The sequence below is a fragment of the Athene cunicularia genome, assembly GCF_003259725.1.
Source record: "Athene cunicularia isolate RWA chromosome Z unlocalized genomic scaffold, athCun1 chrZ_part3, whole genome shotgun sequence".
Lineage (NCBI taxonomy): Eukaryota > Metazoa > Chordata > Aves > Strigiformes > Strigidae > Athene > Athene cunicularia.
The window spans coordinates 9,837,828-9,968,373 of NW_020799144.1; the positions used below are offsets into that span (position 1 = coordinate 9,837,828).

Genomic DNA, 130,546 nt, shown 5'->3' on the forward strand with positions numbered 1-130,546 from the left:
GATGTGGTTGGCTTTCTGGGCTGTGGGTGTACATTGCCAGGTCATGTTGAGCTTCTTGTCAACCAGCACTCCCAAGTCCTTCTCCCCAGGTCTCCTGTCAATCCACTCATTGCCCAGCCTGTAATTGTGCTTGGGATTGTCACAACCCATGGGCCAAGGACTTTGCACTGAGCCTTGTTGAATTTCATGTTGAACGGGTGAAGAACATTACAAAATTACATCACTGAGGTGATACTACTGCTATTGCATTTGACATCTTCAGCATTTTTATCTATTCCTAGGGCTTGACCAGGAATATCAGACAAATGAGGGCTCCTGGGAACCATCCAGTCTTATATATGTAATTTGCCAGGTATATTTGTTGTTTTTGTGATTGTGAGGTCTTCTGGTTTTAGCTTTTTTACCCCCAAAAATACATAATGACTGTAGGGAATACCAGGTGAGCTGAGGAGCAGTGATGTGGAGAAGATCCAGATGAACTGATGCTTCCAGAGTCTGGAATTTTCCAGACTTCCACAATCCAGGAATTTCAGAGTTTTTGTGGCAGCAGATGCTGCTAATGCCCGCTGGAGAGGTACATGCCTTCTCCATCTGAGTGGTTATCCTACAGCAGTATACTACTGAACTACTGCTGCCGCAGTCTCATCTCAGCATAAGGTCCAAGGTCTGGAGCAGAGTCTCTGGTCCTGCAGCAGCTCCTCACAAATATTTATGTGTGTCTCTGTGTATTTTCTGTCTCTTTCACTTTTCTGTGAAGTCCGAAGAACTGAGCGCACAGAGTACGTGAACAGACTGTAGGGATGTATATGATAGAGCACCCAGCTGTCAGAGGAGGACAGAGCTAGGGCTTCTGGAGCAGCCCAGCACTCACTCTTTCTTCTGTGTTGTGCTCTGCAGTTTCAGAGATCTGTTTCTTTCCTGGGACTCCTTTCTCATAAAGTATTCAAAAGAGGAATTGAGATTAATATCCCAAAGGGGGTAACTTTCTATGGGGCTCTTAAGTTTTTCCTCTTTCCTCTTCTGAGCATTTTTAGTACATGAGGCATGAAGCTGCAGGAAGAGAAAGATGATTTCATGGTAAAATCAGACCACCTGTGGGGACTGTATTCTGTCTTTTGCCTAGGATCTCTGTGAAGAAATTCACAAATCACATCCATGAGGTGTTTCACAGTGATTAATCATTTCTTGTTTTGGGGACCCAGCTTGGAACAACAGCTAGACTTGCAAAGGTAGAACTGATCCATGTGAAAGTAGCATTAGAACAAATAAAAGTGCCTTTTAAATACCAAAGGCTGATGATTTTCCGGATCAGGCAACCAAACTGAGTTGAATCTGAAACTACTGGTTTTGGTGCTGGTCATATTTCCAGTAATTCATTCTTACTTCACTGGCTGTAGGGAAAATATAATTCTAACATGGTAATTCTAATGAAGCATCTGAATGACATAATGAGAAGTGTCATAGGACATCATGTAAGAAGTTTCTGAACTCTGCTGATGCGTGTGCAAGAGGTGGCTGCAGGAGGACGTGAAGGAAGATGTTCATTCAAGAATCAAGAGAAAGCAAAATATGAAAACATGTCTTGCCTATATGTGGTAACTGAACTAGGATCTCCTAAAAGAAGAATCATGTAATAAAGGACTTGCAATCATTATGCTTGCACACATGGGACTAAATTAGCAACGCACAAGGCAGCCTCCAATGGCGCTTCTCCTAATCTTTGTACCTGGCTTTGTAATCTAATGCCAAAAAATAAAAAACCCAAACAGCTATAAACCCAAAATAAAACAACAACATGAATTTCAGATACAACTGCATGTAAAAAATGAAGCTTTTTGGCCCACATGATTTATATAATGGAAACAACTGGACGCAACTAATTTTGATGAAGACTTGTTATTGTGATAGGTGTAATCTTGCAGGCTCTAGACTGGGGGTTTTCTCCTATATTTTTGCTGCATGCTGCAGATGGAAGTTTCATAAGTGCATTACTTGGTGGCCTGAGGGAAAGCCTAGCTAGCTGGTGTCCACTATTATACGGTCCAAAATGTGCAGCGACCTGAGAGAGCTCCATCATCAGCAGTATGAAAATTGCTGTAGACCTACAGAGAAGTCATGTCTGCACCACGTATACTAATATTAAAACTCTCTAAAGAGATACTCTTCCCTGAATGCTGCACTGCATTCTTGTAGCTTAGCAGCAGATAACTTGCTGCATACCAGCAAAGCGAATGGAGTAAAGGCAGCCACTCAGATGTACTTGACAATTTAGAGTAATGCCAAGTGAAATAAATAAATAGGTAAGATTTGCCTTTCATAGAAGAGGGAAACAGAAAAAAAAATAAAGTATCTCCCCAGCTCTGATTTTAAATAGGTTTTCTTAAAGATCTTTGATTTTCTGCAAATAACCTCTTTGATTTTTTTAATTTTATTTTTTTACTTTTTTGAAGGCATCTGCATATGTGTGTGTCTTATGTGTGTTCATAGGCTGGGTGACGTGGAGAGAAGAGTAGTTATCTGGATTATGTGTGTCATGGGTACATTTTCTTCCTGAGCCCCTCACTCCCTGTGGCCTCCTGGTGAATCAGTTTCTTGACTGTCTTACTTCTGCAGTAGTAAAACAGGCCTAATAGTGCTTCCCATATGTTAGCATATGGGTAACACCATCTGCATGGGGATATTTGTTTATCCTTGTAGTATTTTAGGGTGTTCATCTGTGGCTTAATGGGTGAACGCAGAAGTGGTTACCGAGTTAGACATAAGGTATCATGTGCGTGTTTCTGCGCACAGGGAAAGCACATGGTAGGACCTGAGAAGTGCCTAATCTTGAAACCTGCAGCTGGGGTGTTCCTCTTGTAATTCATTACTTTATCTCCTTCTGCCACTGGAATGTGTTGGGTACCCCTTGCAAATTCATCCTTCCAGGAAAAATAGTCTTGCTGGTTTTGGTGACCTCAATCATACACAATCACTGTTTGAGGCAGTTTGGTTTTGATGCACTTAGATGAAATTGGAAAGAGTTTATCTTTTTGTGTGTGTGTGTGTGTGAATAAGTAATCTGTAATTATAGCAGGTCCTTTTAATACTACTTATGATAGAAGGGTGTTTCATCTGTCAAGACATAGTTTTTTTGTAATCATTGAAATTCATTGCTGAACTAATAGTATATAGCTGTACACACGTTTGCTTCATCTTTCTGGTGTCCTCCTCTGTGACTGTTTCCCTTTGGTGTTTGATTTGCCTTGTGTAAATTTCAAACTGCTTTTGTTTTTTCTTCCTGGTCTGGTTTCTGCCCCACAAATATTAATGCAGTGCTTTTGAGCTGCCTCATGTGTGCAGTGTTGGGAACACTGTATGAGTTTGCTTAGTCTCTGTGCTCCTTTCATTCTAGAAAATGACTCAATGAGCTAGCAAGAGTCAACACGTGAAAAAAAAAAACAAACCAAACCCGTGTAAGACTTATTTCATCACTTACATCCTTTCTCACAGCTTCTAAAATGCGTTGTGTTTTACTTGTGTGACTGCTTCAGTAGCTTCCAGGGCAACAACATTTAATATCTTGGTCTGCTGAGAGATCCTGACTTTCTGTTGTTCTTTTCAAGGTGAATGGGGAGAAGTGTGAGCAACCCCAAGTCATCATGTTCTGACAATGGTGCCGAGCACAGGAGGTTACACAAAAACCAAAAGTGGTTTACTCAGCTTCCATGCAACAAGCTTGGAAGAAAGGTACTATGGTGTGAGCCTCAAAGAGCTGTTGTAGAGAGTGCACTGCAAGGTGTGGATTATACCTGAGGGAGTACAGCTGTATTATTTATAATCTCACTGGGAGTCCTTGGGTGTTTGCCATCACGTGGCTTCTCACATGTCTTATGCTTGCAGGAGGTTTCCCGTAAGGAACAGCTTTGCAACCACAGTCAGCTTTGTGATTCAGCCCTTTTCTTTAACTCATGTCTTGGCCACTTGGTCTTGCTATTTCCATATTGCCATACCTTTAATTTTCAGGGTCTGGTGCTAGGTTTCTAGGGTGTAGGGACTGTGTAAGACTCAAGTGCAGACCTAATGAGTTGGCTATATGACAAGTGTAACAGTAAATGTTGCGTCTACTTTAAATGGCTTGTACAATAAGCTGAATGTCCAGAAGGAGCTCTGATGATTTGCTTTGCAGTGGTCACACAGCAATTCCAAGTGATTTTGAAAGCAATTCAGATTTTTGTTTCTAATGTTGCTTTTTGACCTCTGTGGTGGAGTGTGAGATTTGTTAAGTGAGAATAGCAAAAACACATAGTATCCGAGGCATCTCATCTTTTTGAATTGTGTTTTTACATCTTTCCTAATATGTTTAAACGTTTGGACTTTGCATCCTTACTCTAATGTTGGCAGTTACATGCATTATTTTTTTTTTTCTATATATTACTCCAGTTTAATAATTCAAAATTTTCTAAATTCTTGAGTGACTCAGAAACACAAGTCTCTTTGACTTTGAATCCATCTTTAATGATATCTTAATGCAGTCCAGTGGTATTCAAGCTTTTTTTCTGAGTGATCATATCATAGGTTTGAAGACTTGAAGGCCGTAGAATAGTCACAGTGATTGGGAGAAGTTCTGAAGACTGGAAGAGAGCATATATCACTCTCATCTTCAAGGAGGGAAAAAAAAGAAGATCCGGGGAAGTGCAGGCCAATCACTCTCATCATAGTCCCTAGGAAGGTGATGAACAAAATAATCCTGGAAAGTATTTCCACGCACATGAGGACAAAAAGGTGATTGGGAGTGGTCAGCATGGATTTACAAAGTGGAAATCATGCTTGTCCAACCTGATAGCCTTTCACGATGAGGTGACTGACTTGGTGGATGAGGGAAGAGCACTGGAGATTGTTTAGCTCAACTTTAGTAAAATCTTTGATGCTTTCACCATTGTAGACAGCTGACAAAGTATGGGTTAGATAAGTGGACAGTGATACGGATTGAGAACTGGCTGAACAATGAGGCCCAGAAGACAAGTAAAAGATGATGTCGAGCATTCACTTGGGACATTTAGTTCTAAGACAGAACTGTTGGCCCAAATAGTAGGATTTTTTTTTTTTTTAAGGGAAAACTGCAAAGCTCCCTACTTCACTTTCATAGATTTTCCTCTCTGTTTGTTGTCAGGAAGTAAAATCACGGGTGAAAAGAAATACATATGCCAGGACATTGTTTTAAGTTGCTGTGCAGTGATCAGCCTTACTTCTCTTTCTCTGGAAGAAATTACTACTGGCTCAGCATCTTAGCTGATGTGTTACTGAGAACTATAAGAGTTTTCTAAAAAGTAAAAATACAAAAATTCTGTTTAGATTTTTGTGCTTGTGATGTGCTTTTTTTTTTTCTGTTTGCATACGTTAGTGCAGCATGTATGAGGCATGTATTTTCTACTTCAGTTCTTTTCTGTTTTTTGGGGGAATGAGAGAGGTTGTTTTCTTTTTAATTGTTTCCCATCTGATTTACATCTGAAGTAGTCATTCTGGTTTGGCAAACATTTAAATTGTAGCAGGAAAAAATTGTGCAACTAGAATAAACTTAACTTTAAACTTCTTGTGCTAATGAGCAGAATGTGATATAACTGTTGCTGACTAAAGCTGAAGCCTTTTTTCCTTCTTTTGAGGTACTTGGAATATATCCATAATTAATCATTTTTCTGCTTTTGTTTTCTCGTGCTGAGCAGTAATAATATTTACAAAATACTTAGTTTTGCTACCCTGGGAAATATAATTTTGGAGCTTCTTCAGGCAGTATTTATTACAGAGACAGAAGGAAAGCAGGGAAAGTGGTTGTTAAGGTTTAGTATATTCAAGAAACTGTCAGAAGGGCTAGGGTTGGCTCTAGTCTATCACTTTGTTAACTTTTTTCTTCCTGAGTTCTCCCTTATCCTTTATGTGTCTCCACTGTTTATTCAGGTGAATTTTCCTTTCTTTTAATCTTCACCCCCTAGGATATATTTGGGGAATACCTATCTGGTAGTGAAGCTGCATAATGTATAAAACTGAAACACCCCCAAGCAAAACTAATCCTTGAAAGGGTTTATTCCTACTCCACTTACTGTTATAAAAATGCATGAGTGGTGATTCTTATATCAAAGCATAGAAATAAACGTCTCTCCTTTACCATGTTTATATCTTGTATAAATTCACTGGAGTGGATTATTTAAACTAAGTGACTTCGGAGTTTAGACTCCTCTAAATATATCTAGTGGGACCAGGTGTCTGATCTGCTTTAATACCATGTACCTTTTATTAGGGGTTGATCAGCTGCCATTTCCATTTATATTTCCTGATGTTCTTTCTTGATTCAAGCTTATTTTTAGGTAACCCAGATCAGGAAGGATATGAGTGGGGTGGAGTGCTGTGGGAAATGTGGACAATTAATGGAAAACATATATGGAAGAAAGTTGTGGGAGCTTCCAAAGAAGTGTATTCAAATGTAATTGACTCATTTGATTAAAAATACATATCAGAATCAGGTTGCCCCCGTTGCCTTCTTTAAACCACTGAACGTAGCAACAGCAAACCATTTAATTAGCACGGAGTAATAGTTATATTACTAACAGTATTTAGTTCTGCATGTATTGTATATATAACCTGCTGCTTTTATTGTGGGTTACTTGTGTCATAAGAATGCCAGTTTATGTTAATTTTTAGTTGTTATTTGGGATACTGATATATGTAAAATCTGCTTAAAACACCAGTAGTTTTCTGTGAACTATTTGAGAAGGCTACTAAGGTAAAAATATATAAAGTTTCAGCCTAGAATTCTTGGCACCCTCTCTTGCAATGTGGCACAACAAAGTATGATGTAACAATATTTCTTAGTTGTTGTTTTTTTTTTTTTTTTTTTAAAGGACTTAAAAGGAAGCCACTAGTTTAGTGAGATAACTTAAAACCCATTTTGACACTGAGTGTGGACATACCTTTTTACAGTGTTTATGTTGAACAAAACTGTCTCATAGAACAAATTTTTATGGTTATAATAGCTGTCAGTAGACCATAAAAATCCTTTGTACCAGAAAAACAGGACTGGCACTAAAAAGTCTCAGTTCCTCTTCTCTTTCCTTGTCTGCCCCTTTTCCTTCATCAGATAGCTATACTGGAAATCTTTGATCTCTCACTGCATTAGTAAAGTTCTTTTTGACAAACGAGTAACTGCAGGTTTTTATTATGCAAGTGACATTAGCTGTTCCTAAAACTATCTCCTCCAAGTAACTGAGAAAATATGCAGTATTGTGAACTGTTCTGAAATGGATTCATGTGTTGGTCAGAGCCTTGCTACCCCTGTGCTGCTTTGATGTTATTGTTTTGTTGGGCAACCCGAGTTCATCCCTGTTCCTGGGCAGGGTGGGTGTGGGGACAACGTTGTGTGTATATAAGTCATCGAAAATATCCACGTAGCCTCAGCAAATAACCTCTTCCTGTTAGATAGTAATAGCAAAATTGTTTAGCAGTTTTGATGCATTTAAGCCCGTAGCTGCCATTTGGGTATACAGAAAGCCTTATTCAATTTCAATGCCCTCTGTTAAATACTCAGAGAAGCTAAATTAGAAGATGCTGCTTGTACGTGGAGGAGCCAAAGCTGTATAACTGTAGGCGTCTTAGAGCTAGGCATGCTTAGCTTACCATACATAGACACAGGAAGGCACAGTAAGATACAGCAGACATTCCAGATTGGATTAAATGGAAGTGTTGGCACCTGCTAGCATAATAAACACAGAGTAGACAGCAAAAGTCCTTGTGATCAGTAAAACAAAATATGCAATATGCACTTGGAAGCATGAAGAGATGCACTTTTTTTGTTGTTGATGTTGTTACTGAAAACTGCTCTGAGGATGTCTTTAAACTTAGCACTTGAAATACTTGTTTTAAAAACTTATGCTGAATTAATTGTTCTTATGTACCAGTTAAGCAACATCAGCTTGATTTTTGGAAACATTTGTCAATACTCACTTTCAGTTGTTTCTGGAGATGGAATATACGGGGATTTGCAGGTGAATTCAGGTTGTTTTAAAAATGTCTTATTTTGCATATTATTAAATATTACATAAAAATTAATATACAGTGTTACTAAATATATTAAATATAGTAATATTAACAGCATGGCAGTAAGCTCCAAAGTTTTGGAAAAATTCCTAAATTACCTTTCCAAAGTAAACCCTCTTAATCTTCTCTTCACCACCTACAGCAGGAGCTCTTTCTTGCAATGGTGAAATGTACTTCATTATATGTACTTCATTAAATGTATTTTATGAAGTTTTGCCTGCATAACTCCTACCATTAGGGACTTCCAAATGTGGTAATAATAACTCCTACTTACTGTACTTGGCGCCCATCACACACTCAGAGTTGCTCAGTGTTTTTTAAATTAATATGTAACTTTTCTATCCTTACCACAGGTTGTGTTTTAAAAACAATGCTTGCACATCTCTTTCATGGTTAGCCACATTACCAGCAAGCCAGCTAGGTTTTCCAGAATCAGTTGACAGCCAGCAAGAATAATATGATTAAATATATACTATCATTTAATGTATTAAAAAAAAAAAAAAAGTCTTGAAAACTTGCATTAAAATTGATTTCATAGTCACACACCTAAACTCAGACCTGGAAACTCCTATTCACTAGCAGTCACATTCAGTCCAGTTACTGACACCACAGACACATAGGCCTCAGTGATCTGTGGTCTGTCATCCAGTTGATGGTCCTTAGAGCTCCTTACATACACATGCACGCAGAACAGTCACCTCATCCAGGAAAACAGAAGTGAAGTTTAAGGCAAAACCAGGAGACGCTGTGGTGATCAAGCACAGGGCATGGACAGGCAGAGGTGCTGAGCAAACTGGCCCCTTTTGTCAGCTTATTCCTTTATTTCCCCATGCTTCCTCATCCCTTTCCCTGCCTTTGGTTCCTCCCATAGTCATCCCATAACAAGTCTTGTACAATCCCAAAATGCTCTTCCCCACTTCCTATAACGTGTCCTACTCCTGTAGGCACTGTTCTCAGCCAGAACAGGTACACAGGAACCATTCTACACCTTTCAGTTTGTTTCATTGTCAGTCTGTAATTTACAGCTCTGCCTTCTCACTTCCGAGATGTAGAATCATAGAATAGTTTGGGTTGGAAGGGACCTCTGAAGGTCATCTAGACCAAAGTCCCTGTCATGGACAGGGACATCTTTCACTAGATCAGATTGCTCAAAACCTTGTCCAACCTATCTTTGAACACTTCCAGTGATGGGACATCCACGGCTTCTCTGGACAACCTGTTCCAGTGTCTCAACACCCTCATCATAAAAGATGTCTCCCTTATGTCCAATCTAAACCTACCTTCTTTCAGTTTAAATCTGTTGCTCCTTGTCCTGTCAGCTTCAGGCCTTGGTAAAAATACCTCTCACCATCTGTATTACAAGCCCCCTGTATATATCGAAAGATCACAGTAAGGTCTCAAATCCTTCTTTTCTCTAGGCTGAACCCCCAACTCTCTCAGCCTGTCCTCAGAGCGGGGTGCTCCAGCCCTCTGAGCATCTTCGTGGTCTCCTCTGGACCTGCTCCTGTGCTGGGGACTCCAGAGCTGGACACAGCCCTGCTGGGGGCCTTTCACGAGAGTGGAGTAGAGGAGAATCCCCTCCCTCGCCCTGCTGGCCACACTGCTCTGGATGCAGCCCAGTGTACGGTTGCCCTTCTGGGCTGTGAGTGCATATTGCTGGCTTCTGTCCAGTTTTGTGTCCACCAGTTCCCCAATTCCTTCTCCGCAGGGCTGTTCTCAATCCATTCATCCCCCAGCCTGTGCTGATACTGGGGGTTGCCCCGACCCGTGTGCAGGACTTGTTGAACTGCATGAGGCTCACATGTGCTCACTCCTCCAGGCTGTGCAGGTCCCTCTGGATGGCACATCCCTTCCCTGCAGCGCGTCAGCTGCATCACGCAGCTTGGTGGCATCAGGCCAGGATGTACCTAACAGTGAAAGTGTAGTTGGCCATTTATACATTGTGGCATAGGGCCGTTTTCTGTTTTGCTCCCATACTGTTCCCAGAATGTCTTTCTGTTCAGTACCAGACCACAGGCCTGAGGTTTTCCATTATGTCCCCGAAGTCTGATTAGTGCGTAGTCAGCTGAGGGCTTTTTATCATCCATGTAAAGTACATACTGTGTTTCAACATGTACTCCTTTTCCTATTTATTTGCCTTGAATTTCAGCGGCAGTTTTAATACTTGATTTGTTGATACTGTAAAGCTTTCCTATCAGTACTCAGAGACAGTTTTGTTCTATCCTACCTTGAATAATTTGCTCTGGCAAGAAAACTTTGTTTTGGACATAAGATAATATGTTTAGTTTGGTTTTGTTTGTAGTTTTGGGGTTTTTTTTTAGAGGAAAGGTGACTTAAAAGTTAAGAAATGTACGTTTTAGTGTAATTAAAATGTAGTTATTATTTTTACTATAGATTTGCCTGCCATTAGCATAACTTACGATACATCTACATTTCAGTCACACTTATGACTTCAGTATATCAAATTGGTCTTAAAATAATTCTAGTTCAGGTAGCAGTCTAGTCATAACATCACTGGATTTTGTGTGACTAACTGCCTGGGCATTCCTTCAGTGTTGATATATGCTTATTTACATTTATTATAGATGACTATTCTCTGTATTTTCTATTTTTTAAAGTACATAACAAAATTTGGCAGAAGTCCAGTACAAAGATTTCTTGAACCAGAAAATAAAAATCTCACTGTTAAATGGAAAATGTAGTTTTCTGTGTGTTTTTAAATAAAAGAAAGGTTAAATGCATCTTATGTACACACAGAAAAATGTATCTGTTTACCTTAAAAAATAATGCCCCTTTTGTTACGAAACTATTTTGTATGGTTAAGTCATAGTGTGGGAAAACAGTAGTAAAACTGACATATTTCGGTTCTACACAATGTGTCTGATTCACATAATTGACTGGAAAAGTCTTTTGTGTGTCATTGCAGTTATGAATAATAGTCCTGTGTGTGCAAACAAACATTGAATCGGTGGTGATCCTGTGTCAAAAATAGCTCATTAGTTTCAGGGCTAAGTCTTAACAGTAATCATTACCAGCCTGACAAATGATAAAACATAATTTCGGTAACATGAGCCCAAAGCATCGGGTCATCATTCATGTGTATCTAAATACATGAACAGCAAAGCACTCTTTTCAAGGGGAATAGTGAGGAACCTGGGAAATCTGGACCAATGCTAGCTGAAAGTTTAAGACAGTTAAGTTAAGTCTTCTCAGGACCAGAGTCTTTTTGTTGTTTCAATTACCTGCTGTAAGAGTTTTATGCTCTGGTAACCTGAAATGAGCTCTTTTTCACAATCCGTTTGGGGTCAAGGCAGTTCAGCAAAGGAGAACGTTTTGCCACGCCAGTGTTATAATCTTTGCTTGTGCCCCATGAACAGTTGGTTTTTCCAAGCTCCGCACACCGGAGTGGAACAGTGGTGCCTTTCCGCAGTGGTGTGAGGATGTGCAGAAGTGGTTTAAACTACTTTGTCTTAATTATAACCAGTACCTGTTCAGCTAAAGTATTTGGTATTCCTCTCATGTTTTAGCCATACTGATGTGTGTGGGGTGTAACGGGCTGGGAGTGGATGAGCAGGAGGTTAGCATCTTCTTGCTCAACAAGCTGCCCATAAGTAGTCCTTCTTCCAGGGCTGTGTTGTGTGACTAGCCAGGCCCTATTGGTGTGGGAGATGCTGGATAATACAGACACTAAACAATAGAAGGAGATGTAGTTGCAGAAGTTGATGAGATCACCGTTGATGCTTTATGACTTGGTGTCTGTGGTGAACCCAGTCCTATGTCCCGGTTGGGCATGAAATGTCTGATGCTCATCCTCTGCAGATACTCTGGTATATGTACAGCTGTTAGCCAGTGGTGGAGATGGGTTACTGACCTAGATGAATGCTTGCTTTTACCAGTATGGCCATTAATTACTAAATTGACTGGCACTTTGTTGACTCTCAGGAAGTTCCCGATTATATTGAAAATGCTAATATTTTTTGTGTTTATAACAATCTTCATAAATTCATACAAATATTTTTTTCTTTTTTTTTGATTTGTTTTATGAATCATCCTAATATGTAGCATATAGTATTTATTTTCCCAAATATTCAAGGATAGAAAAAAAATTATTATAGCAGGTGTAAGATACGAAATTTCTTTCATGTACATTGCGTCATAATTATAAAACATGTCTATTGATCTGTGTTTACACTTGGTTTGTGTTTTGTGGTTTCTTTTTGCCAGAGGTAATAAATAAAATCTTTAGTACCTTTGAATAACGGGCTTTCTTCTCTGTACCCTGAATTTTGTCAGTTTCTGTTTAGTATGAGCCCCAATTCTGCTCCTCAAATCCGAATGCAGGTAATTTTAAAACCTTTTTGATGAGGGCAGTGTAGAGTGGAGGTGGTACATGGAAGGGGTTATGCAAAGAGAATGATTATTTTGTGTGCTAGGACCTTCACCGTGTGGTGGATTTTCAGTGTCCAGAAACTTGTTTGAGAGTAATGCAGGAAGTAAGAAAATTAAGAGGTAATGGGTGATGCTAATTGGAATTGCATTGTTTGAACCTCAATTCAGGTGAAATCAGGTCATTTCTAAAGACCCCAAATGTCTCTGCATTTAGTTGAAGTTTTCCCATTTATTTCAGTGATGATAAGATTTCAGCCCAGCAGTCATAATTTAGCCACCTAAATGAGAGGACAGATTGTTAGGAGTTAAACACCCACTATATTTACTTATTCTAGTAGAGCCAACAGTGCTGTATGACCAGTGTTTTACAGAGGCATTTTGAAAATCTTTATCCCAACTATCCATCTAGCTATGTAAATAGCTGTGTTTGCATTATTGACCTTTTTTAGCAGGACGTGGTGTTTTCTTGTGTGCAAGCCGCAAGTTATAGACACGTTGTTATATTGCAAGCTTGCCTTCAGCTTGTTTTGTTAGAACTCTTGCTTTATAACTACTTTAGCTTAATGACATTATGATTACTTTTCTGTGTACTTTAGAAGAATAGGAATAAATTGCTCTTCAGTGTTTCAAATCTAAATGGCAGTCATTTAGCTGTAACAATGGCATAGACTGGTACCTATGTTGTCGAAGTTTAAAAAATTATTTGATACAAATATTTACAAGAGATAGGGCTCAGTGGGAACTTGATATATCTAAAAAGCAAACCTTTAAAAACATAGAGCACTGTGACACTGCTTTTAATATTAAGATCTGTTCAACAATTCAAGCTGCTGTTGTAAAAGAAAAGCATTGCCTTTTTAGTGATTGAGAAGTAAACATGGTTAATTGTGCTGCAAGAAAAAAATTAGCTACGTACCTCTTAAGAAAAATATCATATCCTTGCAGCATTGGTGGTGCAAGTAAAGCATTTACCTACTGTGTTCTATGTTTTTGTTTTTTTCTGACAGCACATGCCTTTCTTTTAAAATTACTAGAAGGAAGATAAATCTTGTATCGCAATCACAGATTATCCACTGAGAGTACCCACTAATGGCTGCCGTTAAGACGTTTTTTATGTAATTTTATTGCCCATTTTCAGGAACAGTTATGTTCTTCCCTCTTTCTCTGACTCATTTAAGAACTACAAAGTGGCTCTGGTCACAGATAGGATAATAGATAGGTGGTTAATTTGAGCCAGGATGACAAAACCTGTAACCACAATATGTGACTGCCTGCTATGCCCCTATACAGAATTCTGTTTATACAGAAATTATTTTATAACACTGTTTCATACCATGTTTTTACTCAACAGTTTTTGAGAGACAGCTATAGCTTGTCTTCATAGAGCCAACAATGTTTTGTTGTAAAGAAAAGGAGTGGGAGCAGAATAAAAATGATCCCTTGGGTCTTCTTGACTCAGTTTAAACCAGGTTGCCTGCATATTGATTGTGTTTTTAATACATTTGAGGTGGAAGACATGAAACAAGCTTTTTCACATGTCACGGTTTACACTGAAGCTGTTTGCTTACCGCATCTTGTTCCCAGGTTCACACGAGACTTGGATCACTTGGTCTGCACTCCGACTTCTCTGTGCATCCCTCCTATTCCATTCACGACTCAGTGTTGTCTGCAACATACTGTCAGCTCTGTACAGTAAACTAGCCTTCTAGTTCTGTATCTTCATGAGGATTGTTGTCTCTGTTTTTAAGCAGTGAGGAATCAAGGCATAATTAAACGCTGCATTCCCACTACCAAGTGTATGAGAGTAATTGCTGAAATCAGAATGGTACCTTTGATTTGGGTAGTATTGTTCCAGGTCACTTCTCTATGATAGGATCCTGCAGAGTGTCCTCACAAAATTCTTGATGGAAATTTGTCTGTATATGATGGTAGTGATGGGAATGGGCACTTTAAAGCTAGAATTTTGTGGAACAGTATTCTCCCTCTTTTCATTTTTCTCCCTTACTGCACCTGGCTACGTCAGTCATGTTTTGTGCAGCAGGCAAGTAAATTCACACGATTTTTATGCCACATCTTTTTATGCATTGGAATACAGAAGTATAATGCTACAAGACAGTATATACAAGAATGCATTGTAAACATATCTAGAAAAACAAATGTTTCCCCAGTTGTGTTCAAAATGTGAACTTTAACTTAGAGCTTTAGTTATCAAAAGCACTGTAGCTACTTTTGCATTGTTTTATCTTTGGAAATGATAATTTTAAGGGTGCAGAAAGGGTTGTTATGTGGGTTTCTTTCTTCTCTTCAACCTGAATGAGGTAATCTTTCCGACACCATGTCAGGCAGTGGGATAGCAATCTCCATTACTACAATTTACACATTTACTACCACTACTGTGGTAGAAGTAGTATCCCATTTTCATGAAACTGATAGGACAAAGAAGGTTCTTAATTTTTTACATTACAGAAGTTAGAGGAGGTATCAGAAATAGAAGTGTAAGAATGAAAGCAAGCAGGACGAGAGTTCAGGGAGGCTTTCTGTGGACGCTGGTCTTTGACTTTTTGTTATAATTATTTTGCATGGAAAAAGTAGCTTTGAAAGTCCTGAAAAACCCTCATTCAATTTACTGCATTTTTGCCCCTTGTAACTGAGTACATAGGTTTTGCCTGGTTTGATTTTGTAAATCAAATTATCTGCTGACCCGCAGTGAAATATTTGGCTTTGAACTGAGTAGCATTAAACTTCATTGATGTATATTGCTGTGGTGGCTCGAAGAAGTCGGGTGTGGTGCCTCTCACCTTCTCTTGTATATCTTGACTCCCCACTGCCTCCACTGCAGCTGAGAGCCATGTGTTCTGGAAGAACTATAACCAGACCTGCTGTGGAAATACAGCGTGGGTAAGGCATACACATGTATGGGGCAGGAACTGCGTTACAGTGCTGAAAGGTGGGCTTTGGTTGGTCCATCGAAATGTAGTTCATTCAACACAAAGTGCTGAAAGCTTTTGTTTTGTTTTTATTTATTTTTTAATTTTATGTTTCCTAGTAATTCTTGGTATGATAAAACATTAGAATTTCCTGTAGGATGGAAAGGTGGGGTTTTTCCCTGTGGCAACCCCCACCCCTCCAGTGCCCAACTCTGGTGTGAATCAAAGCAGAATGTGTAAGCAGTACCCTTCCTCTTATTAGAAATATTCTTCAAGAAAAGATTACTTAAGGAGTATTTTGTCTGTTGCTGCAGAAAAAAATGGGTTTTCAGTAAGAAAGTTGATGAGGCTTTTAACTGACTGGAAACCTGTAGATAATTTCATGCTGTATTTTGACATTATGCCTTGTATACCTGTTAGTGCAGAGAACTGTGTTCTTTTATAGTTTCTTTAGTACAGGGAATGCCTCTTTTCTTGTTATCAGTGGCAAAACTGGATAGCTTTTCAGTCATTACACACTGCTGTATGTTTCTATGCATTTGAAAAGGATAATATTCATGTGGGCTACAGAACTCCAAACATGAGACAATTGTGAGAAGAGAAATTGAATTTCTGGCATAGTCTTCCCACAGTACACGCCAGTGAGTTAAAAACAAAACCCAACAGAAACGGTATTTTGATACAGCTATTAGTGATAAACTGCTTCTCAGATATTTTGGTTGAAACTGATGGCTTAAAGATTTGGTGGTGTTTTTATGTGTGTGTCTTCTTTAAAAGGGATCAATTTTGGTTAAAATTAAAAGCAAAAAGAGGCAATTTATATTTTGTTGGAGAGGAAGAATAATGTCAGTAAAAAATGAGACATTTATGTGCAAATGGAAAAAAATGTAAAGCAAATTGAACTTCGGCATTTGCCATGTGAATACTTCTTTGATCATTCAGGATTTACTGTTACATTACATTAAAAATGTGAATCATTAATATAATTTTGAGAAACTCCAGTAGAATAGCATAGATCATAACTTCTAAAACTTGATATAGGCAGCACTAAAAGAAAGTGCAATAACATCCTTTAAAATTATTCTGTTTGTATTCAAGCTGAAGCTGATTTGGTTGCTATGCTTTATTTGCCATCCTAGATTTTACAGCAGTTTTGTTATGAAAAGTGTTCTGAAACAAACATAGTAGAAAGCAGAGCTTTACTTCAGAGAAAAGTTTCTTTGATTTTATGGCAAGTTCAAGGCCTAATGAACTGTGCATTTCTGTCAAACTGGCAAGAAATCAATAACATTTGGCCATTAGCCTGCTGCAAAGGAAAGGTTGGGATGCTGCTTTGCACTTCTCAAGCCAAGGCTTCATAGGATTTATTGTGGAATAGCAATAACACTACCGTCATGGGAAGGTTTTCCTGTTCAAAGATGATCTCCCTCAGGAACTCAAAATCTCTTTGTTTATTCAGGTTATCTTGAGAAAGCTATCGCTGCTGGGGGGGTGGCTTGACATAGGAAGAAAAATTTGAGGTTTTTTAAGAAGGAGAAACATAAAGTAATCTCTCTGTGGAAAATGAACAGAAGATCCCATTGTTCTGCATACAACTTACTCTTTTCTGGGAGAGTGAAAGTGATGCCTGTATTTTTCTGTCCTCTCTTTCTCAACCATGTTGTGACTCTGCCTTCTCCAAAATGATGATGCCAGCTTAGAATTGCTCTTGGATCTCACTGTCACATGCTCCTTGCAGGGAAGTAACATTTGACCAGCATTCCTTTATATGCTTGGAAATTCTCAAGTCATACATCTGTGGACAGCAGGATGAGGCTTTACTGCTACTCAGAGTGTGTGCAGGGCAGAGTGGCTGGACTGAGGCGATATGACCATGGTGTCTGAGCCCAAGAAACACTTACGACTCTGAAACAACATTCTCCTTTGCCCTTGGCAGCTTTGTTATGAGTCTGCACTGGCAGTTGCTGACTCCTTGCAGAAAGTATTTCAGAAAGTCTGTAAGAGAAAATGGTGTTAATTTAAATGTATGTCATATAAAATGCCCTAAAAAACTGCATTGTTCAGAGAATGAAAACATGCTGCATGCACCTTATCCTGAGTAACAAAACAGAGCATGATCTCAGAAAAGCCAGTAGTGACACTGCTCAAATGCTGATGCAGTCCAGGAGTTGTGAAACATCTGGAAATGTCTCTATTATCAGGAAGGTGCTTCCAAAGGTCAGTATTAACCAACACAGAGCCAGAATGCTCTCATCAGATGGAAAAGAAACTCATGCCTAGCATGAATAAAAAGGTTGTTCTACTTTTCTATCATAAATCCTTTGGTAAACACTCCATGCAAAAAGAAGCATCACACCTGTTTGCTTGACATATGGAATTGCCATAGATCCAGGGGAAAAAAAAGAGTTGATGAATCTGTATTATCAGTAAATGGGTTTTTGAAGGTTAGTTCTGTAATTCCTTTTGGTGTATTTGATTTAAGCCCTTTCTATTTCTAAACAGAACACTAAAGTTAGTTTTGGTCCACACTTACAGCTTCGTTCATGTCATCTGAAGGGAAGGGGATGCCTGACATCACATTGCGCTGCTGGATAAAGACAGTGGTGTTACAGTAAGTTGTACAAGCTCCGTTTCCCTGCAGAGGTGGCATTTGTAATCAAATGATAAAAACTGATATCTGTAGCCAAAGAGAGGCAGTGGGACAAATAATGTTTGTGCCTCTTGAACGTGTCTTGCCAGGATGCATGTGCAATGAATGCTTTTATGCACTTCAGGACATGAAAACTATAGCATCTTTCTCTCTCAAAAGATTTTGGTGACCCTTTCTCCTCCATGCAAGCTCTCCTGAAAGCAAGCTGCAGATAATATGATCCCTGCATTAATGAACCGAGTGAGTTTTGGGCATGAACCTCCTTACTGGAGAAAACCAGTAGCTCCAGAGAGGGAGAGCTATGGATCAGTTGGGAAAATGTGTGCTTTCTTGTTTCCCTCTTTAAACAGTCCTTTAAAGTGGTGTCTTTGAAACACTTGACTTTGGAGGAAAGGAGATACTTCCTCACACTCAAAAGTTCAGTTAAGGTGTACCTGGAGTTTGAATGGATCACAAGTCCTGTTGATGGATGTCAACAGTGGTTTAGCCAAATCTGTGGCCAGGTTTGAATAGAAATATTGGTTCCCTCCCCATCAATGCGGTTTAAAAAGTAAGAAATAGGTTATGGTTACTACCCTAAGTAACTTCCTATTGCTGTCTTTGTACAAACATTGTTTGGTTAATAGTGGTGGAATGAGAAGTGTGATTAAAGCCAGAGCATTCACAACCAATTTTGAAGGGAACCAAAATCCAGGTGTTCTCTAAAAGATGTGAAATGTTTCTGTCCTGTTAGAGAATATAATTGTTGAATTTCTTAAAAAGGGAACTTCAACATGTCCTTTACTGTATGCAAGACACTCATTTAGGTGAAAAATTAGGTATAATGTTTAAAGGATTTCACACTGCATAAAACTGCAAAATATTTGTTACTGTCAGACAATCTATTGAATATATCACAGCTAATATGATTTGAGAGATATTAGTAAAAACCTGAAAAGAAAGCATGTACTGTAGTTGCAGTTGGGTAAATTGTTGAAACGTAAATGCATGCTTAAGTGGTAAATATTGTAAATATTATAAAATGTGGATTCCATCTCTAATACTATTGGTTTTATAGCCTGAAAATAATTTTGATTCACACAGGCCATGAACACATTTCAGCAATCTCCAGCCAAAGTTTGAAAATCAGTTTTTGGCTCACCACTTCTTATAGTACAAATCAGTTCTCACCCTTCATATAATATGCTAGTGGATGTGACACTCCTGTCAGTGTGAGGTTTTCATTTATATATGCAAGGTGGGTTAGTTGTTTGGATTATTTTTGATTTACTGATACAGCGTGTCTAAACAGCTTCATCAGTTAAGGAAATTTCAGTGAATTCGTGCAAAAAAAACAGGCATTGCTGATAGGTAGCTGGAAGTGGGAATAATCTTACTGAGTAATTAAGAAAGGATTGCCTTACAGATTGGATCATCTTGATTGTTGCTTGGCCAAGGTGAGGTACATTGAATTATTTTTTTTTCTTCTTTTTTGTCATTGATGAAAACTTGGAGAACTAAAAGGATAGCAATTACAAGAATGTGTAGGGAATGTCACAGGAATTTGATCCAAATGTTTCTTAGTGGGTGTGATATGACAGGACTCAACAACTCTTTGATGTCCTGAAACAAGGTAAACATTTTCTTGCTCTCTGTATCTCAGTGTACTCCATATATTCAGGTGAATTTGAGACAGAGCAGTCCAAACTGTTGCCTGCTGGTCCTGTATGTCCAAGTGCATTAATAGATAATAATAATAATTAGTTATAGTTCCCTCCAAATGGATAAACACTACTTTTCTGCTTACAGTCTCTAGGAATGAGGCTGGGAAATCTAAGTTTAATGAAGAACTTGTTTCTTGGTTACAGATGCACTGTTTTCACAGGAATGATGGTTACAGATGCACTGTTTTCAGTTCTGTGGAGTTCGTGGACTTCTTGAATGTTGTTCTTAAGCCTCCTGAGTTCCTAGGTCCTGGTGGGTTGACCAGCCAGCGATCCTTTTGATGGAGTAAATGGAAGGTGGAGGTCTAGGCAGAAGAACATGGTTCTGGTGTTGGAATAACCTCTTGCTTAAAACAAGGTTCTGTCACTTTTCTTCCCAATTTTTTTATTAGATTATATCCAGGCTCCAACCCCTAGGGCTAGTTAACTATAGAGTAAGGCTGTCAGTGAGTGTGATGGCACAAAAAGAGATTTTTCCATGTCATAAAATCATTCAGGTTTGATAGACAGTTTTGAAAATATTGTGTGTGCCTTTTTGCAGTGGTCTTTTATTTTTGATCAGAGCACTGGCATCTCTGGTCCTGGCAGGTGGACTGTACAAGTCTTGTCCCTCATCTCACAGAATACTGCAGTTGCTTGAAATTTTGAGTGTTTGTTTTTTTCTGAAACTGTTTATAGATAGAAGTGATTATATATAACAGAGATGTAGCAAGGTCTAGGATGTGCTGACTTCTTATTCTTGCTTCTCGATCGTATGTTGGCTCACTTCAGGGAGAGAAGCTCTGTTTATAGCAATCTTGAGTTGAACTCGTTTACAGCAGATCTATATTTGGGCATCTTTGCACATATCCTTGTGTCTAAAATGGGCACCATAATTCTTACCTTGTAGAGCAGTTAGAAGATTAGTTAGTGTCTGTAAAGAGCTTTAAAAATGACAAATCCTGTGTTTGCATTTCTTCAGAAATAAATAGGAAGCCAGCCAATTAATCTGCTTCCTAGAAATTAATATGTCAAAATCACTTGCTCTATAAAAATTGCTTATGTGCATGATTTGTGGTAGGTATACCTTTTATTTTACTTTTTATCTTACTTTTTGCCTAAGTAGTGCTGTTTACTGAGAAACGCAGGCTCCACTCTTGCAGTGCACACACTGTATTGGATGCAACCTTCAAAACTGAGACCCATTATATAATTCCATTATTTACCTGTTTATTCATTACTTGAAATGAGGCTGCATGTTTTTAGTAATGAGGGTAATTTAGTACCTAGAATAACTGAGCATGGGCTCAGGTGGGTTTTCCATTACTTTTTTTGTTAGGGTTGATTGAGAGGGTCTGTGTTTCACCTTGATTCTGTATGTTTGATGCAGGAACTGTCCAGTGAGATTTTTCTGGCTGATATTACATAAGTCGTTAGACTAGGACGTTATAAATGCCCTTCTGATCTTCAAAGTCTGATCTTTTAATTCAGATACAGGGATGTGTTTTGCAGGGCAGAACAAATGCTTACTTTATAGATGAAGTTATATGGAGGTGCTCTGCATCATTATCAGATTTCAGACAAGGAAGGTGAATTACCAGGTTCTCTGACTGGACTGGTTGTTTGGACAAAGAGGGAAAGGCTGTTTGTACATAGAGAAAGGCTACGGTTGCTAAAAATGATGAAGGATTGAGAGAGGGTAAAAAAAGAACAAAAGACAAAAAGTCCAATTCCTGAAAAATATATAAAACTGCCACTGATTACAGTATTCCCTGTTGTTTCTTTCTGTCTATTTCCCCCATCTGTCCTTTCTTGACTTTGAACAGCATAATTTTCTACTAATACAGCTGTACTAGGCCTAGTTATGTGGCAGGGCTGTAATCTTGATAGCTTTTAGCTGTGCCATACTTGAGGAGGGACCAGAAGAACTTGGATTAACTTGATTGTTCATTCCCTCTTCTTCGATCTCAGTCTCAATCAAAAGGCAGCTAATGACACACAGGAGAAGTGGAGTAGAGACAAGAAGTGAGGAGCTGTGCCTCTAGCCTCCAGGTCCTCAGTAAGAGTAATGGAATTTCTGTGCTCCCTTTCCATTGTTTGCACTGCAAACATTTCACTGCTGGAGATCATGGTCCCAACGTGTACCTGACAGCGGTCAGGATGCGCTCTCTAAATAGAGGATGAATGCATGTGTCCTGAAAATGTCTCAAACTGTGATTAAAAACAACTCTTTCAAAGGAAGTGATTTTGCCTTTGCAAGCGTAAGGAAGATATTACAAAGAAACTGAAGACTGGAAGGGATCTGAGGCAACAAGTGGTAGGTAAAATTTAGAGGTTTTATTGGTAAGCGGGATCTGCAGATCTGAGTGCTGTGTCCTTTTTCCAGTACTTGGGAAGGTGAGAATCCTAGGAATGGCCTTGATGTCATAGAGTGGTGAGCAGAAGGGCACCATTAGATATTGGGAGAAATTTTGCCTGTCTCTTGGTTTAGGCATGTTTGGTTTGGCTGCAGTTTATAGCAGATACTTCTCACTTTATAGCAACTTGGTCTTTGGAAGGTATCTTCAGGGCACAGCTACTGCATCAGTCACCTAAGGAAGTTAGATGTAGAGATCTATCAGTGTCAGTCACAGAAGATCTTACACATGGGACGAGAGGCTAAGCATATGCAGGAAGGCAGCAGCTCTGCGAACACTGTGATTGTTTACTAGTGAATATACCACTGTTGGGATGCAGCCTTTCAGGTCCCTGCAAAGTTAAGTGAGGGGCTTTGTGGATTGTTCTGCCAGATTCAAGCATGGTGATACAGTGCAAGCCCCACGTTGGTTGACAAAAAGCCTTTAAGAGACGTGTCTCCTATACAGAGTTCCCAACAAAATGAGACACTTAACCTGACTGTCCTGAATTCCAGTCCTATACCTTCATTATAGACCTTGTTTCTGTTCAGCGCAAGGCACTGGAGACAGCAGCAGTTACCAGTGTGAGAAGAGGGAAAATGTCCTGCAACTGTCTTATGCACAGCCTTCTAGGCAGTCAGCTTGTGGTTTCTGACAGGAAATTCCCACTAGACAGTGTCAAATGCATTTTTGAGATGATGCTACCCATGTTGTTTATTATTAGTGAATAATTTAGCTGCACTTACTGTGTTGTATCAGTTCCTGTAGGCTTTACTTTGTGAAATTTCGTTTTGTGTGGCAGAATTTTTCCCTGCTGATAAACTGCTGCTGCTGAAGTACAAATGGTCTGCATTGAAAATACAGCAGATGGGGCCATATTAGCCTGATTCTGTCATCCATGAAAACAAATGCTATAAACATTGTACTTTGGCATAATTTTGATGGAAGTCAACAGAGTTGCAGGAGAATTAAGGTCTGCAGTGACCTTTGAGTATTCCTTGATTTCTTTTTTACATGCAAGTGGGGTATGGTATTTTTTATCAATATAGTAAGAGTTTCTAAAACAGGATACATTTATGTGTAATCTCCCTAATTCCAAAACTGCTGAATACATATTTAAATATAAGGACCTCAGAACGCTGTTGTTCTTGGCCCAGACAGTATTTGCAGAATGGCTCAGGAAGGTGATTCACTCTCAGATGCCAGAATAGATTTTATGCAGTAGGTTGTAACTTGCTTAATCCAGTATTGGTTAAAGAGAGAAGACATCAAGCCATCTCATTAACCATACAATATAGAGTGCATATCTATATATAACAGTATATATTTGACCGCTGTTAAACCAAACCCGGAACAGATACTACACTCTGTATCTGAATCTCCTCACTGTGGGAGATGGAGATCCACAACAATTCCTTCTAATGTGTTCTTGAGCCAATGGCTTGGCAGATAAAAGCTATTCTCACCTCTAGTCCTACTTCACTACCAGATTTCTATCTACCAGGTGTGATGAAGTAACATTAAGATGTTAAAAACCCCCTTATTCCCTGGGTGCCACCACAAAGAAACACAGAAGCTGAAATACTTCAGTGGCTCTCTACCAGTTTTGCAAATAACCTCTTTATTTTTTTAAAGAATCAAAATCAAAAACAAAATATGCAAGAAAAAACCAAACAATTGCTAAGAGCCTGCACTTCATGAAAATGTCAGCATATCTTGTTTATAAAAGTGCAAAGCAACTGGAAGGATTTAAAAGGCTCACATATCATAAAATGAAGTTTTAATTAGCTCCCATAAGACTATGAGAAAGGCTTTATTTGACCAAAGGTCCAACTAGTCCAGTATCCTATCTCACATTGTGGCCATGAGGACATGCTGGGCAAGGCCTCAAGTTAGGTACATATTTTACTTTTCCTTTCCCTCTCCTCTGAGATGACTTTACGTTTCTAGTTATTTTCAAGCTTGAAGACTGTTTGAATTCTGAGTATGTGAATTCTGTGTGTTGAGTAGCTCACAACTTCTGTATGGTGTACTCTTCAATCTACCTGCAACCTACTGACACTTACTGCATCTACCACTTCCTTTATAAAGGAACAACACCAGTTTACTACCAGTTGCATGAAGAACCACTTCTATTTCTTTTGAAGCTGATTTCTAGGACATTCATTTAACAGATTTATTTTTTTTTTTACTCAAAGAGAAATAGGGCAGTGGATCCCTGTCTATCCATTCCGTATCTCTTCTGATTTTGTAGACCCATATTGTATCCCTGAAGTTGTTCCTTTCTTTGTACTGAAGAGTCTCAGCTCAAGTTTTGACTTATATGGGTATCTGATTTGGATGTATGCTAGCCCTTCCATACCACTTTCATCTTTTTCTGAACCTTTCCCATTTTATGTTGCCCTTTCTGTGTTGGGGGTTCCAAACCTACTCACAGCATTCAAGATTTTTCCTAGAGTAACAGCTTTTTTTCTGTTTCTTTCCCAATTGTCCCTAGCAGTCTGGTTTGCGTATTTTGGCAGCTGCTGAGCATTGGGCTGATGTTTTCATGGAACTTACTCCAGGATTTTGCTCCTGAGGGGCAGTACCAAGCACAGAGCCCATCTTTTCACATACAAAGCTTGGAATGTTTTTCTGCATGTATGTCACTTTACATTTGCGTACAAGTAATTTCATCTGCCATTTTACTGTCCAGTAACTTCAGTGTATGGAGTCTGCGGTTCTTCATAATAGGTTCTCATCATTACTGTCTTGAATAACTAACAAACTTTGTCATCCTTTGTAATGCCTGTCCCAGTCCTCAACACAATTCCCAGAGGAAGTCCTTTGATGACCTTGTTCCATTGTAAGAACTGACAGATGGTCCAGTAGTCCAGCTCTGTTTCCTAGCTTTTGATCATTTTTTTTTTCTTTTGTCTGCGGAGGAACATTTTTTGTGCAAGTCCTAGATGCTTAAGTATTTCCCTAAAAATCTGTCAAAAGCATTTTGAAAACCGTATCATCATAGTCCAAATGCTTGCTGACCCCTTCAGAGAACTCCACTGGGTTTAGAGGAGATGACATCTTTTTACAAAAGCCGTACTGACTCTTCCCAAATACATCATATTGATTCTGATGTCCACTAATCCTGGTCTCATTATAGCTTCTACTAATTGGTGTGATACAAGCATGAAGTGTATTGGCTTTGTAGATCTCCCTGGAAACTTTTTAAAAAATTGTCATGGTTTTCACCCTCCTGTCATTATTCCATTATCATGCTAATTTAACAGCAGTGGGTTATGAATTTCCTGCCACTGCTAGGGGCACAGCAAGTCTCAAGATGTCGCAAAACCCAACCCTGGTATTTGCCTTCCTTTGACTCAAAACACAACACTCTCCTTCCCACTAATATTCTGGTGATCCAGTGATGGGGAGGGACAGTTGTCTTATCCCCCAAACATTTCCCTCACCTGCCCCAGACATTTCCCTCACCTCTGTACACTCATCCTTTTGCACTCGTTCCCCTTTAGGGTTGCTGCCTTCTTCCAAATATATTTCCATTCTTTTCCTTCCTTTTTCCCAGAATGTAAGAAATACATAATATACATAATGTTTTTTATTTGAGAAGCTGGATAAAATACTGTCAGTAGGGCACATCTGAAAACTTCATCAGTTAACATGTCCTTGAATAGTACAAGCTACTTTGATTTCGATTGCAGTTTGCTGTTGTTCCTTCAGGGATTATTGAAGAGTCTTCAGTTGCTGTAGTGATTGTCCTCTTCTGCCCAGTAATTTACTCATGCTTGAGATTGTATAGAAGTTTCCAGATTCTGAAATGCAATTGTCTTTAGAAGTCAAGAATAAGAAATATTTTTAGTTTGTCATCTTAAATTTTAATTAATTGCCTCTTCCACCTTTTTTAGCCTCAGAGGTTTTAAATATGCCTATATAAACTTCAGGTAGTGAATATAAGCCTTAAAGATACAACAAATGATAAAGCTTCATCATGCCTTGCATTGAGACTTTTGTTAAGGCTTTTAATTTTTGGCAGCAATCTTGGTACACAAACTAACTTTTCACGGTTGTTTTACATTTATAGTGTACATTCTTATCAATATTGACAGCTGGAATTTTCTTTTTAAATTACTCTTGAAGTCCTGGCTTGAATGATTATACCAAGACAGTTCAATAAGTTACTGAAAGACCAAGAAATAGCATCGAACAAGGTCACAACACATTTAAGCTTTTAAAATGGTATTTTTATAATATATTAAGAAGAAGATTAGATGTGTTTTTTGTTTAGTAAGAAAAATCTAGGGAAAAGAAGTTCATTGACAAGTAGCTAATACCACAGTACAATAATTTACAACCAAAAATACAACAAAATTTGGTAGTCACCTTGGAGTCCTTTGAAACATAATTTAGATGTTTATGGGCCATGCTGATGGAAGAGTAAGATAACAGAACCACTGCTGGCACATGCATAATTTCTCCAATATGAGTTTTTCCATCCATTCAAAGCTGACCAAATTTATGAGGACTGGAGGCAGGAGCCTGCCGTAGGAGTTGTCAAGCAGTGTTGTTGTCTAGGGTAGCAGCTCTTCTGCCTGTGACAGATAGCAGCACCACTGTGGGAAGATGGGTCCTCATTCTCCTTGGTCCTTCAGTATTTCAGTAACTGAATTGTTACAAGAATCACCACTAATTTACAAATGGAAAAGACATGTCAGGTTACTACAACTGCTGGGTGATGAAAAGGAGTAACTGGTGAAGCAGATTTAGTGATAAGTTATCAGATGATAGCAGATAAGAAATAGGAGAGGAGATGGCCTTTGTAGATTCCATGTGAGGTGGAGAGAAGAGAAGGAAGCTGTGGGTTTGTCCCCATGTGTTGGAGAGCATGGTGCCTGTGACTCTCACTTCATAAACACCAAATGCTTTTGTCAACTACAATGAGAACAGCATTCTGCTCTCAGGAAATTTAGTCTTAGAGGTGTCTGTATTGGTGGAAATGCTACCTCAGTATGTCTTAGTAGTAGTGTTTCTGTTACAGGGCATGTATCATTTGGATTGGGTTTTGGATTTATTTTTTTCCCTATTGGTTTGGTTCTTTTTTTTTTTTTTTTTTTTTTTTTTTTTTTTTTTTAATTTTGGAAAACATGGTGTCTTCAGTGTTATTGCTGTCTTATTTAAAATACAGCCATTATTTGGGGAGTTTTATAAGGACTAAGTCATGGTGTGAACTGCTGTCAGTGGGGAATGCAGCATAATAATCTATGTACTCTGGTACAGAACTTCTTTCACTCAGGGCCTTAATCTTGTTACAGTCTTGTCCCTGAAGCAGAAGTGCCCATCAGCTCATTCCTTAGTTTATCCTTTTCACCATATGAAGAAACTCTGATCAGCACTAGATACAAGTCAGAGAAGTAATACACAACAATGTTCTTGATGCATCTTGATCCCATTGTTCTTTCTTTGACTGTCAGTCAAGATAGTGCCTTCATACCCATACGAGGTGTATGAAACTTTCCCTTCTTTTTTTTTCCAAGCTTTATTTTTGAGAGCTATGTCAAAAATGTTTTTATTGAAATGAAGACTTACCATTTTGCTTGTACATACCTGAATACTGAAAAGACACCTTAAAATGAAACTACTGAATTTGTTTTATATCAAAATACAGAATGTTCATTATAGCTTCTATGAGTCTGAAGATTTTCAAAATAAACAGTAAAAAAATTGTCCAATTGAACCACAGGCTTAACTTGCAACATGAGTGCTAGTGATTGCCTGCTAGTCCAACAGGCATGATGAGTGATAATGAAGGTAGCTGATATAAATGTGTTCTATAGTTATTAAGTATTTACTGTTATCACTTCCAGAAACTAATACTGTGTGTGCAGAAAGGTGGTTTTTACCTGTACTGTACCGCAGTGATGTGGAAGCTGAACTGTTTAGCAGATTGAATGGCAGTGCTAAAATTACATATGTCTATATATAAATATATGTATATGTATATAGGCCCACTCATATACGTCATCAACTTGAAAATCTAATAATGCATCACAGAAATCATCTTATTTTCTTGTAGTAAATTAGTTCTGTAAATGAGCAACATTTATTTTAAAAAGAGGATTCAGTGATGACTTAGAGATTCTTTTTAGAGGCAGGTTATTGATATTTTGCTTGCACTTTGCTTATTCTAGAGTTGAATGTAGATGATTTTTAAACTAGCTTCTGAAAACAAATGTCTTTTAAAATTTAGCTTTTGTTTCATTGGGTCCAGTCCTACATAGTGGCCCTCTAAGTTTGAATTTGTGTATTTTCTTGGGCTAACTAAGTGTTTAGATCATGCTTATCACCATGGTAACTGCAGACCTCTAAGTCTAAATTCTGCGACATGAAATCACTGCAAGTCATGCTCAAAAGAGGTCTGAGTTACCTCACTTTAAAAGTAGGAAGGACTGTAATACTGTCTCTCCCTTTAACTTGAATCCCTACACAATGGGATTAAATCCAGTGCTTGTCTACACTTGTGTCTTTATTCTAATTTTATATGTAGCAGCTTTATGAAACATAAATAACTTGTTACATAAAATGCAGCTCTGAACAGTGTGATTTATCTTTAAATACACTTTCAAAAATAGACTATTCCAGTCTATAAGCATAGCACATGTGTGTGTAATCTTGCTTCACTTTTTATTGTCCTGTAGCTTGTTTTCAACTGTACTGTATTGTTATAGAAGTTTTTATCTATCACTGCTATGGAGAATCCTATGGACCTGATTAAATGTTTCTTTCTATTCATGGCATTCAGGTTTAACTCATATGCACTGTTGAAAAAACAAAGTTTTGTAGGATTGTCCTTCTACTGATTTATTGATCTTTTTCTGTGCTCTGGAATTGTTTTGGTTGTGAAACTTAATGGCTGAGCCTGGGCTTTCTTTGTGTCGCCCGATAATGTGAATGCTGCTTCATATTTACTCTTGTTTCTGTTTTGTTGGTCTGTTTCTAATTCTGCAGTGCTTGTAGTCTTCTGTAGGAAAAGTGTTTTGTACACACATAACAATGTTTAGTCAATTAATATAACACACAAATGAATAGTTTTCTCTTTATGGAATACCATCATACCTACTCATGTTACCCAAAAAGAAACCAAACTTATGAGTGTACTCAGACACACAGAGGCAGCTGGGTTTTGTAAATGTGAGGTCCCCAGGCACAAACCTAGATGCAAATACAGGTGCACAGACAGAGCTAGAGACAGTGTAGTGAATCCAGTGTATCTGGGGTGTGTTGAACCTGCACACTGCACAGATGATGTGTGTTGTACGAGCACAGCAGGCTGCTAGGTGTTTCAGAAGGGTCCAATAAATGGATGAAATAATCTCTTTTTATATGGACAAAATTCATTATCAGTGTTCACAATATCTGCGGCTAATTCTCCTTAGGTAAAATTTCATCCCTTCTGTTTCTGTTATGCTTGTGTTCCTTCTCCTTTGGAAATGGCTTTTAATTCTGGAGTGTTTTATATTTGCTTCATCTCTGTTTGGCTCAGTGAGGCTTTTTCAGCTGAGCTGTAGGTTTGACAAGGAAAGCAGAATGTTTGTTGACATCACTTCAGGTTTCCTACTGCTGTAAGCAATGGCTAATGGCACGGGCGAACACAAATTATACACCTCGCTTGCTGACTGGAGCAAGTTTGGAATTTGCTTAGCCCTCAGAAGGCAATTGCTGCCACATGTTGTTGTGCTTAGTTCTCTGTTAACTGGAATGGAGGTGGAAGAGGGGTTGAGAAGTTCTAGGTAATGGACAGAACTGAGTGGCCCAGTGCAGAGATGTTTAGCTATACAAGCTCCTGAATCACATCGGACCTAACAACCAGATGGTTTTATGTATAGGCAGATCCCTCAGTGGTCCTTCTGCCTGTGAAACAGCTGGCTTGCTAATGGGTGCATTCAAGGCACCTGTAGAAATCACAGGCCTGTGTTTAGGTAGAATATTTTCTGGCCTATTTTCATCTACAATGAATTATGTTTGCTACCTGGCTCTAAGTTAGTATACAAGCCATGCAAAATAAAGTGGTAAAATGGGTTTTAAGGTAGACTGGGGTTCTCCTCTCATCACTAGATACTACTAGTTACTACTAGTACTACTAGTTACTACTAGATACTACTAGTTACTACATTCTGAAAGCAGCAAAAGCTTCCCAGAAATTCTGTGTTCTATGGGACATACTGTGGGCAACGTCCATCGTGTAAGAAATGCCATTGGAGAATATGACACTTCTTGTGTGAATAGCATTTTCTTGTGGAAACAAGTTATTGCAATGAGAGTTATTGGTGAGGCTTCTTGAAAGAAGGGTAAAAATGTTTTGGGAGTGTGATGAACGAGAAGGGACGCTTTCAGTGTTCTATTAGAAAGGCAAGGAAGTAAGCTAGAGCCAGTGCGCAATCTGCATGGTTGTGAGGCAGTGGTGGCAGTTCAGATTTGGTATGCTGTACTGGCATTTAAGAAATGTTTTAGGTGAAAAAGTGCAAGGGAAAAAGATCCACAGACACCCCACTGCAGTCACACTAGTGTATTTGACTGTAGAAGCTACTTAGGGAATTATATTGTGTTGTCTTGTATGTGGGAGCTTAAGAACAATACTCTGTGGTAAGTGTCATGAAAGCTATTACCTTGATACGCAGGAGAATCTGTTAAGGATTCAGTTTCAACTTGAATCCATGTTTTATGACTAACAGCATAAAACACATCTTCCTAGGCTGGCAGTGCTATTGGCTGTGTTTAAAAAGTCAGATTACTTTTCTTTAAAATTTTATATATCTGTTTTATTTCAAGGAGTTCATGGATATTCTTTTTTCTTCTTACTTGCAGCATTACTTTACTGTTCTTTTTGGACATGAGGGGCAGAAGCCACTGGAGCTCCGTTGTGAAGATGAAGTTGATGGAGATGAATGGGTAGAAGCTATTCATCAAGCTAGGTATGAAATGAATTTTAATCTTCAGATCCATTTTATTGTAAACTAACTGATGATAATTTGAAAATCTAAATTTACTTTCTAAACAGAAATGAATGTTACAGTGCATTAGATGTATATTGCTCACAATTCATGGCTATAAGGAACAATGCCTTTATCATTCATACTTATATCACTGTATTTTATCATTCATGAGTAATTGTGTTCCAGTTGAGATTAGTTCAAGAAGAATACTTTTATTGGAAACAATCCCTAGGATTAGTCCTTGTTAGAGGCAAAGTGAAAAAGGGATGAATGAAGAAAAAAGTGATATGCCAAATTAATAAATGAGTGTTTCTTAAAAAACTTAATATAGGAATAAATATAAGAAATATGAGGTCAAACCATTGTGATGATAAAGTACAACAAATAAAATTTGGACTTAAACACTGAAGTCCTAAACAACGATCAGTCTTGTGCAAAGGGACATGGTAGGACTTCCAGCCATGCAACTGCATCTTACCCTGAGAAAAGGTATGCATGGTGAATCAGTAAGGTTTACAGTATAATCTAAATGAAAATCATCTAACTAAAGGTTTGTGAAATGGTTTGCAGAGGCAAATGTCTTTGCTGAAATGCACTTTCTTCAGCCTCCTCTCATAGACACTCACCTCAGCTACTCTGCAGTGCCATGGTAACGCACAAGGAACGAGGCAGTTTCTGAGTTGCTTAGGACATGAGCCCTGTAAACAGAAGTGATTTTGCTTTCTAACTAAAAATTAACACCACCAGCTAGTAGTTTTTAATTTAGAACTTGTGAAATGAGGCCCTGAAGCTGCAGGTCTTGTGTCGCCTGGGCATCTAGTCTTTGGTTTTCAATCCTCTCCTTAGCATTGGTACCTAACTGAACAGGGTCTCATTCTTTCTTGGAGAGCACCTGCTGGGTTGTCATATTATGTGAACCACATTTTTCACAGTAGCCCTCTGGGTGAACACATTAGTTCAGGTCTTGAGAAGCTATGAGCCTTTGAACTCTCAGCCCACCCCAGGAGAGCATATCCACCAGTGGCCAGTCCCATATTGCTAAGGGAGGAGAAGAAGAGGGACATCTTCACCCTGTGTCTGGATCTCAATCAATTTCGTAATCAATTTTTGTGGAGTATGACTGAAAGCAAGAGAAGAAAGGAACATGACTTTTGCCTTGTGGTAAGGGCATTCAGGGGAAGTAGGAACCTACAGTTCCCTGTTCTCAGGATAATTTTTTTCTTGTCCAGTCCCAGGTATAAAAGACACATAAGCAAGAAGAGCTTCATAATAGTGAGTTAAAATTTTTCCCTGGGTAGTTCAGTCTGTAAATGTATCCACATGAATTTTCAAGGCAGAACCTAACAGAAAATTAAACCAATGTTAAACAACACACAGTTGAAAATACAAGAACTTAAACTTACTAAGTTAGTCATGAGGTTCAAGGTCAGAGTGGTTGACTTTTGACTCCAACAGAAAGTTATCAGTGCAGCCTTCAGAATACAGCTGGGTCTCTGCTGTAAGCAAGATCAGTCTTTATCTCTGTCCCTTTCCTGTTCGACTTTTTCCCCTTTATTTGTGCCTATCTAAAATGACAGTCTTAATAATATCATCGAACTGTGGACACCACTGTGAGTGATTTTCTCATGGCCCTAAGTCATCTGAAGGATCTTCTTAAATCCTTCCAAAACCAGAAATTACTTTTTTGAACAAGTGTATAAATTTCTTGGGGAAATTTTCTGGGGACTTGGACATGGCTTTTCTTCTTCTAGTATTCTTTTCTTGAACAAAATATCAACAAGTGACACAAAATTTCTGAAATGTAGTTGCTAAACATAGCATGTTTTATGCTACTGTGGTTACCTCATTGTTCTGAAGATTTTCTACTTCACTGGAAGTTGCTTTTATTTGCTTTACATTGTGTCTAGCAAAACAACTTGGAGTTGCATAGTTAGTTACTTAACTACTGGGTCTTCTACCAAAGATACATAACAAAGAAGCAAAAATAATAGTTTTAGACTATTGCATAAGGCTTTTCTTGCCAACTCAATTAAACAAAATAGAACAGATTTGCTTCAGGGATTAAATTTTGCCTGCATCATGATTTAGACATTTTTCCTTGTGTTCTTCTGTTTTTTTGATAAATGGGACAAGCTTCGGCAACTTCTTCAGTGTCACTGTTCATTTGAGGCTGGCCTAAGACATTTCTGACCCTCCTCTCAGGTTATTGTTTTGAATTGCTAAATGACATTTTGTGTAGCCCTTTGAAGATAACTTTTTTGTAGTATCTCAGGTGTCATAAGCAGAAATTCTAGGAGGTATTGAGAACATTCCCCTACCCTTAAATTGAAAACAGCCCTGGGATTATCCTGTTCTGATTGAGTATATTTGCATTTGTGAAATGGAAATATTTAATTGCTTTCTGGAGGGTCTCATCCTCATGAGTAGCTATGGTAATCCATGTTTTAGCTGAGACAAAGTAGTTGAGGCTTTTTTTCTTTTTTCCTTTTTCTTTTTGCTTTTCTTAGATTGATGTATACAAAATCTAATTTTGGATTGCTTTTCAGGACTTTTTGCCAAATAGATGTTTGCAGCCATCAAAATCTCTTCCATGTTTTATTTATTTTGCAAGTTATAAACAGACTGTTGAAAAAATAACACGATCTCACTGCACCCCATGTCCCACTTTGGATAAATAGCTTTTTTATTTGGATACAGGTTTATAATTAAAGAATTTTTTGCTGTGGCATTGTCCATTGTTTCATGGAAGATTTCACTTTGGGTGGGATGCTTATGATTTGGGGGACACTGCCCACTTTTTGAGAGCTGGCAGGCTCTTGCATGCTGCAGCTAGATGCTGCATTGTTTATGTTCCTGTCCATAGTCCCCTCTCCTCATTTGAGAGAGATTGTTTGGCTTGTGAGTTTGCAATGGGAGGTGTACTTCAGTATATTTTAATGAGAATCCATTATGAGCTCCATATTCATACCTACTTTTAATGTCTTTCCATTTTATTTGAAGTCTCAGTGTTTTGAGTTCTCAGTAATATCCAAAGTGGCAGAGTTAGGTTTGCTTCTTCTGAGTTACATTTCTGGGCTGGAGGATGTATTCCTGGCAAATCCTAATTCCTCCATCAGTGACTACATGTGGAAGTCTTGTTTTGGGCTTTGTTCCAGAACTCAGTCTCCTGTGAAAAAATGTGTTTCATTCTCAATACACTGAGGTGGACTTTTCACCCTCTCTCACAAATTCTTCTATGGTTTTAATTATTTTTTGCATTTCACTCAAAAACTTCTATGCTTTTTTTAAAATAGGGATGCAATACTCATCAAATTTCTTGGCCTTTTTCTACTTTAGCTTATTGAAATGTCTTATATTAAGTGCTTCAGTCTGTAGTTTCATGTATGCTTTAGTCCTGCATAAGCCCACATTGCTGTGAAGAAAACAGCTGTCATTCTCATAAGTCACCCATTCATTCCTGCACCTTTACCAACCCTTCTCTCATGCAGGCACAAGTGTGAACTTAATTAGGAAACTGATTTGCACTAAAAAGAATTATATTTTGTTTATTTTTTGCCAGCTTAGTTTGAATCCATCTCATTCCTCCAGGTCTGCTCACTACACATCCACACGGCACACCAACAAGGGAGAGGGGAGTGCATGGGTGGGATGTGGGAGAGCACGAGTGCTGTGCAGGGTGGGAAGTGGGAGTGCTTCTTTCAGCTAGGTCTCTGATTAAAGCACATGAGGAGCTACTGCCCTTCAACCGTCAGTTTAAAAAAAAATAAAAATGCTTGCTCTCAGATTTGTTGGCTCACTTTGCTTGCTAATGCAGTTGTATTTTGCAGGCAGTTGTAAGCTTAGTATGTAGCTCAGAGCTGCTTGGAAACTCAGTGCAAATGCCTTGCTGCCGATGCCTTGCTGTTGGAGAAACTGTATTAGCTGCGTCTTGGTGCTATAATAACTACAATTTTGTAGTTTGCAATTGGCCGAGAATTTCAGTAATGCTCAAAACATGGGCAAAGCAACCTCATATCTGACTCCAAATAATGTTTAGCTAGATCCACAGAACAAAGTGGTAGGGGTTGCCAGCAGCTAGTAGCTTGATAGAGGGGAGGCTGCTGCTGCTTCCTATACTCAGGTTGAACCAGCAGTGAGCCTGGGCATGTAATTCCAGTGCAAATGAATGTGCAGATGTAGGCACAAACACAGCTGCCCACACGGATGGGCACAGACAGCAACATTCAGTGTCCACGTGGGCACAGACAACACCAGAAGCTTGATCCTGTTCTCCTCTCTGACTGGTCAGAATGAAGGTATGTTAGTGGAAAATACGTACATTACATATATACAGTACAGTTCCCTCCAATAAATGTGCAGTCTGTCCAGGAACTGGTTCTGGATCCTGCAACTGCTCAGTGGCTGGCATCTGGAAGTACACAGTGCCTGCAGAGCCTCTCCAGTTGCTGCTGTTCAGTCCCCCTCACTCACGGATAGGCGTGCACACACCCCCTTTCCAGCACACCGTGGATCCCCTAGTAACTGGTCTAAGACACTTAGTCTAACTGGCTCTGGACCCCATGTGCTTCGAGCTACCACACACACACACACACACACACACACACACACACACGCACGCACATGTACTGATGCACTGTGGACCCTGCATTAATTGGCGCACAGCTCCGCCCCAACCCTGCACACAAGAACACATGTAAAGACCCAAACACTCTGGGTTTCTCTCGTAACTGCCTTCCACATTCATTCTAGCTGGTAACTGGTCCCTGGATGTTCGCATCTCCAGCTGTCACAGGCACGCACGCGCGCACACACACACACACACACACACACACACACGAGTTGCTCGGTCAACCAACCCTCCAATCCTGGTTGCTGTAGTTGTTCACTGGTCCAAGTGCCCTTTCCCACCTTTTTGACTGGAAATCAGCAGATACTCCTTTGACAGCCTTTCTAAACAGTTGTCTGTGCATGTCTGAAAGCCCATCTTAATTTTGTATCTTCTGTAACCCTCGCAGACATAGGTGTTCTTCGATATCCCATATCATACTGGAGTTCATTAAAGGTTAATGATACTTGTGTACTCATGGTCTCCCAAGTCACCTCATTTAGAGTCATAGGGATGGATTACATAAGTCCTGTTTCAAATTTTGCTGTTTCCATCCCTAATGTGGCTGTTAATGTGCCATTAGACTGTAAAACTGGTCTGGAGGCTCTTCCTTCTCTGTTGAGGAGGCCTGTAGCTGCTTGAAGGTGGTTAGTATGGGCAGATGTAGGCAATTTCTTTTGTGTTCCAGACCCCCAGAGCCATATTACCTAGTTTTCATAAAGAGCTGTTTTAGCTGTGCATTTTGCATTTCATAAGGGTGAGTTAATATGACCATAAATAGTTCTGGCCAGGTCCAATGCCGGGTTCTTTCATCTGCCTGAGCAGCTTTAGAAAAATTAGCATAGAGTGATCCAATGAACTGTAAATCTGGTCTTAATTCAGTATAAAAATCAATTATATTTGCTGTTAGCACTACTGGAGCCTTTATCTTGGTTTGCTACCAGAACAAGGACACCCTAATAATGAGGCACTGGTTAAACTTTCTCCAGTTTTCCTGCCATTCTCTGAGCACGTGAGCTCTCACAGGGCCTAAATGATAGATAATTTTTCTCAGGACTTTCATCATTTCTTTCTGTCTCTATATGGTAGGTAGTGGTCAGTCAGAGTTTAAGGTTCATGAAATATCTGTATTGAGTCCTGTCTCTACAGATGATAGTAGAAAATAGCTATAGACTCAGCTTTTAAGATGCTCTGTCTTTGAGTCTTACTACATATTATTATAAATTTACAGAATTTCTTCTCACAATAAAATGTTAATACCAATTCATAGAAAGTTATGTTTCACAGCAGTTGCTTCTTTCTATTAAATTATATTCAAGCCAGAGAACTAGATCTAGGCTGTCTGATTACAAGTTGTTTTATGAATTTTTCATTTTCTTTTGACATTTGAACACTTTGGTACAATTTTCTTTAGCAAATAATTTTGTATACATGCATAATCAAGTCACTGTTGAAACCCTGCCCTCTTCGAAGGCTCCTGGCATTATGCAGGATACACATGTTAGCACTTTAGGCATGATGATCTTTAACTTACACATACAGAGAGATGGATGAAAAGGGCTGTTGGAAGTACGTGAAGTTTATTCCAAAATCCTATCATTTTCCTTTCTCTGAACAAGTAGCAGTTTTGAGAAGAAAACGGGTAGCCTATTCTAAGTTAGTGTAGGTGTACGTTGACTTTTCTAATTAACTCCTCTTCATACTGCTAATTATGGGAGTGAAGGAAATGTTGTTTGGTTTCCAGGATGAGACTGACATTTTAGACAGCCAAAGCCACTAACTAGGCAAAATACTCTTAAGTACATCTTAAAAGAGCAAAAACTTTTCAATCTTCCCTTTCTACAAAGTTTTTGTTCCCTAGTAAAGCAAGACTGTGGAAGTCTGGCTTAATGCATTTAAAGAAGCTGAAAAATCTACATGAAGTTTCTTCCCCTAAAGGAGAAAAATAAAAATAAAGTGGAAGAAAAATGTGTGTAATAGTAGCTTGAGTCTTATGTCAGCTCTGACTGCAGCTGCTGTTTACCTTTTGTGATAACGTGTCCTACCATTTCCCTCAGTCTTGAACAAAAGAACAGCCAAATCTGTCAAATTCTGTATTGGAAACATTTGACAGTAAAAGTTTAAGAATTTTAAGAAGGATGAATAGAAGAAAAGGTCCAGAGATTTTCCAGAGAAAATCACCTCTCTGGATCTGGTTTTAGGTAGAAAAGACTACTCTTTGTATTAAATGTAAATCGAGGCGTGCTGCAGTTACTAATAGATGCATTTCTTACATATGTTACATATGTTTTTATCTTTGTAATGTCTCTCATCGTTGTAAAACAACTAGTGCTGTGTTTCTAACTCAGATACTTTTTATCACATGCAAATGCTTTTTAGAGTGCAAAGAGATTAAGTGCTATGGTTTCTGAAAAAACAGGATTCTTACAAAGCAAAAAGATTATTACTGAGTGATTTTAAAGGACCATACCTCATATTTTATTACTATTTGTGCACAGTTAAGATATATGGATTGCTCTGTGACAGGTTTTTTAAGGTATGTTATTTTACTTGCTGGTGAAGGTGCCCTGACCTTCCCCCCCCCCCTAGTTAAAATATAAGAATAAATGAAATAGAATTAAATTAATTTATTTTCTTTTTAATAATCTATTCAAAAAGAAAAAAATCTTTTGCTTTATGATAGCTGTGGGAACTCATTCTAATTTTTTTAAATCTAGGTTAGGTGTTGAATTTAGTATCTATACTCAATATTGGCCCCCTCCAGTATATAACTGCACTAATACTGATTGAAATAGCAGCAAATATGTATATATAAAAAGATTAACTGGAGAGGATGCACATTATTACTATTTTTTAAAGCCTCCCAGTATTTAATAGCAAATGTTCATTTTTTATGAGTGCTGTAATAAGTAGAAAGAAATATAAAAGGAAAAGGTGTGCAATCCAAAAATTCTTTCTGCCAAGTCCTGTGCTAATTTGACAGTGGGAGAAGGTATGATAGTCAGCATTTTCAGTGATAGATCACTAAAGAGTAAGAGATCTCTTGTCAAAGATTTAGAGCTTTGTTCTGCTGTCCTTTATGCAGTTTTGTCTTTATCTTGTGTAATTGTTTAACTCTCAGAGGAACAGACTTCCTGAAACCTAGGTAGACAATCAGTGTGTGTCTGTAGATTTTGCTGAATCAGGGCCAGCAAACAAGCATGTCGTAGGACTGTGCATTTTCTGCACTTTCAAATTATCCATGTAAGAGAGACTGAATCACATGAAAGAACAGTCTAATGAAGGTGTTGCATAGGAAAAAAAAAAAAGATTTCTCCTTTACCTGAAGTTTATAACAGTACTCTAGTGTGATGCTCGTCATGATGCTTGTAACTGCTCTGTGACATCTAATTGCACTACGGATACTGTCCCTTTTCAGGAAAATACAAATCAACAGCAGTTTGCCACCCAAGAGCTAAAAGAAAGGCTGTTATCATACTTCCTGTTACTAATTTTAATAAATGCTTTTATTTAAGTAATCTCAAACTGGCCTAAACAATAAAATAGGTATTAGCAAACTGAAATAACAGTTATGATGGGAAAGAGATCTGATAGGTGGAGAGAATTAGAAATAGTTCTGATGAAGTGCCAGATTCTCCTCCCAAGTCCTCCCAAAGGATGAAAACCAAACAGCCCTTTAAATAAAATTAATAGAATTCTTAAGCTTAGCCTGAGAACTAGAAGCTCATAAGAAGATCAGTGCAGTTATCTTGCTCTTGGTAACTCGATGCTGGGAAACTGGTACTGTTAGAGCCTGTGTCTAAAAAGGGTATTGAACACTGTTTAAGTTTGGATTGTTAATGATCAAGCTATTAATTATATATGAAGCCGAACAAACATGATTTTGCAGGTTTCTTGTCATTGGTACAATGTATATTCTGTCAGTATCTCATAAGGGGGTATGGAAGACAATATTTGGCTGTTTTTACTAACATAAATGGTTTCCCTTTTAGTTATTCAGATATTCTGATTGAAAGGGAGGTGTTAATGCAGAAGTACATTCATCTTGTCCAGATTGTAGAGACTGAGAAGATTGCGGCCAATCAGCTTCGACATCAGCTTGAAGATCAAGACACAGAAATTGAAAGGCTTAAATCTGAGGTATGTGGCAGACCCATCAAGCTAATAATTGGATTATAACATTTTGCTGTGTGCATTGCAATAATATTCAATATTTCTGTAATATTTGCGAAAATAATGGAACCCAGTAAGGTTAATATGTAATTGTCCCCCTGTGAACCCATGGCTGAATATTTTTCTTGTAAATCTTAGGGACTGTTAAACTGATTGGATTACTTCTTTGTCAGGGACTTTAAATTGACACATTGCTTTGCAGTGTGAGTGCCACTGATTGCATTATTTCCTACCTGTCTTCACACAAGGAGTTTGATCCTCAACATGTTGTGTTTGGTTGAGAACTATTCTAGAGTGCTCTGAATGTTAAAAAATTGTGTTGCAGTCCTGAGCTGGTAAGTTCTAAAAGGCACACTTGATTTTGAGAGGACAACCAGCTCTCTTCTGGTTCTTCCTCCATCTGGATCAACAGCCTCGCTGGTTTTCAGTGTTTATGTCCCTGTGACCAAATACGTACTCGTCATTCTGTGCAGCTTTAACAGGCTTGAAGAAGGGGAAAATATTTTTCTGTTACTTCGGTAACTGAAAATTTCATTAACTTGTGAAAGCATTTAATGAATGATTGCTTTTGTCAGATTATAGCTCTCAATAAAACAAAAGAAAGAATGCGACCTTATCAAGGCAACCAGGAAGATGAAGATCCAGATATCAAAAAAATTAAAAAGGTAAACATGCAGTCTTTGTGCTTAAGAGGAGAAAGGTGGAATGGGGGGGGTGTAATTCTGTATTTTAATCTGTCTAGTTTTGTCTTTATTAGTTATCATTAAGTACAGTCAGATAGGAAGATTCCTTTTGCCCTGCCCCTGCTTAAATCTCAGCTGCCTGTGTTTCAGTGCTGCATTTATTCCACGGTGTATTTGATACTTAAGTATTCATTTTTACTTGCAAGGTATCTGCTCAGTTTCTTAAAGAAGCTTGCACATTGCATTCAACTGCTTGTAAAGATTGAAATTAAGTCATGGACTGTGTCCTATGGGAATCAAATGTCCTATGGGAATCGACTTTAAACTCCATACTTATAAAGTTATACTCCACACCTACAAAGTTGTAAGAGAATGATTTATATTCTGTCACTGCAGCTGGAATACAAATACTGAAAATGTAGAGAGCAGTCTTGCTCTAGGTTGTCAGCCAGTCTGTTTGATGGTGATTTTTCCAGGATACAATTGCCGGTGTTTTTAATAACAGGGACAGAATTCTCTCAATCCATATGGCATTTACATGTGCAGTTTTTTGGTAATATTGCTTAAAGCTGGATATAACCAGCCTCCAGAACTGTGCCCGTCACTGACTCCCACAAATCCTCATGCAGGAGCATGAATGGAATTCATGCTTGAAATTGTGGTCCCGTATGTGTCACCCTTATTCTCATAGTGTTCAGTATCTTAAATTGCATAATATCCTTTATGGTATGTGGACTTAGTTTCTGATTTTTTCTGGATCACACAGTCTGAGTCAGCACTGAGCTGGTACCCTTGTGTGAATTTTCCTTTTCATGTTGATTATACATTGTAATAGAAACTGAAAATGTTTCTTTTAGTACAAGGAGAGCTCTGATTCTGTATATAATTCGCTGCATTCTGTATATAATTCACTGCAATCTTGATTGTTTGACAACTGGGCCTTTTATAAAAATTTGTTTATTCAGAGTATACTGCTACCAGTGAGATTTTGTATTTGTCTTTCAAGATGAATGATCTTCACATCAAGATCAGGGCAAAGACAAACTGAAATTTTCTGTGACCGGATACAGATCTTTTCTGTAATCTTTAATCCACTTGTAACTTCAATGGTTATTACGCTTAAGTATATTTTTCCATGACATAGAGATATTTTTTAAAAATCTGCCTTTTCTGCATACTACTATTGCTGGCCTAGCTGTCTGATACTAAGCAGTATATTGATGCTTAGCTTTAAATACACGTGCTAAGTGGTATCTATTCAAACCAGCAAGCAAACTGACTTAACAACTATTTTGGATTTATGTCACTAGTGATATCAAGTCTGTCTTGAAATGTCTTACCTGGAGGTATTGCACAATAATTTTGCGGGTGTAAGAGAAATGTGTAAGGGGAAGTAGAAGCAGTTAATAAACCTGCACTGCATGTAGCACAGCTGTGCTGATAAGAAGAGGTACAACATTTGAGCTTGCAGTGAAAGGTACTTTGATATGTATGTGGTGTCTTTTCAGTCTGTTTTCTGGCAACAAATACGACCAAGTGATTGTGGAAATTCCATTACCAAACAGAATCTAAAAGTAAATATAATACAGGAGCAATTATAGATTAATAAGGGCAACTGACTTTTTTTTTTTTAAATAGGTATTTAATTTAAAGGTTTATTTCTGCAATGAAGAGTTTATGATAAGTTGTGTAATGTTTTTTTCTCGTTCTTCCTTTTTACTTGGTCCATTTTTAGGTCCAGAGCTTTATGCGGGGCTGGTTATGTAGAAGAAAATGGAAGACTATTGTCCAAGATTATATTTGCTCTCCCCATGCAGAAAGTATGAGAAAAAGGAATCAGATAGTTTTTAACATGGTGGAGGCTGAATCTGAATATGTGCATCAACTTTATGTTCTTGTGAACTGTTTTCTGCGGCCTTTAAGGATGGCTGCAAGTTCAAAGAAGCCACCTATCAGTCACGATGATGTTAGTAGCATTTTCCTCAACAGGTACGGGGTTTTTTTGTTTGCTTTTTGGAAGTTTTGCTGACCGCTTCTTCCCATTCTGCTTTAGTTTACAGTAGTGGGGTCTGGCACCTTTTTTTACTCTGATGTAAGTAATGTCGCTGAGGTAGACCATGTTTCCAGGAGTAAAGGGCAAGGTGTTGTTGGTGATGTTGTATGAAACCATCTAGACCTCTTTGCCTCCTTGCATTCTATTTCTTCCTCTGCTAGAGGAAGGAGAGGACAAATCATGCCTCCTGCAGCAGCTGTCATAATTTTCTGTCACGTTTCCTGTTTCCTTTTCTTGTAAGAGAGCAAAATTGAACATAGTGGCCTCATATGATCCAGATAAGAGCCTGAGGATGAGTACATCAAATCTTCTATTTTCTGTTGTTCTGCCTAAGGAGCCTCCTTCCCTTTCACTTGCCTTTTCATATCCTACAAAAAAGAATTGTTCTTTGCATTAAGCATCCAAGCACTGTCATAATGAGTATGTACAAATAAGCCATCAGGCATCTAAAATTTGATACAGGACTGGAGTTGCATCCAAGTCTGGTCCAAACTTCTGAGAAATTGAACATGTTCCATTAGCTATGAGACGGGTTTCCCTTTGATAACTCATCGTGATCTCTTTATCTTACAACTGGAATGATCCCTACCTCTGTTGACCTCATGAGCTAAAGTACATTTTTAAGGTTCATGTTGTAGAAAAGTTTTAAGTTTCAAATCTTAAGCAGCAGCAAGCAAAAATGTGGATGATTACCACTGGTTTGAAGTTTTCTGCGTTTTACTGATCCTCTTAAACTAATGATTGCATTGTCAAACGTATTCTTGGAAAACGTTCATCAAATGAGAATGTGTTATTTAATAGATGCTTTTGTTTAAAAGAATTAAATAGAATATGCTTTCTACACCAAATACTATACATTTACTGTATATTTTGTAGAGATACTACACTAAAAATTTTAAACAATGCGATAAAAGGAAGCATTTACTTCCATAATAATATCTTCTGTTTTTTCCAGCAAAGTGCAAAATACAGTAATAACAGGGAAGATGTTTCTCCGTGAATTCTTAATCAGAAAATAAAACCTGAATTGTCTTTTAAATTCTTGTTTTTCAGTGAAACAATCATGTTTCTTCATGAGATATTTCACCAAGGCTTAAAAGCAAGAATAGCTAATTGGCCTACCTTAATCCTAGGTAAGCTAGTTTATTTTTCTCTAGGGGTAGAATTTTCATATTTATCTTTGAAATTACAGTGAGGTCTTTTTTTTTAAAGACCTTTTTGAATGGAACACGTTTCCAGAACTAATGCCACGAGATCTGATGGAGTGGGAGTCCCATGTGGGCAGTAATGACTGTCTTGCAGTCTGTATATGAGAATGCCTCTGCCCTAAGCAATGATTAGACACGGGCCCCTGAATTTTTGGTGGTATTGTCTGATTATTAACTAATCAGAACAACCATGTTTTGGCAGGTGAAAAGAACTGAGTTTAATGTTTCTGAAATTTCAGTTTATTTGAAACAGAAATGATTATAGTAATTCCCTTCCATAGAACATAATAGTTTCTTTAAAAATGTATTTTGAGAGATGGATAGCTGGAAAAAAAAGCATTTCTTGACTTTTTCTAGCTGACTTATTTGACATTCTGCTGCCAATGCTGAACATATATCAAGAATTTGTTCGGAATCATCAGTATAGTCTGCAAGTACTGGCAAACTGTAAGCAAAACAGAGATTTTGACAAACTCTTGAAGCAGTATGAAGCCAACCCAGCATGTGAGGGGCGAATGCTGGAAACTTTCCTTACTTACCCCATGTTTCAGGTAGTATCTATGTATTTTTTGTGACTATTTGTTCTTAATGTTTGGTTGATTCATCCTGTATTACTGACATTATGACTAATTGAAGATTCTTCTTGCTTAACTAAAAATACTCTCGTGCAAATTAATTTAGTTTTTATTTTGTTATTATGCTGAAACTTTTTAGAGATCTCTTCTCCAGCTATACTGTTCTATCTCTGGAATCTTACGTATGCTGAAGGGGAATGTGGGATGAGGACTAGCACCAAAACTAAAAAAAAAGCTGAGAAACAATGACTTGACTTCTGCCTGCTGCAGGATTATGAAGCAGTCCAGAGTAGGATAATATACCTGGTATAGGGAGTTAGAGCAGCCACAAGTATTTTACTAGGAATGCATTTTGAAACTTTTCTCCCACTTTGTTCTTCAGTCACCTAGTCTTTAGGAAATGAAAAATATATTGTAAAAGTTTCAAAAATTTATTATCCTTGTGATATTTTGTCTTGATCTGCCTGTATTAATTATATACATCTGTTTTAAAAGGTCTGTGAAACAGTGTGACTTTTACATTTAACAACATTTTATTTATGAAGAAAATAGTGAACCCCCTCAGTTCGTTCAGTTACTGGAAAAAAAAAAAAAGGGGATGTCAGTGACACTTGTATTAGTGCTAGTTATTCATATTAACCCAGTGGGCCATTAGCACCTGTAACAATGGTTTTTTTAGCTTTGGGCTTGTATGTTGTAAAGTTTTTTGATTTTTGGGTTGAGCTGAAACAAGGTCATGGGGTCTTAGAAAGGAGAGAGAGGGTCCTATTCATATGTGATGGAGGATTGTCACTGCTGATGACTTTTCACTTTAGCATTATGTTATGTTTCCCCTTCCTAAATAACTTCTATTCTGTAAAGTTATAGTGCAGTATCACTTGCTTCCATGTAAAAAGCCCTGAAACTGCTTTAAGTAGTAATAAATGGGTCAGGATCCTTGTGCTACCCTGTGGCCTGTAATAGTCAAATACTTCTTATTCTTCAGTGTTCATGAGTACAGTGTGAATTTTATCTAAATGCAAACAGATCAGTTAGCATTTTCAAAGTCACAAGAAATTTCGATGCACAGAGCTGATTAAAGTTGAGGAATGGTATGGATGGATCTCCCAGTGAGTTCTAAAAGTTTTTTCCACTTGTACTTGGGTTAGCAGCATGAAACAATGAATTTAATGTCATCTTTGTGGCTGCCTCTGATGTAATATTTTCCTTAAAATGTAATAAATGGGTTCTGTGCTTCCTCAAACTGAAAATATACATATGCATATGCAATCTCTATCACCGAAAAGTTCAGTACTTTTGGCAGTAGTTATATTCAGAATATATGTATAATCATTTAGCTGTGGCTATTCATTTAAAAAAGACTGTTTGCAAACATTTTTTGACCAAGGTAGTGGCAAATATTTAACAGAAAGCTGTACTGGAATTACTCCTTAAAAGATTTATTGATTTTATATCTATTTTGTTTTAAGATTCCTAGATATATTATAACACTTCATGAACTTTTGGCTCACACACCACATGAACATGTTGAGCGAAAAAGCCTTGAATTTGCTAAATCTAAACTAGAAGAACTTTCAAGGTAAGATTTTTCTACCGTATGTTTGATAATTTTGAACCAAAGATTTTGAAAATAAAAATCTATTTTCCTTATTTTGGTATGCCTTTTTTTTTTTTTTTAATCTTTTAAAGAAAAACCAAAACAAACAAAAAAAGATAATGGAAAAAAAAAAAGGAAAAAAAAATACCCCAACTTAATATTTTGGCTCTTCTTGGTGTTTTTTGGCTAACATAAATCTACAAGTGTCTACTTGTGTTTTGGGTAGGGGAGAACAGGAGTTGCTATAGGAAACACGTATCCCTGGGTTATGAGCAAAGCACTTTTATTTACATAAAGAAATATATAGGTTTATTCACAAATATACGTTTTTGTCACGAAATGACAGATTTCCTCATATGCTTCAAATAATGCGAGATAAGCAGGAACTAAAGCTATGTTTTGAGAACCAGTGCTCTCTGTACAAACCTGCAAAATGAGGCTCTTCCCTGAAGTCCAGACCATTCTCAGCTGTTCCCCTCGGTCAGCCTTTGACTGTTATCTCTGGGAAACAGTTTTCTGCTGTGAACAAAGGAATGCTGCATGAACTGCAGGATATAAATCTTGAGTATCTGGAGTATTCACCAAAGATGTCTTTGGAGAATATTTACTTGTAAAAGAGGGATTTCTTTATAGCTTTTGATAATTGCATGCTCTTGAATGCTCAGTTTTCTTTTTCTGTTCAGACAAAGTTGCTATCTTGTGCAAACTACCCATTAATTTGGATCTGATTATTTTTTTCCTTTTTGTCCTGCTGTATCTTTAGCAGAGGCAGCTTTCTGCGTCAGATCATGTTGTGCCACCACTTCAGGCTCTAACTTCTTAAAGAGCTGGGCAGGCAGTGTCTTCTACAGAAATGACTGTTTGGCTCCTGCAGTGTTCAGCCAGTTCTGTCTTGTTCTGAGGCCATCTGAAGCAGAAAGAAGTAATGTCTCCTTTCCACTCAAGCAAAGCAGATGATTCCCCTGGTCAGGGTTATGTGCACAAGCAGATCAATCAGCTTTGACTTGGCTTCATCTCATAAGTCAGAGTTCATTGCTGATCCAACTAATTTGTCACTGAATGTTCAGAACTGGAGACTGGGACTGATTGATCCTTCTCTGCTCATAAGGCAGGCAGTATAGACCATAAATATAAAACTTTGTGACTCATTTCCATCCCTTTAATGTAGTTCTGAGGGAGAAGCTTTCAGATAGTGCAGTCTGGTCCCAGTTTAGGAAAATATTACAGATCACAACACCATATAAACTTCTGGCTTGTTTTCAGCCTTGGAAAAATATGTATTTCTCCATGCATATGAAAAAAAAGTGAAAGAAAGTAAGTGGTGAGCCATCAAGGTTGTGGTTGTTAGAGGAAGCAAGGGGAAGTGAATGGTACATTTAGATGTAAACTGAAGCAGAACAGTGTGGAACCAAAAGTCAAGGACAGGATCTCTACAGTGTAGATTAACCAATACTAAATGCTAGGAAACATTTCCAGGTTTGTGGCAGCCTAGTCTATTAAGGATCAAGGACTGTCCTATCAGCTGAGAAGGGTTTTTAGCTTGGTGGCACCTCTCAGATGTGTTTAGGAATAGTCTAAAAACAAGTCTGGCAAAATTGGTTCCACTGATGAAAAAATTAAATGATTGCAAGAATGATTTGAAAGGGAAGGAGAAAAGGCAAAAAACTTTCTCTGGAGTGATCGTGTACATGTGTACATCTGTTCTGTAGCAGGTGGCAAAGGACATCAGCTACCTTCTGTGTCCACACTGTGTAAGTGCAAGTGAAAATAGACGCAACAGGTGCATTATATATTTCAGGGAATTTGAAGTGTGTTTTATATTGTGTCTAACAGGGTGATGCATGATGAAGTGAGTGACACAGAAAACATCCGGAAGAATCTAGCCATAGAAAGAACAATAGTAGAAGGCTGTGATATATTACTAGATACCAGCCAGACTTTCATACGCCAAGGTAAGACATTCTTCTCTAAAGCTATCTATACGATCATGAAAAAATTGCATTAAAACCGCCAGAGTTCACGCTGCTGTCACTGGGCACTGGGCATAGCTACTCGTGATCTGTGGAGGATAAGTCACAAAATGCCCTGACGACAACTAATTTGGGGCTGTAGTTGAACCCTACTTCTGTGCTGTTTTCTTCAGGAACCAGGAAAAACAGCAGCATAGGAATGATAAAGCACTCATAGGACAGCAATGCACATTCTGCCTGGACTGTGATCTTCAGCTCCACAGAGACCAGGGCTGCCTGGCCAGTTAACATGGCAGTCCCAGCCGATACCAACATTTGGGCAAAAGTGCAGGAGAGACTTGAGGCTTTGTCAGTGATAAAGTGATTGCTAGAAAAGAGCTGTCAGTTGTTCCCATTTTTGACTGGGTAAACACTTCTTTGTGTCCAAAAAGCATTAAATATATTTAGGAAAGCTTAGAAATGTAATTCAGGTGCATCCCTTCATGAGATCTTTTCTAGATGGCCTCAACAGAACATTTGGTATTTATAAGAGCGATATACACAGCTGACAATTAATAGGCTTTGTATACATTTTGAAATCCATTCTGTGGTGGTTCTGTAGTCATGTGGCCGAACTATGTAGCTATGTTGTTTGTACAAGAGTCACTATTAAATTACTTGATTCTTCATTAAATACATGCATTTGATATAACTGAGGTGTTGGAAGAGTTACGAATATGGCTTTGGGAAAAATACAAAGCTGTTGTGTTGCATCCACAGCCAGAAACTCACAGGGCTGTGATTATCCTAGATTGACTTGTACCATGCAATTTAATTAAATTTTAGAATTTTTTTTCAAGATGATTACGATACTTGGTATTCGTATATTTGTTGGATTTTTTTCCCCTTAAGACTGGTTGGTATTATTTTGTCTGTGTAGCCAGTGTTTCATCAGTAAATAGTTCTTTTTTTTTTTTTTTTTTTTTTTTAAAAAGATTATGATTGGAGTGTTAGACCCAAGTCAAACTCATAGTTAAAGTAAATGAAATTCAGATTTATTTCTGGGCATGCAAAGGATGGTGGACAAGACTGTATGTTACAGAAGGCTGTATCACAGTTTATCTTTTGGAACATTCACTTTATATGATTTTGTGTAAGTGCAGAAATCTGAATAGAGCTAATGAAATAATACAGAGCCTGTTTTCCTTTCACATCTGACGGTAGGGTCACTTTGATAGTGATGTCCATCTCCTCTTAATTTCAATTGGGCTCCTATTCTTTAGGTTGATGAGTGTAGATGGGTACAGGAAACCTCTTTTCAGCTTAAAAAAAAAGGAGAGGTGCCTTTACCTTTGTTTTTCTATGAAGGTTAGTTACAACTTTGCTGTATGTTATGTACTTTACTTTTCTAAGAGATTGATTCTGTTGAGCTATACAAGTTGAGTCCATAGGAACTATCTCTGGCAGGGCTTTGCAATGTGGATTGTGGATTCCCCTTCAGATTTCTTGGGGTTTGCTTTTCTATGTCTCTTACTCAGATCAGGCATGCTATGAGTCATGGCAGACAATTAAGGAACATTTTCTTTAAGATTCTAAATGAAACATATGGAGTCTCAATCTGCAATCCAACATTGCCTGACACACAGACAACTGGACATCTTGAGGCCCTTTAGGTGCCTCCAAACACTCTGATGTTCCTGCCATCAGCTGTCGTGAATTTACCTCTAATGATAAATACATCACAATTGCAAAATTGTGAAATAGTTGAAATTGGAAGGGACTCCTGGAAATTATCTAGTCAAATCTCACCTGCTCAAAGCAGCATCAACTGGAGCGGGTTGCTCTGCTCTGTACCATGTCCAGTCAGGTTTTAGTTGTTTCCAAGGGTGGAGATTCCACAGCCTCTCTGAATGAACAACCTGTTCCAGTGTTTGGCCTTTCTTACAGTAAAATTAAAAGACGTCCAGAATGGGGATAGCCAAACTGAATTTGTAAACCAGGCTGTCAACGTAGGCTAAGAAGTTGTTATTAATTTTTAAAATACAATGTTTTCTATTTCTTGGATTGAACAAAAGCTAATAGAGTGACTGTTCTGGCAGTGCTGGATTACTGGAAGTCTGTAGCTGGGTAAAAATTCCTGAGTTTACACTGATCATCCAAACTATACTATTAACAAATGTTCTAAAATTAGCCTCACTTGCTCATTACAACTGTACATTGGCCAGTTGCGACCATTTTTTTCCTTAAGAGGAAATCTCCAGTAGATTGCATGGTGGGCAAATGCCCAGTTTCATTAATCACAAAAGCTTGATGTGAATGCACGAGGCCCTTGCTTGATGTCAGCCATGCAGCACATATAGCAGATGTGTTTCTCTCTGTAAATATTATCAAAGAGAGAGAATGCATTTCTTTTTTCTGCATTGAAAAAAATCTAGTTTATTTTGATATACCTTGTTAAATGATAACATTTCAGCTCCATAGAAGAACACCATTTAACCTTCAGCCCATTTTAGCAGTACAGTATATGGTATTCCTGAAAGCATTCTAATGAACATTAAAAAATTAAGTAAAAGCTACCTGTAAAGCTGTATCTGCAAGTGTATCATATTTATAGATGCTCTTATTCTAAGAAGCAAAACAGAAATGAAATGTACAGGTTCAATATTGTTACCCTAAATGTGTAGAGGAAATTTCAGGAGAAAAATGACACTGAGGATTTTGTGATGGGAAGTTGCTTGGGAATTGTGTTGTACACACTCCTTGGCCTTGCGCTGGGACGTAGGAGGCAGCGGGTGTTATGTGGAAAAGTCACCATTTTGACATATGGGAATTATCTCCTTCCTGTCTTTCACAGTTGAAGGAGATAGGTTGTTTTGTCCAGGTCGGAATTTAAGTGAACCTAAAAAATGTTCCAGACCTTTGCAGATTTCTAGAGCGTAACTTTACTCCACTGTTTTGTTGCAAATTCACAAATTACGCTGTACACATTTAGCTTAAATGTGAATTGGCTGTCAAAGAACACTGTTCTGTGGCAGATTTACTGGTGTGTATTTTGCTATGCCAGACAGTGTATGTTTCAAATATATTAATAACTTCAGGGTAATTAAATATATAGAGAGAGCTAAGTGTAGAAGAATGTAGAGAAACAGTATCTTTCCCAGTTGCTTTAGTTTCTCTGTTAGTTTATGATAGTGTGCATGAACTGTGAACAACATAATTCTTTTGATCATGTAAAGAATTACTAATCTATTATTTCATGGATAATTCGTTCAGCCTTGCATTGTGTCAAGACACTGCTCTAGTTTGAGTTTTGATAGAGCAATGCTAGTCCAGTATCTTGTAGCCTCTGAACGTGGCAGGCCAATATCCATCCCCTTGTGCTTGTTCTGCTGCTCTTACTTCCTTTGCATCATCACTGGTGCTTTTTTGACCTTGCAGTGAAGCACATCAGGGAGCTAAGTCAGCTACTTCTTTGTAGCATTAGTTTCCCGCTGGTTTAGCTCTATTAGCTAGCTAATGTCGAGTAAGATGAGAGCCAGTGTAAGGGTTATAGTAAGGATAGATGTGTGGGAATGTGATTAGGAGGTCTCTTGGCTGCCCTGTCGGGTAACAGCAAGTTGTATCATAAAATCTTTCACTTCGATATATAGAGGAATTGCACTTCACCACCAAATTTAACTGCAGATCCAAATTTGGAAGCGATACACATGGTGATATCAATCTGGAAAAGTTGGTCAGAGACTGGTTTTGAGATATGAAAAGGCAGAGAAGCAAAGCTGTCCCCAGTCTGGAGTTCTGCAGAGCATAAAATTCAGACTTATGTAACCAGGTTCAATTTAGTTCAGAAGTGTTTTACTGGTAACACATTTTAGATGAGCTGTGGAGCACTGAAAATTATGCAGTATAAGATAAGAAAAAATGTGCTTCATTTCCATCTCTCTCGCACACAGGCGCGCGCGCACACACACACACACACACACACACTCTTCCTTCAAAACCTGTTCTTTTCATCCTCTGTCTCTGGCTTGTAAGTAATGTATCTTTTGCAAGTCTAGCAGCTGTCAAAGTGCAGTTTGCTGTTTAGCTTAATTTTCTGATCAGTGTGCTGTTAGTGTGTTTAACTTGCTAAGAATTTTCCCAAGATCCTGCCATGTATATAAGTATTAGTCTAGACTGCACTTGCTTGAGTCTATTTATTATAAAAAACAAAGTGAACTTTGTGCAGAAAAGTGCAAAAAAGATGATTGACTTTCGCTTAAAATAGCTGCTGATGTATATTGATATGCACTAGGATGAAAAGTTGCATTAATAATATCATAATATTCAATGCGTTAACATGTTAAACACTGCCTACTAAAAATTACTGTAGTACAGTAAATTTTGCCGTGTTATTATCAGGTTCCCTTATTCAAGTCCCTTCAGTCGAGAGGGGAAAACTTAGTAAAGTTCGTCTGGGATCATTATCTTTGAAGAAAGAAGGGGAAAGGCAGTGCTTCTTATTTACAAAACATTTTTTAATTTGTACAAGAAGTTCAGGAGGAAAACTGCATCTTCTCAAGGTATGGACTTTACATTATGACTCAATTTACAAAGTGAAAACACAGATTCAGTGAAATTTTAATATTTTACTATTTTACAGCTTTAACATGAGATGTTCATGTGTTGTTATAAACATGTGAGGTGATGCACAGTAGTTAACTGATTTGTCTTCTCATTGCAAATAACAGAATTCAGTCATAGTTCTTCCTAACTACATTTTTTTTCTAGAACCATGTAATTCTAATAAGCTGGGGGTCAGGAAGAAGACATTGGCATATCTGTTTGTATAGCTAACACTGAATGGAGGTCAGTTTTCAGTGCATAGAACAGCCAGCATAACCCTGTAGAATTACCAAGGAATATTTTCCAGAGATCTAATAAAATTAATTTAAAAACTCAGTTCTGTTTTCCTGAACAGCACATACTTTTAAATTGAAAGCTCTTCTAAGAACACTCTAGTTATATTTTCTGAGAATCAGTCTTCCATAGCATTCACTTCTGAATAAAGAGATGTTGGGAGTTTACAGAGTAGATAATGTTTAACCATTAATTCGATAAAAATATTTCTGAGAGATTATTAAGTCTGTTTGTATGCTTTCTCACTTTGCATCCCTTAAGTATTTCAAGTATTTTGCTAAGTAAATAGCGTATAAACAAACCTTTAAAAAAGTCTTAGATGTATTTGATTTAAATTTAGAAGATGAAATTCTAGTTGCCTTTATTGAAACTTTGTGAACAAGTCTGTATGTGAGAGAAATTATAGCATGGTAAAAATTAAAGGAATTTTTTACATATAATTATATTATTGGTTTGTTGAATTAAGAAAAACATTACATATAATATGTCTGGGTTTAGTTCTTGAGGAAAAATGTGCATCATGAAATTGATCTTTTCCCAAGAGCTCTTGAGTAAAGTAAAATCTCAAGAGTAAGGTATATCAAAGTTTAAAAATAATGATAATGACAAATGGGAACAAATTTCAAAATTTGTGGAAAATGTGCTTTGTTTTCACAGACAGGAGGTGTTCTCTCCTTAATAGAGTGCACACTGATCGAGGAAACAGAAACAAGTGATGAAGATTGTAAGTTAAATTCCGTTGTTTGTGGTAATTGCAACTTCTAGTTTCTCAAAATTGGTATCCTTTGATTATTTTTCGTAAGAGCAAATTGAATTGCTCTGCCCTGTCATGAAACTAGAGGAGTACAGCATTAAACTGATACAGTAGAATAGATGTTTTCGTACTGGGCATGCTGGACTTGGATAAGGGTTTGTTCTGTTACGTTTGTTCTTGCTGCTGACATACCACATCGGATTTTCAGCCAGTAGACTTGCTGAGAATGTGACAAATTATTTGCTGACTTTTGTATACAACTTCACCCGGAGGATCCCAGAAAGAAATAAATATGCCTTAAAAGAAGAAGCAGATAATTGTGTTTCTTAAATACAGGGGGTTGAGTGAGTTGGCAGAAGTAGTGGAAAGTTTTTGTCTTGGACTCCTTACAAATCTTGACTGCAAGCTTGTTCAAATGAAACAACAAAACGCAGTCCCAAGCTGATATTATTGTTTCTCATATTGGTTTCTATCCTGCAGTTTTAGGCAGGTTTCGCACTTGAACTGTGAAAGTAGTTTCATTAATTTCAGTGATACTTCTAGTATGCCGAGAGTATATCAGCATAGAAGTGTTAGAAGGACCTTAGCCTTGTCTGTATCTTTAAAAGTAATGTGTAGCAGCTCCCACTATCACATGTTTGCAACTTTTCTGTATTCGTGTATGTGAAAAACCAAATGGATCCAATTGGATTGCCAGTTGGATTTGCTCTTTGTCAGAGAGATGTTTTAAAGTAACTTCCATTTTAAATGAAGCCATTATTTTCTTTGTTTTATGGTCAGAAGTTTCACATTTTTACTTCCTTTTTTTCTCCCCTCTGGCTGTAAAGCAAAAGGTTCTGGACAAGTGTTTGGACACCTTGATTTCAAGCTTGTAGTTGAACCTACAGATGCTCCTCCTTTCACTGTTGTCCTTTTAGCCCCATCACGGCAGGAGAAAGCTGCATGGACAAGTGATATAAGTCAGGTAGCTTAATGCATTCTTTATCTTGTTTATGTTGAGATCTCAGTTTACTCTGTATTTCTGAAAACTAATGCAAGAGAAGAATTTGATTTCTTGAGGGCTGATTCACTGTCATATATATGAAAAACCATCAGTGTTACCTGGTTTCCTAAAACTTCTGTCTTTGCGTTTAAGTCATCAGTGAAATGTGTTTCTCAATGAGAGAGATGAGATATAAAATACAGAAATGTCAGTTCATGAGCATAATACTAATGGTAGTCATTTTTATGTCTAAGCAGAGTTAATCTAGATATGTATTTTGATTTAAGAAGGATGGTACTTGTTTGTCCATAACCTTAGTACAGATCAAAAAACACCTGAGTTCTGAGAGTGAAAATATTACCATATCACATCAATAATCATATTCCATGCGGTGAGAAAATGAAATAATCTCTGTTTTTCACCAAAAAGAATACTAAGAAACCATCACAAATAATTGCTAAAGCATTCCAGCAGCATGCAGGAACTGTCTTTATGGTGGATGAAGAAATACGGTTTTAAAATACTTGAATGTCATGGACAAAAATATTTTTTTACTGCTTTTGGCTAAAAACACAGCAGACAAACTTTTGTTGGAATTTATTTGGGGAAAGAAGTTGAAGGCACTATGAAAAATCCAAACTTTGAACTAACTGGATCTGAATTAAGACTATTGCTGTTTTGTTTATGCATGCAACCAACAATATATAGGTCTCCTATAGTTCTGAATTTGAATCCAGTGCTCTATTAATTTCAAGAGAAATAGTTAACTAGACAAATACCAGGTGGAATTTGATGGATTTCTAAGGGTGCTACCATTGCTGTCACCATCTCCAGATGAATTATCATCATAATGAATAGAAATTGCTTAAAAATAAGTATTCTGAGTTACTTTCTTCTGGACTAACTTTTTTAAACGAATGAAAATATGAAGATAAGATCTCAAAATATGGTATGACCTGAAGGTTGGTGCATATGGATCTTACAGACAGACCTGGTTGCAGATTTTAGAAAATGTTTTTTCAGTGAATTATGTTGTTCCATTGGCATTTAAAATATTGGAATTATTTGCTGGGGAGGAAAGACTGTTTAAGAACTGTCCTGAAACACGGGATGTTCAGGAATAAGTCCATTCTTAGCCTAAATAGTGATAAATTTAAATGAGAGAGTTGTCTGCCGTCTGTGTAGACTAGAGATCAGAGTTTGGGTCTGCCTCCAAAGGTCAGGTCTTCTCCTCCAAACCACCCCAGCACCAAACAGTGCTACTGTGATGTCAGGGGAAGAGCTGAAAAGCTCCGCAGCTGACTTGAGAGCTGATTGCCTACAAAGCTTGGAAGACTCTTAGCAAAGCAGTGGTAAGCACAGCTAGCTGCATGTAGATGAGAGAGCAGAGAGTTGGCCAGGTTACCAGGAAAATGATTAGACGGGTTTCTCCCTTGATCCCTCTTTGAGGGAGGGGAGATCTCACAGCTTTTAAAGACAGGAGTATTCTGAAGAGATACGGAGCGAACGATTAACAGAAGCTTGTAAGTGAAATTCTGGGAAAACTGAGGTCTATTAACATTATGAGGCAGAAAAAGCTTCTCCAGCCTTACAAGGGAAATGAAGCAAGAGGTGCTGAGGGGATAATCAGCAACTTAAAGGAAAAAAAGAAGTAAGAAGGGGCACAAGATGCAGTGCAGACTGCGCAGACATTTGGGGCATGAATTGGTACCATTGTTTACAAATAGCAATCAAGTTAGTTGACTTAGTAGTTATACTCCATCTGGAGAGCAAGAAAGAAGAAAATAACACAAGAAGCATGCCACCTGTCTTGTGCTGGAGAAAGGAAATTTGGGTGAAAATTTGGATAATGCATAAGAACTTCTAAACAATTGAGAACAGTGGTCTCTTGAAAACTAAACAGTGTTTCTGACTGAGCTCATTGCCAATGAAATGTTGCCATAAAAAATGAATTAATCACGTGCCCAGAAGCATTTTTTTTCTTTTTAACCCTGGCTACAACCCTCAAGGAGAACATAGGAAAATGCTAACAAAAAGGGCATGTAAAAAGTATTTTTTTAGTATGTGGTCTCCCATATTTGCAGGTAAAAAAAGTATACATGTAGTTGCTGTTCAGTCACAGCATTAGTCTTGGTGTCCAAAAGTCCGTATCTTATTATATATGCATAAGATGTATAAGTCATATTTGTCTATATGTTCTTGGTGAGACTTCTTGAATTTATATTTGTTTCATGCAAACCATAGACTTAAAAAAATTGTATGGGTTGATGCAGAACCTCCCCTCTTCTAGTTTGAACTTGTCATTTGGCCCTAGATCCCCATTACACTTATTCCATAGCTGGAATTATAGTATTTATCAGGAAAAGGATAAATGTGAGGCCTGTGCAGACTTGGGGGTAACAGTGCTGAATTAGCTCAGGCAGATTTATAGTTGGTGCTAAGGGCATCTTTGCAACATCTAAAATTCACATGGGGGGAAACTATGTATTTTTATTAGATATGTTTTTTCTCAGTGCTTTTAGGTAATGATGTAAAATCGTAATGTGAATTGTTACAACTGCACTTTTCAAATACTCTTACATACCTGAATTTAAAAATGCATATAGCTACATAGATATATTTTAAACCTGAAGAGGCCTCTGATTATCTTGTTTGATGAGTCTAACGTCAATCATTATTTTACTATGAGATGTTCCAAAGCCAGCAGACTAGTTTCATTCCTGAAGTCAAGCTAAATGTATATGACCATTTTGGAAACTCCTATTTATTGACGTAAAGAAATAGTGGGTTTATATGTGCATATGTATGATACTTGATGAATAAAATTAGAAAGTATTATAAAGACAAGAGTCCTGTAGTGTTAGGTAGCAGGTACTTGTTGCAGACCACATAAGTCTGATCCACTGGCAGACTGCTGACTTCTGAGAGTGAGGCTTGGTTATCTTAAGGTTATCTTAAACATATAAAAGTACAAACCGGAAGATAATGTTGTACAAATGGCTTCGAGCTACCCCTGTGTGCTGCTAGCACTGAACTACTTTGAGGCTTGAAGGACAGCCTATGCACCCCTCGTTTGTAGACTTCTTCTGGCCACAGGACAGCCTGTAATTTCTAAAGCAGTATGTGGTGCAGCCACGCCCCAGAAGTGTCTTTCCAGCTTCTAATACCTGACCCAAAACATTTATACAGGAGTTTGCAAGGAACTCCTTGGACAGCATCTTCACAGCTGTGTTTCACAATAACACCACCACTTGAATTTGTTTTTACAAGTGTGTTTCTAGAAACTGTTTATATTTCTCTTTGGTCATTTCACATGGGGTAAAGGTTAGTTAAGGTATTAGTGTATCTGTTTCTGTACAAACTATTCTAATTTTTTGCTGTATTGATTTTTCAGGCTTAACACTCATTCAGGAAATCCTAGAGATACTTAATTTTGTTCAGTTTCAAAGAAACTTCAAAGGAAATTTAGCTTCCTACTCAAAATACTTAATCGTGTGGAAAAAAGGATGCTGAGCTGAATGCTTTGAGTGTGCTGGTAAAGATGCATGGACTTGCAGATGTGCAAATCAAAGGCAGAAGACTAGAGAAGCATGTCCACTACAGTTCTTGCATCACTGCTTTCCACTTAGGAAAATACCTTGTACCAGTCAGTCCATACTTGGTAAAAGCTATACTTTAAGCTTACAGTGATATGAAAAGTGTGGAAGGAAGTCCCCTCACCCTGTGTTTTGATTTAACAGTTTCCAATGTTTGTTTTCACAGTGCATTGATAATATAAGATGCAATGGTTTAATGACCATAGTGTTTGAAGAAAACTCCAAAGTCACGGTGCCACATATGATCAAGTAAGTGCAGCATATTTTTTTTACTAGTGAATGAAATAGCTTGTTGGTTTGTTTGGGGTGGTGGTGATTTTTTTGTTGTTGTTGTTTTTGTTTTTTTAATAAATACTTTTAAAAAAATGTGTATCTGGAAAATACAGCCTTCTATTTTTTTTTTCTGCATTTTTGTTGAATGGAATTAATTCTACATCTCAAAATGTATCTTTTCACAGGGATGACTCAAAATGGTAAATTCTCAGTTCATAGTATTGGACTGTATAGGTTCACAGATCAGATTTTTCTATTATTTGCGACATTTACTTCAGTTATGCTTCAGATGAATAATGTTACTCTCTCTTAGCTTTTCTCTGTCATACCACTCATAATTTTATCGAACATATTTTTAAAAGTCTTCAAAATTTAGGGGACTGCAGGCAAGTACCATTTTCTAAGGTATTTTGTTGTAATACATTTTTTCTTCTCTTTATTTCTCTTATTTCTAAGAAAAAATTATTTTCTCCCATAATTTTAACTGTTCACATCAAGGTACATCATTATTCATAAACTTGCTTCCTTCACCCTTGAATTCTTTCAGTCATTAATAAGTGATTTTTATTTGTAGATAGCAATTTTCAGTACAAGATTTCAAACTTCTAATACAATTTTACCTCTTGGATCCTCTACAGATCTCTGTTTACATGAATTTTGCCTACTATTACCCAATATAAAAAGAGAAAAAACCACAGGGATAGAAACACAAGTATTTCCTTTCTTACTGTTATCTGTAACTAGGCCATTTCTGTCTCTTGGATGTACTCCATATATGAAGGTTTCCTAAGTGCCTCTTTTTTAGTTGTTGCCTCTGGTTTCCTCGTGTATGTTTAGAAATTAAAAAGAGATAGCATCTGTGAATACACTGTTAGGGCACATACCTTTGATCCCTGGAAAGAAGACATTTTATTGTCTTCAGTTTTATTCCAGGAACCCTCCAGTGTGTAAACACTTCTGTTACCTGCTGAATGTTAAAACTATGTCCATCTGTTTTCAAAGTGTAGTGTACAGCAAGGTCTTAACGCCAGTGTCAAGAGAAAGAAACCAATTGTAAAAACCATACAGGATCTTAACAATAGACACAAATTTGGTGTTCTCTTTATAAGATTTTACTCTTCTGATCTTTAGCACACATTGACGTTTAGAGTCAGATGTCTTTGGATGAAAAAAAAATATTTTGCCACTTTTCTGAGGACTCCACTTAAGAATTTTTTATTGTTTCTTTTATGTAATGCAGTTTAGAAGTGTGTGGAATATCTTGATGCTATATTGCTAAATCAAATAATTTATAACAAAAAGATCAGGCAGTATTGAAAGATACTCTACCTAGAATCCATCCCATTTTATTACAAACTAAGCCTTCAGCTAGATAAAATAATGGAAAACCAAATTTGGAAAAAAACCAACATGAGCAGGTTATGTAAATGTCTGATTTTTGTTTTGATGTTCAAACAGAGCTTAGTCCTTTTTTTTTTTTTTTTTTTTTTTTTTTTTTTTTTTTTTTTTTCACTGAAACAAAGCCTCTCCATGGTTTTTGCTTTGAAATTTGAGATGTTTCATGTTGTTTCCTTTTTATTTTTTTTTTTTTTAAGTAATTTTTGGAGCCTGAGGGCAAGTGTTACCTTGCAGCCTTAAGCTTAGCTAAGGGGTTAGTTTTGCTAGGGTCCATTAGTGTATTTTAGATAAAGCTAGATCCCAGCAGAAAAAAAGTTGCATTCAGTCCACTATTATTCTGTACTGAACTTAGAGTAATATTGGAATACAGGACACAAATGTCTGAAAGAGGCAAGAGGGGACAATAATGCCTCCTGTTCCATTTCAGAAATTTAAGCATCATTAATGGTTTCTTAGTCTTTGAAACGTAAATTTATTATCTGCCAAAACCAGAATTTAAATTCCTTAAGTTGTGACATAAAATACAACTGAATGGACACCGGTATCACCACAGATTAAGAGTTTTCTTGTGCTGATGAAATACAAGAACGCACACCTATTTGCTGCTTCTGCGTTGACAGGAGCAGCTAAAGTGATGCCACTGCTGTACCATAATCACTCTTCCTCTTTGCTAAAGTGTTCTGAATTTAATTTTTGTGTAGATCTGATGCTCGTCTTCACAGAGATGACATTGATATCTGCTTCAGCAAAACACTGAATTCCTGCAAAGTACCCCAAATCCGTTATGCAAGTGTTGAGCGCCTTTTGGAGCGGCTAACAGACTTGAGATTTCTAAGTATTGATTTCCTGAATACTTTCTTACATACTTACCGCATATTTACTACCGCATCTGTTGTACTGGAAAAACTTTCAGATATATACAGGCGTCCCTTCACTTCCATTCCTGTCAGGTGAGCTCTGGGGTCTTTCCCTTCTATCATAGATTTCTTACATAATACCATGGGATCATTTGTTGTTAATTTTTTTAAATTATGTTTTTCTGTTATATAAATAAATCCAAGAAGAAAGTTCTTCGTTTGTAAATAGGATGTAAGTTTTTAGGTAAGTCTGTCTCAACTTCCTGCCCAGGCTTTGAGGACTAAGTGTCGTACAGATTTTACAGTATCACGCAGATTTGCACAAAATTTGTTTGTAAATATGTTCAGTGTTTGTTATCATCTATTGCTTTATTTTGTTTCTTACTCTCAGGTCTCTGGAGTTATTCTTTGCGACCAGTCAAAACAACAGAGGAGAGTACCTGGCTGATGGGAAGTCACCACATCTCTGTCGCAAGTTTTCTTCTCCTCCTCCATTGTCACTCTCCAGAACTTCCTCACCTGTCAGAACCCGAAAACTGTCATTGACCTCGCCACTGAATTCAAGGATTGGTGCCCTTGACCTCTCTGCTTCATCTGTGGCGAGCAGTCCTACCTCGACTTACAGCCCGGCCACCTCCCCACCGCCAACGGCTGGCAAAGTACCACTGGACCTTAGCAAAGGGCCCTCCTCTCCCGAGCAAAGCCCTGGCTCTGCAGAGGACAGCTTGGAGAACCCTCGCGTTGACCTCTGTAACAAGCTGAGGAGAAGCATTCGAAGAGGTATTACATACCCACAAAATAATGAATGTTGCTTTTCATAAATAGTATAGTCTCTAAGGTAGGCTTGATATGGATTACTGCTGAGAAGTTGTTTCTCATGATTTTTTTTTTCTTCTGACCACCATAAGCTGTGTTGTGAAACCAATAGTATGCTCTCTATTTCTCCTCGACTAAAAGCTTCAATGTGTTGTCTGTTTCCACCCCTTTGTTACTTCTTTATAAAAATAGTGGTACGGCAGAATGGCTTTGTCTGTTTTCACTTCAGGAAAGGGTTACAGAGAAAGGCAGAAGGAAATACTTGAAGCCAGCTGTGTTTCCTGAGGTGAAAGTTTTTGGAGTTGTACAATTACTACAGGAAGTAAAATACTAAGTTAAGAAGAAATAGAGATGTGAAGGCCTAACAGCTTTAACATGTTTACATAACAGGGCTAGTTTTTCAGAAAGATTTAATCACTAATCCAAACAAATAATTTATGTGATGCACTTGGTACTTTGGTGAGATTCATACCATCTGGTTGTTATCCATCCAGAAGGTAGATGTCTAAAATAGATTAATTGCTCCTGTGAAAATGCCTTGTTTTCCTCTATGGATTGTGTAAGGCACCTTGGAATAGGTACTACTTCCAGAGGGCTAAAGTTAGTCGATACAAACTTCAATGCAGGCATCTAGAATAGGAGCACTGTATTTATAGATGGCAAAGCAAGAAGGCAGCTCTAATCTCATAGGATGTGTGTGTGCTTATTTCTTATTGCTCTTTGGGGATGAAGAGATGGTCTTCTGAATTAGAAGTATATAGTATTTTTTTAGTATTGTTATGTTAAACAGAAGATGAAGAAATTTTTTTTTTTAATGGTATTTTATTCCTAAAATTCATGTTTAGAAATTGTCTTACGTGGCCTGACTTACAGTCTGAGGAATGTGAACTGTAAATCTGAGCAAAATGGAGCTCAGTTTTAATTGCAAGTACTGTAACAATAAAAATTGATATAATCCAAAAGAAAAGAAGAAAAAAGAATACCAAACATAAACTAAGAAAAATATGATCGAAGCATTATGTCTACTCATTACTGATAAGTTGAAATAAGTGCCCTGGTAAGAAATTTAATGTTTTATTATGCAGAGAGATTGTTTTTGCAGAATATAGCCTAACAAAAGATCTGTTTAACAGAAAAGTTAGCCATCTTAGCATTATGGAAATCTATGCTTGTCCATGCTTTATGCTTTCATAAAATGCTGGTTGGCTGTTATACTTGACCATTATATTTCTGTATGTTGGATGTTTTAAAATTAATAATATAACAGACTTTATATATATAAAACGTAATAATTACTATGTACAGTTGGGCAAATTCTTCTTGTGCACTAGTGTAATCACATTCAAATCAATGTGATAGCACAGACTGTCCTAAAATATAGACTGTGTATTAAAATTAATTGTACACAAGTAACTTCAGTCTTAGGTGTAATGTTTTTTGCTATACACTGTAAACTAGTAAATAGGTCATTCTGACCTAGTGTTGGCACTTGGCATTGTTGCAGAAGGATGCAGATTTTTCATTCCAATATATCTAATCTGGAAGTGTCATCTGGGCAGCGTGAGGAACATTTGGAAATGGCAAGAACCTCATATAAATGCTAAATTGCTGTCTGTGCAGTGTCTCCAGTCCCTTTGGGGATCTGCTTCACACAGTTCGGAGGAATCTGCAGCTAGATAGCTCGGTTCTGCAGGGAAAAGTCCTTTTGTCACCCAGCTACATGTAACATGTTGGGGAAGATGCATAAGATTAAAAGTTTAAAAAGAAATCGCACAACAGGTATAGAAATGGATTGCAGGAAAAGCATAAAATGCTAATCTGCACGTTTCCTATCATACGTAAATTTATTTGTTTCTGAAGTTTTCTGAGTAAAGAAACTGTTTCTACATAATCAGGAGCCATCACCCCATTCCAGTTAATGCTGTTGCTCTGGTACTGCCGGATTTCCAAGCAAACAGCTATGGCTTACTCTAAATGCTCTATAACCATACAAGTTCTGTTCCTCAGGGCATATTATTATAGTGGTTGGTTTTCTCCTTGAATGTTGTCCATTTACATGCTGGAATTTCCACCTTCGTCACCCACTTTCAAAGTTGTTGTCTGCTTTCAAAGTTTTAGTTTTCCAAAGCTTTTGTTTATACATATCTTTATATGTACAGTGCTTACGCTGCAGGCACAAATGTAATTCATATAAAGCGCAGGATATATTTTATCAGCTTTTTTCCCCCTCATTTCGGAAGTAGTATTTTTGCCATTCCTTTTTTACTCTTCTAGCGAGTAATCTACTCTTCAGTGCTGTTTGGCCATTTTATTGGGCAGTTTTTGATTACACATCATTATCCAGCAAGGATTTTTTTCCCAACGCTTATAAAACCTGAGTTCAAGTATCCCTACTACATATGCCTTTCACTGCATATTCTGCTGACCTAAAAGTACAGTCTTATCCAAGCTATTTTTAAAACTGAGAGCTTGCTGGTTTTCACCAAGCTCTTTATTTATGAGATTTTGTGTGGCTGTATCATTGGCACAAAACTTTCCCAGTCCTTTAACTCCATCCAGAGGATAATTATTGCTGAGCCTTCTTAATGCAGAAGTTTCATGACATGTTCCAGAAGCAGTATTGTTTAAAACAACTGTATACCACAGATTAAACATAAACAACTTTGCATTAGATGGTATTTAGTGGTATTAGGTTGGTATGGAAACACTGGTATTAAGTGCTATTAATTAATAGCCTTTTGTTAAATGTTACCTTTCAGTGAAATCCCCTTTGATGTACATATTCTGTATCAATGCAGTACAGTTCAAATTGTTCAGAGTTGATCCTTTGTAGATTTTATATCTCTTGGTGTTTGTAAACTGAGAGTGATGGATCACCCACATACTCTATAATCTCTGCAGAGGCACTCCATATCTAAAGCAAACTAATCTGACTATAATCTGTGCTTTAAAAACATGTATCTTAAAGCCCCATACTGTAGTTCCCTATGGCCTCTTGATATTTTAAAAAAACATTTACACTTTATAAATACGTTAGCATAACATAGCATAACAATTAATACAGTAATTGATACATTATATAAAAGTTGTTTTATATTTAATCTTATAATATGTAATATACATTTAAAGAGTTACAAATGATGAATTATCATCCCAGTATTAACATTTATTCTCTTTTAAAGCAGCAGTTCTAGAATCTGTGTCAGTGGACCGGACCATTCCTGAAGGCACCTCAGCAGTGGATACCACAGAGCTTTCCCCATGTAGATCCCCCTCAACACCACGTCATCTCCGCTATCGTCAACCAGGAGGTAAGAACTTGATGTTTCTTGCTTCTGTCAGCCACTTTCAAAGAGTTTAAATACTGTAGCTGTAATCTTTGCAGGGTAGTAGAAAATAATAATGTTTGAATAATGTGTTTGGCTTGTATTTTGCTTATTTCTTGGGTATCTTGGGTATTAAAAAAACCCCAAACTGTTAGAATGTGAATTGCAACAGTTAATTTGTATAATAATAACAAGAAACTTGGAAGCATAGTGGGACTTTAGTATGGTGAAATGTTCTTAAATATCTTGAGCAGGATGTGCCCAAGTTCAAGACTAACATTGAATCAGTCCTATCCTCACAAGACTCTCAAGACCTTGACAGAGTTTTTTTCAGCTACCAAGGGCACATATTTTGGGCACCATACATAATCATGAAGTACACAGCACCCATTATTGTCAATGGGGAATGACTGTGTCTGCCTCTTTGTATAACACTGAACATTTACAGATGGTGTCACATTATTTGTTGCAAAATTTGAATAAACTGCTCAATTGAAGAGGAAAAGTGAGAGCTGGAGCTCCTCAAATAGCTCTCACATGTCTCTTTGAAATCATTAGCAGAGCTGTGAGCTACGTCCATGAACACTTACAATGCTGTCATCACAAGCAAGCCATGTTTCTAGGCAGTCTTTGCAACTGTTAATAAGTTGTTGAGAACTTAAGTTTTAAACCAATAGTAATCATACGTTATTGGGCACGGTTGTGGTGAGATGACAAGGTTTGGGGTTTGGAAACTGTGGGGAAGAGCGCTGTATTATCTAAGTACTAGTCAGAAGCAATGTTCACAGCACTCCCTATAGAGAAGATTTGATAAATTGTGCAAAACTGTACTCACCCTAGGCAGTGACCTGGGAAAATACGTGAGTCTAGTGATCAGAAGTTGGTTAATATGCTCATTTGCCTATACATTAATTTTGTTTAGGTTAATTTTCTACACCATTGTTTTTGTCTTTTTTTTTTTTTTTTTTCTGTTTGGTTACTGCTTGTTCCTCATAATATTATATAACCTTATATAAGGTTACATAATATTAATAACTATTATTAATATGACAATATTAATATACCATTAATACTATAACTATTATTGATAACTATTTAGTAATATTATATAAGGTTATATAGTATTAATAGCTATGTATTAATAACTATATAACATTATATTATTATAACCTTATAATAAAGCTTAATAAAACATAATCACAAATTTGATTATGATATTTTTATTTACTTTATATAAAGTCCTCTGGCAATGAAACATAAACTGTTCACAGTGTATAAACATTAGTATTAAAGTATTGCTTCACTTGAAAAATATGAAAAGTATGTAGAAATTGTTCACTTTTCTCTGTCCCGTTTACAGTACAAACTGCTGACAACAGCCACTGTTCGGTTTCGCCTGCATCTGCTTTTGCTATTGCTACAGCTGCAGCAGGGCACGGGAGTCCACCAGGTGAGAGAAAAGTGCAATAAAGAGAGATAACAGTAAGAGACCTAGGTCTCAAAAGGTAAATATTTCTTAAGAACATACTTACCAGAATCCTAAATAGCCTCCTATTTGTTACTTCAATCTGCTGGTGTTCTGAATCTGGAATCCTGTGCTTTTTGTGGACAGTGCAGTACAGCATTCACAGATACTTGGTGCCTTCTCTTCCAGTTATATACCAGTTGTGAAAATAACTCATTTAATTGACAATGAAATTAACCCATAAGAATGACTAAAACAGCTTAAGAAAGGCTGTTCAGGTACATCCACCCTGTTGCATTTCCTGCTGTGGCAGTCTGCTGATGAAGCTATTTATGTCATTAAAGAATAAAATAATCTTTTAGGCTGTTCATATACCACCCTGTCCTGGGGATTTGCCAGCAACCATCACCATGTCTACTTTAAAGCAGGAAAGGATGAGAAAGTATTCAGAAATATATTCTAGAACAAAACATGAAACCTATAAACCAATGATAGCTTTTCTTGCTGACTTAAATCAGAGTTATATTATCACTCCATATTTTCAGTTCATCATCTGTTAGCTGAATTCTTGTATTCTGTCCTTAATATTTCTAGTCCAGCCTATTACTGAAAGATTAATATTTTACATATATATAATCTGCTAAACATCTAGATTGTATATTTCTTAGTTTTGTATTCACGTGCAATTTAAGATTTTATTTTGAACATGAGATTTTTTTTATGTCCAGGGTTGGTATACATAAGAGCGGTTGTACTCAACTAAATTATTGCAGATGTGTACTGTGTGTTTCTTGGAAAGCATCTATGTTATCTACTGACTAGATGTATTTAGTGAAATTTAAAATACTTGGTTTAGATTCTGAATTTGCTTGCTGTCTTGCTGTGCACCCTTTGACATATACGTATTTTCCACTAACCAAATCCCGTCCTAGGTCGTGTTACAAATAAAAAAGCAACTTTTTTAAAGTCCACAAAATCATTGACACATGAAAACCCACAGTTCATTTTGAGTATGTATGCCAAAGCGTAGTCCAACTGTAAATTAACACCTGCCTCTTTTCCATCATAACTGTTGGAATGTCAAGAAATTGTTTTGACGACCTCACTATCAAAATCACTCATAAAATTCTATAAAAGTCAGTAATTCATCACCATTGATTTCAGTGGATTTAGTATCCCCTGTGTCTAAAGTTGTGGCTGTTTGCTTGATGAGTGGGTGGGCATCATGAGAAAATAATTTGTGGATAAACATTGATCAGTGCTTCTGTTACTTTAGATCTTTAGATCACAAGAGACTAATGTAAATTTTTAGGAACTTGGCTGTCACAAACATATTTATTTTTTTTAAAATGGTGAATATCCTCTGCCTTTGGAATCAGACACTGCCAAGGAATCAGTGACATATTTTGCTTTATGAATTAATTCCACTGTGTTTACAAATTGTTCAAAAAGTGCAGTAAGAGTGAAAAATACTGTTCTTTCCCACTAGGACCAATGACTACTTTTGTATTGTTCAAAGCACAGCTTTTCATTATTTGTAGTATTGAAGTATGAAAGAAAATAAAGTCTACAAGTATGCAGTCAACTGAAGGAATATCAAAGCATGTGGAAGTTGAAGAAGGAAAAAAACAACATCCCTAATATTCTTCAGTATTTTTTTGTGTTGCTAGATGGCTAGTTCTGCATAAAAGTTCATTCTCCCGGGTAATGTAAAAAAGCAATGAGATGGTTCTGCAGCAAATCTGACAAGAAAAACGTGTGGTGGGGAGTCTCAGAAGGTTGAGCCTGAGCAAGGCTGTTCACCTGCAATCAGTATGAAAATTCAAGGCTACAAACCACAGCTTAACCAACTGAATCACCTATTTTGTGACTATTCAGTTAATCATGGTAGAAATGGTATTAAAGTTGCAGAGTCACGCAGTTCAAATTTGGGTAGTTCAAATAATTTTATTACTTCCCCATGTATGTGTTACTATAATTACGTGGGTTTTTTTTAAATAATGTCTGGCTTTTTTCCAGTGAGCTCCTGTCTCATTCACTGCATAGGATGGACATGATCCCTTAGTGAATCAGGTCTGGGTAGTGAATGAGATCTCTGTCTGTCTTTTTTCAGTTGGTCCTTGGCCTCACTGCCACAGACATTGTGGTGTGCCATTTAATATACTCTCACATGGAACATAAATAAAATGACAGGTGAAATTCAGTGTTGATAAATACTAGGTGATGCACGTGAGGCAAAACAGTCTGAGCTCTGCACCTGGAAGGATGGGCTCTGTGCTGGACTTCTATCACTCAGGTCTAGGATCTGAGGATTGCAGTAGATAGTTCCTTAAATGATCTTAGTGCTCAGCAGGAAGTGAAAAGGTAAATGACATTATTAGGAGAGGAACAGAGAATGAATTTCATGACGTTCAAAACAAACACAAGTTTGTGGTCTTTGTGAAAGAAATAGGTCTGTGAGATTCTGTTGAGGGACACTGTGAGGGAAAAGAGACTTACTCAGGTTCAAAAAATGGACAGCTATGTGCAAGCTGAAGTCATGAGTAACTAGACCGGCAAACTAGAACAGGTTCAGAAGCTGAAATCAGTTGAAGGTAGTAGGAAAGTATTAGGAGGTAAGGGTCATCTGTGTGTTTTCTATGCTCACTGTTTCCTGAAGTCTTCTGGCCATTTTGTTTGGTTTTCCCAGGGTATGATCTCTTACCAATTCTCAACTTTCCATCTTTCAGTTCTGACTGTTAAGGGTTCCACTGAGGCAAGCAAGTTAACAGACTCACTGGAATGCTCTATAGTCACACACGCTACCAGAACCAGACATGAATACTTAATCATCTCCTGTGGAGGGTACTGGCCGTAACATTTTGTAACTGCTGTCACCATGTAATGATCAGTTTATATACTGATAAGTGTGCAAAGCGATGCACAGCTCTACCAGGGCATATGATGGCTTTGTGTATTTTTAGGGGAATGCTGCCCATGTTGGTCCTGTCTGCAGGCTGCAAGTGGCTTAATGGGAAGCCAGAGTTTTATGTTGCCAAGCTGTATTACTTGTCTTATTGTCTAGACCATCTGTCTAGCTAACTATTAATCTCTACATACTACATATTTCAAACATGTTTTTGTCTGTTCTCTTCCAGAAAATGTGTATATTACTTTTTTTATTTTAACAGCATGATAAAGGTAAATAGAAATATGAAGTGAAAGTACAGAAAGTAAAATAAGGTACCCAAGGTACACAGCTTTGGTGCCTGCATGAAAGGTAATTTGCACAGTAGAGGTAAATAGAGCTTGTTGTGTCTTTTACATGTCCTTTCTCTTTTGAGGGATGTGAAGGATGGCTGGGTGGCTCATGGCTTGTTGCAGTGCTCTGTCACTATTGCTAGGTTGCCGCACACTTTCATTCTTTTCCCAGTTTATAAAAAGAGGGTAATAATGCTAACACATACTAACATAGAAATGGTCAGGTCAAATCATCTTTATTCTCCAATCCTCTACAATTTTTTTTCATGGAAATAAAGCTCATTCTTCAGCAAGGGAAGAGAACAAAGTTATGCAAGCTTCCCTCTCCGGAGTTTTCATGGCTGGGTATAAACTAGTATAAACTCAGGTTGCTGATACAGGGACACGTATTCTTCACTTATTCTGAATTACCATCTCCCTTCTTAGGGCTCTGTCATTGCTCCTAGCACTTCTGTTCTGTACGTGCATCTCAGAGTGGTAGATAAACCCTGAGCACTCACAAGCATATGCCTGCTCAGAGGCATCAGTTACTTGAGCTCTTTCTTCTCACTGTTCATACACCTCTAGAAAACTGTTTCTTGATTTCTGCTTGAATCAGTGACAGCTTCCGAAAGCAATGCACAAGTTGTCTAACAGCTCTGCTCCAATATCTGTTTTATAATATGGAAAAGTTTCTACAAAAATTTTAATGCCAACAGTCTCATTCTAACAAATGTCCTGCTAACCTCTTATAGCTTTACAATGAGAATTAGGTAGTCCTTAAGTGGAACTCCAGGGAGCTGCAGTGAGCCCCATCTCTTCAGGAGTGATTTCCTTCTCTTCTCTGAGAGTCTGTCACACAGCCAGTGTAAAAAAAAGCAGTGAGACTGGTAATGTGGGAGAGGAACCTTCTGCCAAAATACTCACCAATCATTTGTACTTTTGCTGCAAAAATCCTACAGATGTTACAGGAATTAAGTAACAGCAGTATAATCTATACAGCACCCACACAAACCCTAGCACTAGGTAAAAACAATTTATATGGAAAAGTATTTCTTTCATCTGTGGCTAGTAGAACTTATAAATTTCTCTGGTTTGTCTTTGTACAATTTTCTCAAACATGTTACTGGTTTTTTTTCTCCTTAAATTTTTGTCGGCTGTGCACAGAATCTGAGCACTTTCAAGATCAGTAAGATATCATGCACTGATTTTTAAAGAAAAAACATCTTTTGGCATTCATTTACTGAAACTGTTTGCTCTGCATGCAGTTCCTCATACTTGTTAATACCTAGAAACTATGGAAGTGCTATGTGTGGCTAGAATAGGTTGAAGCTTTGCTCAAAATCTCTGAAAAGCTGGGAGGATGAAGCCAAATTAGCAAAATAATGCTGTGTTGCTTTTGTAAATAAGTAAGCAAAAAGTACTAACATAAGTTTAGCAAATGTACAAATTTCTTCTGTGGCAAGAATGCCTAACACAACTGGAAGAAAAATAGTTAACGTTAAATTGATCATTTTATTTTGAAACAGTTCTACTGAACATGAATTTCAAGGAGATTGTTTTGACAAAAACTTAGATTCAAGATCTAAACTGATCTTACATACTTTTTATAGTTTTTATACTTGTAGCAGATAGACTGAAAGCACTTTGAGAAGCTCAAATTTCTTCCTCAACTCAAACTAGAGACCAAAAATCCCTCAACATGCAAAATAAATGTTGGACAAGAAACAAATACTTAAACCCAAGCAAACGGGTTGTTCCCTAATAAACATAGCAGCTTTATTTCAACAGCTCTGTCATCCGATTTTGAGTTGGGTACATCAGTATTTCCAGCGTGCCGCATGCTTGAAAGCTGCCTTCCTCCTCCTACAGCATGCCGATCCACGCTGTAGAGAATGTACCATTTTTCACAAGAACAAGGTGACATATTATGGGAGAGGATGGGAGTGGGATGGAAGCTTGTGGTTGGCAGGAGGGCCTGGCTTCTTCAGTATAAGCATTTGTTTTTTAAAACACATGTGAAAGGGAGAGGAGAGAGTGAGAAAGAAGTAGGGAAAAAAGAGTCTTTGGGGGAGTATTTCTGACAAATATGATTTGCACGTAGGAAAATCTGCCCCATGCTAGCAAGGAGGAAAGATGGTTTTATTCTCTCTGATTTTAGTGATTTAAAGGAGCAATTAAAGTAACAGCTTGAAGCTTTGAAGCATCTAGACAAAAATGAATCTCTTATATACTACCCCTTTCAATTAGTTGCCTGCACATATCTCTGGTGCTAAATTACCTTTGACTTGGATTATTTACCTGAGTATTGTTCAGGTGATTTTCCTAAAGCTGCTGCATTTTGCAGCATGTACTCTATCAAAGAGCATTTCAAAAGATCTCTCAAACAGTCAGCCTGCTAATCCTTTCTATGCAGAGAAAGTACAACCAGCTGCTTCTTTTTTCACAAATCAACTCTGGTGGTTCAGAGAAGTAATCTTAATCTGAATTGCCGTTGGGTTTGGGCTAGCAAAACTCATCAGTCTGTTTACCAGACCATTTTCTGGTATCATCCGCTTTTCCATAACTCTTACAGTCTATCCATGGAAGTGATTGGACAGTCCTTTGCAGCTGTAGCAGATTCTCGACAGAGCAAGCGCAAAACCTGCTCCATTAATCTGCTAGCTGCAGCTGCTAAATGCAGCACTATCTTCCTTCAGAGCAATTCAGTATGCCCGGGCATTCAAAAGTACCTCCTGGTGCCACTTCCACATAATGCCACCGAGGAGTTTCCACTGTTGACAATGTGTCTAAGACATTCTGTGAGTTCAGGATTGATGATCCTGCAGTCACACCACTGTCTATGGAGGGATCAAGTTCCTTCCTTAAACTTTATATTTTAAAAAAGTTACATGCTACTTTCCACTGATTATCAGTTATGCATTAGTGCATTTGTTGTATGTATAAGTTATACATTAGTGATGGAAAAGATGTGTGGAGGGAAGTGTGTAATCCTTTTACGGTATAAATATCTGACTTATTTTGACTTGGCTATTTGTGTATTCTTGATCACTGCCTGGGGTAAAACATTGTAGGCCCTTTCTGTGCTTTGTTTGACCAGTTCTGATGTAAAGCTGCCAAAACTTGATTTCAGAGCAATTGAATGTGGTTGAGTATAAACAGTGTGGAAATACTTGTACAAAAGTGTCAACTTCAGGAGTCACTGTCATGAATATAGAAAGTTCTCATCTCCTCAGAAATGCTGTAGGAGTTTGTCTGCCATAACATACCCCATCTGTAACAGCAATAACAAATATAAATGGACTTTTGTAAACTACAGCTGTGGTTTCCAGAATGACACATCTCTTGAAACCTGCATGAGCACTGAACGTTGAGGCAGATGAGTCCTCTGAGCTCTCAGTCTGACACTTTATCCCTGCTTGATTACTGTCACAATATTAGATGGATAAAGTTAGCTAAAAGTAATAATTCAAGTTTCACACAGATCCAGACTACAATGGGTCATGTGTAGGCCTTTCCATTCTGATAAATTTGGCACAGATTGATAAAGGCTGACTGCTTATTTTAAACGGCCAATATTAGCATGAAAAAGTTTCACAAAAGTTTTCAGTAAGAGCTGCATAGCTTATTTTAGGTTGTGACTGGTGGTGCTATTCTGCAGTCATTCAAACTACTTGCCAGCTCCCAGTGTGACGATATTTTTGTTTTGTTTGTTCTGGCATAAGCACTAATTGGAGTAATGGAATGACACAGCTTGTGCCAAATGATAAAAGAGAGATCAGATCCTGTGTGCACGTTCATGTCCGTGTGTCTGTAGTTGTATGTGTGACTGTGCCAAGAGGAAGCACTGTAGCTGTACATACTGATGCCAGGTGCATTCAGCACTTAAACTGAATAATGTGACTTGGAGATGTACCGTGCAAAATAATGAAGGCATATACTCCCAGTAGGATCCCGCTGATCCCTGAAATGGAAAAGCATGTAGAAACATACATAATGCTTTAAACAGACACAGTATTTCCTTGGTTGTTACCATCTCGCACACAGATTGATGTGAGTATATAGTTCCACATTCAAGGATATCAGCTGTACTATTCAAGGAGTATTTCCCTAATTCTGAGAAGAGGAATAATAGTGTGGCATTGCACCATTATGTTTCCTGAGAGAAATTCTGGAGTAGACAGCTGAGTTAGTGTGGAATTTGATAAAGATTAGAATTGTGAGGTTCATATTGCCTTATTTTTTCCATTGTGAGAGGGCAGACAAAGAGATGTCCTTGTTATAATTAATGTTATGTGAAAGGGGAGCAGTGTCTGATGGTGATGTCAAGATGGATTCTACATTACGTGGATAGCTGGATAATGCACTTCCGTGTTGTGCTGTACTAAATGATTCAAATTACATCAGTGGTTACAAGCTAACATTTAGAAAAGTATATATTTCTTCTGTCTTTGTACACAGGTATCCATGTCTAAAGCAAAACCAGAAAATGAGTGTCTTTTTCTAGTTGATACCCAGTATGATGCCATAAACATTGCTATTAGTAATAGTTACAGTAATTTTGCACTGCAGTAATTCTCTATGTTATAACATCTCATTCTCTGTAGTGCAAAAGCTTTGTGGAACTCTTCGTTGTGAATCTAAACCTGAAAAAAAAAAAAAAAAAAGTGATAGTGAGATCCCAATCAATAATCAAGATGCAGAGAATTTAATCCTTTTGAATCTGCAGTTTATCCCAGTGGGACTACTCTTCACAGGAGTAAATTGGCACAGCTGGGTCACAAGTATCTTGGAGAGTGTTTCTAGACAGTTAGAAGCAGACCTTAATATTAACTGTACTTCTTCAGGTCATGGGTTCCCACATGGAACTTCAAGATTGCATTTGAGGGCATCTAGCCTCCTGTCAGGGATATGGGATCATCAAATCATGCCTGAAATTGTTGCAGGCATATGCTTATCAATCCTGCTTGCATTGTGACCCTCCCTGGTTCCCCCTTTCTGTCAGTGATCAGAGATACTTAATTCCAAAAAGAGTTGGTGTAGGATTTGTTATCCTCCCCTGATCCTCTACACGGGACAACCAAGTTTTTTTACTTGTCATTTTTGTTTGACTAATGGCTTTAGCCAGGAAGTGGGAAAGTGAGTTCTAGTTCCCTCTTGGGAACATGTTGTAATGAGATTTCCAGAACAATTTATGCAGATTCACAAGGTTTGAGAAGCACTGAGATATGAACACTGAACTTCCCTGCAGTTCCCCATTTCAATTAAAAAACTTCAGGTGGGAAGTACCATTGACTTACTCTACAGCTGACACTGTTCTCCATTTAAAAAGTTTGTGTGACAAATAACAGGTGGTGTATACCCAACCAGCTTTCCTTCCTGGTGGCTGAAGGGTTGTCAGGAGTTGCCCAGGTGTCATTGCTAAGGTAGAGGTGGCCAGTGCTGATGTTTCCATTGGCCCACTGGCTGCCTGGGGGACTTGGTGTGAGGTGCGGTGTGTGGGGTCAGTGGGGGTTGGTGATGATGCCACAGCAAAGAGGCAAAATTGCTTTCTGTTCCAGCCTGCATTTTTAATACAGGCTAAGTTCAACAGGCTGCTTTTATGAGATGAGTGTATGTTTTCTCTTGCCAGAGGATATTTTACTGGGAAATCAGTAGCAAAGTGAAAATAGAGATTAAAACTAATTTGTTTGGAATCTGCCTTCTAATTCAATAACCCTGAATGTTATTCCTTTCTTCTGAATATTCACCTACTCTGTAGTGCATTTGAGTAGACTTCTATTTTTGTTCCAGAATTAGGAGCCCTTTGAATTTAACAAAACCGTTGCTTAGCAATTTTGGATAACTGGAGAAACATTCATGTTTAGACTGATTTGAATCTCCCCTTGCAGTTTTCTTAGAGCAATAACTTTGAATTAAAAGAATGACTTAAAAACAAAGTTTTGTCTGAAGTGATCCCTGCTCTTGGAAGTTAAGAGCCAGGGGGAAAATGATTATTTTTTTTTTCACTTTAGTAGAAATTTAGGATTCCCTATTTTAATGTGTTCCTCTCTCTTGAATTTCTCATTCTAGTTTATTAGAGGAGCTGTCTACTCAGGGAAAAAAGTATTTGCACTGGACATTTCCTGAGTTATGACACTGTGAACCACATTTGCTGACCTGTTGCATTAAATCCTGAACAGCTGTAGGGAAAACTGTTTTCATAGACATGTGCAAACAAAAGTGGAAAAAATTCCTTCATCTAAGATGGGAGACTAGTACAGTCCCTATTCCTGCACCCCCAAATGGCCCACCACAATCCTACTGCGATTAGATGGGATGTGTTGAATATGTATTTTCTGGGGGTTTAGTTGAGCTTCTCTGGGAAACTCTTAGTTGGTATTTCTCTCAGCTCCTAAGATGAGGAGGAGAGAAGCTGGAATGAAGCTGTGACCGCTGCTTGCAGGAAACCAGCCCTAGTCTCAGTGCTGCAAGTAGGGAGTTTGACCAAAAGGTCTGGTTCGTAATGAGGGCAGGTTTGTTTATATTCTCTATTATCTTCCTCACATTTGGTGTACCCAGTGGTGTGCGTGGAGTGGGGAGAGAAGTGGAGAGGATTTGTGGTCTTTTCCTTTCTTATTTTTTCCTTAGCCTATGTGTTGCTTGCATAATTAATATTTGTTTATGCTACTATTGAGTTGCTTGATTTGTGTCTCAATCATAAGTGGTCTGGTAACTGCTTATGAGCTGGTTGTTTTGTTCAGAGATTTTTTGTTGACTGGTATGCATCATGCCAATTTTTGTTTTGCATGACAGTCAACTATCTGTTCACAGATGGTCTGAAAAATGATACATTTGGCTCTTTGCAATTATAGCCTCCTTTCCATTTAACCTTTACTCCTATTGTCATTAAAAAATCTAAATAACTTTACAAACTACTTCCTTTATCTTATAAAAAAAGGCCAGACCAACTACAGGAAAAAATTCCAAAAGATTTTTTTTTTTTCAGTTTTCTGTTTCTAACTGTACATTTTCATAGACTTTATTTTAACCTTTCCTTTATGGCAGAGCACACGGAGCATTTTAAAGATCTGAAAGCTTACTTTGAATAGTTCTTGAAAAGACAGTGAGCATTATGCAAAAAAGATCTGCTATACTTTTCGTGTTGCTGATAGAGCAGGTTGAGAGTATAGACAATGTGTAATTAAAGAAATCAAGAGCTAGAGATCACTTGAAATGCAGAAATACATCAGCAGGTAAAAATTGGTTATATGTTCCCTGAAGACTAAGAGACATAGCAGGAACGCAGGAAAACCCACTTGGCTGAAGTACAAATTCAAAGAATTATCAACTTGCAGTGTGCCATTCTTGTCATTATTCATGGAAGATAATTCAAACATTGCTGAAGTGAAAAAAAAAGTGTCAAAGATGTACGAAACCAGTCACAAATGTAATCGTTAAGGTAGGCTCTTCAAAAAGGCTTTTCTTCTTTGTCAATTGTTCCCTATAGTTCTTTTATATAAATAAGTGATAGGAGAAAATTCTGCTGTCATATTGCACACTTGACATGATATTCTGCAATCTGTAAACACAGTTGGCAACAACAGCCTTTGAATTTCAGGCTCTATTCTTTTCTAGAGATATATATGTAAATAAAGGCACAAGATTTGGATGATTTTGCCTAAGACTTCAGTAGAAAAATTGGACTAGGAGTTACACATGCATGCACACACATATACTTCTGTGTGCAAACAAATAGATTTTGAAGATACATGCATGTACACCAAAATTTTGCACTAGGTTTTAGTGATGGCATTATCTCCTTGTTTGCTCTATTTGCTGTTGCTGGAAGAGGAAAAGAATAGGATGTTGTCCAGTGGTAATGGAGTTACTGCTACTTACAGTTGTGGAAAAGTCATCCTACAAAATACAGTAGTCTAAAGCTCCAGATGCTCATTCTCTGTGTTGTTAAAATATATGTAAGTGCTAAAGCACGCACGTTGTTTTTTTCTCTCTTTACAAGAGAAGTGAACAATGTTATTTTCTCTGAACCTGTGCATTTATTCCAATGTGCCAAAAATGCAGTCTTGTATTGCTGATTAATTTTAGTTAGAAAAAAAATATGCAGACTCTTTGGTGGTTTTTACTTCTGAGTTAGGGATTTTTCATAACAAGTTGTGTAACTTGTAATTGCAAGCATGTTTTCAGTGTTTAGCAGTTTTTAAAGATTTTCTTCCAAGTGTGAGACTCTGATATAGTCTCCTGAGAGACTATCTCCATTAAAAAACCAGAAATCCCAAGAGTGTGTGACAGTTATATCTATAGCAGTAACCCTGTTTTTAAGGATTTTTAAAGGACAAATTTTCAAATTTGAACAGTTCTTTCAGTTTAAAGGAATATTTTCATTCTTTATGGTACTCATGTTTTAACCATATAATCTCATAGTATTATAATTCTCAGAGCAACCATACTATTATTAGGAGTTAGAATAGTATCTTAATCTTAAGCATGTTCTTTAGCCACTTACCTTTTTTTCCCATCCATTAAACCAAAATTACTTGATATATTTTTGGACTTCTGGATTTAGTTCAAGTTTACAGCATAATTATGACATAAGTGCTTTATGTCAATGTTGTGTTCTTTGTCTGATTAGGAAAAAAACCCCTTTCTAAAGCAAGAGTAATTTAAATATAGTTTACCAACCTTTCCCTTAAATATTTTGCTGAAATTAAACAGTCACTATAGCTTTATTCGTGTTACACTATTGTACATCAGCTGGTGCATGTGAATCCATGGGATTTACCTTACTAAGACTATAATCCCTTGACTTGATTTGATAGTTAGATTGTATTTGTGGTGGAGGCTTTAGGCAGAAGAACCAAATACATACTTGGAATTATTTCTGACGTGGGTGGTTACAATAGGGATTTTCAGTGGCATATTTCTTAGTACAAAATGATTTCATATGTCCTGAGGAGCAGTGAAAGTGAAATTATAAAAGCCTGAAATACATGGGACACTTGATTTCTTCTGCTTTTTAATAGTTGTTTCTTCCAATACTGTATGAATTAACGAAATTTTGTGAAACAAACTCAAACCCTGGCATAGTGAACTAGTGAAATATGCCTGTCTCTTAAACTGAAGTAGCCCAAAGATCATGGCTAGACTTGATAGCTCCTACTTTCAAGCCTCAGACTGCTCATATGACCTGCTCCATTATAAATCTGAATGTGCACATTTGACAATTGCTAAAAAAAAAAAAAAAAAGAGGAGGAACTGTATTAGTGATGATGCTATTCTTTATGCAGTGAGTAAGAGTTCACCATCTTTATGCTTCTTTTCATCTCTGTTGACATGGTCTTCTTTTCCAGCTCTGCCATTCTTCAGCTGGCTAGTTTATGGCAACCTGATATCATAATTAAAGAAATGAAAAGAGCAGAATCCGTGGCAGTTTAGATTTCTTATCAGTATTAAGCTACTCACTCTCTGACGCATTTCTGAAAATGTGTGAAACTCCATTACTTGCCTGAGAGTGCATGACCCGTAAAGATGGATACCTTTAAACAGTCACCCAAGCTTTTTTAGGTATGTCAAGGCAAACTTATAATCAGGTTTTTTGTGCTGCATATATATTAGGAAGACTTATTATGTGCTGCATATATTGGAGAGGCTTTTTTCAGTTTTAATCTGTGGATGAAAACTGCACTGCTCCAAGCCTGAGCAGTTAGTATTTATTCTTGATCCAGGTCAGACAGTAACACTGATGTTTGCCAAGCCTAAGCTTTCAGGATTTTGAGCCAGGCTGAATCATGAAACTAGCCTACAACTCATAAGCATGTTTATCAGAAGAAAAAGACCCATAAGACAGAGAACTACATTTGATACTTTTTTTGATTATTTGTCATCTGTCTTGTGAACCATCAATGTTTCCCTTTCACCTCCCTGGGACTCTGTTGGGTTTGCTGTGTCCTCCTCAAAGGTTACAGTGCAATTTTCTCCTATGTTAGGTGCTAATGCAGCTTCAGTGCATGATTCCAGAATGTTTCAGTGAAGCCAACATGAAGGAACTTCTTCTGAAATGAAGTTTTTTGCATAGAAAGATCCCAGAAAATTGTTGAAGTCAGTCTTCATAACTTCAAACAACTTAGCCCTAAATCTTCTGAGCAGAAGTTATTTTTTGTATAGATAAAGCCTTAAAAATAGATATATTATCAAAACTTTTGACAAATTAATTACTGTGGTCAGGAATCGTGTGTTGCTGTATTAATGCAGAAAAGCAAAATACAGAGAATACAGTTACTGTAACTAGACTGTGAGTTTTTGACAGCTTAAGTGAAATAGAAAAGTGAATGTGCATCATGTAATTTCTTTAACATACACAGTGCAGAATTTAACATAATACAAATGTTCCTTTTGAGTGAGGTGGATTTAAAAGAAGAAATAATGTAAATTGCTGATAGAGTCAGGTTTGTTCAGTAGAACAAGAAAAAGTGGGACAGGATTTTGCTATAGGGACTTCTTATTAGCTTTTTAGGAGAGGGTCTGTTCTGTGTCTCACACAGACATGTGATAAGATCTTTGGATCTGGTCCTGAACAGCAATTCCAAAGGTGGAAATACTGACACATCCTACCTGCAGACATCGATTGCCTATGGTTTTTTTGCTTTATGAACAGGGTAGATAATGACATCTACAACTGGAAAATGCTTTAGGCTTTCACATAAGAAGAGCTGTATATGTACAGGATATTGTCATAATTTAATCTAGCTTTGTCTGCAGGTGTTGAGATTTTTATTTTTTAAATACCTTTATCCCCTTTTTTAAAAAAATCTTTGGTGCTAGTGGAAGCTATAAAAATATTAGTTTTTATTATAGTGCACATAAGGAAAACATCTGAAGGTGAAACTGGATTGTGCATTACATAATTGGAAGACAAGTACATGAACAGAGTGATTATATTGGAAGAATTAATTCACTGAAATTAGCAAAGCTGGCAGGTTAACATTGTGTTTGACAGCCTGTGATAAAAGTTCTGCATCACCGATACATGAATAAACTGTTTGTGGAAGCAGTATATATTAATCTCAACAGATACTGGGGAAAACATAACTGAAAAGTAGCACTCATTGAAGCAGTTGTCCATAAGGTGATTAATGATTAGAAACACTGCTGAAATTTCTAATGTATAGCTTCCTTCAGGAGAGAAACATATTCACCATGTTTCAGGTTATTTCACCATGGAGTCTGGATGTGGACAGTTCCATCCAGAATCCTAATTAAAATGTTGCGAAGATTGGCAACCTGCTAGATGAGTTCACCTATTTCCTCTCTTGGAGTCACAGTGAAGATGAACACAGGAAAAATCATACCTACTTTGCCACTGATGTAAGTGTAATGTGTGTGGCTAGCTCTCCAACTGCTGAATGCCAAGGACAACACTATGGGAAGGACCGCTTCAAAATTGCCCCCTTTAAAGACACTTTCTGCAAGCATTTTCTTCTGGATACCAATCTAGATAAAATTTTATCTGAAGCTTGGGGAAGAGTGGCTGAAAAGCTGCCTGGCAGAAAAGGACCTGGGAGTGCTGTCTGACAGCCGACTGAATGTGAGCCAGCAGTGTGCTCAGGTGGCCAAGAAGGCCAGCAGCATCCTGGCGTGTATCAGAAAGAGTGTGACCAGCAGGACTAAGGAAGTGATTGTCCCCCTGCGCTTGGCACTGTTGAGGCTGCACCTTGAATACTGTGTTCAGTTTTGGGCCACTTGCTAGAAGAAAGACGCTGAGGTGCTGGAGCATTTACAGAGAAGAGCAACAAAGCTGGTGAAGGTTGTAGAGCACAAGTCTTACAAGGAGCGGCTGAGGGAACTGGGGTTGAAAAGGAGACTGAGGGGAGACCTTATCACTCTCTACAAGTACCTGAAAGGAAGTCGTAGCAGGGTTGGTGTTGGTCTCTTTTTTCGCAGGTAACAAGTGATAGGATGGGAGGAAATAGCCTCAAATTGCCTCAGGGGGGGATTAGATTAGATATTAGGAAGAATTTATTTACTGAAAGGGTTATTAAGCATTGGAACAGGCTACCCATGTGGTTGAGTCACCATCCCTGGCGATATTCAAATGAAGTGTTGATGTGGTACTTAGGGACATGGTTTAGTGGAGAACTTGGCAGTGTTAGGTTTATGGTTGGACTCAATGATTTTAAAGGTCTTATACAATCTAAATGATTCTGTGATTCTATTTTGTTAACCTTTCAACCCACCCAGATTTGTAGCCTGCATGGCTAAGAGTGTCCCTGAGAGCAAATCATGAACAGAAATTATATTATGCTAGGGACTGTATAATCAGAGTTTAAAACTGTTCCTAGCCCCAAATTAGGTAGGAAAAGTGTATGGGGAATAATAGAGCAGATGCAGGAATTCTAAGAGGTTAACAGGAAACTGTTTGGTAGGATGCTCTCTGAGATATGCCATGGAAGTGTGATGAAACCCTTGTTCCTTGAAGATCAACAACTAACCTGAAGCCTCAGTTTGCAGTTCTAGTTTGTGGGTCAGCACCCTTTCTTTTAGCTGTCTACCAGCATTAAACGACAACAAAATTTCAGTATGTGTACTTTTCAGGTCCGATTTCACACTTAATATGGACAGCAAGGTTCTGGCTGTCTTCTGTTTTTTTGCAGTAGACAAGATAGCTTGGAGTCTCTGCTAAACTCGCACCACTGTCACCTGTTGCAAAAGCAGACAGGACTGGAGGGTTGGGTGACATCTTGCAGCATAGACAGCAGCAGACAAATGGATTATCCCTAAGTGGTGACATGAACATGCAGAACCAGATAAGGTTGTATACTGGGCTCTTTGAAATAGGCATAAACAAGTAGGCTATGCATATGGAATAGTTGCAGTTGTCATGGTGGCTCAGGGTTTTGTTTGGAGTTATATTAGGAGAGGATTAAGTGAGCAGAAAGAGAGAGAGGAGGAAGTAAGGAGCAGCAGTAGAGATGATATATTAGAAGGAATTTGCACTGTCAAAAGTTCAGGAAACACCAATGACACCATCAAAGTTCAGTGATGCCTGCTTGGATATCTTCTGTAGTGGCTTCATCACATCTTAGTCTGCAGTCATATCCCCTTTGCAGTTTCTGTCCCAAAGTCCATGTGGCTTTGAAAGTTGCAAGGAGCATAACAAGTACTGGCCAATAACTTTTTTTTTGCATGTTTCTGTTAGATTAATGCAACTGTGATAGTAATTTTTTTGTTGTGCTTTTTTTGTTGTTGTTGTTAATGTTTTGTTTAGACCTTTTCTGTCAGAAGACCAAGAAAGAAGTAACAATGCATGCTGATCTTTCTTGTTTGCAGCTGATTTTTTTTGTATTTTTTCTGAGTTGTGTAAGATCCTGAAATTAATACCACTCTTCTGTGGAATGTCAATGTTCTTGAGCCTTTTATCTTACATGTTCTCACCTTTTGGTTAATGAAAATATCTACTCAGTGACTGTAAAAACTACTGAGATTTCTTTTGTTTTCACCTTCAGTATTCACTAACTTTTCTTTAGGTTAATAATATGACATAGTATCAGAAGTGATACAATCCAGCCCATTAAATGGTTGGGTTTTTAGCTGTTGCTGTACTGACTGGAAGGGAGCTGACACAATAGTTTTGAATAGATTTGCTGGTATCTATCTATGTATAAATTTACACTTATATAGTCTTCTGATACATAGGTGAAGAGATAAAAAAATGGTGCTATTGTCTATAATTTTAATGAAGAGCTCATGTATATAAATCCACTTCTTCATCTAGTGAATAGGAGAGGTTATTAAATAACTTATAATTTTGAGACTAATTTAACAAATCTGTGCCTGATGGGTATTTTAATAATGTGGATGGTAACTATCTCTTCCACCTGCTGACAGTCCTGACTCCTGTTTCAGTTACAAGTCAGTTAAGGATTGAGAGCTGGCAGTGTGCTAAACATCACCATTCAACAGGTTCACACTTTGCAACATATTCTGGTAATAGATCTAGATAAGATCATTGTGGTGGGTTGACCCTCAGTGGATGCCAGGTGCCCTCCAAAGCTGCTCCCTTCCTCAGATGGACAGGGGAGAGAAAATATAATGAAAGGCTCATGGGTTGAGATAAGGACAGGGCAAGATCACTCACCAATTACTGTCACTGGAAAAACAGACTCAGTTTGGGGAAATTAGCTTAATTTATTCCCAATCAAATCAGAGGAGGGTAATGAGAAATATAACCAAATATTACAACACCTTCCCCCTACCTGTCCCTTCTTCCCAGTCTCAACTTCACTCCCAATTTTCTGTCCCTCCTCCCCACCAGTGGTACGAGGGGCAGGGGATGGGGGCTGTGGTCAGTTCATCACCTGTTGTCTCTGCTGCTCCTTCCTCCTCAAGGGGAGGACTCCTCACATTCTACCCCTGCTCCAGCGTGGGGTTGCTGCCACAGGAGACAGTCCTCTGTGAACTTCTCCAGCGTGGGTCCATCCCACAGGCTGCAGCTCTTCACGGCCTGCTCCAGCGTGGGCTTCCCGCGGGGTCACACAGTGCTTCAGGCATCCCCCTGCTCCGGGGTGGGCTCCTCCCCGGGCTGCAGGTGGAGATCTGCTCCACTGTGGACCACTGTGGGCTGCACCACGGGCTGCGGGGGAACCTCTGCTCTGGCACCTGGAGCATCTCCTCATCCTCCTTGTTCACTGACCTGGCTGTCTGCAGAGTTTCTCTCGCATGTTCTCACTCCTCTCTACCAGCTGCAACTACTTCTGTAAGGCAAGTTTTTCCCCTTATTAACTACGTTATCCCGAAGGTGCTACCACTGTCACCGATAGGCTCAGCCTTGGCCAGAAGTGGGTCCATGTTGGAGCTGGTTGGTATTGGCTCTGTTGGATGTAGGGGAAACTTCTAGCAGCTTCTCACAGAAGCCACCCCATAGCTCTCCACTACCAAAACCTTGACACACAAACCCAATACAGGTTCTATGAAATATTATCGTATGGAGACATGCAGTTCCTTCTGAACTGTAAGAAGTGAGTGTATCATTGGTTCTGTCTGAGATGGAGTTACCTTTCTCCGTAGCATCTCTCCTAGTGCTGTGCTTTGCATGGGTAGCTGGAAGGGTGCTGATGACACGCCAGCGTGTTGGCTGCTGCTGAGCAGTGCTCGCACAGCACCAGGGCTGCCTCTCCAACATTGCCCCCTCAGCAGTAGCCTGGGGGTGGGCAAGATCCTGGGAGGGGACATAGCAGGACAGCTGGCCCAGACTGGCCAAAGGGATATTCCATACCATATGACCTCTGCGCAGCAATAAAAGCTAAGAGAAAGGAGGAGCAGGGGGGTGTTTGTTATTATGACATTTGTTATTCAGAGCACCTGCTATGCATACTGAAGCTCTGCTTCTTGGAGAGTGGCTGAACATCACCTGCTTATGGGAAGTAGAGAATAAAATCCTTTGTTTGCTTCTTCACACAATCTTTGCTTTTACTTTATTAAAACTGCCATGAGGTTTTTCACATCTTATTTTCTCCCCGCACTGTCCTGCTGAGGATGGGAGTGATAGAGTGGCTTTGGTGGGCACCTGGCATCCAGCCAAGGTCAGCCCACCACAGTCATATGCTTCACTTCTGCATGTCTCTCCACACTGTCCAGTGATGACTTGCACATCTCACTCTTCATGAGGGGCGGTTCTTCATCTCTGTTAGGTTAATGGTTGGACTGGATGGTCTTCAAGAACACTGTCACCACTTTTTGAAGTAGGAGTATAATCAATCTCTTTGTCCTGAACTGCAGGGTGTTCTTTCCATGTCTGTGTAACAGAAGGAGAGGCTTAAGCTTCTTTTTCTGAATGCCACAAGTCCCAGTGACTTTGTCCTGCTACAGCCTCTGTTGCCTCAGGAAGATCCAAGGTCTCCATGTGTTATTCTCCAGCATAACTGGCTCTGGTTTAAGGTCTACCTCTGCTGAGCTGCTGCCATAGGTACTGAATCCACAGCCTACCTGAGGTCTACTGTTACTCAGAACAAGTCATGAGGGAAAACCCTGAAGTAAAGCCAGACATCCAAATGTAAGGATGCTAAGCCAGTAAACAGAGAATAGTGGGTATTCCACTCCATTGCATTCCCACAAGAAAATGTCATAAACACTATTTTCTCCAAAATCAATCTGCAGATTTAAGTCTTGTCCAGTGAGTGTTGCTTGAGGACTTTTGGATTATTTTTGTTTCTATAAAGAACAATAAATTATAAATGTCTTGTAAATTATAAATGTTTTGTGAAGAAAGAAGGAAACATACTGACTTTCTGAGTTGTTTTGTGTTTAAAAACAAGGTCAGAATGGAGTTAATAAATGACCAGCTTCATTTTGTAAAAAATGTATTTCACTGATTGAGTATTTATTTGAAGTCTTGTAACAGGAAGATGTACAATGAATCACCGACTTGGAATTAAATTCACATGTGCATCTACATTCAGCTGAGTTCTTTACTTACAAAACTGGGGCTCTCCATTTATAGGTTCAGGGCGTCAGGATTAAGTACTGAGAAAGTAGATATGAGTGAACATGTTCCTTATTCTCCATGACAAGCTAATTACTGCTTAAAAATTGATGTAATTCTGAGGACCATAGAAGTTTGCTGAAGTGATCTCTGGGGATTTTCCTTTTTCCTGTCTTGCTCTTTTTATTATTTTTTTTTCACCTAACTGAAAACTGTCTCTGTAGGCTTCTTTCTGTTTTCATTCCAGCTTACTGAAACTTCTTTTCCTTAATGTTCCTTTGATAAAGACTCTTCTGCTTTAATAGATAATTTTCATTCTGACTTTCATTGCTGCAATTAAGTGGCTAATTGAACAGTTTATAATGTGTATGCCTAATTGCTACTGCAAGAGGTTATCTGTGAAAGGCATAGAAAATTAACACACAAAATGTTGCCTATGTTACTTTTACTGACTAAAGGCTCAAAGATTTTGTCTACATTGCTGTTTATGGCCAGTGAAACTCCTGAAGATGTTTTAATATGAAATTTCCTTTGATACTGAATCTTAGATGTCAATTATGGTGTAATATGCCATAGTTTAAAAACTGCCTTGAAATATAAATGTAAAAAAGTGTTGGGGTCCAACCTACAGTAAAAGATGAAGACTGCAGTTAAACTTTTCATTTCCGGCTTATCTTTCAAAAAATGTAGAGCAGCAATTTGGATTTTTTGGACTGTCTTAAAAGTAGAGCAAAGCTAATACTAGCCTCTAAGAATACCTATGAGCTTTTCATAAAATAAATAGCAGTTTCATCTGGTTTTGCTATTTACAATAATGCACAGGCTTTAGAACAGCTTTTATGCCAATAAGTAGTAACGTACTGGTTGTGTGGAAGGGTGTTTCCGGTTGTTCCCTTTATTAGTTACCTTTTGGGGTGTTATTGTTTTGTTTTTAATTTAGGTTTTTAATGTAATAATTCTATTATTATTAAAATAATGTAATCATTATTTTGTTGTACAGATTGTATTTATGATAGAGCTACAACAGAATGAGAAAAGAAAGAGTCAATAATGTGAATGTAGGAAGAAACTTTGTTTGATTTTAAAACTATTTCTTTAGAAGTAAATATTTTTGACAAAAAAAAAAAAGTCTTTACAAAGATGTATGGGGAAATGCTGCAGTTAGCAAATCTTTGTTTTCAGGCAGCTAGGGTTGTAAATGTGTTTTCTGTATACCTTCCCACTTTCTTGTCACCACAGTGGTAAAAAAACAAATGGCTTATCTGAACAGTCTCTGTTTACTAGTAGAACCTGTACAATACTGCTCTTATGAAGGGATATTTCTTGTGTTGACCTTCACCTCCTCTGTGTTTAAACTACTATCCTCCCCTATTTCTTTACCACTTCTGAAGTTTACATTTTTCCTCTTTCTAAATCATATTCACTTTCCTTCTTTAATCTGTTTGATTACAGACCCTGTACATTTTTGGTATGGTTCTGCGTTTTACTGTTACTTCCTTCCATAATGAAGGGAGTCCTTAATGTTAATGACACAGGCAAATATTCTTAATCTTTCTAAAACTGAACGCTGATCCAAGGAGATGTCTATATTGGTTATGATGGGCAAGACTATATTTTACTGATCTTGTAGAATTCCAGCAGTCTAAATGGTCATATTTGAAAGTCTGTATAGGTGTCTTTCCTTTTATTACGTATAAATGTTCTATACACTTTCAGTTTACAAAAGTTATTCATACCATATTTGAATCTTTGCTACCTCCATTAACTTTAACGTGTGTTTTTTCTGCACAGGATTTAACAATTCTGAGCGTATGTGCGACAAAGAGTTCATAATACGCAGAGCAGCCACGAATCGTGTCCTTAATGTCTTGCGCCACTGGGTCTCCAAGCACTCTCAGGTACTTTCCTTTCTTCTCTCCATTTGTAGCACGTCTGTGTTCTCCCAACAAAATATTTTTGGGCAGTGCTGCTGTATAGTATTGCAGAGGTCAAACGGCCTAGAAAGTCAACGCTGTAAAGGTAATATGGAAAATTTGCTTGTAAAAACACACTGTTAAGTGAAGAATCCTTCACCCAGCCTTGCGAAGCTCTCCTGAAAATATCCAGTTACAACATTATTCCTGGTAACATTGTGTGCGAGTGCTTTACTGTTGTAATACGTGTTGAAAGACACTCTGAGCAGGTTGGTTTAATTTTCCAGATTGGCAGCATTCAGTTATTTTGAGTGTGTTAAAATACTTGTGTTTGCATACAGATACTGATCGATTTGTTGTGAATCTCATATGGAGTCACCAGTCCTTCATGTTGGTCTCTCTACAGTTGTGACAGGACTGTGGGTCTGATACATAGTCAATAAAACTGTGTTGGCAGAGGAGGGAAAAAAAGAAAGAAATCTGAGTACCTAGTAGAATTTCATATAGAAATGTCCTTTAGGCTGCCAGGTGAGACAAATGTTTGGCAGATTTTAGCATGCATGTAGAAGACTACCAGAAAACTTACTGAAAGAAACAAAAGAGGAAAGGAGAGAGAGAGATGGAGAGAAAGAAGGAAGGAAGGAAGGAGGGAAGGAAAGAAGGAAGAAGGAAGGGAAAGAGAAAGAGAAAGAGAAAGAACACTTTGGAAGCAAATGAAGGGGTTTTGTATGCCTTGCATAGATGATACCTCACAGCAATTATAGACTACTTTGTCACTACATCAAGAACACTTGACCTAAAAAGGGTTTATTGAACAGCTAACTGCACCAATGTCAAGCTGTCCTATGTCAAACTCAATTCCCTTTTTAGCATCTAATGAGTTTAATTTGTGTAGAGGTTAAGTTTGCTAGAGAATGAAGTCAGTAAGAAATGCATAAGTGGGAAAATTGATTGTGTTTGAATAGCTGAACAGCACAGAATATATTAATAAAACCTCTCTTGGTATCATGGGAATGATTAAACATTTAGAGTTATTGGACACAACCTACGTACACCAAGTTTTCTTTGACTACCTGTTAAATGAAAATCACTGCATGGCAAAATCTTGGGCTGTAATGGAAATGGCAGAAGTCTGTTATTACTGTTCTGTGTTATTGTAGTGTACTGTACATGCTTGTTGTGTCCCTGCTACGGTTCATATTAAGTAACTGCTATGACTTGAGTTGACCCTCTACACTAATTAAAAGATGGTTAATTAACGTGACTGTGAAAATGTTAGGAGTCGTCAGACTTTTGTTTACATTAAGCAACCATCTACAACTAGTTAGACAAGTTTTAAGTTTCAGAGCTGACATGATTGAGTTGTGATGATTCTCTATCATAAACACTCTATCATAAAGTAACTGTGAAGAGGGCAAGCATACTCTGTCATGGTAGCAATTTAGCAAAAATATACTTTCCTCAGTAATACAAGCATTCTCTGCTTCCATTTCAAAAGTACCCGAAAGATATGCAAAAATATAATATTGTCCTGAAGGAAGACTTTGGCCTCTTCAGGGATCTGCTTGGTGGAGTAACATGAAATAAAACCCTGGAGGGAAGAAAGGCTCAAGAGAGGTGATTCAAGGACCCCAACCTCCAAGCTCAGGAACAATGCATCCCAACACAGAGGTAGTCAGCCAAAAACACCAGAAGGCCTACATGGACAGACAAGGAGCTTCTGGACCAGCTCATACATAAAAAGGAAGCCTACAGAGGGTGGAAGCAAGGCCAGGTAGCCTGGGAGGAATACAGAGAAACTGTCTGGGTAGCCAGTGAACAGGTTAGGAAAGCGAAAGCCCTGATAGAATTTAATCTGTCCAGGAATGGCAAGGGCAACAAGAAATGCTTCTATAGGTGTGTTAGTGGCAAAAGGAAGACTAGGGAAAATGTGGGCCCTCTCCAGAAGGAAATAGGAGATCTGATTACCTGGAATATGGAGAAGGCTGATGTACTCAACAACTTTTTTGCCTCAGTTTTCACTGGCAAGGGCACCAGCCACATCACACAAGTTGAAGAAGGCAAAGGCAGGGACTGGGCGAAAGAAGAACCACCTATTGTAGGAGAAGATCAGATTCAAGACCATCTGAGGAACCTGGATGCACAGAAGTGCATGGGACCTGCTGAGATGCATTGCAGGTCCTGAGGGAACTGGAGGATGAAGTGACTAAGCCACTGTCCATCATATTTGAGAAGTTGTGTCAGTCCAGTGAAGTTCCCACTGACTGGAAAAGGGGGAGCATAACCCCCATCTTTAAAAATGGAAAAAAGGAAGACCCAGGGAACTGTAGGCCAGTTAGTTTCACCTCTGTACCTGGTGAGATCATGGAGCATATCTTCTTGGATACTATGCTTAGGCAAATGGAAAATAAGAAGGTGATGGGTGACAGCCAACATGGCTTCAGTAAGGGCAAATCGCACCTGACAGATCTGATGGCCTTCTACAACAGGGTTACACCATTGGCTGACAAGGAAAGAGCAACTGATGTCATCTACCTGGACTTGTGCAAAGCATTTGACATTGTCCTGCATGACATCCATGTCTCTTAAATTGGAGAGATGGATTAGACAAACGGACCACTCGGTGGATAAGGAATTGGCTGACAACAGTTCAGTGTCCAGAGGGAGAGCAGTGACAGGTGGCGTTCCTCGGGGGTCAGTACTGGGACTGGTGCTGTTTACATCTTCGTCGTTGACACAGACAGTGGGATCGAGTGCACCCTCAACAAGTTCATCAATGACACCAAGCCAAGGGGTGCAGTTGATTTGCTGGAGGGAAGGGATGTGCCATCCAGAGGGACCTGGACAGATTTGAGAGGTGGGCCTTTGTAAACCTTGCAGAGTTCAACAAGGCCAAGTGCAAAGTCATGCACATGGGTCGAGGCAGTCCCAAGCACTAATCCAGGCTGGACGATGAGTGAATTGAGAGCAGTCCTGGGGAGAAGGACTTGAGGGTATTGGTGGATGGAAAACCGACTGTGAGCCAGCAATGTGTGCTCACAGCCCAGAAAGCCAACTGTGTCCTGGACTGCATCAAGGGAAGTGTGTCCAGCAGGGTGAGGGAGGGGATTCTGATCCTTACTCCACAATTCTGAGACCCTCCTGAAGTGCTGTGTCCAGCTCTGGGGGCACCAACTTCAGAGGGACACGAACCTGCTGGAGTGGGTCCAGAGGAGACCACGAAGACAGTCAGGGGACTGGAGCACCCCCTGTGAGGACAGGCTGAGAGAGTTGGGGGGTTCAGCTGGAGAAGAGAAGGCTCCGGGGAGACCTTAGAGTGGCCTCCCAGGGCTGAAAGGGGGGCTACTGGAAAGATAGAGAGGGACTCTTTATCAGGGAGGGCAGGGATAGGACGAGGGGCAACAGTTTTAAACTGACAGAGTGTAGATTTGGATCAGCTGTAAGGAAGAAATTCTTCCCTGTGAGGGTGGTGAGGCCCTGGCACAGGTTTCCCAGAGGGGCTGTGGCTGCACCCTCCCTGGAAGGGTTCAAGGCCAGGCTGGACGGGGCTTTGGGCAACCTGGGATAGTGGAAGGTGGCCCTGCCCATGGCAGGGGGGTTGGAACTGGATGATATTTAAGGTCCCTTCCAACCCAAACCATTCTGTGAATACTTTTGCACCTACTTTTGCATTATGCTTACAATTGTTACTGTTCTAAAAATACTGAGAACAAAGATAATGAGTGACAGTTCATCACTGTGCATTTTCGAAGTGGAAGTTATTACCTGAATGCCCTAGTCTTTCACTTTTATTTTTGCCACGGCAAGGGTGGCAGATTTTAATTCCCTAGCTCTCTTAATCCAGTATTCCAGTATAGCAAATATTTTAAAATGCAAGGGTTTTGGCACAGAAAGTAATGAATGCTAGAGCAACAGAGCATGTAAGCAGCTTTTTGTGTTGTTTACTTGTGAGACTAGGGAGTCAGAAAGGACAAAAGACCTAAGCAAACCAGAAATGACTGAGTAGATTCTGCCAAAAAAATATGGGACAGGACTGTTTTAAGGAAGACAAGTGAAGAATTACTCTCACGCCAAATAGTATGAAATGTTGGCAGTGAAGATGTGTAGTCCTGGGAGAGCAGTAGCTCAGAGCCTCATTTTACAATAACAACACAAACTGCAAGCCAGAGAACCCTTAGCCACCAGTGTCTGGTGAAGAAATGCTTATTAGATTTTCAAAATGACAGAACAATGTAAGCATTAAAACTCTGTGAGATCAACAGACCTGCCAAAAACTTTATTACATTTTAAGGTATTTGCATCACTCTCTGGTCACTTAGTGCATTTGAGACATCCTTCACCTTCATCAGCCGCCAAGTGCGGGTTTTATTTAAAAAAAAAAAAAAAGTTGATATTCACAAAGATAAACGTGAATTATACTGTTTTCTCTCCACTTGGCTTTGAATTTGCTTTTGCTGCAAAAACTCCTAGCACCAAGTAGGCAATTTCTGTTCTCAGTGGGAGAAGCTTCTCCCACTGCTTCGTAGAGTGTTCTCCTCATGATCTGCCCAACATCCTTGTGGTCATTGTTAACCTGCACCACTATAAAAGGAGACCTACTGTGCACATTTTTTTTTTTTTTGCCAGAATGCTGTTTACTTGTTACTAGGTGCAAAAACAAGCAAAGACAATCAGACAGGTAAACTGTGGGGCTTTCTTTAGTTCTCTTTTTAGGGTGCCAAGTGCTACTACAGACCTCCTTATTGTTGCAGCATGTGAATAACTCTGCAGCATAGATAACTGTTTTGGTGCACTCTGATCCACCAGTGACAGTCAATTCTCTACATTTGTCTGTAAATCTGTACATTGTACTGATTTATTGCGCTCTAGTGCTCAGAGCACATGAGGTGCTGCACAGCCCCATGAGAGTGTGCTATGTTCAAAAATGTGTGCAACATAAAGAGGCTAACACACAACCATCTGTTAAAAGTGCTCTGACGTGTATCATCCCATTAGTTATTTCCTACCCTCCATTCCTCTCTCTGGATCCCTTTGGCTTGCTTCAGTGTGCTGCTCTCAAGCATGTAATAACATGGGTCAGGTTTAGTGCATGAACCGAAGGATAGAGAAATTATCCAAACAAATGCTTCACAGTCTTGTGTTAGCTCACTTTTCTCTAGTAAATTTTTGGCCAGGGTTTGGAGAGTCTTTGCTGGGATATGGAATGAATTAGCTTCCTAAAGTATCTTGCAACTGTGTCAAAACCATGGTTTAGGGTTTTTTTTTTAAAACACATACTTATAAAATTTTTTAAAAATTTATCTGAGCGTGGACAGTATTTAATATGTACTTATCCGTGGCCAGACAACAGAATCATTAAAACTAATAATTCAGCCTATTTGGTGAGGATGTGATTTCATTAAATAGTTTTGTTATCTTGAAATCATACTATAAAGGCTTAGAAAAAGGTTTAATTATTTTTAAAACTTGGGTCATACACTGTAGGAGCCTCACGTAAATTCCAAGTAAATATACAGTGGTAATGTTGGATCTGCAGACGTTTCAGGAGGACAGAAGGAACTAATTAATGCTCCAGGAGCTCCCAAGGCACAGGTAAAAATTTGGGTAAAAACATCCTCACATAATGTGATAACACCTTTTGTTTTTACCACACTGATCAAGAGGAATCAAACCTGCATTGCTCATCAGCCAAAACCAGCACAGTGTGAAAGACAGCTCGTTTAGGTTTTCTAGGGCTTTTTATTTACATTTTTGTTCTTTTCATTCCCTATCCCTCCTCTTTTCATTCAGCCACCTACAAGCCAACAAAGCTTTCTTTTTGCCCAAAATAACAGCAGAATGTTCATGTTTACATTTCATTTTTAAAATATAATTGAGAGGAACAGCGTAGGATTCTCACGTTGTAAACAATGAAAACACAAATGGCAAGGCAGTCAGTCATTGTGAAGTCAAGAGTGTTGATGGGAAGAGAAAGGGCTCATGAGGATAAAACTCCCACTGACTCCTGCAGAAATGGAAAAATAGGAAGGGAAAAGGAGTCCAAGAGAAGAAAGTATAGTATGATTTTCATTATTGTAGTGAGGTTTTGCAGCCTCATTTTCTTTGTTTAACAATACTTTCTTGTCTTTTATCTAAACACTTTATGTTACAAAATCAAGCTTTTTTCTGCTTCTGTGGCAAGCAGATTGAAATGGAGCTTGTCCAAGGAGAAAGCTTTCGCATCTGCTGCTGATGAAAGAGAGGCTGGTTTCTCCAGACTTCCCAGTTTTGAATGACAGCTGGGTGCTTGTTCTGTTGGCTTCTTTGAAGATCTCAGCTGGAATTAATTGGCAAATCTTAACTCTGTTACAAACTAGATGGGCTGCCAGACAGTGTCAGTGAATTATGAAGTTACCACAAGACCTGGGAAGCAGACCATGGCTTGAAGTTTGAAAATATAGGTTATGTTCTCATGCCTGATACCTGTCTTGCTCCAGCTGTGAGATAATCTACTGCAAGTCATTTTCTTGCTCATACCAACAAAGCAGTGTTGGGTTTTCAACAAAAGGTTTTGCAGATATAGTTATTGATAGGGATTATGGAGGACACCTGTATACAGAGAATTGTCCAAGCAAAGATGATTTCGGTTAGTTAAAAATAGTTTTAGTGCACATGAATTGGCCAATTCCATTTTTGTACATTAGAATAAAAAATAAGATAAAAATTCCTGTATATGAGCCCCACTTAGCTCATGTTTAAAGGCATGAAGTGATGAATATGATGCCTGTTAAATTATAGTGAGTTTATTGTAGAAATACGAACAAATTACATTTATGCCACAGTTATTGTGTGGTAGCAAGATACGCTGTATTTTAATTATGCTACATTTCAATTAAACCCTTAGGATCTGCAGCCTCTGCCTTGAAACAGCAAAGAAATTTTTAGGGTTCTTTCTGAAATAAACAGATGTCATAGTACAAAAAGTGAACTGAAGAAACGGAGAGGTTGCCTCAGAGAGAGGCAGAGCAAGGGAACCCTGAGTGAGCCTTCCAGCATGCCATTGGTCACTTAGAAATCCAGTTTGCATAAACTTATGCCCTTTGCAGAGTACAGTGATGCATTGAATAGTGATGCACTTAATTGCTGCTGTGCTCTGTCCAATCATCACAGAAGTGTAAGGGCTTGCTATGCCATGACCCTTCAGGGAACATGAGTCACTCCCAGGATGGTAACCAAGCTTGCAGTCAGTCAAACTAATTAGCCATACTCTGCACCCATTTCTGCTGGGGCTTGACAGGTCCTTCTTCACTGAGGTCTTTCTGCAAAGCTCATGAACTTACTACATTCCAGGATTTAGAGGCAGGGATGTCACATTTCTTATCTGTCCCGAACACTTTAATCTGACAGTAGATAATGGCTAGATTCTCCTTTCAGGTTTTCTTTGTACTACAGGGTTACACAGTGCTTGGATAAGGAGATGTTCGTATTGTATGTGCTGAGAATTACTCAGTCATGCTATTAACATAGCTCATACTTTTAACCTGATTATAGTCCATCAGGAGTGACAGGCTAACACTGATACTGTAGAATCAGGACTGTCACTCTTTCGCAAGTGATGACTGTCTCTTTGCACTTGAAACTAACTGGAAGACAAAGTGTTGTCCTTTGCTTGCCAGGTTTACTTCAAGTTCAGGGATGAATCCTCCTGATAGCCAGTCATAATATCCTTTATCAATTCCTTCCACATGTGTATTGTTGCAGGTGAATTTATAAACATTTCCCTCAGCACAAAAGTATGCTTTTATGCTGGAAAATTAAATACTGTTTTAGAGGACTGTAGCACTAGAATAACTTCAGTTAACTCTGGTAGAGTTTGATCTGCTGTGTAAAAGATTAAGAGCCACTCCACTGATGCCACTGAAATAATTATCTGTTTACAGTTTGGCATGAGAGACAGATATATTAAAATTGTAGGGCAAAGCCCATCTATTTAAAAATATTCCAAATTCCTTGTAAACAGTTTTTCAGTAGATCTCTCTCCCCATCTGCCCCTTCTTTCCCTCTCTGCAGTGTTTTCTTTAGTCCTTATCACTGACGTACGCAAATATAAATGAGGTTCTCGGGTATTAGCTCCCTTTTATTTGTCTGGGTTATTCAGTGTTTCCTCACATTGTTTAAATGAGGAATGTTTCCTCTTGTTTAGGAAGATTTAAAGACACAGGAGAGGAAAAGCTTTTGGGTTTTTACTAAGCCCATGTCAAAGCTTGAAAATTATACTCTCTGTATAAACCACCAATAGTAAATCTACATATTTCTAGCTGTACCTCACCAGCATAGCTAAATCTATTTTTCTTGCTTTCTGCTTGTCTCTGCTGCAGTGTCTTTTCTTCTAGCCATCATCTCATTTGTTTGTTTGGGTTTTTTTTTAAACTCAGCTGGAATAGGTTGCTTCTGAAGCACTTCTCATACTGTAGTACAGCTTTCCTGGCTCCTCCTGGAAAGGGAATGTGCTTGTACATTTTGCTTGTAAAGACAACACTGCTGTCTAATCCTGTGCATGGTGGAGATGAACAGGCTGGTTATGAGTGTACTTAAAATGTAGTCATGCTGACTTTGGTGCTCTGTAGTTACAAAGGAGGCTTCTGCTTCCATAGTGCAGGTGAGTGACAGCAAAATTAATACACTTCTCTGTTGCTGCAGTCTTCTACTGCTGGAAATTTCATTAGATGGTGGTGAACATGGTGCACAGTGTTTTTAATCAGTTGGAAACTTCATACATCCTATTCTTAACCTAGGTGACTTCAGGGCAGACCTCCTACTTAAGTCATCAGCTGTCATTTTTTCTATATCTGCATATTTAATAAGTGTTTTTGCAGAATAAATATTAAATAAATTGGGAAGAAATATATTTTCCCATTACTGACAGTATGAATTTAAGAATAAAGGTTGAACTTTTGCTTGGAAATCTTAGTTAATTTCTCTGCTTAAGTCAAATGAAAATCTGAGTAAGACCCGCAAATCTTTAGGCTACTATGGACTCTAAAATGTACTGGAGGTATGTGCCCTGTCATGAAGGATTAGACTACTGTCAAATTGAAATTTGCCTGCTGGAAAATTGAGTGGTTCTTGTCTGACCGACTAAACTCCTTCTGTGATATGCAAATTTCAACTAAAAGTCTCTGAGCATTGGGGTAGTCTAACACATGCAGCAATTTAAATCTAAACCAGTATAGCTGGTTTACTTAGGCTTGCCAGCCTTTACTGCTGAGGATGGTGGCAGGGTCTTGTTTGGAGTCCTTCCGCTGGCTGGCAGATATAGTGAAATGTATTAACAGGTGATATGACAGATAAAAATGTCACAAAAATGATCTAAAATTATATATGGAGATGTGATATACACATAGACAATATATCTAGACCTATGTATAGCCATATATAGATGTGTGTGAGCCAATGAAATAAATAGATACAATATACATATGTAATATATTAATATATAATCATATATAATGCCCATAATACATGTAGATATAATATGCATGTATTTATAGTTATTTATCTATAAATTTGGAATTGGTTGCTAAGGATTTTGATGTTTGTATCATTCTCATCTTAACCTTTCTACATAAAGTATATGTACATGTTTAACATCAATGATTTCCCTAGATTTTTTTATATATTGCACACCATACTGGATCTCAGTACCTTCTAGATCACGAACTTCAGTGGAAGAATAGATTATCTGTCAAGTTTTCTTCTGAATCTCACCTTTTTTCATTTTTTTCCTCCTCACATTATAAGAAGCAGCTGGCACATTGCTATAAAAAAGAATAACTCCAAGGCACCAAAAAGACATTTTGGGAAGTAAGACAACAGCTGCAGAAATTACACGGACATAGGGCCAGGTCTGCCCTGTGGGAAGGCTGGACTGTGAAGTGGCATCTTCTACTTGTGGTCAGGCTGGCATGGAGGTGTGACAGCAGCTGGGGCTGAAAGAATCACACAAACCAGTGCGTCCTCTGTCCCTGTCACCCACGATAGCTTGGGCTGGCTATGCTGATAAAAGGCCTAGGACTTCTTGGATTTTTGAGGTTAGAGAAGTGGATTTTTCCACTATGCAGTTTCTTTAAAAGCCAGTGTAATTAAAGTGGAAGATAGCCTTAACCCTAGGAACTAAGTACTTGCCAACAGTATGAGCATCCCCAGTGATTCCAGGACAATTGTCTTGTGGAGATTACTCAACAAATGTGTTTTGCTGTTAACATACCATGTATCAGTTCTCATTGCTCATAAGAATTAGCTTGTAAACACGCAAAAGCTGGAAACGTTTTGGTTTTGCTGAGTCTGATATTCATAGGTAAGGCTGCCCCATCCTGTTCATAAATGAAGTAACTTAAAAATCTAGACTTTTTTTTGATCATAAATCTAGCTGCCATAAAGCAAGACTTCTTGAGAAAAAATACCATGCAATTAAGATAATCAACCAATTATGGTTTGAAAAACATACTTGGAGGTAAAATACTGATCATGTTGTTGTGATCTGCCCATTTACAGTGGCAGATAGAGAATTCTACCCAACATGCTAAATGGCAATGTTAGATTTATCAGCTCTTGGATACCTTTTCAGTTCTTTTATGGTATTTTTGTAGCACAACTAGAAAAGACACCCAAGTTCTTTTATATGGTGTCCACTGTCAAGTTATAGGACAGACAATACTAATTACACTGGTTGCTTAAGCTTGTGCAGAGTCAAGGTTTCTCCTTTAGCTAAATGTTGATAGTTTCATATCCAAATGGCTTTCTTTTAAAAACCACTGGAGCGAACAGTACTCTTTGTAATTTAGTTATATCCCTCATGCTTTCACTAATTAGTGCCATCTCCATACCCTTAATAAATAAATAAATCAATATCTCTGTCTTCTTTTGCAAACAGACTAAAACAGTTTCTAAAGGATTTTATTAAATGGACAATTTAATAAAACAAACACAATGTGGTACCCAGAACTATTTTTTGCTTGGCTTTGAAGTATATCCAAAGCCTAATACTGCATGGCCTGTTCTCCAACACCCTCTAATAGGGACAAACATCACAAGAAACTAAGGCATAAATAATAACTGATTTGAAAGTGTGAACTAGCTGTGGCCAAGATGAGGGGACTTTTGAAGAATGAAAAGGAGATGCTTGTAACAGGAGGGAAATGCCCAGGGCATTACTGGCAGGCAACAGCAGAGTATATCTGAGATATGACATTCTGAGCACCAGTTTTTCTCAAAAAGCGCTGTAAGTGTGGCTGTGACACCACCTTATTTAATTAAGATGCATTCTCCTCCTCATCTTAAGAATTTCAACCCTTTTCCAAACAAAGCATCACTTTTCTTTTTGACTTTGAATAGACTCTGATGTTCCACATCCTGTCAAGTGCAAGCCATGGTGTGAGGATGTGTGTCTTCACCAGGGGTGTTTCTCCCAGGGCACATATCTCCAGAAATCATTGCTTTAGGAGCTTGTCACAACAGAAGGGGTTATAGCTGTTTCTTTGGAAAAACGCAATACACAGCTCTTGCACAGAGGTGCCAAATATTTCCCATTTTCAGTAACTTTGTGGCTTTTGTTCCCATGGAAACAAGCAGGGGCTTGCCACAAACACAGTCCTGCTTTCAAGTAACTGTGGGTTATCAAGGAAGATCTGTGATGCACTAGATGACTGAAGGTTTTGCGTTTAGTTTTCTTATCAAAATGCTAGCTTTGATCTAAATGGAAGCATTTTTGAAGTCTACTCCCAGACTTGCCTGCAAGTTCCCACCTTAAAGCTTGTATGTTTTATTGATCTTCTCCAATATCAGAGATCAACAGAAATGGTTATTGCATGTTCCTGTTTTTGAATTGCAGTCCTGTGTCAGATATCACTCTGACTCAGAAGTAATTAAAATGCCAAAGCTCTTAAGTGCAGTGCCAGAGAGCACTAGTCTGATTTATTGAGCTTATTAGTTTGAGTGTTCCACTACGTGGAACAAAACCCAGACCTTTCTAAAATGGTATGAGATAAGAAGTACTAGAGTGGGAGGCAGATAAACAGAGAAACTCAAGAAAACAGTAAAAAAAAAACAAACAGTGTCCAGCCTCCCTAGAGGTCTGAGTGGTCTCAGCATTGCAATTAAACTGTTTTTCTGCTTTTATAGTCACCACAGGAGAAGAGAGTAAGGCATTTTGTGCGTGTTGGCGAGATGCAATTCTTCCTTCAGAAGAGAAAGGTTAAGTGATTTGCCCATTTGCCCACAGAAGATAAAGGTCAGAAATGGAGATGTTACAGCCTTTGAGGGCTCCTGCTTTTGTGGCCTGTTCACTACAACAGCTTTCCAAGTTTCTCTAAATAAAAAAAAAAAGCAAAACTCAAAAGTATATATATCCTTTTAGTTATTTGATCTACATTGTTAAGACAAAAGAAAGTAAAATTGTTTTCCTTTTAGGATTTTGAGCTGAACAATGAGCTGAAAATGAATGTGTTAAATTTACTGGAAGAAGTTTTGAGAGACCCTGACCTTCTGCCACAAGAAAGGAAAGCTACTGCAAATATACTGAGGTAAATACATTTCTAATAATTCAGTGTGTTAACTATAGCATGTGAACTAGTTAGGGAATCATGTATTATAGATTTCACAGGGTTTTGGTTTTCTCCAGAGTAAATTTATTAGCTATATAAATTTATTAGCTATAAACCAGCATGGGTTAAGTTTCATTCATTAAAATACCTGTATCGGGATATTTTGCTGCAGAATGGCTGCAGCCATGGGTTCAGCCTATGCAGCAGGGAAAAATGCTGCCCAGTAAAGCAACAAGACTACTCACAATGGCACTTTGAGGAACTTCTGTCTCAGTAATGAGCCATCTACTCTGCTAAGCTCCCAAGAAGCTGATGATAGCCTGTGGTGTCATGACATCCTAACAAGACCATGCTTGTACCTTCCTTTGTGTTGACACCATGTCAAGTTCCTTGGGTAGCTTACAGACAGGAATTCTTGTTTAATTAATGCCATGAAATAAAAGACCTTTAAAATTCTGCATAAGCAGGACTATTTAAATTAGGGTTAGAACATCTTATTTTGTTACTTAGGGTTGGTATTACTGTTGTGATTTGAGCCCAGAGGGCAACTGAGCACCATGCAGCTGTTCACTAACCAGTGCTGGGAAGGAGGAAATGAAGAAAAGGCTCAGGAATGGAGATAAGGGCAGGGAAGGGGTGGCTCACCTGTTACAGTCACGGGTAAAAGACATGCTAGTTATGGGAAGAAAAAAGATCACTTTAATTCAAATCATTAACCACATGAACACTTAACAGAGTGAGACAAGACAGCTCCGCCCCACCCCTTCTTCCCTGGGCTCAGTTTTTTTCCTGATCCCTCTACCTCCTCCCTCAGCGGTGCAGGGTCAGCACATGGGGAGTGCAGTCAGTTCATCACTTCTTCCTCCAAGGTGGGGGAAGCAGCACTCTTCTACATTCTTCCCCCTGCTCCACACAGGCTGCAGGCGTTCTCAGACTGCTCCAGCATGGGTCACCCCCGCGTGTTGCGGTCCTCCCAGCACTGCACAGTGGGGGCTTCTTCCCACAGAGCCCAAGCCTCCTTCGGGCACAGTCACCTCCTCCGGTGTGGGGTCCTCCGTGGGCTGCAGGGCGGCATCTGCACCACTGTGGGTGTCCATGGGTGACAGAGCTGGGCTCTGCCCTCCCACCATGGGCTGCAAGGGGGTCTCTGCTCCAGCGCATCACCCTCCCTTCCCATCAGTGTCCTTCTCATAACTCTCCTCACAAGTTCCCAACCCCTCCCCAGGTTCCCCTTCTTAAACACATTATTGCAGAGACACGGCCACCATCACTAATTGCCTTGGCCTCGGCCTTGGCCAGAGGCAGGTCTGACTTGGAGCCGGGGGAGCTTCGAGAAGCTTCTCACAGGGGCCACCACTTTAGCCCCCTCCCCTGCTACTAAAAATCCCACCACACACACAAACCCAGTGCAGTTACAGAGTTGAGTGTCTAGTCATGCCCAAAAGACAAATCTTTATATGCATTTATCAGTGAAAATAATTCTGTCTACTAAGTGCAAATATTTTACAGCCACTGATTTTCATGTAAATTGTTCTACGTTACTAAGGAGCAGTAAACATTTAAAGACTAGGCAGTGGTTAAAATAAGATATGACGTGTTTTGTTAGTATTTTTGTAAGTATTCTGCTGGAAAGCCAGTAAGTGTGCAATAAACTCAATGTGTCTGAATTTTCTAAGAGCATTTGACAGGTTTCTCCACCAGATACTTATATGAAAAAGAATTAGGGGAAAGTTGTTCATGTGGGGGGAAAAAATCAAACAAAGGATAAGAAACAAAGATAAGTTCTTAATAAAAGCACTTTGTGTCCATGGCGTGCTACTTAATTTTTACAAAAATAAAAAGAACTCTCCTTTTTAATAATGCTGCATGTGCTGTTACTCCAACTAAAAATAGTAAGTTTGTTTCATGTATTTCCTTTGAAGAAACAGCAAGCAAGAAGAGCAAAAAGGATTAGGGTAATGGGTTTTAATAATATGTGTGACAGCAAAGGTTCTGTCAGATTGCTTGCAGTGGGAAAAATTACTCTAAGACCTTTAGCTTCTTAAGAAATTATGAGGAAAATAAACCTAGACTGGCTGTTCCTGGCAGACTAATGGGATAGATTTATAGGCCTTTAACATACAAGTTTGTTAGCAATTTCCTGTATCCAGTTTCCAATTAGCCAATTCCATTAGGTGTTGCATCAAAAAAAGGGACCTTGGTAATTATGTGAGTAAACTGTGAGTTGCCCCCATTTGCATCCTTTTACTGCTCTTCTATCAAATGGCAGGTATTGTTTGTCCTCACTTCCCTTCTAGCACTTATTACTGTAGTATCTGAGCACACTATATACACACTAGTGAACAGTTAACCAGATATTTCTGTTAAATAGTTTTCAGAATTTTTGAAAAATTCAGACTGTATTTTTGACCATTCTGTGAATTTTTACACTATTTCTTCTGGGGGGGGGGAAAAAAAAAAAAAAAAAGAGAGAAAAAGTTAAATTCTGTAAGAAGTGAAAAATAATGAAAAAGTTGAATTTTTAAAAACTGAGAAATGGGAAAAAGAAAAAGCAAAAGGAAGGAGTAGTGAAATAAAGCATTACTCGAAAATAAAATTTTAATAAAAATGAAAAAAGTATGGACAGAAGTTGAACTAAAAGTTAATTAAAAATTAACTCATCTAAAATATTTTGTAGAAACAGATTGCATTTTTTGAAATCCTTTTTCCATATTCATTATCCTGACAGCATTTCTGGAAAGGATTATGGCACTTTATTTTACAAGCAGACAAGTAAAGCGCAAATAAAATGGCCTGTCCAAGTTCTCAGTGGGAGTTTCTGTTGGAAACAAGTAGAGAATGAAGATTTCCTGAGATATGGTGCTCAGCCAAGCCATCTTTCATCAGGGTTTGCAGCTGTATACCCTAATCCTGCCAGATTTTTCAAACAACATAGTTTGATTGCAGATTTAGTCATATAGAGTCATAAATACTTGTTTACATCCCACAAATTAGCACTGGAAAAAAAGCCATCGGTGGCTCAGTGTGCAGAACTAGTCCTTTTGACTGAATGCTCTATGGATATCTCACTTCCCTTCAAAACGAGACATGAAATTTAAGCCTTGTCTAACGCTGATTATCAAAAATCCTTTATTGCTTTTCAAGACTGGCAATGCTGCTAACATATATGTATGCTGGACAACTTGTAAGTCGAATATTTCAGTACTACTTCAATTTCAATTACATTTCAATGCAACTTCAATACTACTTGAATTCTAAATCCAGTAAGCATCAGTGACACAGTATTGCAGTCCCAAGGGTTTGAAAAAATTATTGTATTTTCAGTAGCACATATGTTTCAGTAGCAGCTGAAACTACTCCTATGTCCTATCCATATGTTTATTATATTCACAAACTGCCCATGAGGTTCCAAATAAGAATTGTGGCATAAAGAAACTTCCAAATAGAAGCTATTGCATAAATACAGCTTTCATTATTTAAACTGTTGTTAAGCTTCAGACAATAGGACATCAGGATACAGTCTCCAAGTTTAAAATGTTATCACATAAAACAGACTGTCCTAAAGTCTTATGCTGAGCAAAACTGTAATCTGAAGCACTTGGGCTCATTCTCCAGCCACACAGGAGGCAGTTTTTTGCCAGGCATGTCAAATTTATTAACAGTCAGCTGGTAAGGAGAAATTAATTCTTCAGGAATGGGAACTGTTTCAGGAACCGTGTGAGAAAGACTGTATTGGAGCAATTCTGATTTTGGACAAAAAGATAATTCATCTGAGGTGAAATACACAAATGTGTCTTACCTCCCACACTTTCACTGAAAGGAGGAGATCTGGTTCTTAAATCACCTCAGGAAAATGGGTTGTCTGGTAATTAGAAGTGATTTACAAGCTTTTAAAAAGCACTGTAGTGACTCCCAGTGATATACACTCTCAGAAAGGCTATGTAGTTAGTTGAGAAGAGGAAATTACAGGATTTAAGGAATAATCTGCAGTTGACTGTGGTTGTCGTGTGTAGCTATTTCTGTGGTGGTGACACAGGAGTGCATGTTCCTTTACTCTTCCACGTCATTTTTATTGCACATTATTCTAATTCTAGTGCCAGAAGAACAAAGTTTTTTCTATATTTGCACTAAAACCAAAGATACTGCCTCTGGTGCAAAGAAGAGGACATGGTGACAGGGCAATGTATTTTTCCCCAACTTTCTTGCCTGGTGCCTCACATGGTGCCATGGCTGGTTGTGGAAGTAGCTCAAAGCAAACATTGAACATGCTCTTCCCTAAGATGGGAGAGTTCTCTCTATTATTTGTCTCTGAAGATTACTGTTTGTTGCGGTAGGGATATCCAAGACTATGTTCCTCTTGACCAAGAACTGAGCTTTAAGCAAATGGTCCCATACTGCAACAAGACATTGTGAAGAGGCACCATGTTCTACACCAGTGCATCTCTCATATAATTGTTTTCTTTTTCTGCATCAGATTATAGATTTTCTATCATTTGCCAACATGACAGATTATATTCAATGTTCTGAATGTTAAGAGAATGCCTGTAATGCAATAAAATTATTTCCTGAGTTCCTTGAACCAGCCATAGATGATAACGAAAGGCCGAGGGGAAAGGGATTTCCTCTCTGCATTGCTGTAGAAAAAGTTCTTTGATGGGACCCACTGTGCCTAACTGAAGCACATAATCACAAGGCAAATTATAGACAGCTATTGAAGCTCTGCTTCCAAGGTAACTGCGTGTCACAAAGGAGTTTCTATCCACCAAAATTGTCTGAAGTTAGGCATCCTGACTGTTCTTCCAGACATCATAAAAGACACCTTCCTTTCTCAGACAATTACAGAACACAGGCAGTGAGTGACTTGTGGAAGGTGTGAATCCCACCCTGGATGTCCTAACTGTATCTAGAGTCTTTCTTCTTGTAGAAACGTGTGAAGGTGCTTCCAAGTGTTGTGTTTCTCTTTTGGTTCATGTGCCAATGTCTGGTTTGGAGAAATGCTGCTCAGTCCATCACCCCCACATACCCACCTCTTTGGAATGATGTTATCCTTTGGGTTTTCTTCTAGGTGAAGGACTTCCATCTAATATTACGTAGAGGAGGAATATAAATTACCAACCTAGAACTGAAGGGCTTTTTTTCTGTTATTAGAAATCAATATGTGTGAAGATATTTGGCAGCATATTTTTTATGTGAAAGCACAGATTTGTCATAACTGGAGGTTTTGATGACACTTATGTTGAGAAGGCTTCTTTGGAACAGAAATTAAATGGGAAGGAAGGGAAAGAAAATGGGAAGGGGCAGTTGAAGCACCCCTCATGAAAATAGTCATTCACCCAATTCCTAGGTGAGTGTCATGAACAGGCTTTTTAGTTGTTCTGAAGAGGGGCTTGCTGCGGGCTTTTATATTTTAAAAATATCCAGAAGGCCTTGGCATATCGGAAGACATATAGTCTAGTCTATCAGAATTCTCGTTTGCCAGTCAACCTTCACTGTAGGTCCTGGCTTCCTTGCATTTCAGTTTTCGTAGTCTGTTCTTGACTCTGAAAAGTAGAGCAATTCAGAGTGAGGTTAAGAAAAGCATTTCTTATCTTAAATACAATGTCCAAACACTCATGAAAGAAGTTCATGCACTCTGAGCCCATGTATGGGGATGTTCCATGGTCTGTCTCTTGGAGGGATATTGGGTACAAATGTCTCTTTTTACAAACTGACCCAGCCTTTGAGTGTATGTGTGCGTGTGTGCATAGAAATTTCTTTGGAAATTCAGTCCCTTTGTTAGTAGTAGAGATTAGAGGAGGAGGAAAGGTTGGTCTGCACCCAAAGATACTGCGGTCAGTTCTGGGGAAGACTCTGTATAGAATATGAATGACAAGGAAAATGTTTATGAGAGATATGGAGCTGCTTCATGCCTTCTTGAGTCATCAAACAGAACAGCTGGTATTTCTCGTGTGATGAGATTTTTGTTGAATGGACTGACAGGGTTTCTCTGCAGGGTAAAAATGCTTCTTTTTATTCAATATCTGTTATGAAACCTAGGCAAACCTACTGTAGTATGTTTTGTTTGAGATTTTGTCAGCCTTACTTATTAACCCCTGAAATCTAGGGAAAATTTCGTTTATGGTGAAGCAGGAAGGTGTAAAGTTTAGACTGAACAACAGTGAGGAACTCTGACAAATAGTCATATCTGGGGAGAAAAAAATTGGTTCAAGAAACAGTTCTTCCTTCTTCCTCAGAATAAATGTAAATGAAATACAGGGATATGCAGAGATCCAAATTCGATGGATGACCAATTTTCTGCCATACGAACTCAGCAGATGATGTATTTTAGACTCTGTAACTTACACCACCTTTTACAATATTTTAAAAATATTTTATATACTGTAAAGGAATGAGGAAACAGTTGTTAGTATCTTCCGCTATAAAATTATTTTTGTATTTGGACCAGTCAGGCATGAAGAGTAGTGTAAGTGAGAGAGAGAGGTCTAATCTTAGCTTCTGACTGTAAGAATTAGGAAGTTATTTCTTACATGTTTATTTCCTTCATTTGTAAGGATAACAATGGAGGTGTCACCCCATTCAGTCCTCACTAAGAGGGACACTGTTAAATGGTCTGACAGAATCTCTCCTTACCTTTGCTTTCTCTCGTAAGTCTTTTCACATAGACCTGTGCTTCTTACCCAGCTTCCAGGAGGCTCTCCAAGGAATGCAATGGGAACTGCCCAGGCAGAATTGATCAGCTCAACATATCTTCCTAAACCTCTGTTAAAACTAGGTATCCCAAAGCTGACAACAGTGCAGACTGTAGTGGAAGCTACTGTTGATGCTGTCAAAAAATAGCTTTATCCAGTCTAGAGATGCATATTGAAATGTGGAGCTTTTATGGATAAAAGGAGAATTCTTTTCATGAGACCACTGTGTTAGAGAAAAAGCACAATTTGTCTCTTTAGAATGAGGGATTGGAAGTCTATGTAAAACATGAGTCATCATGGTAGAGAGTATCAGGAAGCAAAGATGGGGAAAAGTTAAGTATTGTCAGCCTTTTAAGAATCTCATGTTTCCTATTTTATTTTATATTAAGCAAATACAATCATTTCTGTATCAAAGATGGGAACTCCAGCCAATATAAAGTTTTATGTAAGGAACCCAAATAATGAATTTACAAGATTGCTGAGAATACTTGGGGCAGAAGGACAAGCCATCCCCTTTTTTCTATTGCCAGGAACCACATATGATGAACAATACCTTTCTGTAGGCAATCAGTCATGAGATACAGCACAAAATAAGCTGCTCAGGAAAGACAGATTGCCTGTTTATTTACAGTTACTGATGCTGCGCACTGTTATTATCTGGAGAAGAAGCTTAGGGTTCTCCTGAAGAAGCAGACATTCAAGACTTTACACAGCTTGCCCATCAGACATAAGGTGTTTCCAACTCCTGTGAAAAAAAGGGGCATTTTGTGCAGATTTGATAGGCTGAAAATGAAGACAAGGAGGTTTCTTATATCCTTTCTCTGTGTATGTGCATTTGATTTTAACCTTGTCCTCCAATTTGGCAAATGAAGAGGAAACAACAGCAACCCACAACAGAAGAACCTAGTGTACTAAGCATTAACGCTTCCTCCCCACCCACATAGTACAAATTCCATATCTCACACTCATAGCTAAAATCTCCAGGCAATATAATCTTTTTCTTTTAACCCTTTCCCCAGCTGGTACATGGAAAGTGTGTTACTACAGAGTGCAAAAATAAATTGGAGGTACTATGAGAAAATACCTGGTCCAAGTTGCTGTGCTTTCTGGCATGATCCGTGTAGAACTGGATCTTTTTTGAAAATGGTCATCTAAACTTTCCTTGAAAATTCAGCTAATGAGTAGTCTACAATTTCTGCATAAAGCCTATTTCAGTGCTCTGCTATATTTACAGTTGGAAAATGGAACTTAATATCGAAACTAAATCTCCCCTGATGCGCATCCATTCAGTGATATCTTATCATTGCTGTATATCTTATCATTAATATCATATGATTGACATATCATTGATGTCTTTATAGGCAGTCTTTTACATACCAACATAATTTTTCTTCTCCCTAAATCTTCTCTTTCCTCTGTTATATAAATCCAGCCTATTCAAAGTTTCTTTGAGTATTTTCCAAATGAAGGGGTGAGATCTCTAAGTTGTGTGCCAAGATACTACATCAGGGTAGATGGGATTTGATGAATACTTATTACTTCTGCTGAGCTCATTTTTGACCCATTACTCTGAAATAACCCTAATATTCACGAGTTTTTTAATAACAGAAATTGGAAGCATGGATTAACACTTGTATTACTCAGAGCAAATTACGTACTTGCTACAAGTAAAATCTGCTAGCATTTGTTGTCTGTTTCCACACTCACAGCTCTTTGTGTGGGACACTAAATAGGACAGTGTAGAGCTAATAAACAAGAATACTGCCCAGTGAATCACTCTTTTATGCATGCCTATTTTGCTGTCTTTTCTTCACATCTCAAATGTTAATTTTTCAAACATTTCCTCAAAATATCATTTAGCACAGAGAAAAGTCTTGAGATGTAATTTTCCACCTTCAGGTTTCCTAGAATTATTCAGAATAGGGAGCTTCTGATTAAATACCATTGTTATTGCATTCTGGTTTGCATTCCCAGTCCAGTTCTTGAAAAGGGATATTTTTTTGTCCAGCAAAATTTTTTGCACTAAAGTGGGATAGATGTTGAAAACTTACCACTATAATCAACAAATAAGTACAGTAGTTGCTGCCATTGACCATTCTACAGTATATGCTGTTCTTAGAGATTTTAAGCTGCCATGACCATCATTTTACCTTATGTTACTCTGTTGTACCATTTCTTACACTTCAGAAATTTTAGGTACCAGTTTCTTTTTCTTTACCTCTTCAATTACAGCCTTAGGATTTATTTTAGATAAACATAATTGCCTATTTGTGGTAAGTTTTTCTCATAACCATAGACAATTTTATTTATATAGGATGTTTTGCTACTTAATTTTTCAGGGCTCTTTCTCAGGATGATCAAGATGATGCCCATTTAAAAATAGAGGATATCGTTCAGATGGTAAGTTCATCTTGAAATTTAAACATAAATACTCCTATAGAAATGTTGGGGTTTTAAGTCAATAAAATGTAGCACAATTGCAGCTTTTCAACTCTGGACAGAAATACTGTTCTTTCGTATCAGGAATGTACATTTCAGTTTAGAGAAAGTAAGAATTTGGAGGCCATATCAAAGATGAACAGGTCAAAACTTCAGAATTTGGATTAAAATCACATGATGAGGAAGAAAAATTAAAAAGGAAAGCTATTAGTATATATGAAATGTTAAGTGTCTGCCATCTTAGCTGCCATCAGAACCATAGCTGGCCTTGACTGACAAGGCCTATCCTCCAAACTGCAGTCACCACCATCTCATAAGTGCATTGCATTAATCCAAAGAAGAGTGTGGGCAGTGAGCTAGGTGCAGGCTGATTATGTGGAAAGTCGTGCAGAATGCACAGACTTTAATTAAGCTACATACATACTCATCCCTTGGTACGTGCCTGTTTTCATGTGAGTTTCCAGTCTGATGTTTACCCTTATGTTGTTAGCAAGTTTTCTTAATTCTTATTTCTTTGTAGCAGAGAAGTTAATTACATCTGCCTGTTGGAAGTTCATATGAAGTTCTTAATACCCTGTGCTTTGAAATGTCTTTTGATGCAAAAAGAGATCATTAAGTGTTCTCCTTATTTTTGCAGTCAGATTGTCCAAAACCAGAGTGCTTTGAGACTTTGTCAGCCATGGAGCTTGCAGAGCAAATAACTCTTTTAGATCACATAGTTTTCCGAAGCATACCCTATGAGTAAGTGTTCTCCTACGAGTGACTGAAGTGAGTACGGTGGATGAGTTACACACTGGCAGAGTTAGGCACTACACTAATTCGTGCTACTGACAGGATAATGTCCTTTGGCTTTCTCTAGTATTGCCTCAGACTCCCCTGTAGTTTGATCATGTTTTGCAAGATGGAGTTCTTTGCTAAGAAAAAAAATCTGTGGTCTGAAGCTCCGAGCTAGTGAAGGGTGAATACAGTATGGAAGTGCTGAGTCTCTAGGGAGAGAGCATCAAATCAGCTCCATTCATACAGCAGTTTAGCATGGATATAACCGTGTAAACTGACAAGACCAATTTCAAATAGAGTCACAACCCTGAAAATTAGGATGGGGGGATTGGGGAAGGGGATTAAAAGAAAAATAAATCTTCTTTATCATATTTATTGCTTCAGACATTAAAAATGGTATAGTGAAATGCTGGAATTAGTGTAAAGTTGTGTTAATAGCTTCTAACAAAATGAAGTATACTTGAAATCCACTTAGGCTATAGTTACAGACAGAGACTGTACGGTGTTTATTAAGGGCATTTTTGTTTGGTTTCTTTCTCTTCCTTCAAAATCTAGAGAGTTTCTTGGGCAGGGCTGGATGAAAGTGGATAAAAATGAAAGAACACCCTATATTATGAAAACTAGTCAACATTTTAATGATGTGAGTACTCTTAAATGCCATTTGCCTTCTAGGAGCTCTATTGTCTATGACCTCTGGAACAAAAAATACCTCTTTTTTTGACAATGTGATGTAGCTTCTTATCTAGTAGTGACTGAACGTTACAATCTTTCTGTGATTAACCTTTTAAATCAAAGCACCCAAAGATTCTCATCTTCAAGTATTGGTACTCAGCATTTCAATGGCAATTTAACAGAGTGGAACATTTTAAAGCGTAGTACAAAGCTTTGTTTCTTACAAAATAAACTAAATTTTCTACAGAGAGTGAAAATTTAACACCAATTATTTCTGATTAATCCAATTTTACTTAATTGTATCCCCAACTATATCCTTGCACTTTACCATTTTCCTTGAATTTTACTGAGAGGCTTCCCAATCAGTTTTATTACAGTTTCTTGGCGATACTCCCTGTTGTATATCTTACCCTTCCTACATATCATCATTCCCCCCACTTCCCTACAGCACTGTTCTCAATATACTTTTTTGGTTTTTATTAAGAGCCATATGTTCTGTTGTGCATTAATCTTTTCTGCCTTGTTAGTTAAATAATTATGTGTTGAAAGGCATTGTATTTAAATGTCCTAAAATTCTTCCTCTTTCTTTGGTCAGATGAGTAACCTTGTTGCCTCCCAAATCATGAATTACGCTGATGTCAGCTCTCGGGCTAACTCAATTGAAAAGTGGGTAGCAGTAGCTGATATTTGTCGATGTATGCACAATTATAACGGTGTGTTAGAAATCACGTCAGCCTTGAACAGAAGTGCAATCTACAGACTTAAGAAAACTTGGGGTAAAGTATCCAAACAGGTAAGAAAGATATGATTACGGAAAGATATGATTAAGGTAGGATTTCTAGACTTCATTGGTCAGTTTGTTGTTGAGAGAACAACGTGTTGAGATAAGATTCCTCCCATAAATATATCTACTTTTACAATACTCTGGCTATTTGTTGGAAGCACCAAGTGATACTGGTATTTCATGTCAAGGTGTTTTGCATTTCATTTGTCCTATTTTATATGTAAATAAATTAATATATGTGGAAACAAGCTGATTTCAACAGAATTAGCAGGTGCTGAAGACTACGACTTGAGCCTGAAATACTGAAATATTTGAGAAAACTAAATTTAGATATTTTCAGATACACATCTAGCTGGTTACTAGCTCAGTGCCTAAAACAGGAGGCGTATTTCCCTGCCTGTGCAGAAAGTTAGTAGAAAGGTCAGCACGTCTTCTTTTTCATTTAGGGGCCCAAGTTTAGATGCAGGCAATACCTCCCTTAACCTTTACCTTGCTGCTAAAACTGTTATCAGATTAGCTAAGGCTGTGAGAATGACTGCCAATAACAAACACAAGACACACACACACACAAAAAAAAAAAGACTAGCTGGGATGGAGATTATCCAGTCTTTTTATCTTTTCTGTTTTACATGGTTTGGAGAAGTTGGTTAAATAATTTACATCACATCTTTCTGCTGTTGAAAAAAAAAGTGGGTATTTTAGTATGGTGGAATAACAGAGCAAGGAGGTCAGTAGGGCAAATTCAGTGGTGAATTTACAATTATTTGTAAATGAGGTGATATTTGGATACAGAGTTTTCTCCGGCTAATTGAAAGATTTCAGGTTGCCCATTTTAGATCTGGCTAATTGACACAGGAAAGGTGGGCTTTTATTATTGCATTTCCCCTCCATACGTTTCTTCAGCTTTTGCAAAGTCCTAAAGCAACCCAAGCAATGAAATCCACTTAAAATATGTTCTGACTTTATTGCCTTTTTCAGTCAGATTTTTCTCAGCTGCTCTATAGCTGGTGCTATATTCTAATATTCTTGTATACACAGTAAACTGAATTAATGACCATTAATTTAATGAACCTGTGCTTTTTCCTGAATTTGCAGACTAATAATATTAGCATAGATACAGATTCTGTGTATCACTTAAAGGAAAATCTTTAAATCTGTCTAATCTTCATTTTCAGAAATACACTAGGAACTACAGTAAAGCTAAATTCCTAATACCTGAGTTACTATTTTTGAAAATGGGATGAAGATGCTAAGTGAATTAGATCTTTTTAAAAATCTAGTAACAGTCATTAATGTGCAACAGCAATGACATTTGTAATGCATTTTCCTTCTAGACAAAAGCTCTCATGGACAAGCTTCAGAAGACTGTATCATCTGAAGGACGATTTAAAAACCTTAGAGAAACACTCAAAAAGTATGCTTCCATACAGTATACAATTGTGTTTTGTTATAAGCAGTGGATACTACATGTTAAAGATGAAATGGCTTTCATTAAGCTTTAATAATTAATACAATATTGGGTAATATTTTTACCTAATAACCTTTTCAATTCTAGTTTTATTCTATTTGGTATTATTGTTTTGCTGAATATCTTGTGATTTAGTACCCCGATAGATAAATATAGTATCTCCAGAGAATTACTGAAACAAATTAAACTATTATTCTATGTGAATGTTCCCTGTTGGGGGTTTACTTACACTGATAAACTTATTTAATAAGTGTAAAGCCAGGTTTATAAACAAAAGTTCTTATTCGGAAACAAGATTCCAGAGAGTCCTTGTTCCAGATAAGAAGTTTAGGACTTAGTCAGCCTGAGTCAGATCAAAGATCCGTTCACCCCCTTACCTTATTTCTGACAGTGGCCTGTACCTGACGAGAGGAACGTAGGAACAGGACAAATGCGCAGTGGTATTTCCTCTCCTGTAGCCTCTCAGCACTTTGTAGTCTGCCACCCTGGAAAACAGCCTGCTTTTTTTTTTTTTGTATAGTAGCCCTTGAATACTTTTTTCTTCAGTTGTTTTGCCAGATATAGTTTGACCCTCTGTGATTTTGGTATGCAAAATATCCTGTAGCAAGGGTTCTGCAATTGATGTATGGACTCGGGCTGCATGTGTACAAAACCTGTATTTTTGCAAGTTCTGTAATTAGGAGCAGGCTTTCCAGGACTGAGTGGTACAACTAATTTGAATGATCTTGAGAGAATCAAAGAATTGAACTACTAGAATAATTACTGTAATGTTTCAATTTATATATAGTTCAAGTTAGTAAATTTCTACTTGAAAATATTGTTGGGAAGCTAATAACTTTTTAAAAAATGTTTTTACGCACAATATATGAACAGGTACTTGTACACACCTTTCAGTTAATACATTGCTTGCCTGTGTACATCACCCTCATAATACAAAAACTACCCAAAATAAAGTGCACTGCTCAGCATTGTCAGCAGTCTACCTAAGTTGACAGTGTGGCCATCACCCTTCATTCTTCTTATGCCAGAGCTTCAGAAAACCAAGTTTGCTACTAGTTCCACTGAGGCAAGAATCAGTGAGTGTGGAGCAGTGATTATTGGTTGGGGAAGCAACAATAATTCCTCCTGTCCCTCCAGTAAAAGAAAATCCCTGTTCTCTAGGGTTTCTATTCCCACTTTTCCAGATGTTTGCTACCTCTCTCTCTTTGTCTTTCTTCTCTGTTGAGAAGACCTGAATAGATTTTGACCGAATGGCACATACATATGTGTGCATGTATATACATGTGTATATATCTCCACACGCACCTGCTCACACACACACACACACACATACATGTACCCTTGCTGCACTAGGGTGCTTATACAACTGCAGAACTGCTCAGAAGCACTTCCACGTGCATTTTTAGTCTGTGTGTAGGATCTATTTCTGAGATTGTCTGACAGACAGGATTGAAATATGCTTGAAGGTGTTCTCTGATTCCAGCGTTTACTTGTCCTTCCTCTCACTCCATCATGTTCCCATTCTACCTTGTACTAAAGGTCATCTTCAATTAGTATTAGATATCAGACAGAATACATTCATTTGGTCACAGACAGAGCAAACACAACTCAAGTGTCATCAGAGAAGCAGTTTGTCTTAGAAACGAATGTAACCCATTGGTTAAAAGTATGTTAAGTAATAAAGATTTTGTGTGAGTTATAAAAAAATTAGTTTGCAAATTTAGCTACAAGCAAATGTGCTGATTTCATGTTTCACAGTTGTAACCCACCTGCTGTTCCCTACCTTGGAATGTACCTGACGGACCTGGCATTTATTGAAGAAGGAACACCAAACTTCACTGATGAAGGCCTTGTCAATTTTTCCAAAATGAGAATGGTAATTGTCATTTCCTTATATTCTTTCCCAACAGGTGTGTAGTTATGTGAGTTAATTATTTAATTATAACTCCTTTGAATTTAACTTTTAAGACATACAAGTATACTGGCATCTTGCAAGATATATCACTATTTGAAAGCAATTACTTGACCCAGTCTTCTATCACCACCTTCTGGTAAATTGGGAATTTTTGCAGGGTGAATTTGCCTCCAATTTGTTCTATGAGAAATGACAGAAAAAGCAGCTGCACAAAGCTCGTGAAGGCACCACAGAAGTCTTTTTGAAATAACCAAAATTTAGAGGCAAGGTAGTAATTCACCAGAAAGCAGTAATCAGAGTCTTCTTTTTGAGTGTGTGAAGGTCTAAATAAACATTTGAAAGTTGATTTCTCTCCAGTGTTGTTTTGTAACAACTCCTGAGAGGGAAGCATGGAAATTTCTCTTCTAATCTCAGCTTAATGCCCTTCTTATGGCTACACATTGCAGCAGTCACTCAAGGCAAAGAGAAGAGAGTTTGCCAGTATGAGGAGAGGAGAGGCAAGGTGGTTCACTTGAGGCTGACTTTATGATGATCTCCACCCTGCCATTCCCTCCTCCCAGGATAAATTGCACAATTTGGTGCATAATTCTTGCCTTATGTGGCTTAGCTGAAGTCAAAATGCAGTTGTACTTACTCATACACATGTGTTCTTTTGAAAGATCTCTCATATTATCAGGGAAATACGCCAGTTCCAGCAGACCTCCTACCGCATAGAGCATCAGCAGAAGGTAAGGCTCTTCTTAGGCACTGTTACCTACTAATGAAATCAAAGCTGTGGTAGTAATTAGTAGTAAGATACAGCTGTTGTTGAAAGCTAAAATCAATGTGTTCTGCTCCCACACACACACAGAGGAGAGCACAGACAGAAATATGGACAGGTACTCTGGGGCTGTAATCCCCTCACCCTGGCAGAAACTGTTTGACACTATATATGGAAGCAAGTTTTTTCCTCCTTCTCTGGAAGCTCTCTTGGGATTGCAGCCTTCATGGGTCTGGGGTACAAAGCAATGGGTTCAAGGGGAAGTGTGTTCTCCCTGCCCAGTTGGAAGTGTAAGTGCCCAGTGAATCCCAGAATTCTGGGATTAGGGGATGGGAGATGGCCCAAGCACCTGCTGATGCTGTGTGCATCCTGCAGTTCTTTTCCCCTTGTCCTTCATGGGAGCAATGAGAACTTTCCCAAAGCCAGTCTGTGCCTTCAGAGGAGATTTCATCTCAGAGTCCAGAAGAGCAATGTGGGTTTAGGTAACCTGGCTAAGGATTTGCCCATTCCTAAGAGGCCTTACTTGAATAATAGACCACTGCTGGTGCAGCCTTACACTAATCAAACAAGCTATTGTGTTTTGTAAGAAAAAATCATGAGGGGATCTCAGAATTTGAAATGGGCTGAAGTGGAAATGGAAATTGAAATTTTTGTGGAAGTAACATACAGTCTGTTCATCTGTGTTTTCTCCACTTCAGGTCACTCACTATTTACTTGACAAGACACTCATCATAGACGAAGACACATTGTATGAGCTTTCCCTAAAGATTGAACCCAGACTCCCTGCCTGAAGAGCCAGCATTGCCTCAGAGTCTAAAGAAAGCTTTAGTACAATGAACAAAATCATGCATGCTAAGTCCTAAAGACAGCAAGGGAAATACTGAGAAGAATGCAAGCTCTGTTTTCCAATAAGAGATACAGAGTCTCACAGCATCTTCCTCTCAGGCAATGAAAATGAGCATTGAAGGTGGGAGACAAAGATACTTCCTACCTGGATTAAGTACTTGCTGCTTTGCAAAGATAATGTTTTGCAGTAGGGACTATGCATTTAATGGCAAATAGGAGACTTTCCTGTGAACGAGTACTCATTGTAGCCATCTTATGTGACAAATTAAGGGGACGTATTTAAATGGTGGCAGTATACTCAGGTATATTAAGATAAATGAGCAAAATGAGATGGCTGTGATGTGGTCTGGGTTGATGGCTAACTGTGCGTTCACTGAGTCAGTAATGGTAGTGGTGTCCTCACATCATGTTAATTGAAAAAACAGGATCTTAACAGTCATCTGCTATCATGGAGTGACATCAAGGTAGCATCTGGTATCTTCAGATTTGCAGTTGTTCAGAATATTTCCTGTACATTTAATGCTACCCTTTACAAAATGTTATCTTCTTTACAAAATGTTATCTTCTTTAAATGTCTTGTCAGCCTTTTCTAATCTGATTGATTTTACCTATAAATGAATTGTAAATATTTATTCATTCATACACAAAGAGAGTATTTACAGCATGGAAAGCAAATGAACTAGCGTAATAGCTGTAAATAGTTGTCAGCCTTGCAAGCTTCAGCTGGGAAATACAAGCTTAGGAGCTCTACCCGAGACTTGGGAAATCCAGACATACAGAGAATGGGATGGTTAGTCATGTTGCACACAGCCCTGGAAGAGGCACTTTATTTTTCTGCACCTCCTGCAGCTTCTCTGACAAGTTGGGCTACAGAGTACTTTCTGGACACACTGTGGAAAGGAATACATGTCTGGTCTGGCAATGGGTAATGATCAGCAATGAACACTAGGAGTTGGAGTGACAGTTTTGTTTCGCGTGGAATCAGTGGTTTGAAAAATGTCTATTTTTTTGTTCAGCCATTTGGCACTGACTTAGCTCTAAAATTGTTCACATCAATGGCAAACTTTGAATGCCAGCAAACACAAACTATATATTTTTATCTGAGCGAGTAATTATCATTTGCATATGGGCATATGTTTAAGAAAAAGTGTTATTTGTAAATGTTTTCAAAGCCTGTGCTTTTGTGACATTCCAGGTAGGTAGATGTCATTTCTGCAGCTAGATGGTACTTCCTAAATTTTCCTGATCAAAAGTGGCCTGTTGTAGCTGCATGGAAGGTGAGCTCAAGTGCATGCTGTAAAGTGCATCATAGTATAAAACGCAGGTATTAGCACTGTTGAAAAAAATTGGCTGGAAAAGTGTCCTTTTCCAATGATAATCAGCCAGTTGAAGAAATAGGGCTATATCACTGTATACCTCCCTTAAATCCTCTCAGGGAGATAGATGTTTAAAATAGATTGTGACCTAGGCCTATTTGATCTGACATTTCTTAGCACAGTCGTGATGCTTCTTAATGCTGGCCATGAAAAACAGATCTGCCTGGCTTGTGGATTTCGTCTTTATTTGCACTTTAATTATATTGCTGGCCCAGCCCACAGCTGCACAATAAATTCCATTCGTTCTGTCCGAGTGTAACTGCTAGCATTTATAAATGTACCTTAGTAACTGTAAATTTCATTAAGGTTCTTCACCACAAGGACCATCTCTTTGTAAATAACTGCATGAGGAAACGTCACAAATACTGGAAAATTCCTCAATTAGAAAAGCAGACAGCAGCAGAAAAGGAAATTCCACAAACATTTTAAATAGTTCTGGCTAATGATTGCTGTAGAAATGAACATGGAAAATGTTGCTTATAGAAGCTTTTCATTGTCAAAAATATGCTTGTTCTTTTCACTAATGACTGACAGGAAGCTGATTGCATCACAATGCATGATACAAGAAAAAATAATAGCATGGTTTATTTGGACCACAAAACCAACTTACTCTGTGTTTTCTGTACAGAAGCTGTTACTATGTGGTAGTTTCATAAAACGCTTTGAAGTAATGAAGAAACAGGGAAAAAAATGGTCCAAAAAGTGATTACTTGGTTTTATTGATTCTCTGTTAACGACAGTGTGTAAAAACTGTCAGTGTCACAATTGGCATCTCTTTTGTGTGCTATTAATTGATGCTTCATCTGCCTGTACCCCATTTTACCAAACTTCCTTGATGTTCTTAGGGTTACAGGGTACAATTTTTCATCTTACTCTTTTAACAGTTTATTGTTTTGTACTTTATGTGTGTATATTGGTTGTTCAGAGTTTCAAAACTTTCAGTGTATTTTAACGCTTGCAATATGCAGGGGTGGTGCTGTGCTTGTGCTACAGTATTACAAATGTACAGAGAGGAAGATAAAGGATTAGACATGTTTTTTTTCAAAGGTGCTGAGCACCCATATCTTAAAATCTGTAGACAGTGTGGTAGTTCAGCGCCTCTGGAGAAGCATATACTATTTATATGCCAAAAGTTACCTCTTGGGTCAGTGGCACCATTTAGATTAGAATCGCTGGAGTAGCTGGATACTTTATTTGTGTTCAGAGCAACAAAAAACAAAGAAAGGTTGTGGTCACAGTAATGTTTGATTTGCTGATGACTAATCTCTTTGGATGGGGATACAATGCGTTCGTTCATTAAAATACAGGAGGTGACAGCTCAGAGAAGTGAGCGCCATCATCCACAACCCTAGCCAGTGTGGCAACCCTAACCAAAGCTGGAAACAGCTGTTCTGCAGAAATCCTACACAGCGAGTGTAGAGTGGAGTGTCTGCCCCGCAGTCGGGTTGTGTACTTCATGTGTAAGTGGCCTGAGTGCCTCTGCTACAGTACTGCTGCAGTGTTGGAGCTATGGCAATCGTTAGTAAGGCAGCAGCAACCTGCTTTATGTGAGGCTTTGCCTAGTACATCTATAGTGTACTGTAGAGCAGTGATCTCCCTGTACAGCACACAGGGATTGTGGAGCTCCTTGCTACCAGCTTCTCTGTGCCACTCCACCACAGCCATAAAATACATAGAGATAGAAATCCCAGTCATAAAACACCCACTGTTTGCATCTGGTGTTTTAGGGAGGATATCTCCAAGTATGGACTCTGTCATTTGGATCTTGCTGTCTTTTAGGATCTTCTCCATTACAGCTTTTATGCCGTGGAAGCAGAGCAAACTTGCTTTTCTGCAATTGGAGCTGAAAAAGCCCGGCTGATGCAGGATTTGTAAGAAAGAGAAGGGCTGAAGCGCCTGTCTATTTGCCTTTCTTCGCTCCTCAGCCCTGCTGCACCGGTCAGATGCAACAGTAGTTCTCGCGTTGGAGGGGCTGCCCCCTCTCCGGACAAAAACGCCTCAGGGTGTACGGGCTGGCTAGCTGCAATGGGGATAGCATATTTCACCCACTGGTTCAGCAGTGGGGACATTTGCCAGCAAAGTCCGAGGGGAGTTTTGCAGTATTTTTTACTGCATAAGTAGCAGCCCGGATTCAGCCCGTAGTTATCGGAACCTGGGCAGCAGCACAGACACGTCCCCTTCCATGTGACAGAGAGCAATTGTCACACGCTGATACGGGGTTAGAGTTGCCTTCACCCCAGCCTTCACTCCCCGCCCCGTCCCTCTCCTCCCCCCCACCGAATTCACCAGTATTGTTAGTGGACTGAGCCTGTGATTAGTCATCATGTGGAAGAAAACATAGATCTGTTGAATTTACAGTGGCAGTTAAGTGTATATTCTGTCCCTTTCTTTTGGCTAGTCCTGTAACACACAAACGCGTAGCTTAATACTGAGAGATGATACTGGGAGTGATCACCCTTATTTAAAAGAAAGAGGTCTTCATCCTCTTTCTGCTTTCCTAGTTCTTAATACTGATTATTATTCTGTAGGATAAAAAGGAACTGACCTATTTAAAATATTTATTAACTTTAACCACATTGATTTTTACTTCAGGACATGTTCATTATCCAAAATTTTCCTTCATAATCATTATTTATTTTAAGGGTTTTATGGAAACATTGTTTTATTTGTATCAATATTCAGTCTTTCCTCCTTTCACTCTTCAGCAACATTAAAATTAGATATAAGATTTTAAATTTTCACAAATCGAGACATTTTTACCCACTCATAATTGTTATTCATTAAGGGCAAAATCCTTCAGACCTCATTCTGATAATACCTTAGGCTTCACTGAGAGCTTTTCATAAGTAAGTATTTGGGGATCTGGCTCTCAGCTATTTGCCTGTTACAGTTTTTGCTTCCAAAGGTCAAATGTCTCTGTGTAGGATGCTTTGTGTCCAATATGCTGCTCAACTATGGTTGTTTAATTGTACCTTTACTTTTTAAATAGTCTCTGAAGTTTTGTTCTTTAGGAGAATTAGATGTATGTTTATTTGACAGATGTACCTATATCTAACATGTTACTTAGTGCACACTCCAGGTGTTTTTGCATGTATTGTAACTTATCTTTTGACCTGAGGTTATTGCTTTGTATTGTTAGTAAGGCATATCAGGCAGGGTGTTGTGCCTATATGCTAATTAAACATTCTTTTTTTTCCTGAGTTTCAAGAGTCCTTACTGGTATCTGATTATATTTTACTCCACAGTGGTGAATAATTAAATCTACTTCTTCTGAATTACTGAGTCTTTTAGAGAAACGTGGGAGGGGAAGGGACATGCCATTAATAACATGGGTAAAAATCAGAGAAAGTTCTGGGTCTGTACGGGGAAAGAATGGTTTGAATTATTCGCTCATGCTGCATTGCAGCTGCTGTGGGCATCACTGGGAATAATGCTGGTTTTAACTTGGAACAGAGAATGAAGCCTACTTCATACACAGCTAGAAATGCTGATCCACTATGAAGTGTACAGCACAAATAACTAAGACACGTAACAGATTAAACTGAAGCAGCCACACAACTCATTCATCTTCAGCTGAAGAAAGCCTCTCCCTTTCCACATCTCTGTTCCCTTCATAGGAAGTTACAAGTAGGTGTTTAAATGTCATTTCAGAAGGTGTTTAAGGACTTCACAATTCAGTAGAATATTTATTTAGGCAAAAGGCAATGAATTCTATAAATACAGAGTAAATAACATGGTCCTTCCCTTCTTTATTCTGTTGGCTTGGGTTTGGACTTCTGTCTAAACATCCCTAGCCTTCCTTGGCTGGTGTCCTGCCCTGGCATTAAAGAAATAGTATAGCCACATTTTATACCCAAGTAAACACAGAAAACATTTTAGGTTTGTAAGTATGGTATGTCCCTCCTTTTGTGATAGGAAAACAAGTCACATGGAGATAAAATTACTTGCAAATTGAAGTAAATAGTTACTAAGATGTGTAAAACTTCTGTTATACAGTTTTAATCACAGTTTGCTGCTTTTAGTTGTTGAACTGGGTAATTCCTTTAAAATAGAAAGATGCCTATTTGTTTTAAAAATTAACGTAAAGTAACTAAACAGTAACAGCACATCAGGTCTTTGTAAGATGAAGATAAAGCAGATGATTTATTAAAATCACGTTATTCAGTACTCTGTACTGCAGGATAATTTCCAGCTGTTTTCCCCACATTTTAAACCATTTCATTAGCCTTACACCAAAGAGCTGGCTGGTTTTATGTCTTTTAACTAAGGCAATCATCACAGAATCATAGAATGGTTTGGTTTGGAAGGGAACTTTAAAGATCATCTAGTCCAATCCCTGCCACAGGCAGGGCCATCGTTCACTAGCCCAGGTTGCCCAAAGCCCCGTCCAACCTGGCCTTGAACCCTTCCAGGGAGGGGGCAGCCACAGCTTCTCTGGGAAACCTGTGCCAGGGCCTCACCACTCTGATCATACAAAATTCTTCCTTATGTCCAGTCTAAATCTACCTGCTTTCAGCTGAAAACCATTGCCCTTTGTCCTGTCACTACAGGCCCTGGTAAAAAGTGTCTCTCCATTTTTCTTATAAGCCCCCTGTATATACTGAAAGGCTGCAATAAGCTCTCACCAGAGCCTTCCCTTCACAATGAACCCCAAATGTCTCAGACTTTTCTCATAGGAGGGGTGCTTCAGCCCCCTGATCATCTTCATGGCCTTCTCTGGGCTTCCTCCAACAGATCCATGTCTTTCATGTGCTGGGGCCCCAGAACTGGACCCAGCACTGCAGGGGGGTCTCACAAGAGTGGAGTAGAGGGGGAGAATCCCCTCCCTCACCCTGCTGCCCACACTGCTTTATGTGCAGTCCAGGATATGGTTGGCGTTCTGGCCTGCAAGCACATATTACCAGCTCATGTCCAATTTTTTGTTCACCAGTATCCCAGGGCTGCTCTCAATTCATTTATCCCCCAGTCTGTACTGGTATCAGAGGTTGCCCCAACCGGTCTGCAGGACCTTGCCTTTGGCCTTGTTGAATTTCATGAGGTTTGCAAAGGTGCACTCCTCCAGCCTGTCCGGGTCCCTCTGGATGGCACATCCCTTCCCTCTAGCGAATGAACTGCACCACTCAGCTTGGTGTCAGCTGCAAGCTTGCTGAGGGTGCACTCAGTCCCACTGTGTCCTTAACAACGATATTGCATGGTATTGGTCCTAGTATGGACCCTTGAGAGAGACACTTCAGGTTATTGGTTTACACTTGGACATTGAACAGTTGACCGTAACTCTTCATGCGCCACCATCCAGTCAGTTCTAAATCCATCTAAAAGTCTGTCCATCAAATTCAGACTCTCTACTTTAGAGAGAAGGGTGTTGTAGAAGACTGTGTCAAAGGCCTTACAGAAGTCCAGAAAAGCGACATTCATACTTCCTTCTTCCTTGTCCAGTGACGCAGCCACTCCATTGCAGAAGGACACTACATCAGTCAGTCATGATTTGCCATGTTGACTGTCTCGCCTCAGCTCCCTGCCTTCTATATTTTTTCATATGTCTTCCAGGATGATCCGCTCTGTGATCTTACTGGGCACAGTGAGATCATGGATTATGCTTTTAAGACATATTAGAAGGGGGGTGGCTGTTTTCTACTTTATAGTTGCAAGAAAACAACTAAATACTTTGTAAAATGGTAGACTACTGAAATAATCAAATATCTGAGGAAATCTGACAGCACACAACTCTATTCTTAATCTTGATCATGAAGAAAGAGGGGGAAGCTAGCTGCTACAGACTGGTCAAAATCCTCAGTTCTGTGAAGAAAAACTGAAACTGATCTTGACTGATTGTGCAGAGATAGTGAATGAGAATTGTGAAGACTGAACTATGCCTTGAAAATGATACTCTAGTATTCTGTCCCTCTCTGTGTATCACCTGGTAGTAAAATCTGAGAAGAGCAGATTTCTGCTTGAAATTTCCAGTTTCGAAGAGGACTGAAACAATCACTGGTGTTCATTCCAATTCCCTGAATGCTGGAAACAACCCTGTACATGTGGGTTGGTAAGGGTGGTAGCAGAAGACATTTCAATTTTATTTTCCGAGAGGTAGCAACTCCACTGGGTAAGCCTCTCTGAATCAGACACCACCCTACTGTGTTAAAGCTTATGGTGTGCACATGCCTGGATGGATGGGTCAGAAACAGAGTGATCATTATTACTAAAGGCTTGTGTTCTCTCCTGCTACTCTTCCTGGAAGCTCTTCATTTATACAGATTGGGGACAATTCATATAAATCATGTCAAGACCTTAGATACCTTTCACATAACATACTAACTTTTCCAGCCAAAGACAGAAAATCCCATCAATGCTTTCTATTCTGCTCTAAATCTAATATTTTATTTATTTCATTTTATTAACTGTTAAAATTTCATCTCTAATGGGAGAACCATCTGAAAAAGAGCACCTTTTTCCTTCTCTAATCATGCCTGCTGGAGTTTCCATGACAAAAAGTGCTGGATCAGCATAGTGGAAAGAGGGAACGTGTCCAGAGTTCCACATATCTGAATATATTTGTTGGGTGTGTTCCTCTAGTCATTACTCTCTTGAATTCCCTGACAATCACAATCTCAGGACTGATTAATTTTGCCATTTTAGTAATTTTAAATTAACTGCTGCATTTTCAGTACTGTTTTATGAGGGGAATAAGTATCCCACCTGTGGAAATGCTAGTATTAGAGATCCAGATCCATAGCTGGGTTGTGTTTTGAGGAGAGAGCAATGGTGTGCCGGACTGTGAGCCTCCAGCCCCAGCTGTGGCTGGCCTTGTGGCAGCAGTGGAAGAACAGAATGAATATCCTCTGCTGGCTTGGAAAGCAGAAAATGTCAAAGTGTCCTTTTGTAAAGCAGCAATGTTTGTTTGCAGCCGTGTTCTCAGCATATACCCTTGAGAGAAAAGAGCATTTCAGTAACATACAAATACTCTTTTTTTCATTTTTTAAATGAAGCAAAAGCATCACCAAAATGTCACGCAAGAGCAACTTTACAAAGGGCTGAAATTGTCTGAAACAGAATTGTCCCTTTCACATGCACGATCTACACTAGACAATTCCTACCTTCAGTTTTTCCACTCTAATTAAAAACATAAACATTGTGATAGTGTGCAAATGCAGCCTGCAACACAGCTGGCAAAAATAGTATGATCACTTTTTAGGCAATTGAGCTGAAGGCTACATGGTTCTGTTGTAAGGATTTTGGATATTCTCCCTTTTCCAAAGGGTCAACTCCATTTTTAGAAAAACCTTTTCTCCTCTCTTTGGCCAGAAAACACAATGCTAATTATAGAGAACCTTTCATATAGTATGTGGTGGATGTCCTGTGAAGAGCAACTTCAATAACTTAAAATAACTCGGGTTATTTTTAACAGGTTGGTTTGATCTAGTTGAGCTCTTTATTTAGTAGACATGTATTAGCACCTTAAAGTGCCTTTCTTTAATAAGTAATCATAACTGTAGGAGGACTGTTCTGTGCCTACTTATGCACTTGGTCATGGTGAATTTCTGCCCATGCTTAGCACCAAGTACTTCCATAAATTCCATCAACTGCAGTGGGATGTAAGTGGTTGAACGCCACATCAAAACAGAATATTTTTCCAGTTTGAGATCTCAGTGACTGCATATACTCTATGTAAGTGGGTACTGAACATCCACAGCCACAGGGAAATCTCAGTAAGAGGTCTGGAAACCATTTGATAAACAATTATATTTATTCCCAAAATGGTATGCTTCACTGCATTACTCTAAGTCTGCCTTTAGGAATCTCAAAAATCAAAGGCCCATCGAACTTGAAAACCAATGATTGCCATTGCACTGGGGGCAAGCTGACTGCTGGCTTGTAAGGATACTGTGTGTAGTGTCTCTGCAGCTGTTCAATAACAGAGCTCTGACTCCAACAGCAGGAGAGCTAGTGACTGCTGTCCTTGCAGGCTCTTTATAACAAACTCAGCATCCTCTAATTCCTCATTTGATACATGTGCTAAGTAAGAATAACTAAGCTTAGAATTTCTGTCCTGATTGCTTTGATTACTAATAAATTATTTCCCGTGTATGTAATTTGACTTTATAGACATTTTCTTGAAAGAATTGTGCTAATCAGAAAGGACTGCCCATAAAACAAAACTAGCTTCCTCTGGTCTGCATAGGTAACTTCTCTCCAGCAGCTTTCCAAAACAAACTTCAATGGGGCACAAATTAGTGCTGAATTTCAGCTGAACTCCCTGTGCAGGGACAGATGGCATTAATATGAATAGCAATTCAATTAACACTCAGCTACTGCTACCTCCCCAGCACAAGCAATGAAACCAAGACAGCATTTTAATTGGGAGATTTCACATAAATATTTAGGTTAGATAGAGAAGAAAATAGGGCATTATTTATGGATGGTTCTTAGCATCCCAACTGTTTCTGTAACAGAGTTCCTCATAAAATAGATCAAAGAACAGTAGTAAGACTGAGCTATTTTTTAAGTATTAATGGTATATTCCTCAGAAGTCATAAGGGAACTTGCTAATGCTCTTTGTCAGGTGTTTGTGAAGTTAGCTACCTGGCTGAGTTTTGTTTGCATCTTCTGTTCTTCCAGGCTCTGAGCTGGCAAATAGCCTAAACATCTGTGTAAGACAGCAAGGCACTTCAGTTCATGGTCTCACCTGCTTGGAGGTGAAGTTCTTTGTCTGTTCAAGGGCTTTAATAAGAAGGCTGCCTTTAGTCAAAAATTTAAAATTAAGTATGCGCCTCAGTCGGGAGCTGCTGAACTGGAGTGTGGGAGCTGCATCGCTGACCAAGACATGACAGTGGCCACCACAGAAATGCTAGTACACAAAGCCCTGCATTAAATGCAGGCTGTGGGGCTTACAGCAAAAGATGTGACACAGCCATAAAGTAGCTCTCAATGACTACAAAAGCAAAAGCTGGTTTCTGGTTTCTTTGACAGTTCCTACACAAGGGTGGACTTGTTACGCTTATATTTCTGTACTTGTGTTACCGTAAGAGATCCTCAACTGGATTTTTTTTTTTTTTTTTCTGCCAATACTAGAAACATGGTGTTGGGTAGATAAAAGCAGGTACGGTAAAGAGAGGGTGATTCAAATACTTGGTAGTCCAGATCCATTGATCTAGAGGGGCTGTTTTGTTTATAATTCATGGTGGGCATGCATGGCTCTCATTAGTCCAAACAAGTAATGACATTTTGGGGAGAGACATCTACACTTTTTAAAGTTTCAAAAATCTGAGATTGAGTTTAGGAAGTTGCTATGAATAATTCAAGGAATTTTAAATGTACAAAGGAAGAAATATTTTAAAGTCTTAGATTTTTAAAAGCCTCACAATACTGGCCTCTGTGTTCCTCTGTCAGCCTTGATAAATGCTCAGCTTTGGTGAGAGCAGAGCTGAGTGAACGAAACTGATTATTCTTTTTTTGCTTTCCAAAATATCAGGTGTTATTTCTTCCAGTACTTTACCACTGTGTAGCTCTAGTAATTCTAAATGGTAGGCTTCAGATACCCTCCTTTTACATTTCATGTTTCTGGACCCCTCTGCCTTACAAAGAGTCAATGTAGGAATTAAAAGGTAAAGAGGAAAAAAAGAAATGCACACTGTGATCTCAGCTGATCCTGCATCCCATTCCTGCTCTGATCTGTTTCCATGTGGGATGCATGCAGGTGGATTTATCCTGCTCTCTGTGTCTCAGTAGGTGTTCAGGCAGGCAAAGCAATCCAGCACAGAAGCTGCTCTTGACCTTTCTCTTTTGGCTGTTACTAAATGGGCCCTTGGGGGTGGATCAGCGGAGGTGCATCTCATTGCAGTTAAGCATCTGGCCAACCATTTGCTGACGTGAACTCTTCCCCCTTGGTAAGTGTTTGAAAGATGATGTTGCTATCACCCAACTGCTACATGCCCCCCTCCTGCCACATCCCGCTTACATCAAGGGCACCCTTGTGCAAGCAAATGTTATTCATGTAACCCAGTGAAATAGGATTGGCCACTGCAGCAATTATTTTCGTTTCCCTCACACCCTTTTCACCCTCTCATATTACCTGGGCTCCTGTCGGCGCACCGACTTGTTATTCCTTTTATACTCTGGACTCGCTGCAGGCAGCAGGACGTCTCTACCTTCAGCCTCAAGGTCAGTTTGTATTGCTTTTCTAGCCTCAGATTCTGGCATTTCAGATATAAGCATTATTTAAAATGAATTCAAAGCACCACAGGATATGGTGTAATTTGGTTATAATTTATAGATTTGCATAACTACCTGGTGCAGGAAAAAAATTTGTCAGCCCGCTATGCAGCTGCTTCAAATGCTGACCCTTAAGCAACAGTTTAAGTAAGGGAAAAATAATTGCCTTTACAGATGTGTAACAAATTCAGAGATACCATCTCTAATTCAATAAGGGTATTTTTGGATTTTGGTAGTAGTAGCTCTCTGCACTGTGGAGATGAGGGTTTTATGCTGTAAAATAGTGTCATAAGGGCAAGCACTCCCCACACCATGGTTGGGCTTCAGGAGTAGAATCTGGGCTTCTGAGTCTCACCTGGTCAGGTCTGAGTTGCCAGACCTTCAGCTGATAGAAATCAAAAATCATGTTGGTACTAAGGGATAGTTACTAAGGGGTAGTTGTCTGATCTATGAAGAGTCACTGATGTGTGTGACTTCTGTTTTGAAGAAGACCTTCCATGTCTTCTCTGTATGAATCTATCCATAGTTGCATGGTTTTGATATTTTTTTCCCAGATTATTAGTTTTTTATAACCATTCACTGACCTCTGGCATTACAAGGAGAAAGAAAGTGAAATTTAATTGATTTTTCATAGAGATACTCCATGCTGTGATTAAGGCACAGTTAGAATGATATCTGCACTGGCATTGTTTCTGCACTCTGGAGACTGTATCTTAAACCCAAACTAGTCAAAAAGGTTTGAGTCTGGCTGAGGGTCAGCTATAATAAATTGAAAACCACCACCAATATTGCTTTATGAGAATTAACTTTTTAATTTACATCTTATCTTCTGAACCTGTAGATGATACAGCAAACCAAGAGCAAGGTAAACTGTTTTCTGGACATCTAAAAATGGTCTCTCATGCATGTAGTCACTTGTGACATTTATTACAGATATTTCTAAGGTGCCAGCAACTTCCATAGACAGGCAGAGAAAACTTTCCACTGGCATCTGTAGCCTTTAACTCAAGCTAAGGATGACTCAAAGGACTTACTTCTCAAATATAAAAGACCTGCCTCCTTCTCCCTCCACCATGTGAAAGTTCAGCTCACTGCAGTGATACCGTTAGCTAAACAGCTTAACAGTTTAAGACGTGCGTATACATTATCTGTCATTATGAGCCTGTGTGAATTTTAGCTATCACTCTGCCATACCTCTAAATGTCACTCAGGATCACATGGTGTGGCAATTAATACCACCCAAGGCATGGTTCAAATATTTAATCCAGTTCTATTTCTAGAAATGTCACTGTAACCCTTGTACCTTCCTTCTCTCCTTGGCTAAAAGCACGTGCTGCCTAGTGTGAAGTATAGGATGACCAATACCTGTTTTCAAATACATTAAGAGAAGAATGGAGCTGACAACTTCCTATTTAAAAGAAGTTCAGGAAAGTGAAGAATTAATTGCAAAACCATTTTTTTAAAAATAGTAAAAATAGTAGTGGAGTTCACAAGTTCCTTAAAGAATAAAGAAGTGGTTTGTGCATTTCTGATGATTCACTCTCCTCTGAAGTTCCCAGAGAGGGATGCAGCAGCTCCACTGGTGTGCAGATCCCAGGATCTCCATGTGCAATGGGACATGGCTGAGGCAGTCCGAGCATGGGGGTAGCTGTGAATCAAATGTCCTCGAGACTCTCTGCAGCCTCTAGCCAGAGCAGCTATGTCAGAGTTTTCTTAAGTTGTTGATTTAAAAGAAGGAGCTTTTTAGTGTTAGTGAGGAACCTGCTGTACAAATGCCATATTTCTTCTGGAGAGCACCTTCACCTTAAACAGAGGCTTTAACCTAGGTATATCGACTATAAGAGGGGAAAGTGGTTTAAAGCCCTGACATAGGCATTCTCCAATTGTTTCCATCCTGGGCTTCTAACTGTAGTTTCAAGCAGCCCCTTCACCTTAAACGATACTTGCAATCCTTTGGTCTGTTTCTCAACAAGCATCAAATTTGCACTAGAGACTTCGGCTAAATCTTGCTGCTGAATTTTATCTCTGTCTTCTGGACATGGTAGGTGATACATATATTAAAACCAAAATACACTCCAGGCGGGATATTAATGTCCTGGTTACAGGTAGCTGAGCATGTATA

General features: G+C 38.4%; 2 protein-coding genes across 2 annotated transcripts in view; both read left to right on the forward strand.

Moving 5' to 3' along the window:
- The first annotated feature begins 30,311 nt into the window (after positions 1-30,311).
- RASGRF2 (Ras protein specific guanine nucleotide releasing factor 2) lies at positions 30,312-121,415 on the forward strand. Its single transcript, XM_026866501.1, has 27 exons — positions 30,312-30,341; positions 30,965-31,071; positions 39,691-39,838; positions 40,447-40,536; positions 42,290-42,543; positions 43,661-43,740; positions 44,173-44,366; positions 45,860-45,969; positions 47,821-47,939; positions 52,335-52,495; positions 53,490-53,556; positions 54,414-54,550; positions 58,331-58,413; positions 60,537-60,785; positions 61,084-61,472; positions 64,691-64,819; positions 66,195-66,284; positions 87,787-87,893; positions 100,356-100,468; positions 109,518-109,578; positions 110,255-110,358; positions 110,950-111,034; positions 111,662-111,859; positions 113,185-113,264; positions 115,077-115,194; positions 115,893-115,961; positions 116,692-121,415. The coding sequence occupies exons 1-27, from the start codon at positions 30,312-30,314 to the stop codon at positions 116,782-116,784; spliced, it is 3,465 nt and encodes a 1,154-aa protein (XP_026722302.1). The 3' UTR covers positions 116,785-121,415.
- Positions 121,416-128,294: 6,879 nt separating this feature from the next.
- The window catches only part of CKMT2 (creatine kinase, mitochondrial 2), a 26,512-nt gene continuing 24,260 nt past the window's right edge, over positions 128,295-130,546 (forward strand). The window contains exon 1 of the mRNA XM_026866721.1: positions 128,295-128,373. The gene's annotated coding sequence lies outside the window, so the exon portion shown is untranslated. The remainder of the gene's footprint in view (positions 128,374-130,546) is intronic.

Bases quoted from the DNA above. Each gene is read 5' to 3' on its own strand.
- RASGRF2 (XM_026866501.1), top strand. From the start codon at position 30,312: ATGGGACATACTGTGGGCAACGTCCATCGT. The intron at 110,359-110,949 runs GTAAGTGTTCTC...TTCAAAATCTAG, and splicing joins TTCCGAAGCATACCCTATGA to AGAGTTTCTTGGGCAGGGCT. The intron at 111,035-111,661 runs GTGAGTACTCTT...TTCTTTGGTCAG, and splicing joins CTAGTCAACATTTTAATGAT to ATGAGTAACCTTGTTGCCTC.